Source organism: Stegostoma tigrinum, chromosome 13 (assembly GCF_030684315.1).
Source record: "Stegostoma tigrinum isolate sSteTig4 chromosome 13, sSteTig4.hap1, whole genome shotgun sequence".
NCBI lineage: Eukaryota > Metazoa > Chordata > Chondrichthyes > Orectolobiformes > Stegostomatidae > Stegostoma > Stegostoma tigrinum.
The window spans coordinates 38138950-38267414 of NC_081366.1; the positions used below are offsets into that span (position 1 = coordinate 38138950).

The 128465-nt window shown below is 41.4% G+C and overlaps 1 protein-coding gene across 1 annotated transcript; it reads right to left on the reverse strand.

Annotated features, from left to right (window-relative positions):
• Window positions 1-492: 492 nt before the first annotated feature.
• LOC125458382 (electrogenic sodium bicarbonate cotransporter 1-like) lies at window positions 493-112388 on the reverse strand. Its single transcript, XM_059650690.1, has 22 exons — window positions 112178-112388; window positions 106384-106544; window positions 103442-103594; window positions 101036-101112; window positions 98239-98396; window positions 91756-91843; window positions 84497-84651; window positions 78535-78651; window positions 74999-75173; window positions 74443-74576; window positions 69740-70011; window positions 69567-69640; window positions 67995-68186; window positions 61658-61771; window positions 55102-55263; window positions 49033-49211; window positions 34601-34673; window positions 34424-34492; window positions 25867-26040; window positions 17740-17892; window positions 10550-10614; window positions 493-2294 (listed from the first exon to the last, which is right to left on the reverse strand). Exons 1-21 carry the CDS (start codon window positions 112279-112281, stop codon window positions 10561-10563), a joined length of 2838 nt encoding a protein of 945 aa, XP_059506673.1. The 5' UTR covers window positions 112282-112388; the 3' UTR covers window positions 493-2294; window positions 10550-10560.
• Between the last annotated feature and the right edge of the window lie 16077 nt (window positions 112389-128465).

The window sequence follows — 128465 nt, forward strand, 5'->3', positions numbered from 1 at the left end:
AGCAGATCTCTGGCAGGAGTGACAAGCAGCAGCATAAAGTGAATTACATGTTAATTTTTAAATGCCAGATTTGATTCCAAAAACTTTATAACTCAATCTTAGAAAAGGAATATCACCGGCTATGATAGCAGTAGTTGCCTATCATTAATTGATCTTGAGAAGTTGATGGGGAGATTCCATCTTGAACTGTTGCAGTCAATGTGATGCAGGTACATCCATAGTGCTATTGGGCATGCTTGAAAGGATGTTGGAGAATTGCAGCCCCATATCTTGCAGATGGTGCACATTGTTGCTGCTGTGCATTGATACAGGAAGGAATGAATGAGATGATGGATAGTGAGTCAGGAAAGTAGACTGCTTTGTCTTAAATAGTGCCAAGCTTCTTGAGTGTTATTAAGCACATCAGACCAAAACATAAAAACAAGTTTATAGTAGATATTTTTATTTATTTGATTAAATCAACAATGTAAAAATCATGAAGAAAAAGGCATTCACTCTATATACTGTATGTCATCCCTATGCAAGTTCATACAATGTCATGTTACCTAGTTTTCCCATGCATTCCAATAGAAGCACTCAGTAACTGACAATAACTCAAAGAGTTAATTGCCATAAATTCATGGTTCTGTTCACACAATTGCAACTCAATGTGTTTTGGTTAATCAGACTGAAAATCTATGCATAAATATAGATGTAAACAACCATGATTCATCAAAAAGCATGCCAAACAATTTAAAAAATAATTTCAGTGTGCTTTAAATAAGTATCAATAATATGGTTGACAAAATATTCAGACCAGCAAATCTATAAATGTACTTTAATTCAACTTCGACACATATATAGAGTCCAATTAGAGACATATGATTTCCAAAAATTCATACGTAAAATACAAAAGGCTAAAATTACATTACACGTTCTACTCAGCATGATACAACACAGAAGTAAGCCAAAGGATGCATCAAGTGTATACTAGTGTCTTTTTCCATATAATTCTACAATTACATTTGCTCCACACATCCCAATACACTAATTTTTTTGTCCCTCAGAAAAACAGAATTAATTCCTTTTAAAATAATGTATATTCTGCTGCACCAACCAACTGTGATCAAGAATTCCACAATTCCCACCCAATTGTGCAAAGATATATTTTTCCCTATCTCCACTTTAACTTTTTTATGATAACCTTAAGTGTGAGCTCTCATGTAGCCATATTATTGGAAACAATGCTTTTTTTGAATCCTGAAGACCATTATCGGGTCACCCATAACCTCAGCTCTTGTGGGAGAGATAAATTCAAATTCTCAACCAGATGTTCACACATGCAAATACTCATTCCTGGCAACATCATAATAATTTTTTTACAATAACGACAGCTATATTTATATAGTGCCTTTAATTTGATGAAATATCCCAAGAACTTCGTGGTACTATTATAAAATGAAACATAAAATGAAACCACATTGGTGATGTTAGAACAGACGACCAAGAGCTTGGTCAAAGATATTAAGGATTATCTTAAAAGTTGTAAAGTTTGATAGAGACATGGAGAAGTTTAGTGAGAAAATGGTAAAGCTTAAGGCAACGAAAAGGCACAGTCACCATGAGTGAACCAATTAAAATCAGGGCTGCTCCAGAGACTAAAACAACAAGTATTGCAAATATCTTGGCAGTTATCGTTGGAGGAGACTACAGAAAAAGAGAAGGACAAGGCACAAGGCCACAGATTGACTTAAAAACAAAGATAAGAACTGTAAAATGAAGACAATACTAAACTGGAGTAAATGTAGATCAGCAAGCACTGGATGATGAGTGAACAGGACTTGGTGCACGCTAGGAAAGATGTAGGTAAGATTTGAATTACTTAAATCATTTTTAAAAATTCTCAATAAGTCATGCTTTCTCTTGCTCATTAAACCCTAGGAATTCCATTGTATTGAAATTACATCCAAATAATGATGCAAACCAAGATATTTCACTTCTGTAATATTCCATTGTCAGTAAGTGAGGCCAATGAAAGGTTGTATTTATTTCAGTACAAGGATGTACATTATCAGCTAAAGATAATACTAATTTAAAACATCAAAGTGAAATATTTATAACGAAGATGAACTTGTTCATGGTTGCTTTTCAACTCAAAGGAATAATGAAGGGTCATTTTTGTGTACAGTGTAATGGGAAGTTAGTTTTTGTTGTCAAACCAAAACAATCCTCTTTTACTTCTTCCAGAGTTTTCTTCTTGATATCAACATTGAGCTTGCCTTTCACTGTGCCTTCACTCTTCACAGAGTGCTCACCTATTAAAATGGAAACAGACAACAACTAAGCCATGGATAATATCTGATAAATTGTAAGCAGCAGTTAATCCAACTGTACACAAATTTAATGTATTTGTATTTTATTGATGTTTGTTTATATTTTGTAATTTATTAACTTTGAGAAATTCTGTTTTAGCGAGGGGGAATTAAAGCGTAAGTGTGTTAATTTATTCAGATGTCGAATAGAAACCTTGCTGCCCTCTCAAAATTAGACCTACGAGCTATGCTGGTAATATCAGTACTATTCACAGAAGTATTGGTAATGATGCTCATAAAACAACTGAATTTTTATTAAAACCTATTTCTCCAGTTTACAAATGCCATTTAAGGAATAAAATTTGCCATCCTTTCCCAGACCAGATGATATGAGTCACTGGTCCAAAATAAGGAAGTTAACTTTCAATTGTCTGGTAAAATAACTCAAACTCACCACTTAGTTCTACCCAACTGCTACAAAGAAGTATAACTAGGATAAATATCAAGGATGGAGTAGCACAGATCTTGTAGCACAGTAGTAGTGTCCCAAACCCTAGACTGAGAGACCTGGGTTCACATCCCACCTGCTCTAGAGATGTGAGATAGCAACTCTGAATAGGTTGATTAGAAAAATAGATAAAAACCACTGATGGATTGGGGTCTTGTGGCACAATGACACCATCATCACCTTTGAATTAAGAGGCCCCGGTTCAAGTCCCACCTGATCTAGAGGCGTGAGATAATAACTTTGAACATGCAGACTGGAAAATAAAACCAGGGACTGGAAAGTCTTTATGGAGCAGCAATAGTGTCCCTACCTCTGAACCAGGAGGCCTGAGTTCAAGTCCCACCTGCACCAGAGATATATAATAACATCTTTGAACAGGTTGATCAGAAAATATTGAAACTATAACAGTGCACTGCCACATTCCTAAGGGCAGCCGTCCCTTCCCACAGGGTGCTAGAACAGAACAGCCCCCAAACTGCCAGAGCTTGCAAGATTTATCAGGTGGTCTCCCTGTGCAATGGTAGACTACCCATCACTGGTACAATGCCTGAGGTTGTTGAAAAAGGCTCTTAAGTGGTACAACTGGCTTTTCACATTATTGGTAAAACACTCTGGCTGCAAAAAGATGACTGCACTCCATTCCCTTCCTTTCCTTAGTATTTTATGGCACCCCATTCACCTCCCAGCCTGTCCTGAAAAAGGCTGGAAACGTCTAGTTCAAGGAATCAAAAGGGTCTAGGCCCGAAACATCAGCTTTTGTGCTCCTGAGATGCTGCTTGGCCTGCTGTGTTCATCCAGCTTCACACTTTGTTATCATGAACCAGAATTGTTTCCTCAGTCCACCCGCACTGAAAATAGTAACAGTGCTGGTTCAAAGTCAGGGCAAAGACTATCATGGTTATGAGGAACTAGGGGTGTTCCTAATTTGTATATCACTAAGGAGGAATACAGTGAGGGCAAATTTTGAGCAAAAACATTCACATTCATTGGATTTTGAAGGAAAGTTCAAGGATCACATAACCAAAATCTACTGTAAGGGTCCCAGTAAAATTGTCTACCTCGGAGAATGACTGAGACACTGAGGGAAAATGCTAGTAGATTCTTAAGAGGTCTGGTACGCTTGGTTTGAATTCCAACAGGAGACATGAACTGACGCTCAAGATTTTGTAACACATAAAAAGAATTTCACGAAGAGTTAGTTGATAAAAAGGGAACTGAATTTACACTTCAAGTCTTGACAAACTATATTATTAATTTTAATAGTGCTTAATTTGTTTGATAATTCTTACATGCAGTAAAGTTTGTTTTCAAAGAAAAATGTGAAATCTTGTACAATTTCTGGATTGAAAGATTAACTATACCTTTGATGTAAGAATAGCTAGTGAACATGTGCAGAAGGAGTTTTGTCACAATGCCGTTAGGTCACATGGAACTGGGACCAGAGTCTGCAGACTGCCACAATACCTCAGCATTGCTTGTATATAGCCCTATAATTCCAGCTGATGGAAATCCTGGGTGAATCAGAATCCTGGCTTGACAGATCATAAGTTTTACTTTTGCTACTGTTTACCATTGTGGCCAGTAATGGAATATCTTTGCAAGAGTCTGCTAATGCGCTCTTAACAAAAGAAGAACACTAAAGAAAGAAAAGCTATTTTATACAATAGTAAAAATATTTGAAATGGCCTTATTACACATATCAGCATGAGTTACAGAACTGTTTTATCCTCAACTACAACCTTACATATATGTAAAAATCAATGAAGGGTCATCCTGTTTCCATTTTAAAGTTCCTTGCTCAGTGGGTACAGTGGTACTTGGTTTCTTTCACAAATGTTGACATTTATTTTGATCAATGTCTGTTCCAAATACCCTTAAATAAACTGATAACATAGATCATTTATTTCTTAACTTGGATTCTTTAAACTCCTCTTCTGTGGCCCTCTGTTTCTGGAGGTTTTCTCTTACTAACCAATAAGACTTCTTTTCAACCCAAACAGCATTAGAGAATGCTAAGTTGACAGCATGTTTGCTGCCATAGACCTGTTCTCTTTGATAGAAACCAGCATATTGCTCAATCATTAATTTTCCAGATGCTTCTCTTTTTCAAAAAAGAAACTTGTTTCTGTGATAACAAAGTGTGGAGCTGGATGAACACTGCAGGCCAAGCAGCATCTTAGGAGCACAAAAGCTGACATTTCGGGCCTAGAGCCTTCAGCAGAGAGGGGGATGGGGAGAGGGTTCTGAAATAAATAGGGAGAGAGGGGGAGGCGGACCAAAGATGAATAGAGGAGAAGATAGGTGGAGAGGAGAATATAGGTGGGGAGGTAGGGAGGGGATAGGTCAGTCCAGGGAGGATGGACAGGTCAAGGAGACGGGATGAGGTTAGTAGGTAGGAAATGGAGGTGCGGCTTGATGTGGGAGGAGGGGATAGGTGAGAGGAAGAACAGGTTAGGAGACGGGGATGAGCTGGGCGGGTTTTGGGATGCAGTGGGGGGAGGGGACGAGCTGGGCTGGTTTTGGGATGCAGTGGGGGAAGGGGAGATTTTGAAGCTTGTGAAGTCCACATTGATTCCATTGGGCTGCAGGGTTCCCAAGCAGAATATGAGTTGCTGTTCCTGCAACCTTCGGGTGGCATCATTGTGGCACTGCAGGAGGCCCATGATGGACATGTCATCTAAGAAATGGGAGGGGGAGTTAAGATGGTTCGCGACTGGGAGGTGCAGTTGTTTATTGCAAAACAAGCAGAGGTGTTCTGCAAAGCGGTCCCCACCTATACTCTCCTCTCCACCTATCTTCTCCTCTATCCATCTTCGGTCCGCCTCCCCCTCTCTCCCTATTTATTTCAGAACCCTCTCCCCATCCCCCTCTCCACTGAAGGCTCTAGGCCCGAAACGTCAGCTTTTGTGCTCCTAAGATACTGCTGGGCCTGCTGTGTTCATCCAGCTTCACACTTTGTTATCTCGGATTCTCCAGCATCTGCAGTTCCCATTATCTCTGATCACAACTTGTTGCTGTATCTGTTTCCATTGTCAAAGGACACCTTGTTACTTGGCAAGAACGCAATGTTTTCTTCTCTTCTACTCGTTTCCCAAAGCATTGAAGTATTCACCTCAAGATGATTTTTTTAAAGATTCACTTAAATACACATCATCAACTTTTCCGCCAACTTGCACAATTCACAGAATAATCAAAATTGTAACTAAAACTGTGTCCTCCCTTCTTAAGACATGCAACATAGAAATGAAAATCAAGTTTAAAGCTCTACATAGTTCTGTCCATTTTAGAACACAAGTTTGTAATTAATACTATCTTGTGAAACTTCATCACGACAGTTATGTTAATGTTCTCACCAAAGTTCAGATCTTACTACTATTTCTTCCAATTAATAACTGGGTGTCAAATTTCTCTTTAAAGTTAGTGATCTCTAAAGATATCATGAGGAAGAAGGTAACTAGACGCCAAAGATAAAACAAAATCACCAAGAAATCCAGCAGGGAATTCATAAGAAATGTCTTTACTGAAGAAATGGTAAGAATGTTAACGCCACTTCCACATGGAATGGTTGAAGAGAATAATATGGATACTTTAAGAAAGAATTAATCAAGCAAAAGAGGGTAAAGGGAACAGATACAGTCACAGTGGTTGATCAAAAAAGATGGCAGGTGGCTTAAGCGAAGCATTAGCAGTAGTATGGACTGCTTTGATCTGCATAGCCTGTTTCTGTGACACACATATATGATACATGGATGTGCTTTGCCATTGTTTTTATTGTCTTCTATTGCAGCTTTCAGTTTTTCACACAAGAACAACTGTCAAACCGCTAACTGCTGCAGCTCTCTAATGTACTGGTTTGAGTGCTGAATTGTAATTTCGGGTGGACCTCTTCAGTTTATCTGCTGCCAGACTCACATATTGCCTCTGTGCTGTGCTTGGCCTGGAGCGCTCACAAATCTCTACATTTCGCTGACTGTGGAAGCTTAATAACAAAAATCAGATGACAGGGCATCCAAGTTTAAGTTTAAATGCACCAACTTTACAATTCCTTTTACAACCCTGTAACCCAGGGTTTAAAAATGATTTGTTCTTGATTCTGATGACAATCCTGGGAGACAAATTTCTCACTCAACTGACATGAATGATTGTACAAAAATATCTCCAATAGTTTCCATTTGAGTTGGAATGTTGCTTTCCTTATTCTTACCACATATTGCCTTAATATAGTACTCCCAACATTGTATAATTTAAGATATTAATTGGATAAGCAATAGAGACAGCCATTGTAAATGAGTTAAGCAAGATAACAAAAGCTCGTCAAATGGAAATTTGAGTGCGACAGTATATATATATATATATATATATAGAAGTACAACTACAGCACAGCTACTTGGTCCTATGACCCTACCAGCAGATTTCATGAGACAACCTTAATGTGTTTTTTACTCCAATGGAGTAACTTATCTCTGATGATCTTTTCTTCATGGTTAGCAATCTGATCTTTTCTCCAAACTGTCTCTCAAATGATTTGACAAAGTTCAGGATATAGAGTGTGGATTTGAGTGTGATAAAAGCTAGAACTGCAACAGTTTGAATGTTTTTGGAAAAAGCTACAAATGATAAAAGTAGTCTGGTATGTTAACATTATTGCTTAAAATACTACTAATTGCCCATTATTAATTATTTTATTCAATTAATGTTCTAAGTGCAGGAGTAGACCATATAACTCCATGAGCCTCTTCCACAATTCCAGTACATCATTTGCTTGTTCCTTGCTCCATATCACTTAGTAGCTTTACCTAACAAAAATCTACCAATCTGTGTCTTGAAAATATCAGTTGATCCAGCATTCATGATCTTTTGTAAAGATCACCTCCAAATTTCCACTTCCTTTTCTGTGAACAAATGGCCCCTGATTTTAGCCCTATACTAATATAAGAATTATTCCCCTTTGTTCTGGATCCTCCCACAAGAGGAAATTGATTTTCTGCATTTTCTTTATTGAATCTAGTTATTGCATAGTTTTAACAGATTCAATGAGATAATTCCTGAACCTTCTAAATTGGCTCTGGGTAGTTTGTGAAACAGAGAGACCTAGGCATTCAGGTACATAATTCTTTGAAATTTGTGTCACAAGCAGAGAGGGTGGTAAAGAAGGCATTTAGCACACTTGCATTCATTGCTCAGTCCTTTGAGTATAGGAGTTGGGATGTCATGTTGCGGTTGTACAGGAGGTGGTGAGGCCTTTTCTGAAGTACTGTGACCAGTTCTGGTCGCTCTGTTATAGGAAGGATACTATTAAGCCATAGAGGGTTCAGAAGGGATGTACCAGGATGTTGCTGGGTATGGAAAATTTGAGTTATAAAGAAAAGCTGGATGGGCTGGGATTTTTTCCACTGGAGTGTAGGAGGTTGAAGGTAACCTTATTGAGGTTAATAAAATCATGATGGGCGTAAATAAGGTGAATGACAAGGGTCTTTTCTCCAGGGTGGGAGCATATTTTTAAGGTGAGAGGAGAAAGATTTAAAGAGGACATGAGGGGCAAATCTTTCATACAGAGAGTGGTTCACATTTGGAACGAACTGCCTGAGAAAGTGATGGATGCAGGTGCAGTTACAATGTTTAAAAGACATTAGGATAAGTTCATGAACAGGAAAGGTTGGGAGGGAAATGGGCCAAATGCAGGCAGGTTGGACTAGTTTAGTTTGGGAACATGGTCAGCATGGATTGGTTAGACCGAAGGGTCCATTTCCGTGAAGTATGACTCTAAGTGTAAAGACAATGTCCTTTTATTTTTCTGTGTTTTTAATCATGGACTGAAATAAGAAAGGAAATGTATTAATATCACTGATTGCTGAATGTTTTGCAAGGAAGTAACCTGACACTCATTGTAAACACTGTTTTTAGAAAGACTGATGGTTCCATCAGCAGTTGGAGTGTAGTTTGCAAAAGAGCTGAAGCTGTAGGATTAAAAACAAATTGAGATTTAATTGCCAACAAGTAGTTAATTGGTCGGTGGGCTAATGATCAGTTATAAATGACAAAAGGCCTTCTGTCTCCCAACAGCTATGCAATTGGTTCAAAGGTATCCAAAGAGCTTGGGGACTGTGAACAAGACAGTGAGATGCCCTCAGATCACCACCAGCTCAGACATTCCCTCTCTTCCCTACCGTAAATGCTATTTTCAGCCCAAAGAAAACCAGTTAATCTTCCCTCCAATTGTTGTTGTAAGCCAAGACTTTGATCTAACAAGTGTGAATCTGCCCATATACCTCCTGTAAAACATCTGCAGAAGACAAGGAAGTAGCGTCTTGATCAGCACAAGAATAATCTCAGCAGATCCTTACACCTAACATGCATTGTCTGACCTGAAATGTCACCTCTTGTGTACACTGATAAAACCTTTAGTTCTCTCAGGACAGTGACTTGAAAGAAATTTGGACATCTACATGTACATATTAAACAATTAAAACCTTCTAACTGATTAAAGATTGAACAGCATCTTAGGTTTAACACATTTTCATCAGTGGCGTGATCCTTTGATCTTTTACATATAAATTCTCTGTCTGATGCCACTTCTCTCACAAATACCTGAAGAAGGAGTGAGGCTATGAAAGCTTGTGTTTTTAAGCTTGTGTTGGACTATGACCTGGTGTCATGTGATTTCTGATCAGATCCTTGTGAGCAGAGACAACTGACCTGTTTACCCTCTGTCCATAATGTACATATACACTTCAGTATGTGTGCATATGTGCATGTATGTGCATGCGTGTGTGTATGTGTATGTGCATGTATGTGTGACAGAGGGAGTGTGTAAGGGGATTGGAGTTTAAATGAGTAAAGTTATATGCTGACAGTTCAACACTTGTAGCTTGAGTCAATTTACTTGTAGCAAATAGTAATTCTTGTTGCACAACAACCTGGCCCATACTTTTTGCGCACCTGGGTCGAAAAGCAAGTAAATTAGGGAATTTTTGTGTGCTTCTGTAGTTTCATTAACTTTTGTGATAACTCCAGGAATAGTCTGGTGTGGTTTCCAGCAAACTCCCTCGGTTAAGCCTAATACAAGGGAGTATGAATCAAGTTTATGCAATTCATTCTGACTGTTATGCTGCAACTTGTCTAAGAATGTCATATCTTTCCTGAGGCACAGCATCCAAACCAAAGCAGAGTACTTCAGATGGGGTCGATGATTACTGAGTGCAAATATACACTCCATTATGAATCAGCAGATGTGAAGGCAAAAGATAATGGAGCAAAAGAAGATCAATTACTATTGCCACACGTTGAATTCATATGGATGCTCCATGCAAAACAGAGTCACAATCCTTTTCACGTGGCCTGATCCACTTCCCTGGCTTGCCTTCTTGGAGTTTACACTCTGTACAGCCTATGCACTGTTGGTATTTAAAGGTACCACCTCCAAAATTTCACAGAAAATGAAATATACTAAATCTAATCTAAGAATTTATGGTGACACAATGGTATTTTGGAACGTTAATCCTATATAAATGTAATGAAAATGTGAACAAAGTAATTTATACAAATAAATGGATAGATTTTCAACAGATAGTTATTTTTGTAAATGACATGGTATACATCAGAATTCCAATTCAAAACTTCATTTACATCAAGAAATGTTTTTCAGTGATTCGATGTGTTTTATTTTTACTGTGAGACATGATTTCATAGTCAAAAGATTACGTGCACAAGACTTGCAAGTGGTGATGAACTGGTTTGGTGGTTGACTTACCATCTTTTTCTTCAATTCACAGAGATATTTATATCACGACCTTTTTGTAAGTATAGGTATTCAGACTAAAAAGGAAGAAAATAATTCACATTAAATTCAACTTTAAACCACAATTTCATCTGTTTAGAACTAATGATGTAATTCACACAAAATATTAATTCTTTTGTTGTAGTTCTGACAGCACTGATTTACACCAGAATATGGATCCATAAGCATCAAGAGCTTAATAGCATTTTTGTGAATTTATAAGCCTTCACATGCAAGTTTACAAGGCTTACACATATCACATAATCATGGGAGTGCCACAACTAATAATACCACCTTTAATACCACTTTTGTGGGCAATTTTGAGATGGGATCAGGAACAATAACTTTCTTTATATTGACTCATGGGATATGGGCCTCATTGGCTCGATCAGAGTTTACATTCCATCACTATTTATTCTCATGACAACGATGAAGAGCTGCATTCTTGAATACCTTCATGTGTTGGTAAACTATCAAGGGACTTGCAAAATTTTGATCCTACAACAATTACGGAATGGGAATATAGTTCCAAATCAGGGTGGTCTCTGGCTTATAGGGGAACTGGTAGGTGATCATGTTCTCAGGCATCTGCTGCCCTTCTCCTTCTGAGTGATAAAGGTCACATGTCAGGAAGGTGCTCTCCAAGGAGCCTTGGTATGATGGTGAGGAAGTCTCTTAGTGTTGGTGGTTTGGATAGGGGAGAATTTGTTAGGTGTGCCCAGGCTGGTTTCTCAAAACAATGTGTAAATAGTCCACTAGGGAAGGGGCCATACTAGACCTGGCATGGGGAATGAGCCCAGCCAGATGGTTGGAGATTCAGTGGGGGAGCATTTTGGGAACAGCGATCGCAATTCTGTAAGTTTTAAGTTACTTATGCATAAGGACAAGAGTAGTGCTCAGGTGAAAGTACTAAATTTGGGGAAGGCTGACTATGACAATTTAAGGCAAGAACCAGGGAATGTGGATTATTTAAGGGTAAATCCACATCTGGCATGTTGGAATATTTAAAGGAGAAACTGGAAAATGATGAGGGGCTTCAACTAGAAGGGTAGTAGGCTGTGATGGGCAGTTTGATGGAAAGAAAAGAAAAAAGTATTAAAAGAAGAAAAATGAGCTGCACAGATGGTCTTAGTTTTACAGGCAAGATATTTCATGTTTTCTTTACCTCATTGTGTAATTCAAGCTTTAAGCTGGTAGTTTACACAAGTAAAAGCAAAGGGTTGATCCTTGAGTACAGGATAATGGAATACTGAGTGGCTTGGCAAAAATTGGAGAAAGACTTGTGAGCGAAATTTAAAACAGTATTGCTCCTTCAAAAGGAAAGTATTTCTTTATTCATTGGAGAAATTGAGTATTTTAGCAACACACGTGGTGATTAAATGCATTCTCATCTAAAACTCATCAATGACATCAAAATTTATATATTTTCAGTTGAAAGTTATCAATTAATTTCTGGATTCAACTTCATGATCTATTATTGAGTGAAGTAAATCAAGCTTAAAATTATAATAATGTGAATCATACCTATAAGTTGAACTACAATTGTTTAATGTTGTCACAGAATTGCAGCATTATGACAGCACAGAAAGCCATTTGGCCCATTGTGTTGTGCTGGCTCTTCAAATGAACAAATCAACTAGTGCCGATCCCCCACCTTCTTCCTTTTCAGATTATAATCTAATTCCTTCTTGAATGCTTCAATTGAGTCTGAATTCACCACATTCTCAGGCAGCATATTCCAGAGTTTAACCACACACGATATGAAATGATTCTCAATATAACTCCATGGCTGCCTTGTCGATTACCTTAAAACTGTTAAGTTTTTAAGGATCCCTTTAAAATTGCTTTTCATATTATCACATAAAAGATTTTCTTTTGGAAAAAAAAGTAGAGAATATTTTATATGAATTGTTCTAAATTGATTTGGTTCTCAGTCATTTACTTCTCTCGAATGCTGTCTCCTGTCATTTGACAGTTACCCCAGAGGATCTAAACAAGCAGATTGACTGTTCTTTGGACTTAAGTGAGCTTGCAATTCCATGTGTGAATACATTGGCTGCTGAGCGCACATGTGACTGAATTTAATGCACCTACTTGTACATGTGTCTGCACACCAGTGGACTGGCTGCTGTCTAAATCTGCATGTAACCGGTCCATCTGCTGTCTGCACTTTCTCCAGCTGGCTAGTGCTCAGTCAGGCTGCCATTGGAAAAGTTCGACGGTCAAGTATTTCTGACAGGTTGAATACAACTGGATTGATTCTATCTTTGATTGGACAGAGTGGATCTTTCAGATCAGGTTGGCCACATATGACTGCTGTACATTGTTGTTAAGACAGTTTGCAACTGGACCGGCTATGTGACTGAGTTGTCTGCTAGCTGAATGTAATAAAACTAATGTAAAAGAGTGTTCCCTATTATTTACATTCAATTGATACGTAGTTTCACTTATTAAAGAACAAAGCTGTTAATTTTGAGGAGAGATTTGCATGTAGATTCACGATCAAAGTAAGACAGATTGCACACACATTAAATGTATGAATGGGTGTTTATTTTCTTTTAGGGATGTTTAATTTCGAAAGAAATGAGTGAGCATTCACACGATTTACTGAGGCTCTACTGTTAACATTTCCTAGCAATGATATGCTATTTTCCAGAGACACACTGTGAATAAAAATCTGCCACCAGAGACTGTCAAACATAATGAGCTACATTACAACTCAGAGCTCAGATGTGAAACAGAGCTGACTGTCTGACATGGATTCAATTCAGGATTTAAGCGATCAGCTCTGTTGAGAGCTTATTTTTCCCAATTAAAATGGTGAAAAATGTAAATAGGTAGGAAATATATCAGTTGTAACTCAGAATATTGGGTTGTATTCTTTGAACTGCTAAATGTTCTGTATTTATAGGCCAGCTCTTTAATCGAGTCTTCCCTGTGCAAAATGAACCAGAAGGGAGGCAGGCAAGAATGGCTGTGCGCTGTGTTTCCTCCTTGCACCCCAGCAAGGTGGAAGTTGCCTGCACACGCAGAGCTTTCCTATTTTAATTAGGTGCCTCTTTGAGTTAAAATTGCAAAACTGTAACAATGCACCTTGTGGTTTGCCGTCACAGTGTCACAAGGCAGTCACTTCAGACAGCAACCTTAAGGCAGTTCAATAAAGACAAAGGGCGGCACGGTGGCTCAGTAATTAGCACTGCAGCCTCACAGCGCCAGGGACCCGGGGTCGGTTCCTGCCTTGGGCGGCTGTCTGTGGAGTTTGCACATTCTCCCCGTGTCTGCGTGGGTTTCCTCCGGGTGCTCTGGTTTCCTCCCACAGTCCAAAGATGTGCAGGCTAGGTGGATCGGCCATGCTAAATTGCCCGTAGTGTTCAGGGGTGTGCGGATTATAGGGGGATGGGTCTGGGTGTGATGCTTCAAGGGACGGTGTGGACTTGTTGGGCCGAAGGGCCTGTTTCCACACTGTAGGGAATCTTAAAAAAAAGACTATTGTCCCGGGAGCTCATAACAGGGTGTCAGGAGTGGGATGTAAATCCACGCACCTATAAATTTGTCAGAGTCGAGCTGAGATTGAGTGTTGAAGACCTCAACAGAAGCACAGCTACTAAAGACTGGAGCATAGGATTGCTCACAGCTGCTGTAAGTAGGCAAAATCCACAGGAAACCACAAAGAGGAAACAAAAAAAGCAAGTTACAGAAGAAAGTACTGGGTAAGAAATAAATGGCTGAAATTTTCTCTCTCCCAGCGCCATTCGAAAGGACTGGTCATATGAAGCAGAACTGGAAGTTTTGCTACACACAAGGTCATTAACACAAAATTGTAACATGTATAGTTAACAAACTATAGCACCTACAAGTAGCTACTCTTCCATCATTGTTGGGTAGAGATTGTTACAAAGTGTATTCTACCCTTAATCTCTCCGAAGAACAAAAAAATCAGAAATTTTGAAAGCCCTGAAGGCGTGCTTTGAATCCCAATTGATCACAACTGATGAAGGGTACAAGTTCAATATTGTTGAGATCTTCATTACATTTCTCATTTTTGGTTGGAATGGTGAGCTGTGGATTGATGGTGAATTTGTACTGACAGCAGCAGCTAGCTTGCTTTTTCTTTAAGAAACACATCTGTAAAATAAACCGGCCTGGGAAGTTAATTGCAGATGGATTATTGTTCAAAAGAAATCTGTAGATGTTTTAGCTTAGGAGATGCATTATGCTCAATGGCTGGCAAATGTTTGGATGTTAAAAGTAACCATAACAGGGAGGCCTGTGCCAACCATTCTAATAAAAAGAATCCTGGACAAAACATAAAAAGAAACCAAAGTTCGAACTGGTTTGAACTGTGTTTTCAGACAGAAAGGCTGTGACTGTGTAACCTGCAGGAAAGCGGAGCTTTGACTACGCTCTAGCTATCCTCTCAGTATCAAAATATTAGAAGTTTGAAGAATAGAATACCAGTTATAGGAAATAAATGAATATTCCTTGGAGCCCACTGGAAGCTATTTGCATTGAACAGTGTCGTCAAAAATCAAGCAAGATACAATTCCATGTGCCTGTGATACAATGCATCATTGAAAATACTAAAGTGAACTTTCCAGTTTCATCTCCTTTAGGCTTCTTTCAATTTATCCCTTAACTGCGTCCGTCTATTTGTGTGTGAGTGGTGGCTACTTTCAAGGAAGATTGGGTTTCAATCATAAACAGGAATTAGATTACCTTGTTTAGCATTGCTCTGGTAAAGTTACAGTACTTATAATAAATTGTTAATTTGTGTTTGACCTATAAACCTGGTGTATGATGTCTGTCATTCTTAAAGTCTGATTAGGAAACCTTGGGCCAATTTTAAGGAACACTGCATGCTTGAGTTTTACTGTGCTGTGAATATAGGGATAGGGGTACTGATTTGATTTGATTTACTGTCCTCATTGTCATAATAATTTTAGGGCCATCGCAAATTCATCAATTCGCAACTGTAGTAGCATATCTTGCAGAATCCAGTGAATTTGCACAAGTTAAAAGTGATCTAATTAAAGGGAAGATTGAATTAGGCATAAGAGATCCTGCAGTGAGAGTATGTCTGTAGAGAAAGCATGGAAAGCAACACATTGCAAATGCTAATGTCATGCCACTCCCCAAACTACTCTTTCAATAACAAAAAATGCCACTGAAGCTAGAAGAAGTACTAAGTGAACGCTGTCCAGATCAAACATCAGTACCCCATAGTTCAACAGCATTCCAACAACATAATTAACAGTTACCTCAGCAATAAGTGAGGCAGAATTATGCTTCCTGGTGAAGTAGTATCACCTAGATGAATAGGCAATGACAATACACGTAAACACCATTAAGGAACTGACATGATTTAAAGACTATGCATCTGCAGAGACTGATGAGAAGAATGAACTGTGAATACATGAGTACAGTTTTGTGCGTAATGGGTAATTTAGGTGACTCATAGTGTGAATGATAATGCATGTAATTTTGTTTCTTTGTATTGAAAAGGAGATTGAAATGTAATGCTGAATGAACATGGTTCCTGGTTTTCCATAGTCATGTGACCTCTGCCACAAGGCTCTCACTGCAAACATTCATCCTACACTCAGTTCAATGAATGCCTTCTGATCTTCTAGTACTTTGTTCTCTTTCTCGGGCATTGTACCATCAAGCCAGCTTAGGTCATGTTTTGAGAAGATGTACTTCGTTGCATTCCGTACTCATACTAATGTGCGGAGCTATGAAACACAACATTGTTATTCAATAAAATTATTAAAAAAAACTTTCATTTATTCTGTGAGAGAAAGTATTCAGTCAACTCATTGAAATGCAAAAGAAATTATTGCGCTAATAATTTTGACTCATAATATTAAATACAAATTTTAACCCTTGTAACCATCACAAGACTATGAGCTCATAACAGTTTCAACAGCTTTATCTGCACTGAGCTAGGGTGCGATACAATATTAAATTCAGAAATTTGTTCATATGTGGAGTGTGAACAAGTTGGTGGTAGCATCAGGCCAGTGAGAAGCCCATTTTTACATTTTCTTAAGGCTTGTTGTGGACTAGGAGAAGCAAGAGCACCAAGATTAGAAGCCTCAGTCTTCCTCTTCACTGGCATTCCCTTTCTTCATCCCTAAAGCCATTCCCCACTCCCCAAATTTACTCTGCTGGCTATTGGCCCTGATTAGCATCAATTCCTTACTCAATTTCCTATCACTGGCTCTTATATCATTCCCAGTGGTTTCCAGCAGGATAGAGCACAGAAAAATATCAATTAGATCTGGCTAATAGAATGACCTAGTCCTCATATTCAGATACTCAAAGAGGTTTATTTGACACCTTTCCCTGAACATACCCAAAGTTAAATTTGAGGCTCATGTTGCAAACAACTGCCATGTTCTACTACACAATAAGACCTCCACAGCTGAAACATCAAAATTCACGTAGAATTTTCTTACAAGGATGATTATTACTGGCTTTTCACAAGTCAAAATTCTGCACAAACCTTTCCAGCATATTTTGGAAATACAAGGTAAATACACTTGGTCAACTTCCCTAAAGAAGAACACTACCACTTCACTACTAAACAAAAGCGCAGTGCTTAATCCTGAAATTTTACTCATCATATATGATTGTCATTCAGAGCAGTTGCAGGCTTTTTCTTTGAATTTACACTAAAAATTTCAACTTCAAAAATAAGGAAAATTCCCTTTATGTTCTGGAGTAGCGCAGCAGTGCAGACATTATATAGATATAATATACATCTTGACAAATGACTCAGGTGTTGACATGAAAGATTCACAATAATTAGTATGATTGTGTTTTTTGGAATAGAAGACATTTTCATGACACTGCGGCAAAGATGCAGTTAAATGATCATTTTTGTACTGGACTTTTTGTGTGTTGTCAGATCAGAACATGCACATGGCTGAAATGTGCTCAGATGTTAGAGAAGACCCATGATTTAATCAAATTCTAAGCTAGTCTGTGATTCTTAGAAATAATAATAAAATACATCTGTTGAAGGGAAATAATTGCTCAACTCAATCATAACCTGCTTACAGTATGAGGGGGATTAAATTGCCACTAGGTGGCTGCAAAGATCTCAAGCTTCACATCTGTAAAATTTCTGTATTAAGATAAAATTAACAAAAATTACTCACATCTTCACTTTCATTGCTTGAAACTGCTTTCTCTGATTTCTTATCTTCTAGTACTTTGTTCTCTTTCTCTGGCATTGTACCATCAAGCCAGCTTAAGTCATGTTTTGAGAAGATGTACTCCATTGCCTTCCGTACCCATACTAATGCGAGGAGCTATGAAACGCAACAATGTTATTCAATAAAATTATTAAAAAAACACTTTTATTTATTCTGTAAGAGAAAGTATTCAATCAACTCATTGAAATGCGAAAGAAATTATTGCGCTAATAATTTTGACTCATAATATTAAATACAAATTTTGACTCTTGTAACCATCACAAAAGGAGCAATAGATACATTCTGTTCAGCTGTAAGGGTTTCAATGCCTATACAACTGCAAAACTTACATGTTTAATGGATGGCCAGCTCATTTTACATAGCGACTCAAAAATGAAACAAAACAAAACAGGCTTTCTGGTTTCTGAGATTCAAAGAATTGTTATATGTTGGGAACAATTAAGTACTGGGAGTGATTTTATCTTGTTATTATCTTGAACTTTCTACACCTTCCCAGTTCTAGGTTTTCCTAGAGCATGAATTACACATTGGTAGAAAGAATAAGCAACTGAAGTGTTATCAAATCTCTGCCCATGACAAACAAATTAAATTTTATTTTGTAAATGATTGCTTCCAGGTGTGGGCAGCCATAACAGAGCAAGTAATAGTTCTCAAGATAATAAAGTGTGAAGCTGGATGAACACAGCAGGCCAAGCAGCATCTCAGGAGCAGAAAAGCTGACGTTTCGGGCCTAGACCCTTCATCGGTAATAGTTCTCACTAAGAGTTTGGTGTTAGACTAAAGCCTAACTATTTCTGAAGAAAGTAATGGAAGTCTTCATCTGAAATAAAGAATTCTGTGAATATATTCAAAACAAGGCCAAGTTGCTGTGAAAAAATGCTACACCATTGGACTTTTTTTTTCTTTATTCATTCACAGGATGAGGGCATCGCTGATCAGGCAGCATTTATTGCCAATCCCTAATTGTCCAGAGGGCAGTGAAGAGTCAACCACATTGCTGAGGGTCTGGAGTCACATGTAGGCCAGACCAGGTAAGGGCGGCAGTTTCCTTCCCTAAAGGACATCAGTGAACTAGAAGGGTTTTTTCCTGACAATTGACAATGAATGCACCGTCATCATTGGATTCTTAACTCCAGATATTTATTGAATTCAAATTCCACCATCTGCTGTGCCAGGATTCAAATGCAGGTCCCCAGAATGGTATCTGGGTCTCTGGATTAACAGTCCAGTGATAAAAACCACTAGGCCATCGCCTCTCCTGATGTTCCCGTAATGTCAGGTCTGGTTCTTTGGACTACTTTGGACAACAGAAGTGTCACTGAGTATTGTCATGAGAGTACAATACTTGAGCGCCACTATTCTTGGGGTCATCACAAAAATTAAAGATTTAATCAAGTTACTCAAAATCCTCTATTTTCTTATCTGGTGAACTCAGGTTAAAAGAAAACAGTGACCAAGTTTTTGTGCCTAACAAGAATTTAGTATTTGTTACAAATAAATCCAATAGCCACTGGCAAACAAAATAAGAATGATCAACTCATAACTCAATAACTTATTCTACTCATTTTTAAACCAAGCAGACAAACATGCACACAGACACAGGCAAAAAACACTTTAGATAATATGAATGGAAAAAATATTCAGGGAACACAAGTCTGTGGGATACAGTGTGGTGTCTTTCTGCTCATTATGTGTTCTTCTGAGCTTTGATCTGCTTCTTTCCAAGTCCCTTCAGTTCTTAACTGAAGAGAGAGGGTGGATGGCACACTAATTGTTCAATCTGTCAGGAACTGGTTCAAGGACCAGCTTAAGTGCAAATGATGCATCAGCAGAGCTAAATATCTTACAATGTTTTGCCACTTCTTTGTAAGTATCAGGTATCAAAGAGGCTTCCTCCATGTCAGCTGCGAACTAGTGAGTGCGCTGATAGAGAATTGGAAAGACAGGAAGAAAAAAACCTATTGAGAGCACTTTGCGGCTTTCCTGTTACTCAAATTGTGTACAATTATGTTGTTCACTTTAACTTTAAAGCATCTGTTTTTGAGTGACCCTGTGCAGACACTCAATGTACTGTCACACCATCCAGCAGCGGTGGGCAAATGGACTGAGATTAATCATAACAGCCTACTATGTCAGCTACAAGCAGGGCTGCAATGCAAACACATAGCAATGGGTGCTGTTGAAACCATTAGACCTCCTTAAATGAAGTTCCCTAATGTTCGGCTGACTCTGTGCCACAAATGTGTAGCTGCCAGAGTTTTCCAACAGTGGTTGTGCCAGGGAGATGCTACCCACAAGAGAGAGCCAGTAGGACAACCAAGGCGTAGGCACCTGTGTGCCTGTGTGCTAGACCTTTCAGGGGTATGTGACACATTGTGTCCTTCAAAAACCCTCTGAATGGTGTGTGCCCCCTCTCTCACAGTTTGTGTCATTCCCCTGTCCACTCTGAGCATAGTCACAGCCATTTTCTTCCCATTGACTTACAGCTCAAAGTGACTGCTTCTCCGTCAGTGGTTTCAAGCCTCAACTTGACGGTGAACCCCTTCCTAGTAGCCCATCCTGTAATCTCATAGGATTCACACGTCCACAAGACCCCACTCAACACATTGAATCCACTGACATTTGGCAACTCCTGCCTATGCTTCCTATCAACAGCCTGGAAATATGAGGTGATCATGCCTTGTGTGGTCATTCATATTCCTCTCTGCCCAAGTTGAAGCCAGGCTGCCCTTCAGGGTGGATAAACACTGCAGCCACCCACCCACCCACCCGTCAATTACACACTTCCCAACCATTACAGTTTGGCCTCCTTCATCATCTTGCTGCCCTCTTTTACAATTTTTCTCCCCCCTGCCCAGAACCAGCTAGCACCAGTCCTGAAGATTAAAATGCTAGGCTCAGTGCCACAGCTGTCGTTGCTACCTCACTCACATCCCCGACCCTCCTTTCCATTTTCCCCTGGTTTTTAAGGATGTACCAGATGTGGCTGAAAGATGACAAGTATTAGTGCCAGGCAATGATGTTTCCAACAAAAGAGAATGTAACTATTATTCTTTGACATTCAATGTTGTTACTAATGCTGAATCCCCCATGATCATCATCCTGGTAGTTACCAATGACAACAAACTGAATTGGACTAGCCAGGTAAATAATGTGGCTAGAAAAGCAGATCAACAGCTCTGAACCCTGCAATGAGCAAAGCCTGACTACCATCTACAAGGTACAAGTCAGGAATACTCCCCACTTGCCTGGATGATTACAATTCGGATAATGCTCAAAAAGCTTGAATCACGAAGGACAAAGCAGCCCTCCAAATTGGCACCATATCCACAAACATCCACTCTCTCCGCCACTGATGCTGAGCATCAGCAGTGTGTACCACCTGCAAGATGCATTGGAGGAAATAAGCAAGGCTCCGTAGATAGTCATAGTTATGGGTTTGGAGGATGCTATCTAGAAGGACGAAGGCTGCAAATAAATGGGAACATCACCAGTGAGTTCCACTCTAATCCACTCGTCATCCTCACTAGGGGATCCCTGTCTCCAGGGGGATTACCGAGGGTTATTAGTGTTAAAAATAGGAACTACCTTATTTGTGGATTAACCATCCTCCTCCTTGGAGGCAGAGGAGTAATGGTAGGCTCTTGCGTCCATCTGCTTGGACTGACCTAATCTATGCTCTCCCACCCTACGGTGTGGTCATGGTATGACCAAAGCGGGGAGATGAGAGTCTGAAACTTGGATACAGGCACAAGATGGCTTCTCGGTGCAAGTTAGCAACAAAATGGCTTCTAGCCTGGGAACTTTAAATTCTGCTAGATCTTCATAAATAATGCAGTAATGATAAGATAATGCATTCTAACCGTTCTAACTGACCTTCGGTTGCAAATGTTGTGGCGCTGTGTGGTGAGATAAAAAGTTACTTACGCGTTGTGACATAAGTTGTTTATCAGTTAACGTTATTGGATTAAGTAACTGTCAATGAACCAATATCATGTATTGATTGGTAATTGTTTGAATACACTATGCGATCACGCCATGAACCCTGCTTTATGAAAAGTATAAAAATGTCGTTGTATTAAGTTGTGTGTGCAGCCTCTCCGAGGAATACGGATGTGCTCAACTTCTGTGTTTTCCGAATGATCTGTACCCGACCAATTGAAGAAATAAAGAGTCAAGTCTTAAACAGCCAGACCAACTGCGAGTGTTCATTGACTGAGCATGGAATCGAGAGACCCCAACGGGGTCTACATTTACAGTGCTACCTAAAGCACATGGACTCTAGCAGTTCAATGCAGAACTCACCACCAACTTCTCAAGGGCAACTAGAGATGGGTAACACATCTTATGATTGAATATTTTTTAAAAGCCTAAGCCTAGAGGCTAAAAAGCTTACTACTCAGCAGGGAGGCAATGGCCTAGTAGTATTATTGCTAGCCCATCAACCCAGAGAACCAGGTAATGTTCCAAGGACCAAAAACAGAAGTTGGTGGAAAAGCTTAGCAGGTCTTGCAGCATCTGTGAAGAGAAATCAGTTACCGTTTTGACTGCAGTGGCCCTTCCTCAGAACTTACTGCCAGACCTGCTGAGCTTTTCCAGCTATTTGTGTTTTTGTTTCTGATTACAGCACCCGCAGTTCTTTTGGTTTTTATAATGTTCTAAGGACTCTGGTTCAAATCCTGCCAGGACAGATAATGGAATTTGAGTTAAAAAAAAGTATGGAATTAAGAATCTAATGATGACATGAGACTGTAGATTTTCAGAAATCTCCATCTGGTCCACTGATGTCCTTTTGGAAGAGTAATTACCATCCTTACTTGGTCTTGTCTACATGTGACTCAAGACTCATGATGATATGGTTGACTCTTCACAGTCCTCCGGACAATTAGGGTTGCTGGCCTAGCCAATGACACCCACATCTGAGGGATGAATAGTAATATTCTTTAAAAAAACTCATTGCTTCTGGGTAGGTAGTCAGTCAAATCTTCAATCCATGCCAATATTCTACCATTTAGACACAAGCATATATTTTACACAATAACCTTCTATGTGGCACCTTATGAAATGCCTTCTGGAAATCCAAGTTCAATCCACCTCTTCCCTTTCACCTACATCATCTGTTAGCTCCTTAAAAGAACACCAACAGATTTTCCAAAAGTAAGGTCTCTTTCACAATACCATGTTGATTCAACCTGAAAACCTTGAACTTATCCAAGTGCTCTGCTATAAATTGTTTAATAATAGACTTTCAACATTTTCTCTAAGACAGATGTTAGCAATAACAACATTGTAACATCCTGCTTTCTATCTCCCTCCCTCACTGAATAAAAGAGTTACTTCACTATCTTCCAATCTCGCAGGACCATCTTTGAATCAAGTGAGTTTTGGAAATTAAAACCAATGCATACATTGTCTCACTAGTTACTCCTTTGAAGACCCTAAGGATGTGGAGCATTAAGACCCAAACCTTGTCAGCCACAGCTCCAACTAGTTACCTGGCCAAAGAAAGAAAGGAAACAAATCAAAAAGAAAAGGCGGTGCAAAATTGCGCTGAGGCAGAAACATCATGACTGAAGCTTTCCGCATTCATCAGACTCACAAATGTATCACCCCCTCACCTCTTTCAGTTGCTCCTGGTGGTAGTTGTAGGTTTTTAAATTCCAATTTATCCAGAACACTTTGCATAGAAAAGCTAGAATTCTGGAGGCATAATGCATCCCTTGTCAAGATTTAGCAGGTGGACTGAAGACAGGCCAATAACATAAGGTGATAAAACAAATAATTAAATTAGGGTGAGACAATCCAACCCGAATGACTTCCAGCCCATTCTGGTGCAGAGCAAACTTCCTGATTTTGATAATATGATAAAAAAGTGTGGAAATTTAGGTTGAGTCCTTTATCCTGCGGTTGATCCTATGGAGTAAGTTTAGTGTTCTTTGGACAGCAAGGCAATCAATTGCATGGCTAACTAATGTGCTTTGTGTGCCTATACAGACGATTGAGGTTGACACTTCTCTCTCCTATTTCTCAACTCTGTGCTGTCTCCCAGTATCATCAGAAATATACATTCATATGTACATTGGCAGCACTCAATTGTACTTCACTTGTTCAATCCCTCCTCTGTCTCAAAGCAATCTGCTTGTCTGACATTAAGTCACAGAAATTTCTTCCGAACAGGGTTGCTGGCCTAGTGATGAGACTGAAATCACTGTCTTTGGTTTCCATAACAAACTCTGTTCCCAAGGTGTCAACTCCATCCTGCTCAGCACCCGCTGTCTGAGACAGAACCAGACAGGTTGCAACCTCGATGCTGTATGTGACTCAGCGACACATTTCTGAACACACTTCATAATTTCAGGAGGACCTCAGGCAGAATTTTTTGGATTGAAAATGTCAGTGAAGAATGCAGTTGAAGCTCCTGATGACCACCCTGTAGATCATTAATTAGCTGCAGATAGGCCTTGTGCCTTAAATTGGAAAGGAAAGCCCATGTCAGAGAGTCTCTAATGCCAGCAGCATCAGCAGAAACAGTAGCCACTGTGAAGATTATCCTAAAGCATGCAGTACAGAGTGATCGATGTCTGAAATGCAGATAAGTTCAGGAGTCTCCCTCTTGGGGCTGACACAGGAGGTGCTAAAGATTTTCAAGGGGCTGGAAGTAGTCAGGGTCCATTGCAAGGAGTCCCATGAGGGAGATGTTCCCTGCTGGCTAACTTCCTGGACATTCACCCCCATCCTTGTCCTCCTTCCATCAGCCTAAAATTATGAAAAACTTTGGAAGCAGCTAATAATTGGCTTTTTTAAGAGTCTCTATTAGTGCAAACGCAGGCAGGTTGCCCCTAGTCCATCTCCATCCATAAAAATCAAGGATAGGTGGGAAAGATATGCGTGAGCTGTTCAGTGGCAAACATCATTTGCACCACACAAGTGCTAGCCAATGACCATCTCTGCCACTGGAGAATATAGCCATCTCCCCTTAACATTCAATGGGATCACACTTGCTGAAAACCCTGTCATCAACATTCTGTGGATTACCATTGGCCAGAAACTGAAGTGGAGCAGCCACAAAAAGGCTGAAGCTGCAAGTGCAGGTCAGAAGCTAGGAATTCTATGGCAAAGACATGTGCATGTAAGTGGTAATGACCTGAAACATGCTCCCTCTAAATGTGATGGAAGCAGAGATGATGAATGATTTGAAAAGGGAAGCAGATAAGCACTGGAGAGGATTAAAAACAAATCTTGCAGTGTTAAAGGAATGAAGCATGGAATTAGGCTGACTTGCTTGCCCTACAGAAAGTTAGCATGAACTCAAAAGACTGAATGGTCTCCTTTAATGTTGTGGCAATTCTATACATAATCTCCCTCTTGACTCTTCAAAGTCTGTCCATCATCTCTACAGCACAACTTAGGTGTATAATAGATTGCTCTCCACTGAATTGGACAAATACAATAACATACAAGAAACCCAACACCATATAGGTTAAAGCTTTATTGGCGCCCTAGCCACCTCGTTATTTACTTCTTTCATCATCGATGTACCATGTTCAAGATTCATTGCTGTGAATCCTGAAGGCTCATTCAACAGCACCTCCCAAACCCATGATCTTTACTGTGTAATCTCAACATGATCTCAACTGAGTTCCTCTTCAAATCTCACTTCATTCTGAATTGGAATTAGATCACAGTTCCTCCAATCTCGCTGGCTCAAAATTCTGAAACATCCCACCTCAAAGCACTCCACAAAAATATCCTACAATAAAAAGACTACATCAGTTCATCACCACTTTTTTGAGGGCAATTACAGATTGGCAATAAATGCTGGCCTATTAAGCAATGTCCAGATCCTATAATCAGTTATAAAGGTAATTTGTTCACTTTCTACATCAGACAGCTATTACAAAGACGACAGTGGAATAAAGAAAGTTTAAATGGTAATGGTTGAGAATTTTACCATTCTGTCCTTGTAAGTAAAATACATGGACGATTTTCCTGGTTAATTTTACAAGTAGTAAGTCTCAATTGGCTTAATGTATATTTAATGTTGAGAATGTCTATAAAGTTGTTACTCACCATAACTGGAAATATGATTGCAGCAACTGTTGATTTCAGCACCCACAGCAGAACCAGACACAAGGTCTGAAGCAAGGTGAAAAGGTGGACCCGGCGCAATGGAACATGGCGTAAATACATTAAGTCAGGCTGGTGTTTAGGAGGCGTCAACAGCAATTTCAATCTATCCATGAACTATCGATAAAAAGGGAAATGCAGACATTGTTCTCTGATTATTACCATCTTTCATTTTTTTCCAGCATTTCTTTCATTCATGCATGATCTTTAGTTTTGTTGCCTTATTGTCAGCATAGCTGTTGTTATCCCTTACAATCAATCATCTGATTATTCTACCAATATTCTCCTGCGTTTGGATCTAGTTTTCATTCAAAATTCATACGTTTCAATTCTCACTTACCAAAGAAACGTTTACTTTGGCGTAAGCACAAATCAAGTCATAACAAATGAAATTATCTTTATCTTGAATTCTCTTCAGCAAGGCAGCAACATTCCTGCCTCAGTTAGGGTTCTTAATAATATCATTCAATTGTGAATGGTCTTTCTCAAATGTAAACATCTCAGAAAAGATACATATTGTGATACAGCAGAAGTTCTGAGGGGCATAATCCTTGTCACAAATCTGTCATTGCTCTCAGAAGTCAGTGAGAGGCTGCCTAAATTAAGTGCTATGACAGGCATCACACCATGACAGTGCATCTTGGATATCTGTCTTCCTGTACAAGGATGCTGGAAAACACTGCCTTCTGGTCCAGCCTGGGAAAGACAAAGATCACTGTCCCTTGCTTAGCAAACTTAATGTGTTCCCAAACAAAATAATTTTGCCATAAGAAAGCACATCATAAGAGTGGATCAGACAGAGTGCTGCCCACTGCCTTCCTCCTAAGCTCATTGCAAGCACACTAGACACAGCAAGCATGACCAGAGGGGGAAATACACAAGAAATTACTGTGAAAGCATCTTTAAAACAGAAGACTGGTTAAAACTGCAAAACAAATTATTGGACTCTGTGACACTATTCTTATACTAAAGACCGGAGTGTGACAGTACTGTTAAGATAAAATGAAAACAAAACATGCCACACATTCAGAACAAATCTCTCAGTGCAGTATAATTTGTCTGCAGCCTCTCTGCCTCCCCCAGACTACAGGTTCTGAGTGAAACAGCAGTTGGGTTATTCTTGTGGCAGCCACTTTTGCTTCAGGGGAAATTCAGAAATAATTCCAGCTTTCATTGGAAGGGGACAAGTAAAATCATAGCTTTATTTTCACCAAAACTCTTTCATTGCCAATTGGAAACTGCACAATTTACTCAACATATATTTTTACAAAACTTCAATGGTCATAAAAGCTGAAAGCAGTAAAAGGATAATAAAATGTGAGGCTGGATGAACACAGCAGGCCCAGCAGCATCTCAGGAGCATAAAAGCTGACGTTTTGGGCCGAGACCCTAGAAGGGGCCCGAAACGTCAGCTTTTGTACTCCTGAGATGCCGCTGGGCCTGCTGTGTTCATCCAGCCTCACATTTTAGTACCTTGGATTCTCCAGCATCTGCAGTTCCCATTATCACTGAAGCAGTACAAGGAATTCTTTTGGATGCGTTAGCATTGAAACGAATTCTCAACGTAATGTGCTTGATAATGCATGTGTGGGAACAACTTACTAACTGTGCTGAACTGAAAATTGAAGTTGTGGACAGAATTTAAGGAAGTTCTATGAGATTAAAACTATTTGTAATATTATTTGAAATGTATTAAATGGAAGATTCTGATTGTTGCCATGACCCTATTACCCTCCAAAGTTAAGGATGAAGAGAGCTAGAAGGGCCAAAGATTTTTAGTCACTAAATATTTAGTAATGCTGATCCCCCTTTATCAACATCCAGAATGTAGCTTCTCCAGACTTCACCTGACTGGTCACATAAATACTGTGGCCATAATAGATTAGAAGCAGGGAATTCTGCAGTGAGTAACCCACCTGTCTCCCTAAAGCCTCTCCACTATTGGCACAAGTGAGCAGTGTGGTGAAATAGTCTGTCCTAACCTGCAGCACAGCTCTAACAACATCTAAGAAGTGTGACACCATCCAATACAATTGTGGCCCAGCGACTTGTACCCCATCAGTCACCTTCAACGTATACTCCCCACACTGTGGACAGACAATAGCACCACTGTGTACCATTGAAGTATGTACAGCCGCAACTCACCAAGCTTCTTCCGATAACATCTTCCAAATATCCACAAGACAAAGACAGCAGAATACCACAACCTGCATATCCCACTCCAAGCTACGCACCATCCTGACTTGGAAACCGCTCCTTCAGTAGTGTTAGGTTAAAATCCTGGAAGTCCCTTTGTGAAAGCATTCCAGATGTACTTAAAGTACACGGACTTTAAATGGTCCAACTGGTCATCACTGAAGAACAATCTGGAATGGGCAACAAATGCTGGACAAGCCAGTGATGCTCAGAACTGATAAAAAAAATGTTTTTAAAGCATTAATATGCATTTCCTGTCAGTCATCTGTCCTTCACATACTTCAAATCAAACATATCTTCCTGTAACTGTTAATGCATCCCTTCTGGAGCATCAGTTTGTAATGTGTACTCCATGAATCTACGCCCTTCTGAAGCCAGAAATGTGATGCATCAGTCCACAACTTTGACACTGCATCAATATAAGCTGATGTTGTGGGAGAGATTATCAAAGTGTCAACAGTTGCTACTTGGCCTTAAAGTCGTCTTTCAATTCTTTCCTAAATATACCGCAGGGCTGAGAACAGACTGGCTGTGTAATTGGGAAGTGGAGGGCAGTCTCAGTTTGGATGTGGTGGCACCCTGCAGCAATGAGTAAAGTTCAAGCAGCATATGTAGATGTGACGGGCCATGTGAGTTTGGTTACTCTAGTGGCCAAATTAGGGAATTAACAATTGTTAGACCAATGCATGTTTGGAAAAGGAAGCAGGCAAATAGTGTACATTCTGAACTAGTCCTTTTGCTAAGTTCCTTTAATCTTCACCACGGTAAACTTGGCCTGTCATGCAGGAAATCTTGCCAACTGCTGATCTGTCTGAATATAAAACATACATGCCATGATTGGAGTGCTTCTGAAGAAAGATCCAGCAATCAATTCCCCAGTCATTCACATTTCAGTGTGATCCCACTGGGGATCAGTTTGTGCTGCATTTTTCCAGAGGGTGGCCTGCCAGCTTCTTCAGACAGTATTTTTCCTCTATTATTGACTGCATCATCTGCTTCAGCTTCTTGCAGCCTTTCCTTGTCCTGGCTCCTCCATTTGAAGGGCACAGCAGGCAACTATCGTTTCACAGGCTTTGACTAAAAGTTGAATCAAAGCATTTCCACTTCAGGATGTCAAAGGTGAATTTTACATAATCCCAGGTGAATATCTGGGTCACATTGAACGTGGTGGAGCCCAGCGGTAATTTGAGACGATGTGCTATGCAATGTGCGTTGCGTGCAGTATATGACTGGGTGAAGACTGCAAAACATACTATTGCAAACTAATCAGCATTTATGAAATATTTACATAATTTACAGAGTCAAGATTTGACTGGACTCCATTAGAACATTAATGAGTCCATTTGTAGGCTGCTCTTTTGGAGGGCGCAGGAGTAAATGGCCATTTCACACACTTTGACTATTTGTTGAAGCAAAAACATTTCCAATTCAGGATGTTAAAGGTGAATTTCAAATAATCCCAGGTGAATATTGGGCTTATATTAGATTGCCTCTGAGCTGTTCTCCTTCTGGATGACAGTTAACCTGAGGTGAGGTATAGTTGTGGAACATACCCTTGGTCTCCTAAAAAATTATCCCTTAGGTCTTTCTTGATATCCAAAAAGACTGGAAGGATAATACAGGATAAGTAAAAGAGGGAAGTTGTTTTAAAAATGAGCATGATTCTGTCCCTGTGGTCAAGTGTCATGCACACACTGGTGGGATGTCAACAGTTTCTGTTCATGATTGGAGGTACATTTGGGAGAAGAACAAGTTTCAGCACAAATCCGGTGTTTTGAATCCAGTCTTACAATAGAGTCAGAGAATTTGTTAAAGCTGTTAATTGCTTTTCCAATGAAATGCGTTGAAATCTCTGGTTTTGGCAATACCTACAGGACACAATTATGAATTGATGTGCAAAGTGTGACAAAAATTTCTTCTGCATTTATCCAGAAGGTGGTCTCTGCGTTTAAGTTCAAACCCAGCAGTAACAATTATAGTCAGTAGTACAGCTGTCTCTGCACTTGAAAAAACCTGAGCTCTCTATGAACAAATGTTAGTGTATGGGTGAATGTGAATGAAGATGTAATGGCCTCTACACTTTGTTTTAGACTCAACCAATGGAGAGCTACGCAAACAGAATGTGCATTGTTTCATACTCGGGAGGTTTTAGAACAATAGCAATACAAACTGCTAAGCTTTAACTAGCTACAAGACAGACAAGTTCAATACCTCTGTTCTGAGGAAAGGTCACCAGACCCGAAATGTTAACTCTTTTTTTTCTTCACAGATGGTGCCAGACCTGCTGAGCTTTTCCAGCAACTTTGTTTTTGTTCCAAGTTCAATACCTTCCTTTGCCCAAGTTCCAAACAGTGCAGAAACAGTTATTAAATGAAGAAGCAAGAACAGCACAGTAATTTAAAAAGTACTGACTGAACAGAAAGGAAGAGGTTTAACCAGCAAATCAATTCCTAACTTTGTATATCAGGTATCTTTCACTTTCAGATCATGTTATGTGGATGGGCCCTCAAGTGAAATGGAGTTGTATTAATTCTGGGACTCATCCAATACATTATCAGATGCTCAATGTCACATGCAGCACCCTTCATGTTTCACTTCCAAGAAAGGTACAAAAAAAATACTTTTGGGAACACAAAATATCAGATTTCAATTAAGGTCAAATTGGAATTGAATTCAAGTGGATGAGGAGATGTGTGATGGAAAATCAGATCTACGTACTCTCAATTTCCTACTTTCTCACCTTTTACAGCTTGCTAAGCAAACTCCCAAAATAAGGAATAGTAAATGCTGGCATAAAGTTAAAATAAGCCAACATATGAAAAGCAAGCACTTTCAAAACAGGACAAAAATATAGTGGGAAATTTTTAAAAATGTAAGCAAGATACTGAAAGTGGTGGAGCATGATAGTAATTTAAAATGCTGTGCTATGGTGTCGGGAACATTGGGTTTATACATGATAAGACTGGAAACAATACTAGTGCAAACTAATGAACATTTATTAAATATTTACATAATTTACTGAGTCAAAGGGTCCAACAGGACTCCATTAGAACATTCTCAGCCTTACTTCCCAGTTTCATGTCATGTAGCATCATCTGACCTTGTGATGGTGAATTCTAACTATTAGCATGACAGCTGTTAAACCCTTAAACTACAGCTTGCACCACAATGATCATGTTCTGGCTTTCCTATCTCAACTGTGCTGAGTGGAGGCCTGGCAATTTCCACTGAAGTGGAACTTGGCAACTCAGCATTTCCGGACATCTTACAGACTATCAAATGACCAGATGCACTACCCAAGATCTGGAAATAGTTTTGTTGCCTGGTTTCTTGAGTTAAAGAATACAGAGTTTTACAAAGTGAAACAAAAACAAAAATAAAGTATTAAATAAAATGTCCGGGGCTGGAGTAGGATGTGGGAGGGGAGTGAAAATAAATGAAGGGTAAAGGAAGCCCTATCCTGAAGTTTGCTTCATACAAATATTCCATGAGAGTTAAAAGTTACACCCTCTTTTTTTCAAAACACTGTTAAAACTATGTAAAAAACACATCATCACATTGATAAATATTTTAAAATGAAGTTGAGTGTAGACAAGATCAATTCACTGCTGCAGAATGAACTGCAATTTTCAGTTTAGTTTAACTTTACTATTCTTACTTACTAATGATGATCATTTAAAGGGCACTAACAGGAATCTGGGCATACATTTAAAATTCAGTTCTGAAAGCACAAATAGGTAAGGCCTTTGCTTGCTTTGGAGGGATGAGTACTCTATGTTTCTGCCAAGTGTTAGATCACATCCATCCACTCCATACATTCAGGGCAGTGTTTAATGGAGGTGACAGGAGTTTTGCCTGAAGGAAGGCCAGCCACATTATGAAAGACTCACACAATGAGAGACCTTCACTGGGATCAAAGACACCAGTGACAGAGGTCATGCCTGCCAAGAGCTACTGACAACAAAGGCTGATGTTTCTATGCATTGCAACATCATGTGTGAGGTGGTGGTAGCTGCTGGTACAAGACCTATCACAGCATGGGAGAGAAAGGGTGGGTTATAGGGTCATCAGCAAAGGCAACGGTGTAGCTCTCAGTGGGTGCCCCTCCATCTGGGAATGGAGGGAACATGTTGGGTCTGTACTTTACCCAATTCCTTTTTTGAACACACCCCACATTGTTCAGCTGTGGATTTACCCACAAGTAGCTGTTCCCAGTCAACTTTGGTCCTATCCTATCCTATTTTTCAAAAAAATCTGCCTTGTCTCAATCCAAAACCCTTTGTTGTGGTCACTTTCACTTAAATAAGGCCCCACTGCCATCTTGACCATTGGATTGGCTTTGTTTCCCTAAGTCTAACATTGCATAATTCCTTGTTGGACCTTTCACATGTCGGTGTAAAAAGGTTACCTCAAATCATTTCAAAGAATCTGCATCCTAGCCAACACACCTGGACGTCCCATCATGTCAGGCAATGGGACCCTGTGTGAGAACCTCTCTGGCTATGTTGAGGGCATCTTGAAACCCATTATCCAGGGAACCCTCAGCTTCTGTTGTGACACTGCTTGTACAGACTTCTTACAGAAACTCAGCACCCACGGACTGGCTGAACCAGGAACATTCCTTGTCACAATGGACGTTTTGGCACTCTACACCAGCATCCCCCACAATGATGGTATCATTGCAACAGCCTCATAATACCAACAACTGCCAATTTCCAGACGCCATCCTACAAGTCATCCACTTCATACTCAACCACAACGTCTTCACCTTTGACAACCAGTTCTTCACCTAGACACATAGAACAGCCATGGGGACCAAATGTGCATCCCAATAACACCAACATTTTCATGCACAAATTCGAGCAAGACTTCTTTGCTGTGCAGGACCTCCGACCAACGCTGTACATCAAATACACTGATGACATTTTCTTCCCTTAGACTCACAGCAAGGAATCTTTGAAATGACTATACAATGAAATTAACAAGTTTCATCCCACCATCAGACTTACCGTGGACTGCCCTTCAGAATCAGCCTCATTCTTGGACACACGCATCCTCCCAACAGCACCAGCAAACTTACCCACAAGGATGTTGGTCTGGGTGCAGACCGTCCCACTTGTACATGTTCCACATTCCACAGGCAACGCCCCAGTCATCCAGGAAAGCACAGTCTCCCTGATTCTGCATGAATCCCCATGCCATTCCACATGGCTATCAGTCTGCCCTATTTTGTTATTGTGTCAATAACTGGCATTTTTGTCTTAGACCAATCAAATGCACTTCAGACTCTGAAGCCAGATATCCACAGTTACTAACACATACATTTTGCCAATCAATTGGAAACTAATACTGCAAAGATCCTGAGAGTTAAAGTCAGTGGAATTTCAAGAAAGGAAGAAAACCTAAAAATCTTACTTTAAGTTGCAGGCAAAATGTTTACACACAAAACTTTTCCTTCTCCCTTTGCATTAACTGTTCAATGTAGTCCCATTTCCAACATTTGTTTTTCCTACCATCCTCTCTGTCCTCTGTACATCGATAAATTACACCCATTTCCTTTATCATTGGTGAAAAATTCCCTCTCCACAACTCTCATTGAACACAGCATCTCCATTTTTCAGCCCATCTTTTTCTTTATTATCTTCATGGGATGTGGATATCATAGGCAACATTAGCGTTTGTTGCTACTTTTTATTTGTTTTAGAATATGGTGGTGAACCACTTGCTTGAATATATCTCGCAGCTCAATTAAGTCACACACGTACAGGCCATTCAAAGAGAGAATGGAACTTTGCCATGCGAGGGGGTTCAGCGACATGGATGGATATTTTCAAGAATTCAGTCGCTTCATAATCATTATCGACTCTAGCTTTTTTAATTCCAGATTTATTTAATAGAATTTAAATTCCCCAGCAATCTAAGTGGGGTTTGAATTTATGTCTCTCGTGGATCATGCATCTGGATGACTCATCCAGTAACCCCATAAATTACTTAAATGACCTGAATTAACCCTACAGAAGAGACACACTCCCTGCCACTGGTAAAATGGCAATGGGCACAGATAGATAGTGGGCACAACACACTGCCTTAGCATCCATCCCACCTCCCTGGTGTTCATCCCCCCCAACTCTCTCGCCCCCTTGGTACTGCAAAATCCATTCAATGTTTCAGTAAGTGATAAATTACATGTGCAAGTCTTTGGGGGGTTTTTAGTTTTTATTACAAAAAAAGCAGCATAATGCGAAGTTACATTTTCCATTGGAGACAAAAATGATGTCTAGAATCAAAAAGCAAATCTGCTTACCTGAACACTGCTGAGAGCGGACACGCCCATATACAGAAAGATTCCAAACAGGACTGGCAATGGGATATACTAAGAGGCAGCAGAAATTAATCAATGATTGCTTTTTTCAAAAACACTATCAAAATTCGTAATTAACAAGATTTATAAATTTAAATATAAGTGTTGTGGAATTATCACCTTAAGAATTGGAGCCAAACAGAGTGATAAGCCAATGAGGATGAAAACAAGCAGCCCAGTCACTCTCTGTTCTCTATCAAAAGGAACAAAGTAAGACACTTAACTTTTCCATTTAAATAGGAGCAAATCTTTTCTTAATCCTGGAACTTTAGCATAAATTGACATAGATGAGAAATTACATTGATTTACTTAAAAACAGTACAGATAAAACAGCTTTAGCAAATAGGATTAAGGAGAATCCAAAGGGATTCTACAATACATTAGGGACAAAAGACTAACTATGGAGAGAATAGAGCCCCTTAAAGATCAGCCAGACCACCTACAGGAGATCGGTGAAGATACTAATTGAGTATTTGCATCAGTATTTACTGTGGAGAAGAATATGGAAGAAAGAGAATGTGGAGAAATAAATAGCAACTTCCTGAAAAATGCCCATATTACAGCGTAGGAGGCTTTGAATGCCTTAAAACGCATAAAAGTGGGTAAATCCCCAGGATCTGGTCAGGTGTACCACAGAACTCTGTAGGAAACTACGAAGTGATTGCTGTGCTCCTTGATGAGATATTTGTATCATCAAAGGCACAGATGAGGTGCCAGAAGACTGGAGGTTGACTAATGTTGTGCCATTACCTAAGAAAGGTGGCAAGGAAAAGCCAGGGAACTATAGGCCGGTGAGCCTGACATCAGTAGTAGCAAGTTGTTAGAGGGGATCCTGAGGGACAGTATTTACATGCATTTAGAAAGGCCTGGACTGACTAGGATAGTGGTCATGACTTTGTGTGTGGGAAATTGTATCTCACTAACTTGATTCAGTTTTTTGAAGAAGTAACAAAGAGGTTTGGTGAGGGCAGAGTAGTTGATGTAATCTATACGGACTTCATTAAGGCATTCGACAAGGTTCCTCACAGTAGACTGGTTAGCAAGGTTAGATCATATGGAGTTCAGGGAGCTATTTGGATACAGAACTGGCTCAAAGGTAGAAGACAGAGGGTGATGGTGAAGGATTGCTTTTCAGGCTGGAGGCCTGTGACAAGGATTGGTGCTGGGTCCACTGCTTTTTGTCATATATAAATGATTTGGATGTGAACATAGAAGGTATGGTTGGTGAGCTTGCAGATGAGACCAAAATTGGAGGTGCAGCAGACAGTGAAGAAGGTTACCTCAGAGTGCAACAGGATTTTGACCAGATGGGCCGAGGAGTGGCAGAAGGAGTTTGATAAACAAGAGGTGCTGCATTTTGGAAGGGTAAATCAGTGCAGGAGTTGTACACTTGATGGTAAGGTCCTGGAGAGTGTAGCTGAACAAAGAGACCTTGGAGTCCAGGTTCGTAGTTCCTTGAAAGTGGACTCTCAGGTAGGTAGGATAGTGAGGAAGGTGTTTGGTATGCTTTAAAAGAATCTAAGGGGCAACATTTTCATACTGAGGGTGGTCCCTGTATGGAATGAGCTGCCAGAGGAAGAACTGGAGGCTGGTACAATTACAACATTTAAAAGGCAGCTGAATGGGTATATGAATAGGAATGGTTTAGAGGGATATAGGCTAAACACTGGCAAATGGGACTAGTTTTGTTTAGAATATCTGGCTGGCATGGACAAGTTGTTTTGAAGGGTCTGTTTCCATGTATATCCCCATGACTCTATGATGCTATCTAAAACAAATTTGGCTAACCTTTGATCACATAATTATGCAACATAATTATCAACAAAAATGGGAAGCAAAGGATTCCATTTGGAGTAGTGGATGTGTGTGATCCATCTGCAAGGGGAATGTTTTGCAAGTAATATTGATAATGACGTCCTACTCCTGTCAAGGGCACCCACTTGAGACTGCCATTGGGCCCATACTAATAGAGGGCTGAAAACCCTTTTCGGACCCTTTCGTAAAAGATTACCAATTGAGAGTACCACATGTACTGCCGTCAGTTGTTTTCAGATGAAAACAAATGGTCTTCAGAAAATGGAGCTTCCAGTCATACAATACAAAAATAAAAACTTGAGTGTGAAGCTAGAAAGAAAAGTGCTTATCACATCTTCAATTTAAAATTGTGGGCTGCAGATACCCTGTGTTTGTCCCTCTCATAATTAGACCATTCCCTCCCCACACAAATCTACCATAAGGCAGCATCCTTCAAAATCTTGCTCCCCACTGTGACCAGCAAGCTGTCTCCCAGCAATGATTTATGTTTACAGCTCATTGTCACTATCAATAGACCAATTTATCATGATCTAATTTCTAAGCCACTATACTTTACATCGATAATTCCTTTAACACATTATTATAGAATTGCCTTATAAACCTGATCCTTGGAACTACAAAAAGGATTCATGAATTAATTAAAGTATGAGCTGTCATAGTATTGAAACGTCAGAGCCTTCAACTTTCTTGCAGTGTTCACTTAACTTTTTCTTCAGTTGCCCGCATGAAGTGGAGATGCCGGTTTTGGACTGGGGTGGACAAGGTCAAAAATCACATGACACTAGGTTACAGTCCAACGGGTTTATTTGAAAATGCAAGCTTTTGGAGCGTAGCCCCTTCTTCAGTGCAAGAGTAGGCCATCAGTCTGCCCCCTCATCCAATTAGATCATAATGGTTCTGAATCACAGCTCCATTTCCCTGGATATGTTAACAAACAAAAATCTATAGTTGAAAACTCTGATGGCTGCAGTATCGGGAGCTTTTGTGAGAGAGTCCTAAATCTCTATTAACCCTTGTGTGAAGCCACAAGTAGCAGCTCAACTAGCCCCCAGGTATATTTTTTAAAAACTTAATTGCTTGTGGAATCTTAAAGGGGTCTGAGCAGTATGGGCGTTGGTGAAATTTATGGCAGAGTCAGACGAGGAATCAGGCAAAAGGCTCACCCCAACAGTGGGAATAATTCACTCTCTCTTATGTTTTACTGAGCGATGAGGCAAATTTCCCCCCAACTAGTGGGGAGTTGCCAAGTCAGAAGGATTATTGCTTGTTAAATACCTTATTAATGCTCCAACTCACTTATTAATATTCAGCTTCCTATCTTACCCCAAATGTGCTGAACAAACTGCTCATTGAGAAATCTTGAAATGGAAGTCAAAATGGTCATCTGGCAACTTCAGCTCACTGCCTTCTCTGAACACCCTCCATGTTGTTCAGCATGAGCCAGCATCTCAAGGCACAATCCATGGGCACTAATCACATATACCCCATGTTGAGGGATATGGGCATCCGACATTTGATAGCCTCTCATGACCATCATGGCACCTCTCTGATCCACTTTCTGGCCACTTAGAAAACACAGGCTCACTTTGTAGGATACATGAGCAACTGGCAATGAAAGGCTACAGCAGGGGCACTGTATGAACAGGTACTTGGTTCGTGCCTAGCACTTTTCTCTGCCTTTGTTAACATTTGCCCTCTAAGCATCTACTTGCATGTTTGCAACATCCATGCCTTGCCTTGCCAGTTAGCACAGCCGCACATACAGGCAGCTTGCCTTTCTAGTCAACAGTCCTCAGTCAAAGAGACACATATATTAGTGTACAGCAGTGTCGTAAGTCAATCTCACACCTTGACTATGTGCTAGCGTGTGCAGCAAGCAGGCAGCAATGTCTCAACGTCTTGGGGGAGTAGTCTTTACCAAAGTCTGTGGAGATACCCATTGGGCAGGGGCTCCCAGCACAGTACATCAAGGACAGTCTCTGCTCCCAGTCCAGAGGATTGGCCACGGTCAGCCATCCAGTCAGGGTGATTCATTCAGAGGGTCCAAGCTTCTGCAGGCTAGGGAATGGGTTACAGTCAGCCCTCTGGTTCGATAGCAGCCAGTCGAGAAAGGTAAAATTAATGCAGTCTGGGAAATGTACAGGTATAATAGGGCTGAGTCAGCATGGCTTCATCAAAGGAGGTCATGCCTGACAAATCTTTAGAATTCTTTCAGGAGGCAGTAGTCAGAATGTGGGGAAGAAAATAAGTCAGGAGATAGAAAGGGCAGGTAAGAAGGATATTATTACAATGATCATAGGAGACTTCAGTATACAAATGGACTGAGAAAATCAGGTTGGTAAAATAGGAATTTATGAAATGGCTACAAGATTTTCGGAACAACTTGCAGTAGAGCCCACTATGGAACAGGTAACTCTGGACTAGTTGATATGTAATGGGGTATATTTGATTAGGAAGCTTAAAGTGAAGCTTAAGGGGACAATGGCCATAACGCAATAGAATTCACCCTGCAGTTTGAGAAAGAGAAGTTTGAATCAAATGTAACAGTATTATAAATGAATAAAGACAACCACAAAGACATGAGAGAGGAACTGGCTTGAATTGATTGGAAGTGGGGCTGAGCAGGAGTTTCTGGGGGTGATTCAGGAGGCCCAGCAGAAATTCATCCCAAGGAAAAAGAAACATACAATGGGAAGGACAAGGCAACCATGGCTGACAAGGGAAGTCAAGAGCAGCATAAAAATAAAAGACAAAGCATACAATGCATTGATGATCAGTAGATGCCAAAGGATTGGGAAGCCTTTAAAAATCAGCAGAGAACAACCAAAAAAAGTATGCTCACTAGTAATACAAAAAGAAGACTGCAAGAGTTTTTTTAGATATGTATAAAGTATAAGAGGTAAGAGTGAACATTGGGCCATTGGAAAATTAGGCTGGAGAATTAGTGATGGCAAACAAAGAAATGGCAGAGGAACTGAATAAGCGCTTTCATCAGTTTTCACAGTGGAAGACACCAACTGCATACCAGACCTTGAAGAGAATCAAGGGGCAGAGGTAAATGTAGTGGTTATTACTGCAGAGGTAGTGCTGGGAAACTGAAAGGCCTGAAGGCAGATAAATCACCCAGACCAGATGGACTACACCCCAGAGTTCTGAAGGAGATAGCTGAGGAAATTGTAGAGGCTTTGGTAGTGATCTTTCAGGAATCATTGAAGTCAGGGAGGGTCTCAGAGGACTGTAAAACAGGGGTGTTACATTAGTCATATAAAAGAGGAGGGAGGAAAAAGGTGGGAAATTATTGATGGTTAGTCTGACCTTGGTTGCTGGCAAGATTTTAGAGTTCATTACTAAGGAGAGATTACAAGTACTTGGACGTGTATTGTATAATTGGGCTGAGTCAGCATGGCGTCATCAAGGGGAGGTCATGCCTGACAAATCTTTAGAATTCTTTGAGGAGGCAATGAGCAAGTTAGACAACGAACAACCAGAGAACATGATCGATGGAACATGGATTTCCAGAAGGCCTTTGACAAGGCGCCACACAGGAGGCTACCAAGTAAGACGAGAGCCCATGGTGTTAGTGACAAGATACTGGCATGGATGAAAGATTAAAAGCATCTTTTTCAGGATGGCAGCTGGTGATTAGTTGAGTTCTGCAGGGTCAAGGTGGGACCATAGCTATTCACATTATACATTAATGATTTGGACAAAGGAACTGAGGGCATTGTTGCTATGTTTGCAGATGACACAGAGATAGGTGGAAGGATAGATAGTGTTGAGGAAGTGTGGAGGCTGTAGAAGGACTTGGAAAGGTTAGGACAGTGGGCAAAGAAATGGCAGATGGTTTACCATGTGGGAAAGCGTAAGGTTATAATTTTGGTTGGAAGAATAGAGGTGTAGACTATTTTCTAAACAAAGAACAGCTTTGGAAATCTGAAGCACAAAAGGAAGTTCAGATAATCCTGAACTCGGACTGCTAAAATTACCATACATGTTCAGTTGGTGGTTAGGAAGGCAAATGCAATGTCAGCATTTGTTTCAAAAGGGCAAGAATACAAGAGCAGAGATACACTGCTGAGGCTGCATAAGACTCTAGTCAGACGACAAATGGATTCATATGCACAGTTTTGGGCCCTCTATCGAGGGAAGGAATGTGCTGGCCTTGGACGAGGTCCAGTGAAGGTGTACAAGAATGATCCCAAGAATGAAGGGCTTTTCACGACAGGAGCAGTTGAGGACTCTGTGTCTGTATTCAATGGAATCTAGAAAGAGAAAGAGGGATCCCATTGAAACTTACAGAATATTGATAGGTTTGGATAGAGTAGACATGGAAAAGGTGTTTCCACTAGTAGGAGAGACTAGGACCCAAGAGCACAGTCTCAGAATGAAGGGATAACCCTCTAGAACTGAGATAAGGAGGAATTTCCTCAGCCGAATGGCGGTGAATCTGTGGAACTCACTGCCACAGAAGACTGTGGAAACCAAATCATGGAGTGTATTTAAATAGCAGATTGAAGAAGGGATCAAGAATTCTGGGGAGAAGGCAAGAAAATGTGTTTGAGAAACATAATAGCCATGACTGAACAGCAGAGCAGACTCAATGGGCCAAATAGCCTATTTCTATTCCTAAATCTTATGGGCCATTGCATTTAAATAGTGGTCTATCTTTTAATTCATCCTAAGCATATGACCTCACAATTTCTGACATTAGACTCCATCTGTCAAACTTTTGCCTTGCAGATTCTTATGTCCTTAACATCTAATGCCTTTCCAGTTATTTTAGTATTATCAGAAAATTTGGACACATTACACTCTGCCTCCAAATGGTTAAAAAGGATAATAGATATTTCAGACCCGATGACCGAATCTCATTGCATTCCATTAAACAAACATAGAATCCCAACAGAATGGAAACAGGTTATCCAGCCCATCAAGTTCACCCTGACAATCCAAAGAGCATCCCACCCGGACCCAGCTCCTCTAACCTACCCCGTGACCCTACGTTTTCCATGGCTAATCCACCCAACTTGTACATCTTTGGATGTCGGAAGAAACTGGAGTGCCCAGAGGAAATCCATGCAGACACAGTGAGAATGTCCAAACTCCACATAGACAGTTGCCCAAGAATGGAATCAAGCCTAGATCCCTGGCACTATGAAGCAGCAGTGCTAACCACTGAGCCACTATGCCGCCCCAAACTAATTATGACTGTCCAACCTGCAAAACCCCCATTAATCCCAAATCTATCTTTATCGTGTTAGCCAATCCTCAATCTATTTTAATACGGTACCTTGACCACTGTGAGCTCCTATACTTTGCAATAAACCTTTATGTAATACACTCCAGAATGCCTTCCAGAAATCCAAATACACGATATCAGCACTGCTTGTTATATCGTCAAAGAACTCTAGAAAATTTGCCAAACATAGTTTCCCATTCATAGAACAAATTTCCCTCTGTTTGACAGTGTCAAACTTTTCGAAATGACCTGCTATTTCTTTCTTAATAATGGCCTCTAGTATTTTTTCAATGATCGACGTTAGGTTAACTGAATGTTCACTTAACTACCAACACATTTAAGAACGGCTCTTTCCCACTGTTATCAGACTTATGAAAGGACCTCTTCTTTATTAGACTTAATCTTTCTCTGCACCTCTCTGTAGATGCAACACTATATTCTACATTCTGTTCTATTACCCCAATGTAGTCATGCAAAGTATGATTTGTCTGGTTAGCATGGAATACAATACTTTTTCACTGTATCTTGGTATATGTGACAATAATAATAAATGAGATCAAATCAAAACCTGACCTATACAGTTTCATGCTTTCCCTTCTGGCACAAGAGTATCACATTGGTCATTCCAATCCACTGGACACACCTCAAATCCACAAGATCTGGAATACTTCAATAGCAGCCACTTCCTTTAAAATCCTTGCATTCAGGCCATCAGGTCCTGGAAATTTGTCTTCCTTCAGTTCCATTATCAAATACTTTGTCCTTCACGAATAGGCTGTTACAAAATCTTCTCTCTCATTAGCATCTTGCTTCTCTGTTATGTTTGGATATTTACAGTATCCTCCACCACAAATACCAATACTATACATTGGTTTAATTTAGCTGCTATTTCCTTGTTGCCCGTTATCAATTCCCCTGTCGCAGCCTCCAAGGGTTTTGCACACTTTTTAGCTCCTCTCTGTATCTACCCATAGAAGCTCTTGTTGTTTGTTTATATATCCTTTATTCATTCACAGGATGACAGCACCACTGGCTAGGCAGCATTTATTGCCCTTCCCTAATTGCCCAGAAGGCAGTTAAGAATCAATCACATTATTGTGGGTCTGGAGTCACATGTAGGCCAGGTAAGGATGGCAGTTTCTTCCCTAAAGAGCATTAGTGAACCAGTTGGGTTTTTCTGACAATCGACAATGGATTCACGGTCATCATTAGATCCTTAATTCCAGATATTTATTGAATTCAAATTCCACCATCTGCCATGGTGGGATTCGAACCCAGGTCCCCAGGACATTGTCCGGGTCTCTAATTAACAGTCCAGTTATAATACCACTAGGTCATTGCGTTCCCCCCTAATTTGTTCCTAATTTAGTTTCATAGTCAATTTTAATCCTTTTCATGGGCTTTTTCATCATCTGCTGCCAACTTCTTTAAAGAATTCCATTCCTTTAGCTTACTGCTCATTTTCACTGCTTTTTGTGGCTTAGGACTGCCAATGTTAGCCACAGGTGGTTGATCCTTTTCATTGAGGCCTTCTTTTTGACCGGAATAAATTTTTGCTGAGCATTATAAAATATCTACCAAAATGACTGCCGCTGCTCACCTACTGACCTTCCCTTTAGTCGATTTTCCCAGCATGCTTCAGTCAGCTTTTTCATCATATCTCTGTAATTGTTCTTATTAAGTTGAGGATTCTGGTTTGAGACTAGTAGCTACCCTTGAGACTGACATTGGGATTCTACTATATTGTGATCACTACTCTAGAGGATCCCTAACTACCAGATCTCTTATTAATTCTACCTTATCATACTTCTCTACATTGAAAATAACCTGTTCCTGGATAGGTTCTGCAATACATTGTTCTAAGAAACAATCCTGAAATGCACTCGACAAAGCTATCTTCCATTGGTTATCTTGTAATCTGGTTTTTCAAATCGATATGATTAAAATCACCCTTCATAATCGTACTGCCCTTTTTATATGCCTCCAGTATTTCCTGATATATACTTTGTCTACAGCAAGGCAACTCTTTGGTGGCCTATAAACAACTCAAACTGGGACATCTTTCCCTCGTTATTTCTGATTTTTGCACAAACTGATTTGATATGATCAACTGCACTGATGTCATTACTCAGTACTGGATCAATACCTTCCTTTATCAACAAAGCTACCTATCCTACTTTTCCTTTCTTCCAATTTTTATCGAAACTTTGAAGACCCTTGAATCTTGTTCTCACTCTTTAACGTGTTGTACCACTTCTCCATCATCGCTAACAAGTCATATGATTTATTTCTACTTTTTCTATCCTCTCTCTTGTTACAATGACTGTGTGCATTGAGATATACAGCCTTAAGTATTTGACATTTTACCATTATTATTTACACTGGTTCTACGTTTTGCTGTGCTCTTCTGTTTATATTTTCTGCCCCTCCCTGTCACACTTTGACTGTTGTTCATTATGGTGCACTTCTGTGTTGCCGTTTCTCTTTGATTGTTTAAACTTTTCTTCAATTGAACCCTCCCCTCAATTAACTGAAAGCACTTTCTACAATTCTAGCTTTATGATTACCAGCATACAGGTTGCGGCAAGGTTCAAATTAAACTTGTCCCATTGGAACTGCTACCCCTTTCCCTATTACTGGTGCCAGTGGCCCAGGAATCAGAATCCATTTCTCCCACATTCTTGATCCCTGCATTTGCCTTTTAAATCTTATTTACCCTAAGCCAATTTGCTCAAGTAGTAAACATGAGATTATTCCTTTATTTTCTTGCTTTTTCCTTCCTGCTGGTTTTCAGTGTAGTCCCAGGATCCACTGTTACCGGAGTAGGAGCTCGGCCGACTGTAGGACCCATTAGGCTTGGAAGTTTGATCAGGTGACCCTGTGGTGTTTGCGTCTGGATGACCCAGGCATCCAGAGGCAAGAGAAACGTCTTCGTCTTGAAATTCCCAGGGTCAGAGAGGGAGAGGCAGGCTGGGAGCGGAGACCACAGTGACCTGTGGCGTGTCCTCTCAGAAGAAGAGACATCAGAGGCCCTTGTGTTTCCTGCTCTGGCTGGGTGCCTTATCTCCTCATGAGGAAAGGGCACCTGGAGGACGTGACAGTTCCCCATCTCTGTCATCTTGCTTTAGGTCCTGAGGATGATGGGATGCAGGTTTGCGTGCCTCTCTAGCAGAATCAGACAGTGCTAGGCCTGGCTCCTCATGACAGGTGCCAACCTGTCCATGGGGGAGGTCAGATGGTCTCTTGAGTTGTTGCACTGCTGCAGCCTCTGGGCAATGAAGGCCAAAGTCTCTCATGTCGCTGGCTGCTGCCCCTGTTCCTCCCTGTGTATGTGGACAAAGGTCCTGACTGGCGATGCCACAGGCTCCTCTCCTGCCTAGTTCTCAGCAGTTGCTTGCTCACATCACAGCCACCAAGCACCAGCGCCTGGGGTCCTCTTCTCTTTGGATAGCTGTGGGGCTTTCGATTTGAGGTAACCACCAGAGTGTGCTCCCAAACTTCTGAAGGCTAACATTCTTGCTGAGGGAAGTACAGGACACAGCAATGCCGAAGCTTCCTCAGAGGCGCCAGTACTCACACCCTCAGAGACCAAGGAGGTAGATTCTGGTGAATCCGGCTCTTCCTCCACAGAGGTGGTGGTTATTCTGGTGGCACCTGTGAAACAATCAAATGAGAGATGTTGCAGTGAGCGGTTAAAAGTGGTGCATAAGGAACAAGACCAACAACAGGGTTACTGGGAGAGTTGTAGTGGAATGAAGACTGGATGTGCCTGGCTTCTTCTGCAAGAGCAGGATTCTCTTTTCTTAGGGGCCTAGGGATCTAATACAGGGCATCTCTCCCCCTGGCTGGGTCCTTCCTGCCCTTTGTAAGCTAAATTCTCCTGAAATGGCAGAAAAAGAGGAACTGAGTGAGCAGCAGGTAGGCAGCATAGCTGTTGGCACAGGTGAAGAAAGGTGGTACAGTGTTCCGAGGGAGTGAGGAGACAATGCACAGTCAGGGAGTGGGAGCTTAGGGGCTTAACAGTGAGTGAGGGAAGATATTGCAAGCAATAATGAGCATAGCAGAGAATGAACCTTAGTGGGAGCTGATGCATTAGCAGAGCTAGAATATGAGATAGCAGAAAGAAGATTGTGGCACTCACCCTGATAGGCAGAGAGTCATTGACCTTCACTGATCAGGCATTGCTAGCTGTTCATCTGCATCATTGAAATGGTACTGACTGCATGGCAGTCTCATACGAGTCTGCCAAGATATGGTGGTGTGACCTCTTCTACCGGTCTCAGAGAAGAGAATACTCCTCCTTTACACCAGCACCTCCACCAGAATCTCCAGGTGCCTCTCAGAGAACTGCAGTGCCATCTTCTCCCTCTCTGACATGTTCAGATTCTGTCCAGCAACAAGCAGGGCGGCTCCAAATACTCATCCAGGTCCACAGAAGCCTTTCAAAAATTGCGCAGCTGCCAAAAATGCTTGTCTTTTGGCAGGTGACTGGTGAATGGCAAATTGTTCTACGTACAGCATGTAATAAGATGGGGAGAGAGTTGGGTGCGAGGGATACCATACTGAGGGACAGGTGATTAGTGAGGTGAGTTTGGTAAGGCACAGCAAGAAACCTCACTGGGCCTTGTAGTGAGAATTCCTCCAAAAAAGCTCAATTCAACTCACATTTAACCAGACATTCGTTTGATTCATCCCTTCGTTTCTGATTTTACTCTTGCATGATCTTGTTGTAATTTCAACTTTGTTCAACAAAAGAAAACGGCTTATCTGATTCATTTTACATTTTAACCACTTTGATATTCACAAATCTCTGCTCATCTGCATTCTCTAGTTTTCCACACATAGGGAGTAACCCGGTTTATCTTTCTTGAGGCCAGTGTGGATGGTCTCACACCTATTCACATTCACATTCACATGCCACTGTTTTACACAGTTGCTTAATCCATCTCCATTCATTTGCAATTTCCTGTTTTCATTCTTTACTTTTAATCCTAATTTATTGTCATCTGCAAACAAGCTAAAAGCATCTTTTATCCATATAATAAAAATATAGCGAAAAATTGAAGCCCTGGTACAGATCCCCCCTATTAAACAGTCCCTTCTTACTGCCTCCCAATTGGTTTCCAACTCAAGTCAATAGGCTACTACCAATTACAGGCACACTTATTTTTGCTCATAATCTTGTATGTGGAATGTTACCAAATGTCTTTTGGAAGCCATTATAAATGCAGGGTAACATCCATAATTCTCCCTTATTAGCCTTGTTAACGATAGCCTCAAAAAAACTAAATTTGCCATGCAATACTTGCTTGGAACAAATTAACTACAATTGTATAGATGAGTCAACTAACACAAAAATGTCCAGTGTGTTGTATTATCACCTAGACCACCAATACTATGTAACTCCTCTAGAATCCTTTGTTTTCACTATTCTATCTCTCTCATCTCTTGAAGGGATATCTGGATACATTTCCATAGCATGGCCTGAATGCCCATTTTTCAGATGGATCAATAGAGTGAATGTTTGAGACATTTCATCACAGAGAACTTCACCTCCATGACCAATCGTGAGTTCATTTGAAGGTCTACAAGAAAGAAAGATAAACCAGACGAAGAACCTCTTACTTGTCAAGTAATGCAGAAAACATTGTTCTGAAAAGGCTATATTAAGGTCAAGTGAACCGATCATATCTTTTTTAAAAAATGCTGCGTTGTGCTATTTACGAACATTCTGTGTCTTTTTACTTGTACAGTCATAAGTTATATAGCTCAGAAACAGACCTTCAGTCCAACTTGTCCATGTCGACCAGGTATCCTAAACTGACCTAGTCTCATTTGCTAGCATTTGGCCCATATCACTGTAAACCCTTCCTATTCATATCTCCATGCCTATGCCTTTAAGATGTTGTAATTGTACCAGCCTCCATCACTGCCTCAAGCAGCTAATTCTGTACACGCATCACCCTCTGCATGAAAAAGTTGCCCCACAGATCTGTTTTAAATCTTTCCCCTCTCACCTTAAACTTATGCTCTCTAGTTTTGGACTCTCCTACCCTGACAAAAAGAATTTGGCTATTCGCACTTCCTATGTTGCTCATCATTTTATAAACTTCTATCAGGTCACCCTTCAGCCTCTGACGCTCCAGGGAAAAAAGCGCCAGCATATTCAGCCTCTTCCTATAGCTCAAACCCTCAAAGCTTGGCAACGTCCCTGTAAATCTCTTTTGAACATTTTCAAGTTTAATAACATCGTTCTATAGCAGGGAGACCAGAATTGAATGCAGTATTCTAAATCTGGCCTCACTGATATCAGTACAGCCGCAACATGACAACCGGACTCCACTTCTCAATGCACTGAATGGTGAAGGCAAGTCTGTCAAACACCTTCTTCACTACCCTGTATATCAAAGACTCCACTTTCAAGGGACTACACAACTGCAGCCCAGCTTGTCTTTGTTGGCAACACTCCCCAGGGACCTACCATCGGCTGTGTAAGTCCTGTCCTGATCTGCCTTTGCAAAATGCAGCACCTCACATTTTTCTAAATTAAACTCCACCTGCCACTCCTTAGCAAATTGGTCTGTCTGTTTAAGGTCCTGTTGTACTCTTTTTCAACCTGAACCTTCTTTATTGTCCACTACACTACTTATTTTGGTGTCATCTGCAAACCTAAGCATGTCTCCTGTACTCACATCCAAATCCTGTAGATGAATGATGAAAGGCAATGGACCCAACTCCAAGCCTTGCAATATACAGCTGGTCACATGACTCCAGCTCGGCAAAAAGCCCTCCACCATCATGCTCTGTCTCCTACCTGCAAGCCAATTTTGTATCCAATTGGCTAACTTCCCCTTGATTCCATGAGATTTAACCTTGCTAACCAGTCTACCATGTAGAACCTTGTCAAACACATTGCTGTAGTCCATACAGACCTCACTACTTTCATCAATCTTTTGTCATCTCTTCAAAAAACTCAACACTTTAACCAAATTTTATTAGCGTGTGCATATCAGTAATCATTTTAATTTGTGATAGTCAATTAATTTACCAAGTAAGTCTTAATCTGTGTGCATTGGTCCATCATCAGTTTTTTGCTTCCAAAGATAATTGGGAATTATGTTTCACGTATTCTCTAATAAGCAGAATATAATCATGGGCTAATTGTCAAAACTGCTTGCATTAATCCATACGTTGTGCTGAATGTGAGATTCAATTTATAATCTCAGTCTGTTTATAGAAACTACTGGGTGGCCATGAAACAACGGCATATGCTGAAAAGAGAAATATTAGTTGCAATGATTATACTGAGACTGTGAATTTGAGATAATAACTGTTACATGTCCAAAGATACGCTGGAAATGAATACAGTTCAGTCAATTACATGAAGAACACAATTACGCTCAAAGTAAATGCACCCAATTTAAAGAGAATTCTAATTATATACACACTATTTCCAACATCAATCTATTAAAAATCCTCAGAATATTGCTCAACATACCTCACTCCCATAAATGTGGGCTCTACACCTGGGGCAGATTTTGCAGTCTCCATTTTCAAGCTGTCTATGTGTGCAAGGGATATTACGGTCGTGGACACGTACCAGGGCAGACCCATGAATGAAGTAAGGATCATAAGGATAGCTATCCAGAACAGGTCTAGGTGAAAGCCAGCACCTTTCTGTGGGGTAATTGTCATAGTTTGAATTGGGAAAAGAAAACGCATGCTAAATAGAAATTGCATCAGACCAAAATACTACTTACCTTGATTGCCATTTCTCTAAAACTTCAATAAAGAGCTTCTCAGCTTTCAGGTTTCAGCCACTATTCCATGTAAAGTATTCTTATTCCACTTTCACATATTAAATGAAGTTTATGTACAATTATTTATATGAGGCTCCCACTTGGCTTGTTGAGCAAGGGGTTGAAGCCAAATGATTCATTTTAAATGGACTTATTTGTCAATATACTATATTGTAGCTAGCATCTCTTTGTACTCAGCAATTATTTGACTATGTACGGCTCAACCAATAAATATATTATAGTGAAAATCAATTAATAAAATGGTCCATAGTTATGTGAAATTAAATGAGTTTATTTATTTATTTAAATGCATTTATTGAAAAATTTGCACAATTAATATCCCTCTGTTTATGAATGAGAGTGATGTGGCAACTTATGTTTAGAGTTTTCTGCCCTCATTTTTCCCTGTAATTTTTCCCCTTGTTCTCTCTTGAAAGTCATTGTCATTTGCTAAGACAAGGCTTCAGTTTTCCAATAACTCCAAGTAATGAATTGTAATGTTTGGATTGAGAATTGGTATTAGGAAGTTATTTAATAATGTGCACTGTTAAATTTGACCTGAGGTCTGCATTGTCCCAGATGTGAATATAAAGACCTTCAGAGATCATTGTCAAATTGTTTCCTTGTCAAACACTCAGCAGGTTAGTGGAGGAGGGCCGAGAAAGGATAGTATACGTCTATTGCAGATGGGTAGAGCTTCTGTTGCCATGGCATTAGAGTAAATTCTAGAACTGCAGAAGGCTGTAGCGGTAAAATGATGCATTTACATAGCCTTGAAGTTGAAAATGCTCCATGACACAGATGTATAATCGGACAAAAATAGATGCTGAGACAGGTAATGAGATAATAGGAGCAGTAGCCAATGGTGATTTAAAGAGAATCTTAAATGTGGAGAGGGAGCTGGTAATTCGAAGGGTTGGTGGCTAGGGGTGCAGCATCAGGGTCGGGAGGGAGGGGAATTGTTAGAACCAGAGTACAAATACAAAACTGAAACTTGAAACAATCTTATAACAATTAAGAACTAAATTTAGCTAAAGTTGGTCTTGATGAACACTGAAAGTGTGGGTGGGAAGATGAAAAGGAGGCTTTAAATAGCTAAACAGAATACAAAAAGGAAGACCAACAAATAACGTAAAAGAGGAAATACAATGTGTTTTGTGGGGAAACGTTTAAATCCTGCCATGGCAGATGGTGGAATTTGAATTCAATAAAGACAAAATCTGGAATTGACAGTCTAATGATCAACACGAAAGCATTGTCATTTGTCAGAAAGCCCAATCTGGTTTATTAACGTCCTTTAGGGAAGGAAACTGCCATCCTTACCTGGTCGGGCCTAAATGTGACGCCAGACCCACAGTAATGTGGTTGACTCTTAGCTGCCCTCTGGGCAATTAGGGATGGGCAACAAACGCTGCCTAGCCAGTGATGTCCTCATCCCATGAATGGATAAAGAATTTTCACAAATATATCAAAAAGTGAAAAAAAAACAAAAAGGGTCAAGCAACTCCAGAATGTAGGAAGGAGTCTTAAATAGCAGATATATTAACTATTTATTAACTGGAATTTCCTTGGAGTTGTCCATGCTGCACCATTATAACATCCAGTGAAGTTATGCCAGAAAAAGTAGCAGCACCTCTGAAGAAATCAGTCAACATTACTTTAACAAAATGATGTTGGGAGTGAGAGCTTTTGTATAACAGCAGATTTGAAACAATCAGCCAATCAATAAAACATATATAGAACAACTGATATAGAACAACACAGAAACAGAAAATATTAGCAAAACTCAGCAGATTTGGCAGCATCTGTGGAAAGAGAAACGAAGGTAACATTTCAAGTCCAAAATGATTTTTCTTCAGAACACTCTGCTTTTGCTTTCATTTGATATTGGACAACTGAGGATTCAGAAAATACTCAAAGGTGCTCAGTAGGTCATTCAACATCTATGTGAGGTAATTGACCTGAAAAGTTTAACTTTGTTTTTTTTCTCCACAGAAGCTACCTGATCTGCTCTGCATTTTCTTTATCAATTGTATAACATGTTGTTCAGTGTTGATAGGTTGGAAAACTGTTACGCATGCACCCAGGCTACGGAAAGGAATCAAAAGTTGGATAACAGATGCTCTGACCACAATTTTTGATTTCTGATTAAGCATTCAAGTTGTGCCTGGAACTGGAGACTAGGAGGTATAACATTACTGTTTAGAAAAGAGTAAATGGTTAGGTACATAACTATTGATTTGTTTGTCTCTTAGAATATTTAACTGAAGAAATTAGTCACAGCTGCTAAGTATTTTAAAAGTGGATTTTTAATCTATGTTAACAAGGTGTAGACCTGGATGAACACAGCAGGCCAAGCAGCATCAGAGGAGCAGGAAAGCTGATGTTTCGGACCTAGACACTTCTTCAGAAAATGTTTTAATTCATATCGTCTATTTTGATGAAAGACACATTGTGTTTTACAAATGTAATAGCTTTTTGAAGAAGTGATGAGCTAGATAAACATTGTGTGCGAAATATATTTTCAGAAGATACTCAAAAAGCTACCACACAAGAGGTTTGTTAGCAATTTCAGTTGTATTGGATACAAGTAGTGTACAGACAGAAGACTGGTTAATGGACAAAATAAAGATAAAATGTCCCATGTGCATATAACAGATTGGGATGAATATTGGCAATTTTAAAGCAGAATGAGTCATTTAAAGACATGAATACAACAAAGGTAGGCTAATGGAATGTGACAGGTGCAAGTTAATATAAGTAAATAAATAAGCATTTTGAGGGTAAAGGGAAAAAGGACGATCATTCACTTATAGAAAGGCACTGAAGAGAGTGTGTGACAGTGACGTAGGAAATTCAATTCCATAATTTTATATAAATGAAGTTAGATAAAGCCTAATAAAAAGGTCAATAGAATTTTGAATTTTGTGAATGTTGATTTGAATGTTAATGAAGAGTTAAATAAGAATTTACATAAAACATAGGCTCAGGTATAGTCGCGCAGAATCTCATCTCAGGCAACTCAAATGACATTAAAGCCATAGAGGGCATGAACTGACAGCACTAAACGATATAGTTGCAAAAGGGGAAATGAAATCTTGCAATTCTTTCCATCAAAGCAGAGGAAACTAAGGAGATGAAATCGAGATTTTTTTAAATTATGAGAGATTTAAAAGTGAAAGATTATCTATATTGATTCTAAAGAATAATCAGTGTAAGACTACTGGAGAGTGAGGAGAAGTGTTCAGAGATGTCTCTTCACACAAGAGGTTTTAGTATATAGAATGCTTTGCCGCTGAGAATGGTTGGCATAAATATCACAATCTCTTTACAGAATTTGAAGCAGCAAAAGATACAAAGTTGTAGGAGAGAACATGGCACTATGAGATTAGAGATAATGGGAACTGCAGATGCTGGAGAATTCCAAGATAATAAAATGTGAGGCTGGATGAACACAGCAGGCCAAGCAGCATCTCAGGAGCACAAAAGCTGACGTTTCGGGCCTAGACCCTTCATCAGAGAGGGGGATGGGGAGAGGGAACTGGAATAAATAGGGAGAGAGGGGGAGGCGGACCGAAGATGGAGAGTAAAGAAGATAGGTGGAGAGAGTGTAGGTGGGGAGGTAGGGAGGGGTTAGGTCAGTCCAGGGAAGACGGACAGGTCAAGGAGGTGGAATGAGGTTAGTAGGTAGCTGGGGGTGCGGCTTGGGGTGGGAGGAAGGGATGGGTGAGAGGAAGAACCGGTTAGGGAGGCAGAGACAGGTTGGACTGGTTTTGGGATGCAGTGGGTGGGGGGGAAGAGCTGGGCTGGTTGTGTGGTGCAGTGGGGGGAGGGTTCAGAGATAATGGGAACTGCAGATGCTGGAGAATTCCAAGATAATAAAATGTGAGGCTGGATGAACACAGCAGGCCAAGCAGCATCTCAGGAGCACAAAAGCTGACGTTTCGGGCTCTTCCTCCGGTACATTGATGACTGTATCGGCGCCGCCTCTTGCTCCCCAGAGGAGCTCAAACAGTTCATCCACTTCACCAACACCTTCCACCCCAACCTTCAGTTCACCTGGGCCATCTACAGCACATCCCTCACCTTCCTGGACCTCTCAGTCTCCATCTCAGGCAACCAGCTTGTAACTGATGTCCATTTCAAGCCCACCGACTCCCACAGCTACCTAGAATACACCTCCTCCCACCCACCCTCCTGCAAAAATTCCATCCCCTATTCCCAATTCCTCCGCCTCCGCCGCATCTGCTCCCACGATAAGACATTCCACTCCCGCACATCCCAGATGTCCAAGTTCTTTAAGGACCGCAACTTTCCCCCCACAGTGATCAAGAACGCTCTTGACCGCGTCTCCCGTATTTCCCGCAACACATCCCTCACACCCCGCCCCCGCCACAACCGCCCCAAGAGGATCCCCCTCGTTCTCACACACCACCCTACCAACCTCCGGATACAACGCATTATCTTCCGACACTTCCGCCATTTACAATCCAACCCCACCACCCAAGACATTTTTCCATCCCCTCCCCTGTCTGCTTTCCGGAGAGACCACTCTCTCCGTGACTCCCTTGTTCGCTCCACACTGCCCTCCAACCCCACCACACCCGGCACCTTCCCCTGCAACCGCAGGAGATGCTACACTTGTCCCCACACCTCCTCCCTCACCCCCATCCCAGGCCCCAAGATGACATTCCACATTAAGCAGAGGTTCACCTGCACATCTGCCAATGTGGTATACTGCATCCACTGTACCCGGTGCGGCTTCCTCTACATTGGGGAAACCAAGCGGAGGCTTGGGGACCGCTTTGCAGAACACCTCTGCTCAGTTCGCAACAAACAACTGCACCTCCCAGTCGCAAACCATTTCCACTCCCCCTCCCATTCTCTAGATGACATGTCCATCATGGGCCTCCTGCACTGCCACAATGATGCCACCCGAAGGTTGCAGGAACAGCAACACATATTCCGCCTGGGAACCCTGCAGCCATATGGTATCAATGTGGACTTCACCAGTTTCAAAATCTCCCCTTCCCCTACTGCATCCCTAAACAAGCCCAGTTCGTCCCCTCCCCCCACTGCACCACACAACCAGCCCAGCTCTTCCCCCCCACCCACTGCATCCCAAAACCAGTCCAACCTGTCTCTGCCTCCCTAACCGGTTCTTCCTCTCACCCATCCCTTCCTCCCACCCCAAGCCGCACCCCCAGCTACCTACTAACCTCATCCCACCTCCTTGACCTGTCCGTCTTCCCTGGACTGACCTATCCCCTCCCTACCTCCCCACCTACACTCTCTCCACCTATCTTCTTTACTCTCCATCTTCGGTCCGCCTCCCCCTCTCTCCCTATTTATTCCAGTTCCCTCTCCCCATCCCCCTCTCTGATGAAGGGTCTAGGCCCGAAACGTCAGCTTTTGTGCTCCTGAGATGCTGCTTGGCCTGCTGTGTTCATCCAGCCTCACATTTTATTACTATGAGATTAGGTTTGGATTGCTCTGCCGAAGAATCAGTATAGCTAGGATAGGCTAACTGACTTTCTTTGTCATAAACCTATGTGTTTGTAATGCTAGCATTAATAGCCAGCATAATTGCAGCAAAATATATAGATTGATAATAGTACCTAAATTAAAAATAATTCTGAAACAAAATTAGAACTGTCGCGTACTTTTGCAAATATTTAAACCACTTGTAGTGAATCATCACGCAAATCTTTATCAACTGAGTGTGTGGTGAAACATTTTTATTCAAAAATGAGAAATCAACAACAAACCTTGAGTTTATGTTCCTTGCGGTTCAGGATGAGAGCAGTAATCTGCTGGTCCATAAAGATAAGTATAGTGACCAGTAAAGCTGGTACCATTGCAATGAGGCACATCCACCATTCATTCCCAGCAAATGGATACACAAACCACCCTCTGTGTGGGTTCGTTGGCTTTAATAGAAAGAATTACATTGATTATATTGCATTTCCTCAAAACATTGCGAGGTTAAAAGTCACCCATCCATCCTCATCTAACTATCTACGTAACCCTTTATTCCTGTGTCCCTGATATGCCTATTTAGTTTCTACTTAAAAGTATAAACGAAATTCATTTCCACAAATACCTGCTGTAGTGAGCTGTCTCAACACTTATGAGTGAGAAAGTCTCTTGTAAATTTCCTATTAGATTTATTGGCTTGCTCTATTGCAGAGAAAACTGGGCATTTTCTGTAACTCTGACAGGTCATAAGCTGGTAAATGTAAATTTAAACATCAAAAATAAATGCACTTAAATGAGGGCTTGTGTGTTGGAAGAATTTTATCTTGGTGTAGAGTAGTTTATAATCAGCAGCTTAAACAAAATTGGCCACATTAAAAAGTGTTCAAAGACCTTTAGGAAGCTAAAGACCCTGAACAGCTGTCTCAGTGTCATTCAGATAACTTTGCTTAAAACCCATGAGTTCATATAATTCAAGAAAATTTGGGTTTATAAACAAATGCAAAAATTATCGTGGAAACAATATCCTGTTTAAGCCCAAATGATGGCATATTCCGGAATTAAACAAACCAAAATTTACTAAAACACTAATCATACAGAGGTATTCTGTTCAAATATTCCTGTATATTCTTCCCACAAATAAGAACTTAATGCTGTTGCTTTTTTTAACACTAAAACACAATCAGTTCAACATTTCTATTGTCAATCCAAAAAGTGCTGTCTCTACAATCATTAAAAATAGGCTTTTTAGGCTTCTTAAAGGCCAGAAAAGCAGCTCAAGTATTTTGCAATCCCATGTGACAAAAGCAAAACATCTTGATTTGTGACTGTAATGCTAAAATATCAGTATTCCAAATTGTTTGACTTGGCTTTCTGTAACAGGGTAAGTTTCCAGAACAGGCAACTCTAATTTACTTCACAGTTCTGACTGGAATAGCCTTTAAACTGCTTTCTTGTTTTCATCAAGACCTTTTACAAGGTAAATTTGCCCAACTATTATCATAAAATTTATATTTTCAGTAATAATCCTAAATGCAAATATGGCAATGTAATGATGTCATGCCATTTTAAGACAGTAATAGGTAAATCCAATGAACATTAACGTTAGATCTCGCAAAGCATCAAGCTTTACCTCGTTACAATTTTACTAATACAATCCAGTGACAAATAATAACAAATGTATTGTCAGAAGTAGATAAGAAGCAATTACACAAATTGTTTATTTCATGATTGGACATGTTGAATTCACAATCAGCACCAAATTGTCTGGAGGGAGTGCACTAGAAACGAATCCCACTGACTCGATTTCCATTCACTTGGTGCACTTTGCTACAGAATGTGGCAGTTGTGTGCTTAAAATAAAGTCTGGTCCTTGTTCAGGGTTATTAATTATATCAAGACTTGACTTCAAAGCTTTCTAGATGGGGAAAATGAGGGTGAAAAGAGAAAGGTTCAAATCTTTGTCCTATTTGAACAACTCACTAAAGCAAACATTGCCATTTCTCCTACAAGATGGGCTGGTACAAACCATCCTTAGCTGGGAGATACTGTGCAAAGTTTTACTAGCTTCTGAATAACATGGTATTTGGTCAGAAATTTAGGGAAATCGGGTGAGTTGGACAGTAGTGAGTTTCTCAATGTTGAGAGCTAAATTCTCTGGCCAAGTGTTGGCAACAAGGTGAGAATCTCATTAGTGGGTAGCAAGAGGTCTATATGCAAACATTTAAATGTTACTCTTAACTAATCTTGCCTCATCTGTATGTAATTTTCCATTCTCCCAGACCCTGTATAGAGTCTAGAGGTGTTAATTCCCAACATAAAAGTCAGGTAGGCTGGAGACTTCAGTTCACCACTTGGTCATCCAAGCCTCCGTCTAGGACAACAGTCACCAACTTTGCAGGGTATGGTAAATAAGCAGTGACAGCCAACACATCCTGTGCATGACCAATGGCATGAATACATACCAACCTCTTTACATTCTTGTGGCATATTTCTAAACCACTTATGATACAGTTCTGCTGAATGGAGAGTCGAGGTGCTGATCATTTGAATGCTGCTGCTAGGACACTTTGCATGCAAGGACAGGCTCATGAATTCGATCAGGATGTATCGTGGTGTTCCTCACTTACCCTCTAAAACATCACTCACTGTGAGCTTACCTCAATGCTCCCAACTCACTGCCTTGCCTTGCCTTTTTGTGCTTTGCTCCCTCATAGCCTAAAGGCTTCAGCCTTCTGTCCAGCCTTGCTGTTAGTACAGACACAAACCTATGCAGCTTGTCATAGCTGTCAGCAGATAGAGAAGTGGGTGGACATGTTGCTGTACAGCACTCTGCTACTATCGTGTTACACCTGCAGCTAACACAGCACACACACTGCATTGGCATCAACCAAATGGCCAGGTCTCAAAATCTAAGGAGAAAAACCCTCAGTTAGATCAAAGGAAACAGTCTTCAGCCAGGTGTCACAGCACAGTTAGGTTAAAGGGCATCATTGATTATTAGATCAGAGCCTTGGACGCAGTCCAACTGCTTAGGACAATCAGGGTCAGCGGGTCCATATCACCACAGTTCAGGGAGTGTGCCATAATCAATCCTGCATGTCCAGTGCAATCAGTTCAGGGAGCTGTGGAAAGTCAGGCAGGGGAACAGCGCAGACATCAGTCAGGGTTGTCCATCCCAGTTGTCAGAGGGTGATGGACCATGGTCAGTCTTAGGAGTCAGCTCAGTGTAAGTGAAGGGGGCAATCGGGGGCCACTGCTGTGCTAGTGAAGGTAAGCCAATTCTGGAGATTGGAGGAAGCATGCTGGAATGCAAAGAGGATAGTAACTATAAAGAGGGCAATTCAACATACAGGGGGTGAGAAGATAGTGCATTGCAAAGGGTCAACAATATTAACCACTACACTGGCTTCAAAAAGTAGGGGCACAGTATTATAAGTTAGTTGCATTGACTGAGCTTTTCTACACTGGGATTGGGTGATGAGTTGCTCTCCTTTAGACAGAGATCTAAGATAGATGACCTTCAGCCCATTGGAATTTTTCATTGGAAAATATTATGACCTGCAAACCTATAATTGATTTCTATCATTGCTTTTGTTTTCTCAAAATGTCATTTTTCTCTACTGTGCTTTCTTACATTTTTCAGTTATCTGTATTTACATGTTGACCATTTCCTTTCAAGAAGATTTTGGATAAAGTTCTCGTGTCGAAAGGGATGAAGGAGTAAGGCGAGAAAATGGGAACAGGGACTGAGTTGGATGATTCGTCATGATCATATTGAATGGCAGAGCAGGTTCAATGGGCTGAATGAACTACACCTATTTTCAATTTTTCCATAGCTCAGTAGGTAGCACTGTTACATCTGAGTCACCAGGCTCCAGATTCAAGCCTTACCTTTGGGTTTTAGCACATAAATCAAGGCTGATATTCCAGTGCACTACTGAGGAACAACTGTACTGTCTGAAGCACCATCTTTCAGAGAAGCCATTAAACCAAGGGTTCATCTCTGATTACAGGGATATAAAGGGACACGTGGCATCATTTAAAATAAGAACCAAAAAGTTGTCCCAGGTGTCCAGTCAATGTTTATCCCTCAATGAATGTCACAAACACATTTTCTACATTACAATAGCAACTTCACGTTGAAAAAAATTAACTGGCTGTAAAGCATTTAAAATGTTCAATAATAATTAAAATGCACACAATAAATGTAAAGGAGAAATTGGGATATTGTTTCTCTCAAACAAAGCAGCTACATTGAATATATATTTTGCTTCTGTTTTCACAGCAGAGGATACAAATAATATCCCAGAAATAATTGTAAATCAAGAAGCGGAAGGAAAGGAGAAACTTAAAACAATGTCAATCAATAGGAAACAAAAAATCGGCAGAAAAACATGGAGAGCTAATATATGATAACAAAGTGTGGAGCTGGATGAACACAGCAGGCCAAGCAACATCTCAGGAGCACAAAAGCTGACGTTTCGGGCCTAGACCCTTCATCAGATCTCTGATCTGTGCTCCTGAGATGCTGCTTGGCCTGCTGTGTTCATCCAGCTTCACACTTTGTTATCTTGGATTCTCCAGCATCTGCAGTTCCCATTATCTCTGATACAAGAGCTAATATGTCCCTGGATCTTGATGGATTTCATGCTAGCTTCTGAAAAGAAGTGCCTTCTGAGATTGTAAATGCATTCAGTATTAAATTTTCAAAATTCCCTGGCTTATATAACGGTCTCTTTGAAATATTGTGATTGCAATTCTTCTATTCAAGAAAGGAAGGAGACAAAAGGAGGAAATAACAGGCAATTGGTTTAACATTTGCCACAGGGAAAACTAGAACTTATTAAAGTGGCTCTGACAGGGTATGTAGAAAATCTCAATGCAGTGTGACAGAGGCAACATGTTGTTTAAAGGGAAAATCATATTTGACTACTAGCTATCTTTGAGGAATTAACCACCAGGTGGATAAAGGGGAACTTGTAGATGTGATGTACCATGATTTCCAAAAGGCATTTTACAAGATTCCACAAAGGTTACCTCATAAAATAAGAGCCCAAGATGTACAGAGTAGTACATTAGCATAGGTACAAGATCAGTTAGCTAACAGGAAACACAAGGTAGGTAAAAGTGGATAATTTTTAGGTTGACAAGATGTACAGACCTCTGCCAATACATCTTTTCATCAGAAGCTTGGCACTATAGCATTCATTCACTCATTAGTAGGATTTTAATACCATATTCAATTTTCCTTTTCTTCTCTATCCTTCTAAATGTAAATATAGATGCGCTGTGTGGAGTGGTTCATAGTTCTTCCTCTTTTATTTCAACTATTTCAAATATTATTAAACTGTTTCTCCACTGCCTCATACCCCAACCCCTTCATTTATTAATCCCATGCTTTAATTCCCTCACTCGAACTATAAGTTTACTGATTGTTAAATATCTGTGCATATGAAAAGGAATCATAGAATATAATCTCTACAGTGTTGAAACAGGCCATTCAGTCCACACTGACCCTCTGAACAGCATCCCACCTGTACTCAACCCCCTTCCTATCCCTGTAACTCTGCATTTCCCATGGCTAATCCACCCAGTTTGCACATCCCTGGACACTTTAGCAATTTAGCATGGCCAACCCACCTAACTTGTGCTTCTTTGGACTGTGGGAGGAAATTTGAACATCTGGAAGAAACCCACGCAGACTGAGGGGAACGTGTAAACTGTACACAAGACAGTCGCCTGAAGGTGGAATTGAGCTTGGGCTCCTGGTGCTGTGAGGTAGCGGGGCTAACCACTGAGCCATTGTGCCACCAAGTATATTGTTCCATTAGCTGCCTTGGTGTGATGATGTCTGACAAAAATATATGGAAATAGGTGAATAATATCTGTAACTCAGGATCACAGCCACTGAATTTTTATGACGCAGAAAGAAGCCATTTATTCTATCATCTCCACACTGCCTTGTTGAATAAACGACTCACGCAGCGCAATTCCCTCACATTCTCTCTGTAACTTGTGCAGCTTTCCTCGCTAGTTAATAGTCTTAATTGAAACTGTCTCCACCCCAACACTTGTAGGGCTGTGCATTCCAGATCCGAACCATTCACTGAAAGAAGGTTTTTGCTAATATTATCTTCATTTATGTTACTTGTTACTTCAAATTTGTGCTCTCTCACTCATGACACTTACAAGTGGGAAATGTTTCTTGCTAACCTCTCTATGCAGGCCCTTCATGATTTTGAGCACCTCTGTCAAATCTCCTCTCTGGCTTTTACCTTTCCTCCAAGCAAAACAGTCCTAACTTCTCCACTCTATCTTCATCCCTCGAAGCATTATGGTGAATCTTCCCTGCACCCTTTTTAATGGCTACCCAAGCTTACTAAAATGCACTGTCCAGAACTGAAAGTAATGTTTCAGCTGAAACAGAACTAATGACTAATACAAATTCAACATAGTCTCCTTGTTTTTGTACTTTGTGTCAGTTTTAGGAAAGCTCAAGATACTGTTCACTTTGTTAACATCACTCTCACCCTGTTATGTCACCTTCAATGGCTTTATAAACATATACACACACATACTCACTACTCCAGTAAGCCCTTTAAAAGTTTTACCCTGTATGTTGTCTCCCCATGTTCTTTCCAAAATGAATCACTTCATATTTCTCTGCATTGAAAATCATCTGTCTGCTCATTCTATCAACTTGTCCATGTTTTGTCATTCCACACTATCCTCCTCACAGCTGACAATATTTCCACATCCTGGAAATGGTTCATGGCCTTCACTTCCAAGAAAAATCAACGCAATAATTAGACAGAACAGACAATGTTCATATTCAGTGACACAAACCTTGAGCTCACTTGGCACAATGAGTTTTGGGGTGTCCACACCAACGAGGATATCAACTCCACAGAAGATCAGTATCGACAGGATGATGGAAAAATCACTGATTAGTTTCCTGAACTAAGAAAGAAATCAATAAGTTGTAAAACAATCACCCTACAAAACAATTTAAACGGTTTCATATTGCAAAAACTGATGTGTTCAACTTGACTTTAATTGTAAAACTTGAGTCAACTACAATTATGGAATGAATTGAGACAGCCAATCTAAAAGTATTCCAGTCCTGATTAGTTACAAGATCACTCTGCGATCAAGTGTGCTTTCACAGGTTTCACAGAATGTATTATGTTTGCCTCAAAAGAGTAATGTGTAATGGGCAAGTAATCAGTTGGTCCATGTTGGACACCAGCTTTCAAATTCTGACTAATTGGGTACATGTTTCCTGTTCTAATCTGTTGACTGAAGTTATTCTGATTTCTCACTGCTGTGCACTGGAGGTTCTGCTTCTTAACCCATTCTAGCTACTAGCCATGTGCATTAACAATAACATTCCTGACCTTTAACATGCTTACCAATGTCGGAATAGCACACAATCAGTCTCAGATTGGCTAGGTAGCATGCTCAATTTATGGTTGTTTGCTTAAAAGTGATAGTCATCTTACTGATATCAGTTCCTACCATCTCCTGACTGGTTCTCAAAGATGTCAGTCATTTTTGGGATGAATCCTTTCATTAGAGCTTTTCCTTGTTAAGTTACAATCTGTACAGCTCCTCACTGAAGATGAAAAAGCACTATGAAAGTATTTTGTGTATGCTTAAAGGATTTGTGGTAGAGTTGATATCGCTAAATGTTCAAAGCTTACCAATAAGTTTTAGTTAAAAATAACTCTTTGTTTATGTATTACTTCACAGTAATTGCTGCTGACTGGAACAAGTCAACTTAAAGGTCACATTTTTGTTTTCCTAAGATGTAGGAGTTATATTATCAAGAATTAAACCTTCTCATTGCACAATATCTGTAGAGTCAAAGTTGTCTTAAGAAATCATGTAGAACTAGAATGAATTACAGAACTTCATTTCTGTTTGGATACGAACTTCATATCCAGGCCTGTTTCTTACATTTGGTGCTTTAAGGAGAAAGTTACAATTTTCAGGTAAAATAACTAAGCCATTTTCAAATTAAAGTTGTTTCACTTCAAAACATCTTCATGAACATTTGTTCTGTCACGAAAGTCTACCTTTTATTTATTTGTTTATTTTGACCTAAGGTGATGTGGCACTTCTCACAAATAAAGTTAAATTGCCATAGTCACAGAAATCTATAGGGCTAATCTCTCACAGACATCCAGCTACAGCCAAATGCCATATCGTATTGCATTGACCATGGCTCAACAAAATATGAAATTTAACAATCTGCTTGCTTGTACATACCAAACTGTAACTAATTATTGAAAAATAATCTCAATCCTACAATGTAATAATACTAATTTGTCTATGAAATTAAAAATAAACTTTAAGCGAGCATAACATGCAATTAAAGCAGCAGTACCATTTTTAAATGGACACTGGTATAAGTGAATTTGTGAGCCTGTTATGATTAATGATATATAAAGAATATTTATGGACAAGGGTATGCAATTTCAAAGCTGATAAAAGACGCATTTAAAAATAATGCCTAGAAGTTCATCTTGATGTAAACAGAGTTTAGAACACAGTATGGGCTCTGGGTACAGGATTAGAAGCAGAAAGTTTGGAATTATTTAAGAGACAGTTTGATGCCCTAATGGGAAGTCAAGATTTTTTTCCTGGAACAATGAGCTCATGTAGGTTGAATGCCCTCTCCATCCAATGCTTATCTCGTGATCATTCCAATCTGAGACAAAAGTGAGAACTATTTTCAACATGGGAATTGAACAGTCATAGAGTCAACAAAAGCTCTGTCCCAATTTTGAAGGTAATTTATCCCATATTGTTGTTAGACTCGACTCTGCACGATTACTTCATTCTGATTTCTGTGTCTGACCACAGCAAAGGTAATTAGCACTCATAAATAATTTCAATGCCCTGTTGAGGGAAATATATGATATGGCTAACACCATGGCAACACAAATCTCTGCTGTACATCTGCCATTGCTGAGATACAAAGGTAGGCTTTCACCTCTTTTTATTTTCCTGGACCAGTCACAAGTTTAGTTCTTCTTTCAATATCATCTTAACATAATGTCATGCTAACCAGAGAAAACAGTATCATAGAAAAGGGGAGTCCTAGCAGCAGAAGGCATGCAATGAGCTCTGAGCAATTCTATTCTGTCAATCACACACACTAGTTTATGATAGCTGAAGAATAGTGATCAGAAATGCAAACACCGGGTGATTTTCCTCTCTTCTTACTCAACTCCTAGGGAAGTTTGGCGCATCTCACACAATTAATCTCCTGCAAGGGTGGATTGCCAAGGGTGAGAATCACCAAAATTCAAACATTTAAATTGTACAGCAATATGATTATTTATTTATTGTCATGATGATTTATTTATTGTCACATGCATTTTACAGTGAATAACACGGTAAAATACACTGAAAAGCTTCAACTGTCACCACAATCCGCCGCCATTTTGAATAGCTTAAGAATAAAAGGGATAAAAGTTTTAGCTGAAGGACAGTCCTGAGCCAGTGCACCAAGACCCTTCCTCCACCACCTCGCTGAATACTATGCCAGACCCACCAGCATAGGAGTCGCTGCTCTCCAGGTGCCATCTCTTCGCCACTGGGACCACCTCACTAAAGCAGCCACCGATGCCAGGTCCTGTGCTGAATCCACACTCACCCCACAACCAAGAGTCCCCACTCTGGGTCTCCTGCAACCAGGAGTCCCTGGCTCCACTGCCAGACCAGGCCGCCACCATCTTGCCAAGAGTCCCACTCCGGCCATCCTCCTCCAAGAGGTCACCTTGCTGGCACCACCATCTTGAAATGTTCGCTGTCACTGCTCCCACCTTCAATCACTGAAGGAGCTTTATTGCCGCTGCCAGCCCCGAACACCATGACAACATACCCTGCTGCTGCTGCCGCCACTGCCTCCAGTTACCATCAGGACCTATGTTCAGTGCTGACTCTGATGGTCAGCACAGACCATCATCTGCGCACTGCCTGCTCTAGCTGTCACATTAGATTTGTGATCAAATACATTGCAAAAGGATCCAATAAAAACAAAAACGAATGAAAAAAAGAAAGAGAAGAGCTGAAGTAAAAAGTAAATATAAATTTTAGAAAAAAATGAAAGAAAAAGGCAAATGTAAAGAGAAAAATAACTGAAAGAAAGTGTTCAGGAGCAAATGAGCCCTTGGGCTAGGAGCCCACACATAGCCCTTCCACTCCACTGCCATCTTGAATATATATTGAAGATATGAATTAAACTTAGTTTCCAATATCCAATATTTCCAATGTTCATAAGTCACAGTCATACAGACCAGGAAGGTGTGCTTGCAAAATTCAAAGATGCCACAAAGATAGGCAGGAAAGTAAATTATGAAGTGGATATAAAGAAGCTACAAAAAGATACAGATAGCTTAAGTGATTGGGCAAAGATATGGAAATAGATTATAATGTAGAAAAATGTGAAATTGTCTTTTTACAAGGAAGAATTTAGAAAAAGCATTTTATCTTAATAGTGAGAAATTGCAGAGCTCTGAGATGCAGAGGAATCTGGGTGTCTTTGTGCTTAAGTTGCAAAATATTAGCATGTACGTACAGCAGGTAATTAGGAAAGCTAATAAAATATTATCATTTATCATAAGTGGATTGCATATAAAAGTATGAGATTATGCTTCAGGTATACGGGGACTTCTAAGACCTCATCTGGAATACCATACCTAGTGTTTGCTACCTTATCTAATGAAGGATGTAAATGCAACAGGGACAGTTCAGAGAGTTTTTTTAAAGTCTAATACTTGGAAAGTGGTGGTTGTCTTACAAAGGGAAGATGGATAGGCTCTGTCGCACCAATGGAGTTAAAAAGAGAAAGAGATGATTTCACCGAAACAGAAGATCCCGAGGGGTCTTAATAGGTTTGATATGGAGAGAATGTTTTCTTTTCTGGAAGAATCTAGAACTGGGGTCACAGTTCAAAAATCAGGGATCACCTAAATAAAAAAGATGAGGTGAAATGTTTTGCCTCAGAAGGTCATAAAACTTTGGAACTCTTCCTTAAAAGGTGATGGGTATTGAATATTTTCAAGGCAGAGGTGAGTAGATTTTTTAAATAAGGGGCTGAAAGCTTATGAGGGATTTGTGGGAATGTGGATTGAAGGTTACCAGCAGATCAGTCCTGATCATATTGAATGGGCTGAATGGCCTACACGTGGTCCTAGTGCATATGTTCATGGTGTAGGCTTTCATCAGTTAATTTGGTATTAAACTCTGTCTTGCCATTATAGGTGGTCTTGGGGATGCTAAACACTAAAGGGAAAACATCCTCAACCTACCCTATACAGATACCCTGCCATTTTTACAGAGTGTAATGAGGTGTACGAGGCTTTTATATCAGGGAACTTGGACAGTTTATTAAAGTATTTAAGTCAGGCTCAGACAGTGTAATTATGAGTCAAATTTAAAAATGCTTTCAAGCAGGCTACGGACGTTTGAGAAAACAGGCAGCAAAATAAACTGTTCTGAGAAGGTACATTTTTTTTTACAGGACTCTATGTATCCAGAGGGCACAAGAACGCTCTCTCCAAGCCATTGGAGCAACTTTTAACATCACATCCACCAATCAGAACTGCTCTACTATAATCACAGATCTCTACCTCACCATTCATACCCTGATCTGTAACCTATCTTGTGATTTGATACAATCTCTCCCACCTCCCACCACAATGTCATGTACGCCACCTTCAACCATGATCTAACGCCCGCGCTACTATTGATGAGATCTGTTTCCAAGGGGGCACGCTGTGGCTTGATGCCCGGAGTTTTCCCATCCAGCAGCTGGTCAGCCTGTCAATCTGTCTGGCTACTGGGCAAAAAATAGAAACAACGGTTAGAGGTTATGCCTTTTCATTCACCAAGGGCACCTGTTCCAGGTGTAATCTCTTGCGTTACAGAGCACGCCTGCAGCTAGTCTGTAAATATCAGAACGCTGAGCTCAGCCAGGGAAATGATAGCGACACTGCAATTACATTTAAAGCAACATAGTTCACCCTACAGTGACCCCTGCTGGATGTGAGGCGGTGTAGCTGTCAAATGGGCATAACGACCAAACTGCTGATACTCAACATCAAAACTCAGGGTAACACAATTAAATGCAAGAAATGTACAAGAACAGGACAGGAGAAAATATTTTATACAAGGTATTTGCACGCTGTGGAGTTCATTTCCAAGTGTTGGGACATGTGTCATGCAAGGAATTTTAGTTTAGTATTGTCTTATAGAAACTGGGGAGGACTGGAGAGAATGGCAGCAAATAAGATGAATCAAGTGACTTACTTTTTCTGATCTAGTCACCTTTCCATTGGTAAGCTTTTAAAATTTTACCTCAATTTATTTTAAGATTTTAACAGATCGTAAAATTCTATTTCATATTTATCAAGATATCATTCTATATATCAAGAGATGTAGTGTTGCCCTGTGTTGTTCATGATCCCCTCCAGGAATGGCCCCTCCAGAGACACCTACAAATAGTTCTCATGGTTACATCCTATTGCTGCCAAAATTCCCTTTCTTGCTTGCAGGTCAGATCTTGGATCTGGATGAGGCAGAATGCTGGAAACTTTTATGTAAATGAAGATCAGCCAGGTCCACATGCCTCAGACTCCCTGAGTACACACTGACGTCTTCAAGCACTGGCACACACGGAACCCAGTCTGCCTCATCCCCTCGATCCTGTATAAAACCAAGATAAGTTTTGTTTTCTGTCTGACAACTAACTACCCTTGATGAAACATGAACACCACTACCCACAATCTTTGAGTCTTCATTGCTAATAATAGTTTTGTGACAGTCAAGTGACCTATGTTTTGGTATTTTTAGCTTTCAGAGCTGCCTGGAGACATGTTGCTTTCAACAGCGTCTAGAATGCATGTTCTCGGCAGTGGCTTTTAAAGCAGGTCCAATAGATCATTCATTGGGCAATTGGCTCTCACCTCATCTCAAATAACAGAAGTTGAAATATAATTGTCAACTCAACAATGTTGCCTCATTGTAAACTAGTTCTCAACAAAGCTCACTTAGAAATTAAAGGGCATTGAAAACTAAGCTTGTGATTACTGCAGTTCTTGCTATCTCTTTGTGATTACTTGCTGTTTTGAGAAAGCCAGCTACAAAAAAAAGTTTAAAATATTATGCTTACTGCAAATGGGAAGTATCTGCTTGTTTTAAAGTTCTTCAGTGACATGGAACAAACAAATGTACCAAAGAAAAGAATTAAGGAAATGAGTGTAATGTCTGGAATATAATCACAGGTTTTGCCCACAAGCTGTCCTCCAAGCTTCAAACAGTCTTTCTTTGTAAGTGAAGACCAGTTGACAGATTTTGCATTGGGCTGAAATGAAACAAGCAGTTCAATAAGATTATTATAACCTCTTACAGATATTTAATAAATATACAACCATATGCAAGGCATAAAGTTAGAGATCTTATTTTCAAAAAATCCTGAATTACAAAATTGCACATAAAAATCCGGAGAAATTGCACATGAAATACTTCAACTTAAAAGATGTTGGAAACCATAACATTATGCTGAACTGGTCATGTGACAAATCTCTCAAAAACACCGCATATGGAGTTCTGCTTAAGACTCAATAAGTAAATGCGGCATCCAGTGTAAAACAAACAGATAGTCCGAGACTTGATTTGGGGTCAGTACTGATCTCACTACAATCTTGTTTGTAGCTACTTGAATGATCTGGAAATGTTTTAAATGCCATTGGAATGGGGAAGAAATTGATGCTTCTGATTTTTGTTCAGTGATATCCAATGGGACTTGTGCACATATAGATACCAGGTCAGAGCATTTTCAGACCAAGATATGTTGCTGCCTTTTGGCAAGCAGCCAGGGCAAACCAACCCAACAGTCAGAACCTTCTGCTCAGGCTCCATTTCTGCAGACTGCTAATTTAACTGGAATCTGTTGTCGTTGGGAGCCTGGTTAATTATGGAGATCATCATTCTATGACCTAATCAGCACTCAATTGCCATTTTAATTACCTAGTAACTTGGACAGTTAGTGCAAACTGCCCCTATTCTCTTGGGATGAATTAGGGTGGAGAGGTGCATGGGCTGAAACAGTAAATCACACAGGGTGCAGAAGACAAGAATTCTTCAAGCGCCTCCTGGAACATCAAGGGTCCTGCTCTCCTTATTGCTTCCTTTTAGCTTTTCAAGAGATCATGACAAAACCTCCATCATAACTTAAATGAGTGCCATTACCAGTCTAGCAGCTCTTTGTTTAGTTTTCAGCAGCTTATTTATGCCCATGTTTGGTAAGTAACTGGCTAGCAGGATATTAATCAGGTCACAGCGAAAACCACACAGGTTTCCAGTAGATACTGTCCATTGGCGAGGATGATTTCACACTCACCATCTGAAACCTGTCTCCAAGGCTCTTTCCATGGCAACCAATGCTACATGTGAAATCAGGCCTTGGAAGGGCTAACACAGTGTGGAGCGGGAGGGGCACAGCAGGCCAAGCAGCATTTGAGGAGCAGGAATGTTCATGTTTCGGGTCAGGATCCTTCTTTCTGGCCTACTGTGCCCCTCCCGCTCCACACTGTGCAATCTCTGGCTCCAGCGTCCTCAGTTCTTACTACCCCTTGGAAGGGTTGCTGTGTATTTACCAATATCTTCAGGAAAATAGAGCAGAAAATTCAAGCAAGAATTAATTTTAGCACAAGACAAACATTTACTTAGAGTCAAAACTCACTGTCGTATTATAGATGGCCGTGATGAGTTTAAAGTGTGCCTCAGTTGTTTCATTAAACAGACTAGAAACATTGTCTAAAAGAAAGAAACAAATGTGATGAATTATCTAAATCTTCTTTCAACGATTTGCTTAAAATTGTGAAATCAAAGATCTTTCTAGCCGGAGAATCTTACCTGCTTCAATGGGAAGACACGAGCAATGATCAAGAGTAACATGGTCGATGTTAAAGTCAGAATTGATTGGATAATTCTTTGCCAAATTAAACATTTTCTGAAAAGCATCATGGATGAAAATGAAGCTGATCAGTGTGCAGAATCCTTCCTCAGTGAAACGTGTAAAATACTGAATTAGGTAGCTGGCATCTGTGGCAACCAGAACGAGACAAAAGAATGCTGTCCATATTCCAATCCACAGTCGGAATTCCAAATAGTCAAGTTGATAGTCACTGTGAATTTATATTTAGAAAATAAAGAGTGGATACTGATTAAGCAATGAATAAAATGTGAAATCTTTCCATCGTTATAACTTTAGACAGCTGTAATTAGGGTTGGTCAGCTTTGAAGTTTATAGAAATAAATGTAAAGTCATTAGACAAATACAGGTATAAAGACATAAACCATATGCCAGAATTTACACAACTAATAGTGAAATCACTCAGAAATGTTTTGAATTGTGAATTTACTTAAATTTCATCTGACTTTTTACCCAGAGATAAAATTCAAGAACAAACTACATTTCCTAGTATAGTATCTTTCTACATAACATGGAAAGTGAAACCATTCAGAACAGAAGGTCCTTTTATATTATTCTTCTCTGGGATGTGGACATCGTTGGCAAGGCCAGCAATGGTTCTCATCACTAAGTACTCTTGAACTGAATGGTTTCCTAAGCCATTTCATAAAGCAGTCAATGAACTGCCACCATAGAGTGGACTTTGCCTCCAGCAGGGTATTAATACCAAATACAGCAATGCATAGGGTGTCTCCTGTATCACATGAACTAAACATGGGTAACATGGTATTGAAAGAGTCATTACAGCTCCTGATATTTACTAATGTTACAGTGAAGGGCACTTCAGTGTCTAACTAATAATAAATGATTTGATCTCAAAGAATGACATTTTCACTGAGGTATCATTCCTCAAGTAACCCCAGTTAAGGTGGAGCCTAGGAACTTAATACCCTTAGATGACATGCAGTGATACATTTTTGATATGATGATATCCTATATGCATGTCTCTTAAAAGGTATACTGCACACTGGCCGGGAGACATTACACAATAATTAAGCACCACTCATATTACTGTGGGTCTGGAGTCACATGTAGGCCAAATCAGGCAAGGATGACAGATTTTCTTCCCTGAAGGAAAAACCAGATGAGTGTTTACAACAACTAACATGAAACCAACAATATTGCAGAATTTTTTAAACAATATAAGTTCCACCAACTACCATGGTGGGATTTGACCCCCCTTTCCCCAGAGCATTCATATTATTCTTTGGTAACTTTCCAGCAAATTATTTGTACACATTTTGTTCAGGCAACTAGCCAGCAGGATGTAATTGAAATCAGCAGTGAAAATCATCAAGCTCCAATATTTACAGATCTCTGAAGAAGAGTCATATTGGAATGAAAACATTCATTTAGTTTCTCTCTCCACAGACGGTGTCAGACCTGCCCGAACAATACTGAAGTGAACCAAAATACCCTGTTTACACGTGGAGAGCTTCTCTGGTCGTAAGATCATAACAAAAGCATCAATGGGATGACATTTAAAAAAGGCTGTACCTTCTATCCCCCAGTACTTCTTTTCATCTATTCTGAGAAAAGGGTGGAATGTATAATGGGCAATGATTTGTAATTGCTTATCTTATGATCTCATCAACATCTATCTGACTCTTCAATACTACAAAATATATGCCCAGTTTCTTATGTTACAGGAGATAACCTACGTCGTGGTATCTGAGGTAAAATATCCTGTTGGAGTAATCGAAGACCAACCAGTACAACAAGTCAATTTTAGGAACATGACTACACAAGCTTTCAGAGTGTGTATGTGAGGGGAGGAGAGCAAGACAGAGAGAGAGAGAGTGAGTGAGTTTGGGGAGGAGAGAGAGAGAGAGAGAGTGTGAGTGTGTGTTTGTGTTTGTGGATGTGTTGGGGGATAGAAAGACTGTATGTGTGTGTTGGTGGGGGGGAGAGAGAGAGAGCGTGTGTGCATATGCATGTGCTTGTGTGTGTGTATGTGTGTGTGGGGTAGAGAGACTGTGTATGTGTGTGAGTGGGGAGAGAGAGTGTGTGTGCATTTGTGTGTGGGGGGGCAGTGTAGAGAGACTGTGTATGTGAGGGGGGAGAAAGAGTATGTGTGTGTGTGTGTCTGTGTATATGTGTGTGTGAGTTTGTTTGTGTGGGTGAGTGTGTGCACATGTGTGCGTATGTGAGAGTGTATGGTGTGATGGGGTCACCCGTAGGGCGACATAAACCCAAGATCCCGGTTGAGGCCGTCCTCATGGATCCTTGTCCAAATGTCCTTTACCAGCCTCAGATCTTTGGGTAAATGTCCTCCAAGGTGGACCTCAGGATAGACAACAACAGAGTCACCAAACAGAGGTGGATAGCCAAGTTGTGTACCCATGAGAATGGCATCACCTGGGACCTTGAGTTTATGTCACCCAACAGGTGACCCCACCACACTCTACACTCTCACATACGCATACATACACACACACTCACTCGCACAAACACACCACACACACACACATGTGAATCTATAGGGTCAATTTGTATTTGCAGATACATTTCATTTTGTTTAAAAAGCACACAATTTATGGACAATCGGTCAATATGGTGTTTTTATAAATTCCTACTTTATAAATAAAACCAGTCTGATCCCAAACCAAAACGCAAACAGTTTCTAAACAAGGTCTCACACCTAACATGCATTGTCTGACCTAAAATGTCACCTCCTCTTTACACTGATAAAACCTTTAGTTCTCAAGGACTTGAAAGGAATTCGGAGATTTACACATACATATTAATCAATTAAAAATTTCTAACTGATAAAGATTTAACAGCACTTTAGATTTGTTTAATACATCCTCATCAATGGTGTGACCCTTTGATTTTTTACTTATAAATTCTGTGTCTGATAGTATCTCTCTCACTAACACCTGAAGGAGGAATGAGGCTGCGAAAGATTGTGATTTCAAATAAACCTGTTGGACTATAACCTGGTGCATGTGATTCCTGACCTTATCGGTTCTAGACAGACGTCCTGTCGAGTGGGAAAACAACAACTCAATGTGTACAAATATTCAAAAGAAAAATAATTCACATTAAAATAATTCCTCTGTACTTTGGAAAACTCTAAAGAACTAGAATGTGGCTCAACAGTGGCTCAACTGGCTGAAGCAAAACATGACCATGTCTTTCTGATCAACAAGATCCCATGTTTGATTTCCAAGACAAGATCTTAATTTTGGGTCAGGTTACGAACATTGGCTTCAATGTAGGCTCCGATCTGCAACCAGACAAGAATATCGATTGCGCATCAACCTCAACTGAATTGATTAATTAGCAGCTTGAGGACAATAGGAAATACCTTCAAAAGGAAGATAAATCATACTGTGGAAACAATGGAGATATTTCCCTCTTATCCATTGCCTGGAAACCCGTTACAGGCATTCTCCTGTAGCTGAGGTCACCCTTCCAGGGTCTCCCATATAGATTCTTATGAAGTCATAGTGTGGACTGGAGGAACACAGCAGGCCAGGTAACATCAGGGGAGCAGGAAAGCTCATTTTCTGAAGAAGAGTCCCAACCTGAAACGTCAGCTTTCCTGCACCCCTGATACTGCCTGGTCTGCTGTGTTCCTCCAACTCCACACTTTGTTATCTCAGACTCCAGCATCGGCAGTTCTTACCATCTCTTCTTGTGAAGTCAGACTCACTCCAGTGTCAATTAAATATGGTGGGGGTGGGGATGCCGAATCAGGGATACCCACTAGAATTTCCAATGACAGCTGTTTTTACCAGCATGGGGGATGAGCAGCCATACAACCCAACCAGGTTAACGCCATTGCTGAGTAAAGTAACTTATAGACCCTGCAATTTTCATGTGGTATATATTGCAGTAGTTTTTTAGTAGTCCATGGTTCACTCAATTCTTTTCCATGATCTCCATGCTTCCAAGGCTACAACCATGCTCATCTACCCTCATGAACAATGCAGAGAAACAAAGGCAGAATTAATAAGTAATGGCAAATTTTGAGATGCTGAGAAAAAGACAAGCTTTCAGAAAACTGCTTTATATAACCCTATAAAAGTATGAATCAGACACAACCATTATAGTATCAGTAATAGAAGCTTTAACAACTTCACACATCTTAATCATAGCTAAAATTAACACTGTTACGAAACTGATCACAGGAAGAAGAACATTTTATAACCATATGAGGGTGTCAATCATGCAAAGTAAATACTTCATTTCAACTTGCCCAATAAAACCCAGCTGAAGTCATGCAGTTGGAAGTCTTGGAGATCAGCATTTAATATAAACTGCTCTGGGAATGTATCAACAGAAAGAGATGATCAGACAACTGGTTCTCATCGTGGGTTCATTTAATGGCCATTTCATACAAGAGAGTGCAAGATTTGGAGAAAAATATTCTGCTCCCGTTTCTACACCAATTTCACTTTTTCCATCAGGTAAAGAGCTAATATGGCCAGAAAAATATGACTATTGAATACTTTGCAGTCATTGTTGTGATATTTTCTCAGTCAGGACTAGGAAACCAGTTGGCATTTCACAAAAGAAAACATTCCAGAAACAAACCTTATGCCAAAACTGACGTCACATTCAATCACAGTTACTATACCTGCTAATATTGTAGAGGAGTCGCTCAAATACCAACACAGGGCCAGTGCTGCCAAGAACTGTTAATGGTTGGCCAGCAAAGAGACAAAATACTGTTCCAGCAATAGCAGTTCCAAGGAAGCTTTCTAGGACTCCCTAGAATACATGCATACAGACAAAAAATGCTGACTATAAAGTGATTTCTTTTGGTCAATAACAACACAGCAGAAAAAGAAAAGCAAGCAATAAAGAAGCAAAAGACTAGAAGAAAAACAAAGTGAAGAACAAAGCAACAAAAAGGCAGAAAAATAACAAGAAAAACAGGAACACAGAGAAAAAGGTAACTTATTAATATTGTAATATAAAACAGAACTTTCAAAATATTCACGTAAAAGCAGTGTCATTGTTTTGACTTTTGGTTAGCTGACTATCCATTTATGATAAAGAGCATTCTAATGTGTAATTACTGTGACTAAAGAAGTCTTTTATAGTGCAGGCACTGTGCACTTATCTTCTAAATGAAAATTGCAACATTACACTCCCAAAATAAATAACATCCAAGCAATCAGCGTACAAACCTGCATGTTGTCAGTTGCATCACCCAAGATTCCTCCAAATGTAATTGCATTTGTTACGCTGGCCAGATAGATGAACAGCACAGCTGACAGACATTGGAGGTTCAGAGCATCGTAAAAATCACTGGCAAACCAAGGTGCTTTTCTTTTGACGTCATTAACCAATCCCCCAAATAACCTAGAGATAAGATTAAAAATATTTTTATTGTAAAACAGATTTTAATGGTTTACATTATCAAAATCGTTTTCTGCTCTTGTATTTAATTTTAAAGGAATTCATCAGTTTCATCCAGTTGAATCATTTGGTAACTGCACTGTTCTGTTTGATGCTGAGCAAGATTCTCAGCTGCAAACCCTGATGTGATTCTCAACAAGAAAATGTTTTTTCTAATTCATCCAGGGGATGTGGATGTCACTAGCTGGTCTAGCATTTACTGGCCATTCCAAGTGACACTTGGAAACGTAGTGGTGATCTGACTTCTTAAATTGCTACAGTCCGGTAGGTGTAGGTGCACCCACAATTCCATTACAGACAGAATTCCAGGATTTTGACTCAGTGACATTGAAGAAGAGGCCATATATTTCAGAGTCAGAATGGTGATTGGCTTGGAAGGGAACTTGCAGGCAATGGTGTTGACACATATCTGTTGTACTTGTTCTTCTGGATGGTAGTAGTCATGGGCCTAGAAAGTGCTGTCTAAGGAGACTTGGTGAGTTGTTGCAGTGTATCTTGTAGATAGTACACACTGTTGCTGCAAAATGCCAATGGTGGAGTGGATGCTTCTGGATGTGGTGTCAATCAAGTGTGCTGCTTTGTGCAGGATGGTGTCAAATTTTTTTGAGTGTTGTTGGGGCTGTATTCACACATTTCATCCAGTCAAGTGGGGAGTATTTCATCACAATCCTGACTTGTGTCTTGTATGTGGTGCACAAGATTTGGGTAGTCATGAGCAGACTTATTTGCTGCTGGATTCATAGGTTCTGATCAGCTCTTGTAGTCACTGTTTTTATGTGACAAGTCCACTTCAGTTCCTGATCAATGGTACCTCCCAGAATATTGGTAGTGGGGGATTCAGCCATATTATTGCAATTGAATGTCAAGGAGCAAGGGTTAGATTCTCTCTTGTTGGAAGCAGTCATTGCCTGACTCTTATGGCACACAAATGTTACTTACCACTTGTCCATCCAGGTCTTTTGCATTTAAACACTGATTGCTTCAGTGTCTGAGGAGTCATGAATGGTGCTGAACATTGTGAAATCATTCATGAACATATCCAATTCTGATCTTGTGATGTTAAGAAGGTCATTGATGAAGTAGCTGAAGATGCTTGGACTTAGGACACTATCTGAGGAACTCCTGTAGAGACGTCTTGGAGCTGAGATGACTAACCTCTGGGTAGACGCCAGTGTTGTAACTGTACTGGAACAGCTTGTCTAGGGGGGGTTGTCTGGGCCCACAACTTTTGCAGCATCCCCTGCCTTCAACAATTTATTGATATCATATTGGCATGAATTGAATTGGTTGAAGACTGGCATCAGCAATGCATGGCATGTGCAGAGGAAGTCAAAATGAGACATCCATTTGGCACTTCTGGCTGAAGATTGTTACAAGTGCTTCAGCCTTGTCTTTTACATCAGTGTATTGGGCTCCCCCCGTTAGGGAAGGTGGGGAATTTGTGGAATATCCTCCTCCAGAGAGTTGTTTAATTATCCACCACCGTTAACAGTATGATATGGCTGGACTGCAGAGCATAGATCTGATCCATTAGTTATGGAATCACTTGGATCTTTATGTCACTTGCTGTGAATGCTGTTTACTGTGTCAGTAGCCCTATGTTGTAGCTTCACCAAGGTGACACTTCATTTTCAGGTATGCTTGGTGCTGCTCCTGGCATACCCTCCTGCACTCTTCATTAAACCAAGGTGGATTTTTTGGCTTGATGGGAATAGTTGAGAGAGGGACTTGCTGGGTCATGAGGTTGCTGATAGTGTTGGGGTACAATTCTGTTGCTGTTGTTGGCCCACAGCACCTAATGGGTGCCCAGTCTTCAGTTGCCAGATAGTCTAAAGCCCATCCCATTTAGGAAGAGGTGACGGCCTAGAGTTATTATTGCTAGACTATTAATCTCAGGTAATGCTCTCAGGGCCCAGGTTTGAATCCTACTATGGCAATAGGAAATATTGGATGGTGGAACTTGAACTCATAAATCTGAAATCAAAGGCCTGATGATGACTGTGAAACTGTTCTCAATTGTTGGAAAAATCCATCTGGTTCATTCTTGTCCTTTAAGGAAGTAAACCACCATCCTTAGCTGGCCAACATGTGACTTCAGATCCACAGTAAATGTGGCTAAATCTGAACTGCCCTGTGGCAGTTAGGAATTGGCAATGAATGTTGACCTGGCCAGCAATGGCCACATCCTGTGATTGAATAAAATAAACAAAGTACAGTGATAATGTCACGATGTGAAGGTGTGACTTCATCTTTCCAAGGATTCAGCAGTGGTCATTGTTACCAATCATGGACTCTTCCTGTCATGGACAGATGCATCTGTGGCCAGCCAATTGGTAAGAATGAGGTCAAATATGTTTTTCCCTCTTGTTGGTTCCCTTACCAGCTGCCATAGGCCCAGTCTAGCAATTCTGTCCTTTAAGTTCCGAACAGCTCACAGTAGTGCTGCTACTGAGCCAATTTTGGTGGTCGACATTGAAATCCCCCACCCAGACTACATTTGACTCCCTTTCAACCCTGAGTGCTTCCTCCAAGTGTTGTTCACAATGCAGAAGGACTGATTCATCAGCTGGGGGTGGGGGCGCATTGTCATACATGTAATCATGGGAGATTTCCTTGCCCATATTTAACCTGAAGCCATGAAACTTCATCAGGTCCTGAGTTAGTGTTGAACATTCCCAAGGAAATTCCCTGCTGACCATATATTACTGTGCTGCTGCCTCTGCTGGGTTTGTAGGAAGAACACAGTCTGGAATGGTCATGGTGTTTTCTAGGACACTGTGTCAAGCTGTTGCTTTACTTGTCTTGAGACAGTTCTCCCAGTTTTTGCACTTACCCCAAGATGAAGATGGCTGGTTTCATTCCTTTTTCAAGACGTTTTAGCAGTTTGGATACAACTGAGTGGCTTGCTAGACCATTAATGATAGTAGATAAGAGTAAACCACATTGCTCTGAGTCTGGAGTCACATGTGGGTCAGACCAGGTAAGGATGGCAGATTCCCTCCGTAAAAGCATATTAGTGAACCACGTGGCTGATAGGTTTGATATATTTGTCTTGTTTCAATATTTATTCCTCTTCATCAAAAATGTATTTTATCAATAAGACTAATAAAAACATATTACAGAACAGTTGAAATTGGCTGTAAATAAATAAAGTGGAATAAATTTTCTCTCAATAAAATATATAACAATCTGAGATGCCTGGCCTGTATTTACAAATATAGTTTGTATTCATCACATACATTTCATGTCAAACATTCTTTTCCTTCAATGCTGTAAGTAAGCCAAAAGGTGTGTAGATACTCACTTTCCTGTTCTCTTCAAATCTTCAGCAACGTGCAGATTGCTCCCATACCTCTCTTCATGCTGGATATGATTTCCTTTCTGCATGTGAACATTAGAACTGCGAGAATACACAGATTTTCTGTAAGATAAAATGTCAATAGGAACAATGTTTTCACGAAGATGTAATTTTAGTACAGTACGAAGATGATGTCTTGTATACACTATTATAATATTAAAGTGAATGGAGAACATTTTATTTTCGTAATTTTTTCCAGGCCTACAGTAACAAAAATATTAATATTAAACACCTGTTTCAAAAGACATCTTCTGATAGAGCTCACATTACAAGGTAGTAACAGTGAATGTGATTGAAAAATGGAGCCAAAAACAAAACAATGTGAATAGGTTGAGAAAAGTGGACTGAGGAATGACACTTTGTCATTTCATGGGGAAAGTGAGAGAATCTGGCCACATTCTTTGGGAACTGGGTTGACCAATCCTTTACACCCTTTACAGTCAAGACAGATTGCCTGAAGGTGCTGGGAATATGGTTTGGAGGGGCCAGGGTGTGCACGAAATTTTGGGAGGAGCGCATCACCAAGGTGAGGCAGAAACTGGTTTTTTGGGAACATCCCTCCTGTCCACTACGGGTAAAAGCTTGGTCATCAGGTGTGTAAGGCATTCTTTCTGTTGTTGTACATGGTAGGTCAGATTAATTCCCCGAAACTGTGCCAATGCAGTCACCTGAGGCATCTTCCACTTCATCTGGAGTTCTAAGATGGACCGTGTCCACAGGGACACCATGTACAAAGCTCTGGGTAAATGGGGGTGGGGGGGGAAAGAATGTACCAATGCCATCCTCATCCTGATGGTCACCTTTGTCTATGGCTGAATCAAGCTGTGCACAGACCTTTGGTACGCAAACACCAAGTGTCACTACGTACTGAGGTTCTCCTTGTCCCTGAAATTGCAAAGAATGGGACTGGCCTTGGTGCTGCTGAATGCTGCAAGTATGGGCCGTTCCATATCACCTGTCCTTTGTGGAGAAATTTTCAAAGATAAACACCTTTGACCAGATGTCAGCACGTAGCAACCTTAAGATCCTGCAGGTAAAGGAGAGGGTGGATCCTGTTGCACGGTTCCCTGCGCAGACTGTTGAAGTCACCAGAACTTTCCAATGAGCATCAAGAATTGACCTGGCTGGTGGTGAAAAGGGCACTACTTGTGAGATCCTTCATGTATTCTGGTACTCTCTGTGCTACTGCACGCTGCCCTCAAAGTGGCTGCGGACTGGGTGGGGGATATCGGTGGAGTTGTTGAGACTGTCATACATCATCTGGAATGTGCCTTTGCGAAGGAATTCTGGAGAAAGATGCATTCATTTTTGTCAAGGTGCACCCCAAGGACCTCTGTGTTGCAAGACTCTGTGCTCTACAGTCTGCACACAGAGACAAACATCAAATGCGCCTGCAAGACATTCAACTCGGTGAAAGGCTGTCTTTGGTCTGCCCGAAACATGCTAGTCCTCCAGAATAAGGATTTGACCTCAGCCAAGTGTTACAGACTGGCACGTTCCCTCCAGGCCCAGGACTACATGCTGAGGGACGCACTAAAGCTTGGGTAACTGCTATCAAGGCACAGTGGAGAAATACCACTGATTGATATCTTTCTGCTGAAGTTAAATGGAGATCCATTCAGTTATCACACCCTCCTGGTGCCTCAAATGCATGTAAGTATAGCCTGGCTCAAGTGAGAGATGCCTTTGGTTTGTTGGATAGAGTCAAACTCCAGTGTTTATTTGTATGCTTGAAATGCTACTGTATAAAACCAAACTGCATTTGTGACTGTGTGTGTTTATAAAGTTTTTTTTATGAATAAAGTATATTTTGAAATTTAAGAAAACAGAATTATACAGCCAATTGTCACAAGGGTCTTCGCAGGAACACTGTCAAACAAAATCTGACGCAAGGATAGAGACCAGAAGTTTAGGAAGAGTTGTATGCTTTAAGGAACACCTTAAAGGAGCAAAAAAAGGCAGAGAGATTTGGTGAGAAAATTGCAAAGCTTTGGTGATTAGTATCTGAAGTCTGCTCAGCGATTGAAGAAAATCAAGACTTCACAAAAAGCAAAATTTGAGAAGCAGAGAGAGCTCTTTTTTGTTCATTTACGGGGTGAAGGTATCGCTGGCCAGGCCAGTATTTATTTGGCCATCTCCAATTGCTCAGTGGGCAGTTTAAGAGTCAACCACATTGCTGTGTGTCTGGGGTCACATGTAGGCCAGAGTAGGTAAGGATAGCCATTTCCTTCCATCCAGGACGTTAGTGAACCAAATGGGTTTTTCCGAACAATGGACAATGGATTCATCATCATTGTTAGACTCTTAATTCCAGATTTTTATTAAATTGAAATTCCACCACCTGTCTGGCTGGATTCAAACTTGGGTCCCTAGAACATTATCTGTGTTTCAGGGTTAACAGTTCAGTGATAATACCATTAGGCCATCACCTGAGCGTAATTAATCTGGTGCAAGTTACAGAATTGAAGGGGTGAGGCCATAGATAAGTTTAAAAACAAGGTTATGAACTATATAAACAAGATATTCACAATATCTGTGAATTAATTGGATATGGAGACCAAAAGCAGTATTTCAAAGTTTGTTGACAACAGTGAGTGGGATTTAGAGTGGTGAGGGAAATGCAAGGAGGCTTTAAGGTGATTTCGATAAGTTGAGTATATGGGCTGATGCAGTATAATGTGGATAAATGTGACGTTATACATTTCTGGTGTAAAAACAGAAAGGCAGAGTGTTATTTAAGTGGTTATATATTGGGAAGTGTGGATGTACAAAAGAGATCTGGTTTCCTTGAACACCAGTCAATGTATGAAACAGGCAGGTGTGGCAAACAATGATGAAGGCAAACAGAATGTTGGCCTTCATTCTCAGAGGATGTTGAGATAACTTACCATAGTTACACAGGGCCTCGCTAAGACCACACCTGCAATATTACAATGCACCATACCTGCAGATTTGGTCTCCCTACCAAAAAGAGGATATACCTGCCATAAATGGGGTTTAGTGAATGTTCACTAGGCTGATGCCAGAGTTAGCAGCAGTATTATACGAAAAGAGGTTGGTTCAATTGGGCCTGTATTCATAAAAGATTAGAAGAATGAGAGGGGCGCTGATTGAAACATATGACATTCTAATAGGGCTGAACACATTAAATGCAAGGAGGTTGTTTCTCTGGTTTCTCTGGAGCCTAGAGCCAGGAGACACTGGAGACAAGCTAAGCCATTTAGGACTGAGATAAGGCAACACTTCTTTGCTCATGGGATGGTTAATCCAGTGAATTTCATACCACAGAAGGCTGTGGAGTTGACGTCACTGAGTATATTCAAGAAAGAATTTGATGAATTTGTAGGTATTTAAGGTATTAAAGAGTATGAAGAAAAAGCAGAAATATGTTACTAAGACACAAGATGAGTCATTGTCATATTGACTGGTGGAACAGGTTCAAAGGGCCAAAGGGCCTACTCCTGTTTCTAGTTTTTACATCTCTATATATTCCACATCAATTGATGCAGCATTGAGCAAGGACAGTATCATAAAATAACCTTACGACTCAAAAAGTATTAAATACAGATCGTAATTAAAAGGGGGTGGGACCATGGATAAGTGATTCCTTAAAGAACCAATCAGGAGATAACTGATGTCAGCTAATGTCCATCAACCTCCAGAGCCAAGCACAGCTTGATTATGCACACTTGAGCCAATTACCAATAAGTCTCACCTCAACCAGGCCAATCAGAATGAAATAATGTTATTGATCTCTGCATTATAGCATAGAAAGAATTAACACAAACCAGCTTTCAGTGACTAAAGCACGTAGACCAAGTTTGAATGTGAAATTAGAAGACTCTGCTGTCCTGTTGGTAGTAGAAGACAGCAGAAGTATTGGATAGAGTCTGGAGACCAAGGGTCAACCTTTCCCCTCAGCCGAACTGGAAAATGAGAACAGTAGTGAGCCTATGAATACACTGCCCTGTTTTATTAATGATACCTTATAACTTAAGTAAGTTCCCTGAGTTGCTGTCGCCTGTTGCCTGAATGGTTAAAGTATTAAAACAGATGGATGTTAGGGTTTAGATTTAAATCAAAACCTAAAGCTTACCAATCCAATGATACATCCTTGTGGGCTCCTGAGCTCATGTACAGGCTGGGAAGCTAGATCATTGCAGGAGCTGTTTTGGCTATGATTTGATAGATGGGCATCAAACTTGGTGAGAGCAGTTCTATCAAGCAAGATACAGAGTAGAGATGTTGGAGAAGGATGGTGTGGTCTTCTGTGTCAAAGGGTGGCACACAGTTCAAGATGCATAAAGAGTAATAATTTACTACATACAGACAGACAGACACACAGTCATGTAGTATGTCACTTGTGATTTTTAGAAATTAGTCATCTTAATGTGCATGGATAAAAACCCTAGTTAAAGGGGTTTTAAAGAAAGAACTGCAGGAAAGATGGCACAGGTTTGCAAGCGACATACTTTCAGGAACTTTAGAGAATAAGAAAGTTTAAAAGGAGGACAATAGTTTGTAAGAACAGAGAGGTGAAGGAAAATGACATAAGGATCAGGATAATTTATTGCAGAACGGCAGTTGCAAAATCAACAGAAGAGAGATGAAAGCAATAACATCTGGAATTTAGTTTAGAAATGACGATGATCCCAAAGTTCCACATATTCTGAAAGAACATATATCCACTAGGTATCACAAGGAAAAACATGAACAACGCAACCAAATTTGTTATCAGTGGGACAGAGTGTGAGAGAGAAGGTTAGAAAAGAACAAACATTAGATATTCATGTTCATAGCCTCAGCATGTCCCAAAACCCTTCAGTCAATGAAGTCAGAGATAGTAAGAATTGCAGATGCTGGAGTCAGAGATAACACAGTGTGGAGCTAAAGGAACTCAGCAGGCCAGGAGGTATCAGAGGAGCAGGAAAGTTGACATTTCGGGTTGATTTCTGAAATTAGATTTCTGAAGAAGAGTCCCAACCCAAAATGTCAACTTTCTTGATGCTGCCTGGCCTGTTGTGTTCCTCCAGCTCCACAATGTGTTATCACTGTCAATGAAGTGCTTTTCAATTATAATTGTAGTTAGGCTGTGAGGAGAGTGATACTGCATGTTGCAGGGTCTCACAGACAGCAGTGACATGAATGACTATATTTTTTGTATTAGTCAAGTTGACTAGGGAAATAAATATTAACCAGTGTATGAGAGAATTCCTGTAATTAGTACTTTCTCACTGAACTGACTATTTCAGAATTGTTTAATTGCTAATGTGCAGAAGGATGCCATTCAGTCCATAGTGTTTGTGCTATGGTTGGAATGGGGCTTGAACTGACAACATTCGAGGCCCAACATACTGTCTGCACCAGACAGCTGCCAGCGTCAGGTTGGCTGGTAGGTATCAGGAGAGATCTTTCTATCCTTGATCCAGGGAAGGCTTCCCATTATTCAGCTAAGCACCTGATAAGCACTTACAGAAGTGGGCCTTCCCAACACAAGGTGACATGGAGCTTTCACCAGTCCTCAGCCAGGGGGAGACGCTTGTGTCACCTCAACTAAATTCCACTCAAAACGCTTATTCTACCCAGGTGCTTCTTCTCTGGCCTTCTTTCTGTCAGAAGCATAATGAAAGAATGACTTCAAGAAATTACTTAAAGACTGATCTCAACTTGCTGTCAGAGAAATACAGAGATGGCAGCAATGCCTTTAAGAAAGAAAGTATTCTTCAGTAAAATACCAGCTCAGGCCATTTTCGTAGCTTTCCTGGTAGCCTAAATTCAGGCAACAGGTGGGTTATTTTTCTGTTGTGAGATTAGAGAACCGTCCAATGGTTATAATCTTGCAGGGTCTTTGGTGCATTTATTCCACTGTGTGTGGTGAGGAACAAAAATCAATTTACTGGACACTTACCGTTTGTGTGGCGTTGGAAGTATCTTTGGTGGTGCTATCCGTAAAGTGGGATCCCACTTCCCTGGAGGCAGCACAGTTACTTGATCAAGGAACTCGTCAATTCCAGCCAGTAGGTCTTCCCTCAATTTTGCCTTGAATGCCACAATGTGGAATAACTGCAAAATAACATTATTGCACACCTTTAATCAACTAATTAAGAGAATGAATAATTCAAAATGAAGCAAATGCCAACTATAAGTACAGTTTTTTTAGATTATTCCTTGAAGATCTTGAAATAAATAAATATTAATTAAAAATAATAGTGTCTTTGTGTTTCTAAAGTGGTAATAATTATGAAATTCTATTCCAAAAGTACAATTCAGTGTAAATGTTATGAATAAGTGCGTTAATGTTACCAAAGTGCAATCATTTCCTCAAACCCAATTTAAATTGTGGAGTCTCATTCCTAGTTATTATTAGCATTTTTGTGACACAGTGATAATGCTCCTACTCTTTGACTCAGAGGCTTGGGTTCAAGTCTCATCTGCTCCAGAGATCTGTAATAATATTGCTGAACGCGTTAATTACAAAAAATCCGGTTAACTTACAGCTACTAGTTTTTTTACTGAATCCTTGTTTTCTTTTCTTCTCTGCCTCTTATTTCACTCTTAATCTAATTTTTACCATCTTATTTTTATATCCATATCTGACGACTTTAATTTACCCACACATTTCAATCTTATTTCTCCTTTGTTCCTGTTTCTTTCTTAAAGGAGTTACATCGCTTCCTGATGCTAGATGCCTCATTACCTTCAGCATGTGGTTATCATCTTTTTTTTAATATCCTTAATTTTTTTTTGTATTTTATTTATGTGGTTATGACCTCATGTTTCCAGCAACACACAGGGCAGCTAGCAAGTGAGGGAAAATGACTAATTATTAAGGAAGGATCTAAGGTGCACTGCTCCAGCAAAAGCTGCAGAAAGATGAATTTTGATTCAATTAGAATTCAATTCCAGGGTAATGTAGAAACAATGGACAAGAGGAAATCCCACAAACTAGTTATATATCTTTGGTGTGATGTTTATTCTTCCCACCACAATGATGTGCTAATAACCATTAATTTGTTTCTTTCAATCTGTTCATGGAGTGTGGGCATCTTATTGCCCAAACCTATTTGCCCTGGATCAACTGGTGGTCACCTGCTGTCTTGACGAACTAGATTCATTGGACTAAATGCACCTGCAATGAAAGGGAGTTCCTGGGTTTTGACTCTACAACAGTGATGGCATCAGAAGTAGTGTTACTTCGAAGGGAACTTGCATGTGATTGTGTTGCCATGCATGTGCTGTCCTTGTCCTTCTAGATGGTGGAGTTCACAGGTTTGGAAGATGCTGTTGATGAAGTTGTGGTGAAGTTTTGAATGCAGATTTTAGATGGCATGCTCTTGTACCACTGTGGCGTCAGTAGTCACGCAGGTAAATGTTAAAGGTGTTAGGTGGGTGTCAATCGAGTGTGTTGCTTTTTCTTGCATGATCTTGATTTTCCTGAGTGTTATTGGGACTGCACTCATTCAGGCCAGTGGAGAGTATTCCTGAGATATACTTTCCTGACTTGTGCCTGTTGATGGTGAACAGGCACTGGGGAGACAGTAGGTGAGATTCCCCAGAATTCTTAGTCTCTAACTTCCTCTGAGAGCCACAGCAGTTAATTAGATAGTCCAAAAACAAAGTTGCTGGAAAAGCTCAGCAGGTCTGGCAGCATCTGTGGAGGAGAAAACAGAGTTAACGTTTTGGGTCCGGTGACCCTTCCTCAGAACTTACAGTATCCACAGTTTCTTTGGTTTTTATTTAGATAGTCCAGCTCAGTTTTCGAATGGTGACCCCAAGGATGTCGATAATGGGGTGTTGAGCGATGATAATGCCATTGAACCTCAAGGGGTGATGGTTGGATATTGGAAATAGTCATTGTCTGGCACTTGTAATGAGAATAATGTTGCTTGTCACTTATCAGCCCAACATTCCCACCTCAGAGCTTTGGGGGAAGAAACTAAGGATTATTGGGTTCAGGAGTCTGCCCTCAAGAATTCATACTGTGATGGCCTGTGGCTGAGATGATTGACCTCCAGCAATTACAACCGTCTTTCTCTGTGCTCTATATGACTTTGAACCCTCACCCAATTAACTCCAGTTTTGCAAGGGTCCCTTGATGCTACCTTGATGACCAGGGTGCCATCCTCACTTCCCACATGAGTTCTGCTCTTTAGTCCATGTTTGCATCAAGGCTGAATAAAAGGAGAGGAGCTGAGTAGAACACAAATGGAGTGACAGTGAACAGGCTGTGGTGGAGTTGCGGCAGTTTAATAGCACTGACACCAACACCTTTCATCACTTTGCTGATTGTAAAAGCAGATTTGAAGACATGGACAGCTGAAAGGTCATAAAGCAAGGATTCCTTACTCACTGACATTAGGGGATACAAACATGAAGCAAACTTAAGGTTAAAGTAAAAGTTAAGGAATTAGGCCCATGATCTAGATCTGATGAAGCAACTCCATTGTCTCGTTGATCCTTCTTCCTATGAGGCCTCCATTCCACGAAGACACCCTTTCCTCCAGGGAATATTCATTCAACTGGACTCAGCTTGAGACTGTCACTCACTATTGCCACCTGGAGGTTTCTTTCCACACTTACTTGCATGCGTCTTGATGTCTCAGCAAATACACAGAGCCTACAGTGACCATTTCCTAAGAAACGGTGGAATTCACAGGTACAATTGTGCCATGATGGTTATAATGTTTGGGTCCACATTAGTGGCAACATTCTTGACTTGCATCTGCAATCTGGGTAAATGTAAACTATGAGATGATAGCCAGCATTTTCTTGAGAGGACCTTCTCAGCCTTCCATCTGTATTGGCTTTTTCCAAGGGTTCCAGTCTCTGTGACTGTCACCAATGTTGAGGTCTAGGTTGGCCAGATGTCTAGGAGGTGTATGATTGGAATACATTGTTGATTTAATCTCTGTCTTCAAGCAGGCCATATCTGCATCATTTTCCAGGGTGGTGGTAGGCTTCCCCATGCTGGATACACCCCTTAGTTCCATAACTCGTGCATTACTTCAGGATTCTGCATCACTATCTGACTCCATTTCACTCAAGCCATCATGCTTCAGGTTCCATAATCCGACCCTAACCCTAAATCAACAGCATACAGTGAACTGCTGCTTCCACATCATCCACCAGGCATCTGGGCTCAAGCAACTCACGATGCAAACTCTTTTCTGAGGCTGCTGTCAAGCTAGTAGTTCAACAACATAGATGTAGCCATCTTTGTCCAGCCACCTAATAGGATTCAGGGTCCCAGACATCCTGTATCTTATTCCAATCCCTGAAATTTAAATTTTGGACAAACATCCTTGCATGAACTGGAAGGGCAGTCAAATGAGACTTACACTTGTTCAATGTTTTACTTCTCATATGATGCTCAATTATCTACTCATTTATCTGCCTGTTGGAAGCTGTGGCTATAGTCCATGGGAAGGACCAGATCTCATGCAAAGATGAGAGAGTGTGGATTTTTAATGGATTTTTACTATAATCAAAAACGAGGACTGAAAGGTAGTCAGGGCACTTTTGTTTACCCTCAGGAGACAAGGTACACCGATTGTCCTGAAGAGTACGGTTGAATCCTTCACACTATCAATTACCCTTTAGATGACAAGGGGTAGTGTGGCTCTTGGCAATGCCATGGACCTTGCAATTCCTGTAGGGTTTTATTCTTGAACCATGAATAAATCATGAATCCAACACAGAACTCTCATTTAGACAAACCAATGATGTACTAACACTCTGGCTTTGATGATGCCTTTCAGTCATAAGTGGGAGTGGCCTCTGTGAAGTTGGAGAAGACGTCTGTGAGTATGGGAATGCGCTTAGTTCATAGAATTCCTGTGTGGAAACAGGCCAATCAGCCCAACAAGTCCATACCGCCCCTCCAAAGAGGACCCTACCCAGACCTACCCTTCCCTTTGTAGGACTGAGGTCAGGAGGAACTTCTTCACCCAAGGGGGTGTGATTCTGTGGAATTCCCTGCCCAGTGAAGCGGTTGAAGATACCTCGCTGAATGTTTTTAAGGCAAGGCTAGATAAATTTTTGAACAGTAAAGGAATTAAGGGTTATGGTGAATGGGCGGGTGAGTGGAGCTGAGTCTCAAAAAGATCAGCCATGATCTTATTAAATGGCAGGGCAGGCTCGAGAGGGCCAGATGACCCACTCCTGCTCCTAGTTCTTATGTTCCCTATAACCCTGCAATTCCCATGGGTAATCCACCTAACCTGCACATCTTTGGACTCCAGGAGGGAATTGGAACACCTGGCAGAACTCCACATAGACAGGGGGAGAATGTCCAAACTCCAGACATACAGTCACCTGAGGGTGGAACTGAACCCGAGTTCTTGGTGCTGTGAGGTAGCAGTGCTAACCACTGAGCCACTGCTGAAGTTTAAAAAGCACTGTAGGCAAATATATACGTTAACAGTCCCCTATTCTATCTCTCTAACCCTGCATTTACCATGGTTAAGCCACCTAACCTACATAACCCTGTACACTACAGGGCAAATTTGAGTGGCCAATCCACCTGACCTGCACATCTTTGGACTGTGGGAAAAAAACTGGAGCATCTGGAGGAAACTTACGCAGACACATTCTGTTATTGCTGAGGCCAGTGACCAGAAATTGCATTGCAAGGACTCTAGATGTTTCTTGCTGACCAGAGAAGTCACCTCCCTGCTTTGACCAAAATATACCTCTCACACAAAGGACAGTAGTCATCAACATCTACAGCCATCCAGGCCAGTTCCTCCACAGTTTGATCAGGCTAGCCATTTTTTTCATCACTTGATCACGAACAACTGCCAAACTTGACACTTGAGGCTGTTGGGAAGGATGAATTGCTCCAGTTCTCTCTTCTTATCATGAACCAGTTGATAGAAGACTCCTTCCTTCTCTCTGATCCTCTTCCAGCACCTCAGCAGTTTCCGTGCCTGTCTGGGTTCCTTGAGTTCATCAGCTGGAATTGGATGGGTGTAGCCTTTAGACCTTCCAGTAATGGTGAAGTCTACTGATGTCCACAACAATCAGATGAACTTGTCAGAAATCCTTGTTTGAGAGACATGGCAAAGGTGAAACTGTATGGACTGGTTTGGATCTCACTCAAGTGCATTGGGTCATGCTGTTGGACCTTAGCCCAAATGTCAGAGGGAATTAGCACTGGAATGCTGCCTTTGACTTAGACATGGGGATAGTGACAGCCACAGCCCTCATCAGGCTGGCTGGGGCGGGTTCCCTCCCACAATCTGTCTTCCAACTGAGGGTATCAGCTTTTACATTAATTTTGCATGAACTATATCAGATTTGGAATCAAAACTGAGTGAGGCCAGTGGCCCGTTGGGTCTCTGATGCTCCAAGCTTGTGCGGACATTTGAAAGTAGCCGAATGATTTGCTGACTGTAAACATTTTAAATGCTGCAACAATCAATATGTCTTCAAACTTGAAAATAGCCCATGTCAAAGCTAGTATTTCAAGTTCCATACTGGAGCATTTCTCCATAACATGGTCCCGTGATTTAGTTTGATGGCATTGGCAATAACCATTCTGTTCCACCTTTGAACTTGTGACAGCATTGCTCCTAATCCAAGGAAACTGACATTGATTTCCAATATGAAAGGGACATGGAATCTGATAACTAAGGATAGAAGATGATTAGACAAGCTTCTGTCTGATGACAGAAAGCAATCTTCACATGCTGGAGGACAACTTCCTGTGATGCTTCATGAAGGATCAGGCCTCACACATCCTTCCCCAACCATTCCTTCAGCATTTTCTCATTTCCTCAGGAAATCATGGAGTGGGACAGCCAACTGTGCATAGCCTGGCACAAACCTTCAATACGTAACCAGCTTAACCACCAACACATGCAGCCCTGGTGAACAGAACCAGTTACATAATCATAGTGCCCACAAAAACAGGTCAGAAGCTGGGAATTCTGAGATGAATAACTTGCATCCTGACTCCAAACATCATTCCAGCATCTACAAGGCACAAGTCAGGAATTTGGCCAAATACACGGCACTTGCCTGGATGGGTACAACTTCAACAGCACTCAAAAAGTTCAACGCCATCCAGAAAAAAAACAGCCAGCTTCATGGGCATCCGATTCACCACGTCTATCATCAACCCATAGTTACAGCAGTGTCTACCACATATAAGATGCACAGCAGCAACTCATGATGTCGCCTTTGAAAGCACCATTCAACCCCCTGATCTCTAAAACCTAGAAAGACCAGAGTAGCAGGTATACAGTAGGTTTCCCTCCAAGTCACCCTACCATCCTGACCTGGAACTATGTGGCAGTTCTTTCAGTGTTCTCTTAGTAGCTGTATGGTTATACATGCACAGTTCAAGGGAGTAGCTCGCCATCACTTTCTCAAAGGCACTTAGGGATGGGCCATAAATATTAGCCTGGCCAGAAACACCCACATATTGTGGTCAAATAAAAAACTCTAAAATGCAACAAAAAGAAAATCTTGACATTAATTTCAGATGATATTAAAGATTTCTCCTGATCTGAGAGAGTAGTAGTAACTTTGCTTGCTACACTTGCTGTTTTCCTTTCCATAAGAGCTTGATCCTGCCCTTTCATTGAATGCCGTCTATCACCATGAGAACCATGCAGTAGAAAGTAAACGGTCAAAGATTAAGAAAAGATGACTCGATGACATAAGGGACTGCAAAGGAATACCAATGAGTCTGACAGCAGGATTGTGCACACAGCTGTCTACTCTCTAGCAAATAGATGTTACTTGAAGAGAAGAGAGTATTAGGTATCAAAGGAATTTGTCCATAGGGTCAGGGAGAAAATGGCTGCCTGGCAGCTCCAGTTCTATAGACCGGGCTGTGTGATCATGACAGACTTGCAGAGGTTTGAACGAAAATCATGCAAGCAGTTATAGGACAGTGCATAATAACAAGTTACACAGCATTAAGAAGGAAACTGTACATTTCTGAAAGAAAAGTTTGTAATATTTTGTGCCTATAAACATGGGTAAGACAAATTACTAAAATACGAAATACTCAATTCCTTTTTCTCTTATTTGTTTTTCTGAAGGTATTAAGCTATAAATGCCATGTAAAGTTAACATTACAGCTTATATATTTGTCCTTTTTGTGCAGTTAATAAATTACTACAAAAACTTTAATTTGATAATAGATTTCCAGTTTACCTCATCAGTCAGCAGAGTTGCAACAGCTCTCCCAATTTGATGATAAGCCATTGCCTTAGTTTTCGGCCCAAGGAGAATGAATAGAAACCTGAAAGATAAAAGATAATGAGACATTATTTCTGAGTAGAGCTGCTCCAGACCCACTTTCTGTTTTAGAGTATTTGTGAGGTCTCAACATCTATCTGAACATCAGAGGCACATTGCATGTGTGACCAGGGGCTTTTTGTAAAATCAACCAAGAAACACATTGAAACCTAATAACGAAATAACTTATAGTATACTTCCATGCTAGACATATGAATTACAGAAAATATAGCACAAACAGGAGCCATTTTGTTCATACAGGGGAATGTATGTCACTGGACAGTTATCCAGAAATCCACGCTATTGCTCAAGGATAATAAAATGTGAGGCTGGATGAACACAGCAGGCCAAGCAGCATCTCAGGAGCACAAAAGCTGACGTTTCGGGCCTAGACCCTTCATCAGAGAGGGGGATGGGGGGAGGGAACTGGAATAAATAGGGAGAGAGGGGGAGGCGGACCGAAGATGGAGAGCAAAGAAGATAGGTGGAGAGGGTGTAGGTGGGGAGGTAGGGAGGGGATAGGTCAGTCCAGGGAAGACGGACAGGTCAAGGAGGTGGGATGAGGTTAGTAGGTAGCTGGGGGTGCGGCTGGGGGTGGGAGGAAGGGATGGGTGAGAGGAAGAACCGGTTAGGGAGGCAGAGACAGGTTGGACTGGTTTTGGGATGCAGTGGGTGGGGGGGAAGAGCTGGGCTGGTTGTGTGGTGCAGTGGGGGGAGGGGATGAACTGGGCTGGTTTAGGGATGCAGTGGGGGAAGGGGAGATTTTGAAACTGGTGAAGTCCACATTGATACCATATGGCTGCAGGGTTCCCAGGCGGAATATGAGTTGCTGTTCCTGCAACCTTCGGGTGGCATCATTGTGGCAGTGCAGGAGGCCCATGATGGACATGTCATCAAGAGAATGGGAGGGGGAGTGGAAATGGTTTGCGACTGGGAGGTGCAGTTGTTTGTTGCGAACTGAGCGGAGGTGTTCTGCAAAGCGGTCCCCAAGCCTCCGCTTGGTTTCCCCAATGTAGAGAAAGCCGCACCGGGTACAGTGGATGCAGTATACCACATTGGCAGATGTGCAGGTGAACCTCTGCTTAATGTGGAATGTCATCTTGGGGCCTGGGATGGGGGTGAGGGAGGAGGTGTGGGGACAAGTGTAGCATTTCCTGCGGTTGCAGGGGAAGGTGCCGGGTGTGGTGGGGTTGGAGGGCAGTGTGGAGCGAACAAGGGAGTCACGGAGAGAGTGGTCTCTCCGGAAAGCAGACAGGGGTGGGGATGGAAAAATGTCTTGGGTGGTGGGGTCGGATTGTAAATGGCGGAAGTGTCGGAGGATAATGCGTTGTATCCGGAGGTTGGTAGGGTGGTGTGTGAGAACGAGGGGGATCCTCTTGGGGCGGTTGTGGCGGGGGCGGGGTGTGAGGGATGTGTCGCGGGAAATGCGGGAGACGCGGTCAAGGGCGTTCTCAATCACCGTGGGGGGGAAGTTGCGGTCCTTAAAGAACTTGGACATCTGGGATGTGCGGGAGTGGAATGTCTTATCGTGGGAGCAGATGCGGCGGAGGCGGAGGAATTGGGAATAGGGGATGGAGTTTTTGCAGGAGGGTGGGTGGGAGGAGGTGTATTCTAGGTAGCTGTGGGAGTCGGTGGGCTTGAAATGGACATCAGTTACAAGCTGGTTGCCTGAGATGGAGACTGAGAGGTCCAGGAAGGTGAGGGATGTGCTGGAGATGGCCCAGGTGAACTGAAGGTTGGGGTGGAAGGTGTTGGTGAAGTGGATGAACTGTTCGAGCTCCTCTGGGGAGCAAGAGGCGGCGCCGATACAGTCATCAATGTACCGGAGGAAGAGGTGGGGTTTGGGGCCTGTGTAGGTGCGGAAGATGGACTGTTCCACGTAACCTACAAAGAGGCAGGCATAGCTGGGGCCCATGCGGGTGCCCATGGCCACCCCCTTAGTCTGTAGGAAGTGGGAGGAGTCAAAAGAGAAGTTGTTGAGTGTGAGGACGAGTTCCGCTAGGCGGATGAGAGTGTCGGTGGAGGGGGCCTGGTCGGGCCTGCGGGACAGGAAGAAGCGGAGGGCCTTGAGGCCATCTCCATGCGGAATGCAGGTGTACAGGGACTGGACGTCCATGGTGAATATGAGGTGTTGGGGGCCAGGGAATTGGAAGTCCTGGAGGAGGTGGAGGGCGTGGGTGGTGTCACGGACATAGGTGGGGAGTTCCTGGACCAAAGGGGAGAAAATGGAGTCCAGATAGGTGGAGATGAGTTCGGTGGGGCAGGAGCAGGCTGAGACGATGGGTCGACCAGGGCAGGCAGGTTTGTGGATTTTGGGAAGGAGATAGAAACGGGCTGTGCGGGGTTGGGGAACAATGAGGTTGGAGGCTGTGGGTGGGAGGTCCCCTGAGGTGATGAAGTCATGAATGGGGCTGTGGGTGGGAGGTCCCCTGAGGTGATGAGGTCATGAATGGAACCTGGACCTCCCACCCACAGCCTCCAACCTCATTGTTCCCCAACCCCGCACGGCCCGTTTCTATCTCCTTCCCAAAATCCACAAACCTGCCTGCCCTGGTCGACCCATCGTCTCAGCCTGCTCCTGCCCCACCGAACTCATCTCCACCTATCTGGACTCCATTTTCTCCCCTTTGGTCCAGGAACTCCCCACCTATGTCCGTGACACCACCCACGCCCTCCACCTCCTCCAGGACTTCCAATTCCCTGGCCCCCAACACCTCATATTCACCATGGACGTCCAGTCCCTGTACACCTGCATTCCGCATGGAGATGGCCTCAAGGCCCTCCGCTTCTTCCTGTCCCGCAGGCCCGACCAGGCCCCCTCCACCGACACTCTCATCCGCCTAGCGGAACTCGTCCTCACACTCAACAACTTCTCTTTTGACTCCTCCCACTTCCTACAGACTAAGGGGGTGGCCATGGGCACCCGCATGGGCCCCAGCTATGCCTGCCTCTTTGTAGGTTACGTGGAACAGTCCATCTTCCGCACCTACACAGGCCCCAAACCCCACCTCTTCCTCCGGTACATTGATGACTGTATCGGCGCCGCCTCTTGCTCCCCAGAGGAGCTCGAACAGTTCATCCACTTCACCAACACCTTCCACCCCAACCTTCAGTTCACCTGGGCCATCTCCAGCACATCCCTCACCTTCCTGGACCTCTCAGTCTCCATCTCAGGCAACCAGCTTGTAACTGATGTCCATTTCAAGCCCACCGACTCCCACAGCTACCTAGAATACACCTCCTCCCACCCACCCTCCTGCAAAAACTCCATCCCCTATTCCCAATTCCTCCGCCTCCGCCGCATCTGCTCCCACGATAAGACATTCCACTCCCGCACATCCCAGATGTCCAAGTTCTTTAAGGACCGCAACTTCCCCCCCACGGTGATTGAGAACGCCCTTGACCGCGTCTCCCGCATTTCCCGCGACACATCCCTCACACCCCGCCCCCGCCACAACCGCCCCAAGAGGATCCCCCTCGTTCTCACACACCACCCTACCAACCTCCGGATACAACGCATTATCCTCCGACACTTCCGCCATTTACAATCCGACCCCACCACCCAAGACATTTTTCCATCCCCACCCCTGTCTGCTTTCCGGAGAGACCACTCTCTCCGTGACTCCCTTGTTCGCTCCACACTGCCCTCCAACCCCACCACACCCGGCACCTTCCCCTGCAACCGCAGGAAATGCTACACTTGTCCCCACACCTCCTCCCTCACCCCCATCCCAGGCCCCAAGATGACATTCCACATTAAGCAGAGGTTCACCTGCACATCTGCCAATGTGGTATACTGCATCCACTGTACCCGGTGCGGCTTTCTCTACATTGGGGAAACCAAGCGGAGGCTTGGGGACCGCTTTGCAGAACACCTCCGCTCAGTTCGCAACAAACAACTGCACCTCCCAGTCGCAAACCATTTCCACTCCCCCTCCCATTCTCTTGATGACATGTCCATCATGGGCCTCCTGCACTGCCACAATGATGCCACCCGAAGGTTGCAGGAACAGCAACTCATATTCCGCCTGGGAACCCTGCAGCCATCTGGTATCAATGTGGACTTCACCAGTTTCAAAATCTCCCCTTCCCCCACTGCATCCCTAAACCAGCCCAGTTCATCCCCTCCCCCCACTGCACCACACAACCAGCCCAGCTCTTCCCCCCCACCCACTGCATCCCAAAACCAGTCCAACCTGTCTCTGCCTCCCTAACCGGTTCTTCCTCTCACCCATCCCTTCCTCCCACCCCCAGCCGCACCCCCAGCTACCTACTAACCTCATCCCACCTCCTTGACCTGTCCGTCTTCCCTGGACTGACCTATCCCCTCCCTACCTCCCCACCTACACCCTCTCCACCTATCTTCTTTGCTCTCCATCTTCGGTCCGCCTCCCCCTCTCTCCCTATTTATTCCAGTTCCCTCCCCCCATCCCCCTCTCTGATGAAGGGTCTAGGCCCGAAACGTCAGCTTTTGTGCTCCTGAGATGCTGCTTGGCCTGCTGTGTTCATCCAGCCTCACATTTTATTATCTTGGAATCTCCAGCATCTGCAGTTCCCATTATCTCTGATACTATTGCTCAAGGATACAGGTTTGAATCCCACCATGGTCAAGTAGTGAAATTAGAATTCAATAAAAATTCTGGAATTCAAAATTAGCTCAATGGTGTTCATGTCAATTGCCTTAAAAATCATCTGGTTCACTAACACCCTTTAGGGAATGAAATCTGCCATCCTTACCTGGTCTGACCTACATATGACTCCACAGCACAGTAATGTGGTTGACTCTGAACTACCCTCTGGGCAATAAGGGATGGACAATAAGTGCTGGCTGAGCCAGCAATGAATGATGTGAAATAAAGCTATATCAGTGCTAGAATTTGTATAGTAAAATATAATCAAGTTCGGTTTGGGAAAAAGTTTGAACAAGTGCAGGAGCAGATTACAAAATTTAACCCTGCCGAACAAAATTAATGCATAGCTTTACAAAGAAAAATGGCACCAATAAAAGTTTACCTTCCCTGTATTTTAGGCATATCATAACCCATTGTTTTTAGCATTTTCTACCATGTGAAATTGAAAGGTTGATCATATTACAATTGTTGATTGTTCTGAAGCTATTGCATGCATCATGTGTCTTTCATTGTTATGTAAAAGAAAGACTGGCAACTGTGGAAACAGAGCTCTGTAAAGCAGAACAACATTTGACTAGGAGCTGTCAAAATCAGAAACTCACTTGGAAATCAATTTAAACATAAGCATAAAACTTATTGGCCTTTCTCTTCCAATAAGGAGATAATTGTTACTGCAGTATAGATAAGAGATATGCACAGGAGCCAAGCAGAAGTCCCAAAGCGGCTGACTCTGCCTTATAATGGTCAGGAAGTTGAAGATTCTGCCTAAAAAAAGGTCCCCAACTCTGAGTTATTGTTGGAGACTTCAAATGGTTCCTGCTCATGTACTTAAATAGTCATGCAGGAAAACCAAGAATAATCAAAAGCTGCTCTGATCCCTGCGTAACTACAAAACCACCCCCTACAACTCACCACCGCTCTCTCCCACTGATTAAGTGTTCCCAAACTCCCATAGACACTGATACCTGCCCTAGGTCAACCTGTGAGCCCTCCCCCACCCGACCCCTGCTCTGCCACAAGGACCTCACCCAAGTTACTGCCCAGGACCCCTGACAAAAGAAGGAGACTCACAACCCAATACCACTTGCCCAAAATATACCCCAGCACACAGCCTGACCTAACCGCCAACACACCCAAAAAGATGATCCCCGATGTCCCGCAATCCGATGCCCCCGATTTGTCACCTCTCCCGACCTGAAGCCCCACCCAAATTTGACCACTAACATTTCTCCCACCAGCTCCTCACCTGACATTGCGCCTGACATTCCCCTCCTCCTCCTGTCCTAACATCCCCCCAACTTGACCACCAATCTCCATCAGCTCAGACTCAAACCCTGACACCCCGATGTCTATGTTGCCCCGCTCTACTCTGAAAGGTTTTCCTCCACTATGGTAGGAGAAGCATGGCCAGGAGCCTTCCAGCCAGGAAGTCCCCAGCAAAAGGTGCTGTGATCCCACAGTCACTCAACTTTTCTTTGTTTTTGCACAATATGGTGAAAAACGGCATCACTAAAATCCTGTGGGATCCTGCCCTGTTCCCAGCTGACCATGAAAAACTCATGGAGTTTAATATGTTGGGCACAGTCACCATGCCTCAAATAGCCTTGCCACAACCACTGCTTGGACTCATACTGGCAGCGTGTCATCCAGGACCATGCAGAGAATTGACAGAGAACCACATCCCAAAGCAAGTCAACGGGAAATGGTGATTTCATTTGTGATTAAAATAATATTTGCAACAATAACTGATATAATACACTATCCTTACCTGGTTGGTAGTGGGACCTCCGTAAGAGCCCCTAGGATCATTGCCTGCTTTAATCGTACAAAGGCAACAAATGGCTTCTCCAAAAAATCTACTTCACCCACAAGCACATTTGCAGCTTCAGCACCTTCAGGGATCTGCTTCTTGAAAGTATTTTTCAACTAAAATAATAAATTCAGAAATGTGAACGTAACTTTGGTGAAATTATAACGGATTTTAGTTTTCAACTCATAAAATAATAATTGGCAAAAACAGTAAACTTATTTCTCTTTCAAAAATCAGAAAATAATTAAGCTAACACAAGTTCCTACGTTGAGCAGTATCAAAGCAGATACATGTGCCTTGTCTTTTGCAAGCAAGTGATGGAGCCCAGGGCTGAAATCTTCCAAGTCCCTGAATGACATGAACTTCAGTGAAAATGTCGGCAAAATCGAGAGAGATCATCAGTCATGAGATTGTTGACATCAAGAGCAAGATGCCTGTTATCTAAATAGTAGATAACGATTCTAAACAACTGTTGAACTTTGAGACAAGATCTGACTTGCGAACGATGGTAGGTGTATTTACATCCACTTGCATGAATTGACATAATTCAGATTCTTAGTTAATCTCACTTTATTTACACACAGTTTCCCATTTTCCCACCTACCGATGGAAACTGGACAGTGATAATTCCAGACATGAAAGTCTGAGTGGCCACCTGGTTACTCCAGCTCACCACTTACTCTCCTGGCCCTGCAGGTTGCACCCCAATTGCCAACATCTTAGGGCACACTCCATGGGCAGCAACTGCAAGCACTCACCACCACCCGTATCCCCGGGCATTGGCATCAGATAGGAACCAGTCTCCCACAACCTCATGGGATATCTACAAATCGCTTGCAAGATAGTTCTGCACTTCAGTGCTGCATTTTGCCGCACCTTTCATTGGAAGGCTGCTGCCAAGGCACTTTGCACACAGTGATGGTTACACGCTTCAGGTTTGGCCAGGGTGCATCTCGGCACACCTCGCTTGCTTCACAGGATGGGTGGCAGTTTGGGATTATTAAGACACCATTCACAGAGGACTCTTATTCCGATGCTGGCTCATTTGGCATCACCGAGACAGGTCACTGGCCAGATCCAGAATTCTTTCTTCGGAGCAGGTGAGAAGCCAATGACTGGACACTCCACCACCCTCCCTGGCCCTCTCCACCCTAGTCTGGAACAAAAGCAGGAGAGACTGAGGGAGATGAAAGTGGCTGGCATGGCTGTTGATTGGTACAGGTTACAGAAAGATGGCAAGGTCTCCAAAGTGAGTGAGTAGACAATACAGAGGCTAAGCCAGGCTAGTAGTGTGGAGGGATTGGGTGGGTGAGAGTGGGTGAGGGAAGATGTTGCAGGCAATAGTGAAAGTGGCAAACCATAGGTCTTGGTGGGAGGTGGGTATAGTAGCAGAGATAGAGTGAGTGGGGCAGATGAGAGTGAAGAGAGTGGCACTTACCTCACAGAGCAAAGAAGCTCATGAACTTTCTTATGGCATTTCTGGACATTCCTCTGGATCATTGACACTGGACTGACCCAGGTAGTAACTTTAGACTGGGCTGGCAGCGTTGAGGTTCCCTCTGGCAGCCATGAGGGAAGCGGGCAGCCTCCTCTGAACCACCCTCTCCACCAGGATCTCTAGATCCTTATCAACAAAGCCTGTGCCAATTTTTCCTCAATCATCTCCAGGGAAATTCATACAAAGCATGCAGGGTGACTCTGAACTGGCAGCATTTTACAAATGGAGCCAGTACAGGGAATCCGGGGAATTGCCAGGAGGGGTGAGTACTTCTGCCTGTGGCAAAGGGAGAGATACACTAAGCGGCTCTCCATAGGAGTGATTTGGAGGCATGTTTTGGAGAGTAGCATGAGAAATCTTGCTTGAGCTCAGAAAGAAGCCCTCCATGAAACTCACCAAAATTGACCACTGATTTCTAGTAACATTCAGTTCAAAAAGTCTGAAACTTTTTCTGAGCTGTGTCTTAATCAGATCAACATTGTCCCTCTATCATTAGGTTAGGAAGTCAAATTCGATATCAGAGACCTGGGTTCAAAAATCAAGGTAACTCTTCAATACTCTATTAAGGCAACGTGGCATTGTTGGAGATGCTATCTTTCACATTAAAAAATGGATCTTGTTAGAACAATGCAACTTAAGGACAAAATGTTTATATGATGGAATCTGAGGGTAAACAGACTGATTCCTGTAGTGGATACGTCAAGAAAGATAATGAGAAAAATGATGAGGGTTAATCCAAGGGATTCAGAACAATAAGCAGGAATAACCTTCTCGTGCTGCAAGAGTTGTCTGTGGGATTTGTTTCCAGTTTTGGTAGCTGAGGCAAAAAAAAAATCAATATTCATGATTAAATTGGATAGGTGGATGAAGAAAGAGAGGACAAGTAAATTTGCTAACAGATGAGAAAGTGTAATTATGAACCCTTGCTTGTGGGCAGAGCTTTTGGGAGTAAAAGCCAAAGATCTAATTGCGTTTTTTCGACCATATAGCTATTTCTGTTGTAATTTCCATGTATTCCCTCCATACCTTTCTGCGTATTTGTTTGCTGACCATGAGAATTTCATATTATATCAAGGGACCTATGATCTAGCAAGGTAACTATTGAACTCTATAACTATTACTATTGATATGATATTACATTAAAATTACTACACTTTTATTGATTAGTTTGTTGACATGAATAATGTCTTAGAAACTTCAAAATAACCACAGTTTCTGCTGAGAGAGGTTTGAGAAAGCAAACCATGTGAAAAATACCTGTTCCTGGAGAGGTTTCTCTGAGATTTCATTTGTGAACTCTGCAGTTGTGTTCGAATTCAAGGGAGCAGATTTATCTGAACAGAAAGGTAAAATATCTTATCAAAATATAGTTTTAATTAGTTTCTCAAACTTATAAACTTTATCAAAACATAATTGACTGACTTGTGAGACCCTACTAAAATATTCCTGGTAACAGAAATACTAGTGGTGGAAACAAGTTTATCTGCTGGTCAGCATTTAGTAATATATGCAAGTTTTCAGATATTTAGCTTTTATTTTACATTTATTTTTATCTACTGACATAGCTTTCTTTTTACTACGATATAAATCAAACTAGAATAGCTAGACACTCAAACATACAGCAAAAAATCAGTTCTGGACGTTGTCACTGTATTATGAGACATAGAATATTTAAATAGGATAGGAACATATAAATAGGAGTAGGACATTCAGCCCCTCGATCCTTTACCACTATTTAATGAGATCAGGGCTGATCTGTAGCCTAACTCCATATACCTGCCTTTCACCTATATCTTTTCATACCTTTGCTTAACAAAAATGTATTTATCTTGGATTTGAAATTAACAACTGTTCTATCATCAACTGCATTTAAGGAAGCAAATTCCTAATATCTATTGTCCTTTGTGTTGGATTGCATCAAAATCTTCAATGCTACAGCACAAGTGTAACATCAAGACAAAGATCGTGCAACCTACCATTACTGTTGTTCTATCCCACAGGCAGAACATCACCAATCATGGATAAACAACTGTTCTTTTTATTTCTAACATACATGTAAATGTTGTTTATGTATATTCAGCAGAAAACAGCAATTAGAACGCAAATGGCACACTGTGATACATATCCAGAACAATGATATTATATTTCCTCATTAATCTGATATAGTATAATGTATCAATCCAATCTTACTTGGAAAACAATGTGCAACCCTGGTCACCACACAAAATAAATTGAAGGATGAAGAGAAAATCAACAACAAAAAAACCTTCAGTGAGAAAATGATAAGGAAAATGAAGGTTTTAAATGATAGCTTTTAGTGACATAGTTATTGAGAGATATAAAATATTGAGTTTCAAAAATAGGGCAAATTTTATTCATGGTATCATCACAACCAAGCCCAATCCTCTGCACATTTTCAGCTGGATAACGATTTAGAGTGAAATGTTAACCAAACAGTCACCTTTAAAAACCAGAGAACTACCTCAGACTGAAATTACTTTGAAGGAGAGTAATTAACAATTAAACCCAAGATATTTCAAGGCAATATTGTTCAGACAACTCCTGTCTCAATCATTTGAGGCGTAGTAAGCCATAAAACTGAATCCTGTAGTTTCTCATCATTCTACCACATTAGATTCAAGCGTGCACAAATAATTTTTACATGCTCGACAACAATTAGTTATGCTGGTATTACAGAATGACATTATGCCTAAACCCAAAAGTTTATATATTTCCTGTTTACAGTATAGTGTAGGACAAAATACCTTCTCAAATCCAAGTTATAAAACAAGTCAACCTTCTGTTTCGTAACAATAAACTTGGGTATCATGCCAGGTTTGACTGCTGTTATATATAAACATAAACCTATAAATATGTAATTATATCATAAGTTACATAAAAATGTTAGAATCTGCTCTAAGGTGACCCAACTGAGTATATTCCCAACTAGGTCATTTATTGGACAGTGGTAGATATCAGGCTACAGCTGATAAAATCAGCCATCTCTATGGCAGAACCAGCTGAGTTTTTTGTATCCTTCAGCGTTGTGACAGCATGTCAGCCAGAAAGATGTTAAATAGTGCAAATTATGCAACCTCATAAAAAAAGACGAAACTACCCCAGTGTGAAGTAGCACAATGGAATGATGTCAGTTGGAGTACCAAAAACACGGTAGCAATGCATTGTTTCATATCAATAAATTAGCAGTAAACACTAGTCCTACCAAATTATCTCAGTTCAGTTCAGCTACAGAATTCACGTTAATAATTTCCTAATTACCAAATTCTTTTTTAATATTTTATTAGCGAAATGCCAAGTGCTAAGCTCATGACGACAACCCAGCCCACCTCCCCATAACCTCCAATAGGGAGGGAAGTATTTTAAGTCTTCAGGATCACATGAGAAAGATATCAAGAGCTGACAGTGTGTATTAAACCACACGTTAAAATATGTAATTTGCTGTTGGAAAAGAACAAACAAAAAAAAGTCAGCAAAGTGAAATAAAAATAATCTCAACCTTCTGAGTAATTAAAGCTGCCCGAACTGCGTTGGCTGGGAATAACTCGCTTCACTGTCCTTGTGGTACGTGTTAAAAGCTGCAAAGTGTCAAGAAATCTTTAGAGGGAAAGGTCTGCATTTGTGCACCTTGAAGAATTGACTTACTTGCACAGGAAGCACACCTCCACAGATCGAGCATGGTCTGCATTCTGCATTTCTTTATGTGATGTTTGTGATTCCTAAGAAGGACATACATGACCTTTTCCTTGAGCACATTTTTCAGATTGCCAGTTGACATTTCACAGTTGACTATTATCTCTGAAATATTTAAAAGATAAAACTTGGCTCAGAATTTGATGTGAAATAAATGTGCATAACAAGTACAAAAATTGTTTTATTTTCTCCTCCTAACTTGACTCCTGTAGCCTGATATTTATCAAGGTGTGATTCAGCACAGGTTAGCAGTCTGACAACTTATCCATTTAACTTTTCGCCACGTGGAAGCCAAGAAAGTTAGTATTCACAGGTTGGTCAGCATCACATCAGACCCTATTGTTCTCTTATTCCATATTCTCATATGGCCCAAGTGGAATTTAAACCTTTCCCCCAAGGCAAGTTTGGAAAAGGAATGGAGCAGTAATTTACCCAAGGGAAGGCTGACGGGGAGTTGTTGTCTTCCCCAGTCTGCTTCAATTAAGGCCAAGTTAAGATAACTTTTTTTTATTTGACCTATTTTCCTAAACAACCTGTTCAGAGATGTTATTACACACGTCTGGAGCATATAGGATTTGAACCCAAGTCTCCAGCTCCAGAGTTAGGAACACTACCATTGCACCACAAAAGGGGCCCCTCAAAACACATCCTTACTTATACACTTCCCAGCCTAGATACACCATGGATGCTCTGCCAGGGAATTGAACCCCAGTCTCCTGTACGACAGGCAGGGATATTGATGGCCTTCCTGATTCACTGCTAATTGAGAGTTTAAGTATGTAATGGAGGGGGGCACAAATTTAAGATTATTGACCAAAGAAGCAAAAATAGCATGAGAATAAACTTTTTAATGTAACGGGTGGTTAGGATCTGGAATGCACTGCCTGTGTGTATGCTCGAGGCACATTCAATTAAGGCGTTCAGACCAGACTTGAATAATTATCTGAAGAGAAAATGTTCGCTGGGTTACAGGGAAAAGGCAGGGTAATGGAAGAGGTGAGTTGATCTTTCGAAGCACGAGGATGAACACAATTGGCTGAAGAGCCTCCTTCTGTGCTGTCACCATCCTGTTATTCTTAGGCCCTCACATCACATTTTATTCTGATCACATCAAAACCATGAAATTTCACTTTCAATCAAAAATTAAGGAATACTGTTGTTCAATATAACTAACAACCTGATAATGAGTTGGTGGGTTGTGAGAATTTGCTGGCATTGCTGGCTATTAGACAGACATATAGATGGTCTGGTCTATATCATTTTGCAAGCTCAGGGCGCTGAGGCCAATGATAGTATCCTAGCAATTTCCTCAGCTGAATCAGAGTGTCAGCTAAGAATCAAGCCTGAGATATTTTGGCTTGTATATCGTAATGTTTAATAGTTATTCATCAGACAATCATACAAGAAAAGTTTCCACGGCAAAATGAAGAGATAGTAAGAACTGCCAATGCTGGAGTCAGAGATAACACAGTGTGGAGCTAGAGGAATACAGCAGGCCAGGCAGCATCAGAGGAGCAGGAAAGTTGACATTTCAGGTCGGGACCCTTCTTCAGAAATGTGGAGAGGTAAGGGAGCTCAGAAATAAATAGATAGAGGACGGGTGGGATGGGGAGATAGGCGGGATGGTGATAGGTGAGTGGAGATAGAGAGTGGTGAGGGTTGGTCAGTGAGGTGGGGGGGACAGGTAGGTGGGAGAAAAGAGGGACAGGTTGTGTTAGGCCAAGGAGGTGAGGAAGAGTGGGAGGGTTAGACATGGGATGAGGCCGGGGGTGGGGAGATTTTGAAACTGGTGAAATCCACATTTAGGCCATCAGGCTGTAAGCTCCCAAGGTGGAATATTGGGTGTTGCTCCTCCAGTTTGTGGGTTGTGTCTTTGTGCCACTGGAGGAGGCCCAGGATGGACATGTAACCCAGGGAGAGGGAGGGGGAGTTAAAATGGTTGGCGACCAGAAGGTGTTGTTGTTTGTCCTGAACAGAATGCAGATGCTCGACAAAATGGTCTCCGAGCCCCTGCTTGATCTCACCGATGTAGAAGACACCACATCGGGAGCAGCAGATACAGTAGACCAAGTTGATGGATGTGCAGGTGAGCCCATGTCTGATGTGGAAGGTGTGTTTTGCGCCTTGGATGGAGGTGAGGGGGGGAGGTGTAGGGGCAGGTGCAGCACTTCCTGCGTTGCAGGGAAGGCGCAAGGGGTGGCGGGGTTAGTGGGGAGTGTGGAGTGGATGAGGGGATCATGGAGAGGCTATGAAAGCTTTTGTACAACATCTGCACTCTGTTTGCGACAAACGACAACACCTTTAGGCCACAATCCATTTCGACTCCCCCTCCCACTCCATAGGTGACATGTCCATCTTCAGCCTCCTCCAGTATCACAATGACACTACCTGCAAACTGGAGGAGCAGCATCTCATGTTCCACCTCAGGAGCCTACAGCTCGATGCCCTAAATGTGGATTTCACCAGTTTTAAAATCTCCCCACTCCTAGCCTCATCCCATGACCAACCCGGCTTCTCATCCCCCCTTCTTTGACCTGACACAATCCGCCCCTCCCACCACACTGACCAATCCCCACCACTCCCTACCTGCACTCAACTATCACCATCCTACCTACCGTCCCCAGCCTGACCCCATCTCTTCCTATTTACTTCTGAGCTCCCTTGCCCTCCCACCATATCTGAAGAAGGGACCTGACCCAAAACATCAACTTTCCTGCTCCCTGATGCTGCCTGTCCTGCTGTGTTCCTCCTGCTCCACACTGTGTTATCTCATTAAGATAACCTTGCATTTTAAACTTATAAAAGTTAAATTTCATTGAAGTGTTTCCTGCGCTATCTTGATTTGTGTCAATCTAATGTAATCATTAGTTGCTTAACTACTTATTCATAATTACCTAATATTTCTTTAAAATTGTTTGCTTCTAAATCAAACAGAAGTGTTCCCCTTTCAATGCAGGTACGTAGCTCAAATAAACTGTGTAAGGGCAATGTGGTCACATGAGGTTTGCTCCATCTTTCAGCTCTTTCTTCAATTTTTTCTTCAAACTTTATCCACCTAGGAATGAATCACAGAATGGGAATTAGAAAACTGTGCAATTCAAGGACTATATTTTAGCTCAATAAATTATACATAACACACAAATTATAATGAACTGCCACTTATATAGTATCATTATCTTACAGCCATTCTAAGACAATTCAGAAGCGGGAAAATGTGCAATGGGCCAAAGAAAAAGCTATTATGAAGATATCAAAAGCTATGTCAAGGAAATGGGTCTTAAGGAAATGTTTGAAGGAGGGGAGGAAATTAGTTTAAAGAAGGAATGCCAAAGTCTGGCATCAAGTCAACTGAAAGCATGACCACTAATGGTGGATTGAGAAGCATGACCAATTTGTGGGGGATGTTTATTTTTTAAATTTGATCTTGAAACATGGGCATCACTGGCTCATTATTGCCCACCCCTAATTGGCCTGGAAAGGTGGTAATGAATTGTGTTCTTTTATTGCTGCAGCCCCGAGGTGTCAATGCAACCACAGTGCTGTTGCGAAGAATATTCCTATAATTTTGACCCAGTGACAGTAGAAGAATGACGCTATAGTTCTGAAATTGAATGTGTGCAAGAGGGAAACCTGGTTCATGAGACAGAGAATTCCAAATTTTAGCAAAATTTAAATATGACAAATTTTGGATTTGAGGTACAATAGCTTTAGGATGCACTGATAGCCATGAAATTATTTGAACAATGAAACTTGGATGTGACATGACTGTAAGGGAAGTGTTTCAGAAGGAAGTGGGCTAAAATAGGAGCAGAAGTGAATAATTTTACATGCAGTCCTTATAATGTGGAGGATATGGATTGGAAGCTCAGCCTGAGATGGAACAACATAAAGGATATGCTCTTCTGGTTTAGATTGTCACTGACTGAGAAGGGATATGGAGTGGGTGGCAGGGATAAGTATTTAAATTGGGAACAATCGATGATTGCTTGATAGTTCCTAATACTTAGCTGGATGAGGCTAAGGCTCATTCAAAACAGAGAACATGAAATTTCTGGGAAAGGGGGGAGCTGGAGTTATAAAGGGGTGAGTTGGTGGTTGCAAAAGTTAGGGATGAAAAGGTACTAGGCTGGCTCTGTAAGATGTTCGTGCTTCCTAGATAACAAGGTGTAGAGCTGGATGAACACAGCAGGCCAAGCAGCATCTTCGGAGCAGGAAAGCTGACATTTTGGACCTGCTTCCTTGTGCTTTTCCAGGAGATTTGACCTCAGCAATGCAATCTTCCAAGCATCACACAGCCCTGCTAGTGTGTCAGTGTCCTGGTAACTGTGAGGAGGAGTTGTACAGTGGAAGGTCTGAGATACAATACTTTAAGGATATGAAATATGCATGGGCCTGAAAAATAGGAGACTAGACACTGTGTTCATGGTACGGAGATTTCCTATTTCATCAGGATCTCATGGAGACTGATGTCTCAATCCAACAGTAGTGTCACTAATGTAGTGGCAGCCATTCCCCTAGTTATGATGTTGCCATCATCGAGTCTCTGCCAATCTGCACTGGTGAGGCAGCGAATACTGCTGGCTAAACCCATATGATTGGCAGATCAAACTCTCACCTCTGGAACCCATCCCAGCCCTAATTAGGCACCAAATCTGAAGGTGACCTACTAACAGACTCCTTCCTGTTTGGTCCCCAAAGATAAATTTGATGCTTGAAAAATTTCCTAGACCAGTAGATCTGGCCTTAATGCCAGACAAAATGTAGTGGGTCAAGGAAGGTGGTGGTTCAGTAGAGGTATGGGATCCCCATACATGTTGAAGCCAATTTCATATTTAAAGAAGTTGTAAAATGGAGGGCACTTTGATAATCAAGACGAGGCAGCTGTTGTTATCCCCATGGAATTATTACAGCATAGAAGTCAGCCACCATGTCTGCGCTGGTCCTCCAATAGACTGTATGTTGCTCCCCCACCCTCTCCCTAGACCCTAACACCTTCATTATCTAAAGATACTTAGAGAAGTTATAAAATTTAACAGTATAGAACGAATCAATGCTTGCCCAATGTATCTGCACGGCCAAGAAACAAATCACCCAGTCTAATCCCATTTTCCTATGTTTTATTGGGAGGGGGGTGGTTTCAGGTGCATATCCAGTTAGATCCTTTATTCGGTATCCTTAGGAATCAGTATTTGCCTTCAAAGAGAAGCTGTTGTTGGAAATTCTGATCTACGTCCAAAGTTAACAGCAGAATCATGTGGGTTTAGTAAGTGACAGGCATTGCACAACATCAAGATTAAAAAAGACACCTCTAGCAAGCACATGATACCATTTTTAAGAAGTTATGTAGAGTTTTCCATCTTTCTGCCATTCATTTTGAACTCCGAGAATTAAGTCCTATTTGATATGGATCTGGCACATTTCCAGCTCATTTTGAGCCCAATTGGTACCTGGCAAATGGCAGCAGTATGGTTGAACTCCCAAGCCATTGGCTGAATCGTATTTTTTTGGCTAATTGTGAACTGCATTGATGTTTTTAAGAGGGATTCTCGCTCTAAGACATGGTGAGATTTCTCAGCATATCTATTGGAATGGTGAGGCTACCATAAAGGACTCCTTCTTAACTTCTCCATCACCTGAGGTGCAGTGACCCTTGAGTCAAACCACCACCAGCTGTCTCTTTCTCTCTAATAAGAGAGCAGCCCTATGGTGCAGTAGGACTATGGAGATTCTATTTATGGTGATAACCCTGACAATGCCCTAATTAATCTCCCTGTGGAGTTTGGTGAGTACGAGTTCCTTTCATAATAGACAGTGGTCTGTCACGCTTGAACATCTGAGCCAGAGTGACTCTTGTGGGCACTGTGGTAGTGTCTCTAACTCTGAGCCTGGTGACCTGGGTTCAAAACCGACCTGCTCCAGAGCTGTGTATTAACATCTCAGAACAGGTAGATTAGAAATTATCATAAAGCAGACCCAGGGATAGGTTTACAGAACTGCTTAACCCAGACTGGGGCTGGCCTATTTATACCGTGAGTTGTGGCTGTATTTAGGTGTTCAGCAATAAGTAATGTTCCTTTCTAGTCATGCTTCCTGACTGTTTAAAATTACTTATTATTCCCAGTTACATTCTTCTTCTGAACTAATGAATGTCACCATGGATAATAGCAGCAGTATTTCAATTGGCCTCAATGCTCCAAAGTTAGATCTTGTACCAACAGCCAGCTAACTCTCATTGTTAAATCACATACCCAAAGCCTCTTCTGACAGTACCTTCTAAACTTGCAGCCTCTACCACTTAGCAAAGGAGCAGCAGATGTACATGAGCATGCACACCTGCGAATACTCCTTCACGGCACACAAAATCCTAACTAAGAAATATAAATGCTCTTTCATCGGGTTCGCTGTGTTAAAAAAACAAGAACACCCTCTATAACAGTACTGTGGCTTTATCTGCAGCAGATAAACTGTAATCGTTCAAGTTAAGTCTCCACCACATTAACAGCAATTACAGACAGGCAATAAATGCAAGTGAATTAGTGTAGATGTCAAGTACGTTAGCAAAGAATCAACAGATTCAACATGCAGGGCAGTGCAAGGAGAAAATCATTTTTAAAAAAATTAAGATTTAATTGTGACGGTTTTGCCAATTTTACAGCAATTTATGTAGAAATTATAAAGAAACTGAACTTCCCATTTCACGCAAGTGTCTTATCCTGTATACTCCTGAATTCACTAATCCATGCTGCAGTAAGTAATCCTTTAAAGAGCACTAAACAATCCTCCAGTATCTCAAACAACTAGCTCTTCTTCCTGTGGTCACCCTGGACAGAGTGCAGGAAGGCTATTCACAACAAAATATATTTATTAAGCACATCAGTTGACTTTATTCGAAAGGTGAATGTTTGGTAGCTCACATTTGACCTCAAAAAACTTAAGATTATCTCATCAGCAGTTTATTGCTGTACATTCTTATTCAACAACATTTGTGACAGGTATTCCTTTCATTCAACAGGAATTGTATTGTTCTGAATACTGCAAAATAACACAATTAAAATTGTATTAGATTTATAGTAATTTGCTCCTTTCTATTCTGAAAGTGTCATTCATACTGGGTGTGGTTCCATGAAAGACAGTTATTCATTCATACTGCCTGAGCTCAATACTGAGCATTGGAGGCTTCTTTGGGCGCACAGGACATTGTAACTTATCCTGGTCATTTTCTAATTTGAAGTATAATGTGGTCATTTTCTATCAGGACCCAGTGGTTAGTGATTGACAGTAAGAACCCCAGCTATTGCTTTTCTTCTCAGATAAGGGCACAGGGCTTTTGGAACACACCGATGCTGCATTACTGAGGATTTAACTTACAATGAGAATGGTGCTTTAATTAAACGTCTATCATGATGCTTTTTGTATTTAAGTTGTTTCTGAATTATTTACTGTTATAGTTGAAGTTCTAGTCAAGAAAATCAATGCATAATGAAAGGTCCTATAAGTAGTTGTGCCATTAAAGAATACTTCATTAAGCTCACTATTATGTATTTAGGAATAGCAGATTAAATGGATGGGGTTTCAATGAATCAGTGGGCAACAGCCAAAAAGCTGTTTCATTCCTGGTTCAGGGGGAGATAATAGCCAAGCTGTCAGTTGAAACACAACAGTTTGTTTAATACCAGTGAATGAGGGAGAGGAATTATCAATCAGGTGAGAATGGGATCAGTCTGTGAATGTAAATAACCAACAAACACGTGCTCCCAGGAGTCTAGGGAGAAATCATCCAGTGAAGGAAGCCTTGGAGGGTACCTCATCACCATGGAGCCACGCTATGAACAAAATCAGCAGCGCCGAAAATGTTTTGGAAATATCTCCAATGGAATCAGGTATCCACCATTCATAATAATTACACTTTAGTTCTCCATTAAAAAGTTAGAGGTTTAATTTTATCCTAACATCATTTTTTCCCTGAGGAAAATACTGAAATTGAACAGAAATAGCATTAATAATCAAAGCGTTATAGCTTTCTGTGAGACATTTTAATTATAAGATTACCTTATCTCCAAAGATCCTTTGAGTTCAAAATCTATTTATTTCTTATTTAAAGAATGTGGCATGCCCTTAATTTAGTTTAAGCTAATTAAGATGTTATACTCATTCAGATGTGTGGGAGAGTTTTTAAGTATTAGAGCTGATTCAGTCCCTTGGCATTGGTTGAAATACAGATCACAAGCGATGTCCTGAAGGCTCAGCAAATTTAACTTCTGAACTAATGAGCCATTCAGGCCTTCTAGATTCCTGATTCTCTCCCATTTGATGCTAATTACTTAATTTTAGCTGTTACCATGGTACTGTTTCTACAATTGATATACATACTTTTGTGATAGGCAAAGAAAAGTCAGGCAACATGGCAATTTCTCCTCATTGCAAATTGACAGGAGTGAGTTGAGAATAAGACTGAGCTCAGCTGTAAAGCACACAAGTAATGAATTTATTAAGATATCCAGATGGCTCAAACTGTTTTCACAATGTCGATGTGTATTTTCTCTGAAAATAGCTATTTATCACTTTCAATATTTTCAGTTATTTATTTACATAATTTATGAGTTTTTAACAAAATCTTGTTGCATATTTTTCCATTTTTTAAAAATGAACTCCAAACGTATGCAAAATAAATAAATAAACAATCCTTACCTTGCTGTTTCCTTCCATTGCAATTGTTTCTTATTGTCAAAAAAAAGTTCATCTAGTTCAGTGAAGAGTTGTGGGCTTTGGGGTTCATCCTCTTCACCCAACATCAAGCAGACTCTCTTGGTAGCAGGTGATAGATTTGCAGTAAATATGCCTCTATTTACTGCTTGCGAGACGATTAGAGAATTGCGATTCTGTAGTTCTGTTTTGCAGATACAATCATTACAGGCTTCATTTGCCCTATTATGCAGAAGCAGCTCTTTTGTCTCTTCAGGTGTCATTGCTCAAATAACAAAGTTCACACTTGAACTGAAATGACTTGCTCCTGCAACAAGTCCGAATTACAGCTGAAGTCTTGTACCTTAAATGCAGTGCCCTAATAATTCTCAGTGGCTTACAATATTATTGAATACAATTCTGACAACAGTGGAGCTTTACCAGTACATCACAGGAAAAAGCTTGTCCTGTCCAGACTGATGCAGGCTTTGTTACTAAATCATGATATACCACTGCAAAAACAACAGCTTCTCTTCCTGGACCTCTGAATTCTTCAAAACATCTAACAAATATATTCACAAGATATTCACATAATAAACCATGTCCTTTAATATTTATTTTTGTATAGCACATGGATATATTTTCAGAGATAATATTTGTAAAACAATATTTTCTGACAAAGCTGAGACCTTAGAATTTTGGTTGTATTTGTCAAGTTTGTTTAAACTAGCTTCCTTCCCAATTAAGATATAGGTAGATACTGGGTTCTGTAGGTTTCTGTCAGGTCTTTCCTACAAAGTTTATTAACCAAGTGCACAATTACCACTGGCAAAGTACTTGACCACAAGGGAAAGCGAATTAGGGTGCAGCTAACTCTGTCCCACTGTCTGACTCAGAAGTCCCTTAAAATGCATGTTCCAGAAGCACCACCAACCAGTGATTGAAAATGGAAATCTTCTCTTTGTTCTTTGCAAACACATGGTTTTTCCAATTGAGATCGCCACATGCATTTAACTGAACGTGAACTCTTTTAATCTGTATGGTTGAGTTCCAGACTAAGCAATTATGGAAATGGCCTATTACCAGTATAGGTATAAGCATAGTAAGCTCTTTGACACCTTTTTAAAATTTGTGTTGGTAGTCTAGGCTTATTTTGGTCTACACTTAATCTTCATTCTTAGAATTCATGCCTACTGATAATAAGAAACAGAGTCATTCTATAATTTGCACATTTGGGACAGTTAGTTTTATGGTCATTAAAACATGTTATTCCTTCAATACCAAAGTGACATTGGCTAGAGTCCAATAAAAGGATTGCAGAGACTAGGTAACAGAGTTGTCTATGTCTGACAGAAATTTCTACAAACAAGCAGCTATGTTTACACTGTAAAGAGTATAATGTATATAAAAACAAATTTCATCATACACTGTATTATTATGTAAACAACATTGTAACATAGCACATTTTTTACAAAAACTTAAATAAGCGATGTCAGCAAACAAAATAATTTAGTAACTCACCTGATATTCTTTAATGTCACTTCTGATATGATGAATCATATTTGGTTTGTTACCCAGCCATTCTCAAGTACAGAGCTGAAGTAATCATTATTCATGTCTGAGGCTAGAGTACGTTACTAAATTATTTAACACTGCAAGATATCAAATCCAATTTACAATCCGCCAGTATCTGCACTTCAGGGAATGCTGGCAAATCTTTTCTTCTCTCAGACCCATAGTTGGGTATATGAGTGAAGTAATGCCTCATGCCCCTGCTATGGCATCATCAACTTGGAAACCAATCTGAGAATTTCCTGAAAGTTACGTGTCATAATGTACATTTCCTTCTTCTATTAACATGTATGTTCTATAATTTTTAAAAATATTTCGTTATCAAGTGTATTCTCTCTTCTACTGATAGAATAAACTCTTATGGATGCAATTAGACAATATGTTGCACAAACAGCCAATCTTCATAAAAACAACCCAAAGAACAGAGGATGCTGGAAATCAGAAGCAAAAACAGAAATTGCTTGAAAAATTCAGCAGATCTGGACCTGAAACATTAATTTTGCTTTCTCTCCACAGATGCTACCAGACCTGCTGACATTTTCTAGCCAATCTTCATACCTGAGTTTCGGCACTCAGGAGTTGATAATGCCTGTGTAAAATTTGCTGACCGCCAAATTTGTTTTTTTCATTCATAGGATATGGGTGTAGTAATCTGGGCCAGCATTTATTGCCCTTCCCTAATTGCCCCTTACGCATGTTAGGACCACTTCAGAGGTAGTAATGAACCAACTATATAGTTGTGGGTCTGCAATCACATATAGACCAGTCCAAGTAAGGAAATAGATTTCCTTCCCTAAAGGATTTCAGTGAACCTGATAGATTTTTACAACCATCAACAGTGGTTGCGTTGTTAAAATTAGGCTAGCTTTCAATTCCAGATTTTTATTCTGAATTCAGATTTCATCATGGTGTGATTTAGACCCATGTGCATGGAGCATTAGCACTAGCACTAGTCCAATAACATTTGCACTACACCAGTGTATCTCCAATCTGACCATTTCAAGTTCTACAATTATACTTACATATCTTGCTCAAATTTTGAAATTGATCCCTGCACACCAAAATCTACCTATTAATATATATTAGAAAAAGCAAGGGTCTGATACTGGCTTCACAGTAGGGTTAAACTGATCCCTGGAAAACTCCACAACAATCTTGCTCCAGCCCAAAAAATAGCCATTAACCATTACTCTGTTTTCTGTAAATGAAATGAATTCAGTCTATTTATGTCATGTTCAGGTGCTTCAGGCATATCTTTCAAAGATGATCACATAATGATTAAGAATGAACATTTGGTTTGCTTTATCCCTTTACAATAACTGCACCAAGTTTAATTGTAGCACCTTCACTGTTACCCTCTCTGAGATCAGTAAATGTATTATAGGCATGATTGTACAGGAACAATTCTAATTGCATGGCTGAAAAGCAATTCACTAAGTATTTGACCTACCTTTAATTAGCTTTATGACTTTTTTTGATTTGCTTTAATAATTTTACTTTTGAGATATATGTATCATTTTCATTGTTAAAGATTATGCTTAGCCATAATAATGAGAAATCATTTTTAAAATGTATGTTTCTGGTTGTGCAGGGAGCACCAGAGTCACAAAAGTAGGAACCAGTGAAGTACTGTTTACTTAATCAGTGATAATGGGAACTGCAGATGCTGGAGAATCCAAGACAACAAAATGTGAGGCTGGATGAACACAGCAGGCCCAGCAGCATCTCAGGAGCACAAAAGCTGATGTTTCGGGCCTAGACCCTTCATCAGAGAGGGGGATGGGGTGAGGGTTCTGGAATAAATAGGGAGAGAGGGGGAGGCGGACCGAAGATGGAGAGAAAAGAAGATAGGTGGAGAGGAGAGTATAGGTGGGGAGGTAGAGAGGGGATAGGTCAGTCCAGGGAAGATGAACAGGTCAAGGAGGTGGGATGAGGTTAGTAGGTAGGAGATGGAGGTGCGGCTTGGGGTGGGACGAAGGGATGGGTGAGAGGAAGAACAGGTTAGGGAGGCAGAGACAGGTTGAACTGGTTTTGGGATGCAGTGGGTGGAGGGGACGAGCTGGGCTGGTTGTGTGGTGCAGTGGGGGGAGGGGACGAACTGGGCTGGTTTTGGGATGCGTTGGGGGAAGGGGAGATTTTGAAGCTGGGTAAGCCAACATTGATACCATTGGGCTGCAGGGTTCCCAAGTGGAATATGAGTTGCTGTTCCTGCAACCTTCGGGTGGCATCATTGTGGCACTGCAGGAGGCCCATGATGGACATGTTATCTAAAGAATGGGAGGGGGAGTGGAAATGGTTTGCGACTGGGAGGTGCAGTTGTTTATTGCGAACCGAGCGGAGGTGTTCTGCAAAGCGGTCCCCAAGCCTCTGCTTGGTTTCCCCACTGTAGAGGAAGCCACACCGGGTTCAATGAATGCAGTATATCACATTGGCAGATGTGCAGGTGAACCTCTGCTTAATATGGAAAGTCATCTTGGGGCCTGGGATAGGGGTGAGGGAGGAGGTGTGGGGGCAAGTGTAGCATTTCCTGCGGTTGCAGGGGAAGGTGCCCGGTGTGGTGGGGTTGGAGGGCAGTGTGGAGCGAACAAGGGAGTCACGGAGAGAGTGGTCTCTCTGGAAAGCAGACAAGGGTGGGGATGGAAAAATGTCTTGGGTGGTGGGGTCGGATTCTAGATGGCGGAAGTGTCAGAGGATGATGCGTTGTATCCGGAGGTTGGTGGGGTGGTGTGTGAGAACGAGGGGGATCCTCTTTGGGCGTTTGTGGCGGGGGCGGGGTGTGAGGGATGTGTTGCGGGAAATGTGGGAGACGCGATCAAGGGTGTTCTCGACCACTGTGGGGGGAAAGTTGCGGTCCTTGAAGAACTTGGACATCTGGGATGTGCGGGAGTGGAATGCCTCATCGTGGGAGCAGATGCGGCAGAGGTGGAGGAATTGGGAATAGGGGATGGAATTTTTGCAGGAGGGTGGGTGGGAGGAGGTGTATTCTAGGCAGCTGTGGGAGTCGGTGGGCTTGAAATGGACATTAGTTACAAGCTGGTTGCCTGAGATGGAGACTGAGAGATCCAGGAAGGTGAGGGATGTGCTGGAGATGGCCCAGGTGAACTGAAGGTTAGGGTGGAAGGTGTTGGTGAAGTGGATGAACTGTTCGAGCTCCTCTGGGGAGCAAGAGGCGGCGCCGATACAGTCATCAATGCAACGGAGGAAGAGGTGGGGTTTGGGGCCTGTGTAGGTGCAGAAGAGGGACTGTTCCACGTAACCTACAAAGAGGCAGGCATAGCTGGGTCCCATGCGGGTGCCCATGGCCACCTCCTTTGTCTGTAGGAAGTGGGAGGAATCGAAAGAGAAGTTGTTGAGGGTGAGGACGAGTTCGGCTAGGCGGATGAGGGTGTCGGTGGAGGGGGACTGGTTGGGCCTGCGGGACATTAAGAAGCAGAGGGCCTTGAGGCCATCTGCATGCGGAATACAGGTGTTTAGGGACTTGACGTCCATGGTGAAAATGAGGTGTTGGGGGCCAGGAAATTGGAAGTCCTGGAGGAGGTGGAGGGCGTGGGTGGTGTCACGGATGTAGGTAGGGAGTTCCTGGACCAAAGGGGAGAAAATGGAGTCCAGATAGGTGGAGATGAGTTCGGTGGGGCAGGAGCAGGCTGAGACGATGGGTCGACCAGGGCAGGCAAGTTTGTGGATTTTGGGAAGGAGATAGAAACGGGCCGTGCGGGGTTGGGGAACAATGAGGTTGGAGGCTGTGGGTGGGAGGTCCCCTGAGGTGATGAGGTCATGAATGGTGTTGGAGATGATGGTTTGGTGCTCGGGTGTGGGGTCATGATCGAGGGGGCGGTAGGAGGTGGTGTCGGAGAGTTGGCGTTTGGCCTCGGCGATGTAGAGGTCAGTGCGCCATACTACCACTGCGCCACCCTTGTCTGCGGGTTTGATGGTGAGGTTGGGGTTGGAGCGGAGGGAGCGGAGGGCTGTTTACTGCCTGTTTTACACTAGGCACTAGTTTGGGAAAGGGTTCAAAATTCATAGGGAAGAAATGTTGGATAGACTATTGGTTCCTAAAGTGACAAAGCTCTGAGACCAGATAAAATGCATCGAAGGAAATGAGAAAGAGGTAAGAGAGGGAATTGTGTGGACACTGACCATTTCTTTCAGTCTTCCCTTGGCTCAGGAATGACAAGACTGGAGAATTGCACAATTCACATCCTTGTGCAAATAGGATTGTAAAGATAAGCCCAGCAAATAGACCAGTCTGCTGGCGTTTTTAAAAAAGGCTTGCATTTATATTGCGCCTTTTACAAACAACATCTATTTAAAAAGGGCTTTACAGTGAATTAAGTTTTGTATTGCCATGTAGTCACTGTATTGGAGAGGCACAGAGAGTAGCATCCCTACCTCAGAGGCCCTGGGTTCAAAGCCCACTTCAGGACTTGATGGCCACAGAACCTGCATTCATAACATAGACGAAACGTTTGAATATTAACTTGTATCTCCTACTAATAGACCGTGGTAAAAGCAGGGCAGATTTCTGATCAGATCAGCCATGTGATTGCTAGAAGTTGAAACCTCTGTCATAGTTCCAGACCATAACATACGTGTAAAAGTATATCTTGTCAGAGCAACTCAAACCCCATGGGGTCTGGTTGGCTCAGTCGGTTGTTGTAAATCAAACTGGAGTGAATAGAATGGGTTTGATGCCCATTCCAACTGGGGTGAACACAGGACCTGCCCCCTGTGGTGAAAATTGTGGCAGTGTTGGTCAGACCTTCCTTCAGTCAGAGAACTTGAGAAGACTCACTGTTTTGGTGCACATCCACTATAAAAAGACAGTGGGATATTACGACAGCAAAGTCACCACTGTCTGTTTTACATCCAATGCAAAAGTTAAAAATCCACCCCAAGTTAAACTGTACTTCTTTCAAAGCCAGACATATGTGAAATTAACTACGACATGGCATTAGATATCAAAGCTCATTCTGAAGTTAAATATAAAATGCTGTACTGGTTCCTGATCCAGAGTCCAAGGAGACAGGTGTCTGATGGAGAAATGACAGGACAAGGAGGCTGACAAGCATGAGAAGCAGAGATAATGGGAACTGCAGATGCTGGAGAATCCAAGATAACAAGGTGTGAAGCTGGATGAACACAGCAGGCCAAGCAGCATCTCAGGAGTACAAAAGTTGACGTTTCAGGCCTAGACCCTTCATCAGAAAAGGGGGATGGGGAGAGGGCTCTGAAATAAATAGGGAGAGAGGGGGAGGCGGACCAAAGATGGATAGAGGAGAAGATAGGTGGAGAGGAGAGTATAGGTGGAGAGCTGGGGAGGGGATAGGTCAGTCCGGGGAGGACAGACAGGTCAAGGAGGTGGGATGAGGTTGGTAGCTGGGAAATGGAGGTGCAGCTTGAGGTGGGAGGAGGGGATAGATGAGAGACAGATCGGGTTAGGGAGGCGGGGATGAACTGGGCTGGTTTTGTGATGCAGTGGGGGAGGGGATGAACTGGGCTGGTTTTGGGATGCGGTGGGGGAAGGGGAGATTTTGAAGCTGGTGAAGTCCACATTGATACCATTGGGCTGCAGGGTTCCCAAGCGGAATATGAGTTGCTGTTCCTGCAACCTTTGTTGGCATCATTGTGGCACTGCAGGAAGCCCACGATGGACATGTCGAATAAGGAATGGGAGGGGGAGTTAAAATGGTTCACGACTGGGAGGTGCAGTTGTTTATTGCGAACCGAGCAGAGGTGTTCTGCGAAGCGGTCCCCAAGCCTCAGATCAACCAAGTGGAGGCTTGCAGACCGCTTTGCAGAACACCTCTGCTCGGTTTGCAATAAACAGCTGCACCTCCCAGTCGCGAACCATTTTAACTCCCCCTCCCATTCCTTAGACAACATGTCCATCATGGGCCTCCTGCAGTGCCACAATGATGCCACCAAAGGTTGCAGGAACAGCAACTCATATTCTGCTTGGGAAACCTGCAGCCCAATGGTATCAATGTGGACTTCACAGGCTTCAAAATCCCCCACACCCCCACTGCATCCCAAAACCAGCCCAGCTCGTCCCCTCCCCCCACTGCATCACGAAACCAGCCCAGCTCATCCCCACCTCCCTAACCTGTTCTTCCTCTCACCTATCCCCTCCTCCCATCTCAAGCTGCACCTCCATTTCCCAGCTACCAACCTCATCCCGCCTCCTTGACCTGTCCGTCCTCCCCGGACTGACCTATCCCCTCCCCACCTATACTCTCCTCTCCACCTATCTTCTCCTCTATCCATCTTCGGTCCGTCGGCCCCTCTCTCCCTATTTATTTTAGAACCCTCTCCCCATCCCCCTCTCTGATGAAGGGTCTAGGCCCGAAACGTCAGCTTTTGAGCACCTGAGATGCCGCTTGGCCTGCTGTGTTCATCCAGCTTCACACTTTGTTATCTTAGCATGAGAAGCAGTTTAGGTCACGACAGATAAATCATAATCAGTCAAATTTGGATAATCTGAAGCTCCAGGTGTAGCAAAGTTGTCAGCTATTCCCACTGGCAGAATAGGAAATACAGGATGTCTGAGACAAGCTAAGGTTTCAGACTGTTAACTCTGGATTTGCTAAACTCGTGCATTGTTGTCATATGATCTCACTCACCAATCTGCGAAGAGTTACATCACATCAGAGTGCAAAATCATGGACAGGGATGCAATAATTGCTGTAAAAGGATCCCATGCACATTCTCAATGCATATTCTCTGAAATGCATTTTTAACCTTGATCAAACCAGACTGTTTTAGTGTGATTTTGCAAATTGTTTTTTATTGTTTAATGTACAAATATGTATTGGTGGAAAGCGAAGCAAGGAATGTCATGCTGCTATGGCCTACACCAACATTAATGCTACCCGAAAGCTACCACAGCCAGTGTCAGGCAAGTCCAAAAGGTTACGTTGCTTTGTGAATGTTAAGATACAACCAGTGTAGTATAAGACTGACAAAACCATTTGGATAACCTCCAGCATTTTGGAAATGTGGTCTGGAAATTGGGCAAAATATAACAACAGAAGTAAAGGAAGCATCTGATGATGATCCTGAAGAGTCCAATAAATACACACGTGGTCAACAGCCTGTTTCCCTGGCTACAGATGGTAACACCTATGAGATAATCCAGGATTTCGCACCATAGCACAGAAACACAGAAAACATGCTTGACTCGATGGCAGACTCACCACAAGAGAATAAGCTAAGTAGAAAAAGGGCATTGAAATTTTTTCCAGACTTTAACACAGCATTTTTCAATGTCTTTTACTGCATAGGGTGAGGTCACAGTAAGGCAAGTAAAAATAAAGGCATTTTTCCACATACTTGCTGCATTACCAAGTTCTCATTTTTATTAAGCATAGAGCACAACTGTAGGTAAATAAGGTTACACGAAGGCTTTCTCAGCTATCTCGAAGCTCCAATTAACCCAAATTTGCGGGCAGGATCCCTGTAATCATAATTTTACTTCTTGTAAAGAAGTAGTGACAGTGCCTTAATGGATGTTTTGGAGAAAGCCAGGAGAGGCAGAAGTGATAGTCATGTCCTTAGAACCATAAAATCGTACAGTTCAGGAGAAGTCCTTCAGTCCAGTGTCTGCACCAGCAAAACCTCCTCTAAATCTACACTAGTCTCTCCTTCCAGCAGTTGGCTCATAGACTTCATGACATTTCAAGTGCTCTTTTACGTACTTTTCAATTGTAGTGAAATTTTCCACCTCAAATACTCTCCCGGCCAGTACTTTCAGATTCCCACAATGCCCTGGATGAAAAAATGTTCCCTTAAATCCTGACTAAACCTCCAGACTTTCACCTTAAAATTATTCCCCCTCATATTGACACTTCATTTAATGGAAGCAACTGCTTCCTTTTCACCGTGTCTATGCCCCTCATAATCTTGTGCACCTCAATCATGCTCCCCCTTCAGAAAACAACAGAAGCTCCAGCTTCTCTTTGTAGCTGAACTGCTCCACCACATGCAATATCCTGGAGAATCTCCTCTGCATCCCCTCAAGTGTAATCATATCCTTGCTGTACTGTCGTGACCAGGTCTTCATACAGTATTCAAGCTATGGCCTGTTCAAAGTTTTAGATTAGATTAGATTACCTACAGTTTAGAAACAGGCCCTTTGGCCCAACAAGTCCACACTGCCCCTTGAAGAATCCCACCCCCCTATAACCCACACGCCCCTGAACACTATGGGCAATTTAGCATGGCCAATCCACCTAGCCCGCACATCTTTGGACTGTGGGAGGAAACCGGAGCTTCCGGAGGAAACCCACGCAGACACAGGGAGAATGTGCAAACTCCACACGGACAGTGTGTGGACGGCCCAAGGCTGGAATTGAACCCGGGTCCTGGCGCTGTGAGGCTGCAGTGCTAACCACTGAGCCACCGTGCCGCCCTGAAGTTTTGTACAGGTCCAACTTAAACCTCTCTTCTTTTATAGCCTTTGCTAAGACTGGTAAAGGCAATGGTCTCATTTGCCTTCTTCACTGTTCTACTAACCTGTCTTGGCACCTTCAGAGATCTGTGGATAACCATCCCAAGATCCTAATGTTTTACTGAGTTTCCTGCCATCCTTTTGAGTACATTTTTGTCTTGTTCCTTTCAGTGTCGATTGTCATCTGTCACTAATCTGCCCATCTGATCAATCCATCTATAACCTCTTGTAGCCCAAGACCTTCTTCTATCCCTGGCCAATTTTTCATGTCATGCGCAAACTTATTTATCAAACCCCTTCATATTTTCCTCTGCATCTTTTATATATCAAGAACAATAAGGAATCGAGCACTGATCCGTGATACACTACTGGACACCAGCTTTCAATTACACAAACAGCCTACTACCACCACCCTCTGTCTTCTGCCACTAAGCCAGTACTTCCTCACACCCTGTACTAAAATGCTCAACGACTCTATATCCCTCTTCCTGAATTCTATATCTCCATTGTTCTTCTGTAAAATAAAGACAGAAATGAGATGGGTTGTGAAGACAACATTGGGTACACTTGCCTTTATTAGTCCATGCGTTGAGTATAGGAGTTGGGAGGTCATGTTGCAGTTGTACAGGAGATTGGTTAGGCCACTTTTGGAATACTGCATTCAATTCTGATCTCCCTGCTACAGGAAAGATGTTAAACTCGAAAAGGCGCAGATAAAGATTTACAAGGATGTTACCAGGGTTGATAGGTTTGATAGGGAGAGGCTGAATAGGCTGATGCTATTTTCCCTGGAGAGTCAGAAGCTGAGGAGTGACCTTTTAGAGCTTTATAAAAATTATGAGTCTTGAATAAAGTGGATAGCTAAGGTCTTTTTCCCAAGGTAGGGAAGTCCAAAACAAGAGAACATAGTTTAAGGTGAGAGAGAAAAGATTTAATAGGGATCTAAGGGGCAAATTTTATACAGATGGTGGTACATGTATGGAAAGAGCTGCCACAGGAAGTGGTGAAGGTGAATATTTAAAAGGCATCTGGTGGGGTACATGAATAAGAAGGATTTAAAAGGTTATGGACCAAACGCTGGCAAATGAGACAAGATTAATTTAGGATATCTGACGATCATGGATGAGTTGGACCAGAGGCTCTGTTTCCATGCTGTGCAACTCTATGACTCTAAATACTTGTTTAACATTCTACCATGTCTTCTGGCTCCATGCACAGATTTCCACTCATGGTCCCTATTCTTTCCCTGGTTACCTCTTCCTATTGACATTTTTACATTATATGTTGGGATTCTCCCTAATCTTCCCTTATTCACCCCTAGAACTGCGTCAGAAAAAAAAAAGTAGTGATGGTGAAATAGAAATTAAAAGATGGCACAGCTGATTGACAAGAAAAAGAAAAAGTGAAAGAGAAATACTCAGGATTGAAAAGAAAAGGAAGATAGAATAAGATTTGGTTGCAACTGGAAGTCAAGAAAGTCAGACTAGTGTAGATTTAGAGTAGATTTTGTAGGTGCAGACTCATTTGGCTGAAAGCCCTTTTCTGTCCCCTATGATTCTGTGAAATGTCAGTGAGGAATTGGCAAAACAAGAGGAAATTCAGGTCGCACAGGTACCTAGCAGAGATTAAATGTTGTGATATTGAGTATGTTAGCAGAGGACTAGGAGACTGTGGCATGCAATTTATGTATTTAATCCAAAGTTGTATATTGTTTGGCATTATGGCAAATCTAACTGAGTAGAGGAAAATGGCATACAAGTCTGTTACTTACAGCTATCACGCACCTGAATTTTCTTAGTTTTATGCTCCTCTAATGCTGCCTGTTCTTGTTTTAGTTTATCTTATAATCACTCCCTTCCGTGCTAAAGAACTATATATGCAAATTTTTTGCAATTAATCTGTTTTAACATCATAGTAAAATGAAAGAATTATAGGCACATCAGTAAGTAAAGCAAATTTTCGCGTTTGTTGCGACTTTTGAGCAATCATTCCTATCCTCACTATATCTTCAGATACTTTGAAAACATTTAATGCCATCAGAACAAGTTACATCAAAAATTGATAAATTTCAGGGTAGATATTTTCCGAATCAACCTGTTCAGAGATGTTATGACATAACTCCAGAGCAGGTAAGACTTGAACCCAGGCCTCAGAGATAGGGAAAGCATCACTGTGCCACGACAGCCCTCTCTTTTGTTTGGTCTGTATCATTGACCTATGCTTAACTAGTTCTGGGACCCCTGGAAGATGTTTTCCTCTCAGCTGGAATTGATCGTCAGATGACATAGTTGTTGGAGATCCTGCAGAATACCCCTCTCTTGTCTGTAATTTGGGCTACTTTTGTACAGGGCAGTGGTTTAGCCAACACAGTCCTGAGAATCTGCCCCTTCATTATGCACATTCCAAACAGGGGAAAACATCTTCAAAATATAAATTCTATCGAGCCCTCCAAAACAAAGCTATACTTTTCAATAGGATATCTCATTCATCTAAAAGTTCTGAGAATAAACGCATTCCATTCAACATTTGTCCCCTATTGCAAATACATTCTGCTTCAGTAAAAGAGCCCAGAACTGTTCAAAGTACTCCAGATAGTCCATCAAAACCCAGTCATAATTGCTGAAAAATTTCCTTACTATTATCCTGCATGCAGTTGGATTAACATATCATTTGCTTTCCTAACAGCTTGCTGTACCTGTGTTAACTGTTATTTGAATGCAGTAACATGCAAATCTTGTTGTGTACAAATATTTAACGAGAACTTCACCTGTTTAAAATAGGTATCTAATTTCACATTTCCCCAAATTATACATCTTGTGCAATCACAGAATTGTTACAGCACAGAAGGGGTCTATTCAGCCCATCACATCTGTACCAGTGCTTTCACTGCCTTCCCCCCGACAAGCCCCAATATCCCTGCACATTATTGCCACAATGAAGGCCCGTTGAGCCCGCCTCCACATTTCCAGGTCTTAATTACTCATTGTGTGGAGAAGAAATCTTCCCCCTGCCCCCTCACATCACCGTAGCTTTCTTTCTGCATCATTTTAAATCTATGCACTGTCATTCTTTTGAGGGGGAGCGGCCTTCCTTCAACCTCATCTATTCCATTCAGCCCACGCATGATTTCAAAAATGTTTATCAAATCTCCTGTCAGCCTTCTTTTGACAAGAAAAAAGCAGTCCAACTTCTTTGATCTATTCTCACCTGAAGGTGCTAATTCCTGCTGAGATCTAACAAGTGTCTTGTCCAACTTCTTCACCTCCCTGTTCTTATACTCTGTACCCCTATTAATCTTACTCAATCAACATTTCCTAATTTTCTTTATCACCTCCTTACAGCTACAAATCACTTTATTGTTTCTCAAACTTGGAGAGGAGTATTCTCATGTGAATAGATCCCTTAAAATTTTATGTAATGAGGCCTGAACACATTTCCTTGCAACATCTTGTTATATCCTGCCAACCTGAACTGCTACTGCATTTGTCATAGTTTTGCTTTACCTGGCTACTTATGCCCTAAGAAACTAAATTTGTCAAGTAATTTAGTTTATGGAAGCATTTAGGGCTGTTTAAAAAGTGTCCTTTTGTAAAATCTCTCTTAGACTACATACTTTCCTTACAACTGTTGAGTTGTTCTGGTACAGCTATAATATTGACACGAGGATAGATAAATCCCCCGGGCCGAACAGGATATACCCAAGGTTACTACAGGAAGCGAGGAAAGAGATTCCTGTGCCTTTGGTGATGATCTTTGCATCCTCATTGTTCACTGCAGAAGTACCAGGTGACTGGAGGGTGACACATGTTATTACCTTGTTCACAAAAGAGAATAGGCATAATCCTGGGAATTACAGACCAGTCAGTCTTATTTTTATGGTGGGAAAATTATTGGAGAGATTGTATTTATGATTATTTGCAAAAGCATAGATTGATTAGAAATAGTCAGCATGGCTGTGCAAGGGGGCAGATCACGCCTCACAAACCTTATTGAATTCTGAGGATGTGACAAAACACAGTGAAGGTAGAACAGTGAATGTGGTGTGTGTGGATTTCAGCTTTCAGCAAGGCATTTGTTAAGGTTCCCCATGGTAAGCTCATTCAGAAAGCTAATAACCTTGCGGCTGTTAAACTCAATTCTCCTGCTAATGAAAGCCAGCACGCCATACGCCTTCTTAACAACCCTATCAACTTGGGTGGCAACTTTGAGGGATCTACGGACGTGGAGCCCAAGATCTTTCTGTTCCTCCACACTGCCAAGAGTCCTGCCATGAACCCTGTATTCTGCATTCAAATTCGACCTTCCAAAATGAATCACTTCTCACTTTTCTGTGTTGAATTCCATCTGCCACTTCTTTGCCTAGCTCTGCACCTACAACAGCCCTCCACACTACCCACAACTCCAACAACCTTTGTTGGGATTCAGGAAAATTCGGTTGTTTGGATACAGACTTGGCCGCCTAAAAGAAGACAGAGGGTGGTAGTAGATGGAAAGTATTTAGCCTAGAGCTCGGTGACCAGTAGTTATATGACTTGGAGAAGGATGGGTTAGTAAGTTTGCCAATGACGCAAAGGTTATTGGAGTGGTTAGCCAGAGACTTTTTGCCCAGGACAGAAATGGCTTTGACAAGGCAGCGTAATTTTAAAGGTGATTGGAGGAAGGTATGGGGAGATGTCAGTAGTAGGTTCTTTACACAAAGTGACGGGTGCATGGAATGCACTGCCAGCAGTGATAGTAGAGTCAGATACATTAAGGACATTTAAGCAACTCTAGGATAGGCACATTGATGATAGTTAAATGTAGGGTATGCAGGTTAGTATTGATGTGAGAGTAGGATATTTGGCGCGCAACATTGTGCTAGCCTAAAGGGCCTATACTGTACTGTGCTATACTTTTCTATGTAGCCATTAAATGTAAAATTTCAAAATCCAGCCAAATACTACCTTATTAGGAAACTGGATTATAATGGAAGCGTCAGTGTACTTAGTACTGACTCCTCACCAACGCATTTTAGATTAAGCTCCACACTTCTACAGCTTGGTCCAGACAAAAATCAGCTGAATTCTCTGACAACTTCCCACTACATCAAAAGAGCCCTGGCAAAATGGAAGTCATTGGCAGTTGGATGGAGCGTGAGTGATACCTTTTGTAAAAGTTTTTGTGCTTATTGTTGGAAACAAAGTTAGCTTTCCACAATTAACTTACTGACACCTCGGGAATCAAACCAGCATCTAAGAGGCACAAATCTAGAATGTGATTAGATAAATTGGTAGGTTCAAGAAATTAGGCAGATTCTGATCTTGCTCATCTCACATCTTAGGATGAAATTAAAAAGCTAAACTAATTTGGATGGAATTTGAAGTGAACAAAAACAAGAAACACTTTGTAAACTCAGCTGGTCTGGCAGCACCTGTAGAATGTAAGAATGCACTTAGAGTCCAGTATGTCTTTTCTTCCTAACAATACCAGACTCAAAATATTAACTTTCTCTCTGCATGTCAGACCTGCTGGGGTTTCTCCAGCATTGTTGCAGATTGTCAGCATCCACAATATTTTGTTTTCAGAATCATACAGTAAACAAGGCCCAACTCTAAAATCTACACAGGTCCCACTTTCCAGTACTTTGCCCATAGCCTGACAATCAGATGATGTAGTGTTCATCCAAGTACTTTTTAAATAAAACGGCTTTGGGGTTTCCCACTTCAGTTACATTCCCAGGCATTTTATCCTTCTCCATTTACATCAGTACAGTCACTCCACAAGAACCATTCTAGAATCTAATGAATCCTCAAAGAGCAAAAGCATGTAACTGTCATCTTAAATACCTCCCTCAAAATACCAAGACTTAGAGAATCTTGCCACTTATTCAAATTATTGCAAATCGCACATTAGCAAGCTCAACCTATTCTCACCCACTTGAAAGGAGTAAGGAGGAGCTACTGCTGTGTACAGTCATCAGGAACTCAATAATAGAGTCACTCAGAAGAGGGTAATAATTCTAACAAGTGCTGTATGGATTTATGAAAGGAAGTACTCATTGGTAGTTAAAAAGAGGAATGGGTAGATGTAACAATATAATTAAATTTTCAAAAGGCATTCAAGACGGTGCCACAAGCTTAATACGAGAAGGGCTCCTAACTGCAAACACATGTAGACATGTGGACAAGGAGCAGGTGGAGTGCCATGTGGAATTGAGGCTATTCCTTCTCTATGAGGGTAGGAAATCTTAAATTGAATAGCAGAGCATGCTCAATGGATTGTTTGTCTTCACCCATA

Bases quoted from the DNA above. Each gene is read 5' to 3' on its own strand.
- LOC125458382 (XM_059650690.1), bottom strand. From the start codon at position 112,281: ATGTTGGGTGAAGAGGATGAACCCCAAAGCCCACAACTCTTCACTGAA. The intron at 34,674-49,032 runs GTATGTTGAGCA...TCCTTTTGATAG, and splicing joins CCCACATTTATGGGAGTGAG to AGAACAGAGAGTGACTGGGC. The intron at 26,041-34,423 runs GTAAGCAGATTT...TTTTATCGATAG, and splicing joins CCGCTCTCAGCAGTGTTCAG to TTCATGGATAGATTGAAATT.